Source organism: Rhinichthys klamathensis, unplaced genomic scaffold (assembly GCF_029890125.1).
Source record: "Rhinichthys klamathensis goyatoka isolate OS25496 unplaced genomic scaffold, OSU_Roscu_1.1 h1tg000373l_1, whole genome shotgun sequence".
NCBI lineage: Eukaryota > Metazoa > Chordata > Actinopteri > Cypriniformes > Leuciscidae > Rhinichthys > Rhinichthys klamathensis.
In genome coordinates, this window is record NW_026606880.1 from 167,799 (window position 1) to 311,977 (window position 144,179).

General features: G+C 39.0%; 2 protein-coding genes across 6 annotated transcripts; both read left to right on the forward strand.

Moving 5' to 3' along the window:
• The first annotated feature begins 30,321 nt into the window (after positions 1-30,321).
• On the forward strand, positions 30,322-32,077 carry LOC130069639 (phosphoinositide-interacting protein-like). Its single transcript, XM_056233640.1, has 2 exons — positions 30,322-30,537; positions 31,420-32,077. The coding sequence occupies exon 2, from the start codon at positions 31,458-31,460 to the stop codon at positions 31,842-31,844; it is 387 nt and encodes a 128-aa protein (XP_056089615.1). The 5' UTR covers positions 30,322-30,537; positions 31,420-31,457; the 3' UTR covers positions 31,845-32,077.
• A 5,235-nt stretch (positions 32,078-37,312) lies between these two features.
• LOC130069642 (forkhead box protein K2-like) lies at positions 37,313-106,913 on the forward strand. 5 transcript variants are annotated; one of them, XM_056233646.1, is made up of 14 exons: positions 37,313-37,509; positions 57,506-57,607; positions 58,236-58,355; positions 59,110-59,395; positions 63,834-64,003; positions 65,462-65,512; positions 94,111-94,302; positions 97,628-97,772; positions 98,913-99,059; positions 99,209-99,402; positions 100,147-100,346; positions 101,552-101,797; positions 101,884-102,096; positions 106,527-106,913. In XM_056233646.1, exons 1-14 carry the CDS (start codon positions 37,328-37,330, stop codon positions 106,727-106,729), a joined length of 2,451 nt encoding a protein of 816 aa, XP_056089621.1. In that variant the 5' UTR covers positions 37,313-37,327; the 3' UTR covers positions 106,730-106,913. The 5 variants fall into 5 exon arrangements, with proteins under 5 accessions (XP_056089621.1, XP_056089620.1, XP_056089623.1 ...); XM_056233645.1 differs by lacking the exon at positions 37,313-37,509 and adding an exon at positions 49,368-49,581; XM_056233648.1 differs by lacking the exon at positions 37,313-37,509 and adding an exon at positions 55,076-55,237.
• The last annotated feature ends 37,266 nt before the right edge of the window (positions 106,914-144,179 follow it).

Consider the following 144,179-nt stretch of genomic DNA (forward strand, 5'->3'; position numbering starts at 1 on the left):
GCCCTTTGAAAAGTGAATCGGTTTTTTTTATGTTTTAGGTCCATTGCGAACGATTAAACTAACTTAACGCCGGTCCACTGATGTAAACAAGACGGCAACCGGAAACGAAGTACCCAATTTCCACCCTCAAGCCGGAAGTTAGCATTTTTCTCGTGCACAGAGCGAATTGGCCTGTGCCGATCCTGCAGCCAATGAGATTGCTTGCTCAACATTTAAATAGTCTGGTTCAGTGTTTGCTGTAAGCTCGTTCCTCTGAACCCCTCCACCTCCCCAGCTCCACCTGCCTAGGTCTGCTACAGGATTGATGTATGTGTCTTTATTCATCTTACATGTTCACAGCAGCGTCTCTGTGGGTCTTTCAGCAGTAGAAGTCTATACTTGCTTTACTTACTTACTTTAGAAGACCAAATACATTAACTTTGCTATATTAAATTGCATTGAATTGTAGTGTAAGCCAGGATTTTTTTTTATGCAATCGCCATTGGTTTCAACACAGTAAGACTTAAAGTAAAATTTATATTGTATACCCAATTTACCATGGAAAAATTGTTATTTAGTACAAAATACCACATTTAGTGTTACTATGATTTGATGCCACAAAAATATTGTATAATGTCATTTAAAAATAGAAATAAATCTTCAATGAGCCTTTACATTTTTCTACATGAATTTGAATGCTGAAATGCAGCAACAGCGATGTTTTGTGTATTTGAATAAATTTTAGGGGAAGTCAGGGCTTTTTGTGCATTTTGTCCAAAAAATCGAGTGAAAATCAAGTTTTTAATGTTGGTTATACGTCTATGTGGTGTTTTTAATATGCTTTAAAACAAACCATGTGCAAATTCATAAGTCGACAGCATTGCTGAGTATTTCCTCCTTAAAACTGCAGTGAATCAAAGACAGTCTCAAACACACGGTTTGAAATCGCTGGTGTTTCTGACGTCACAAACTACCTTGTAACCAATCAGATCAACGTGTGATCGTCAACCAGTGGATCTCTGAGCTGAGTGAGTGAGTGGAGGCGGGGCTCATTTGCATATTCATAGAACCACGCATGCTAAATGAGGCAAGGGTGTCGAGTTACATTCAAGCTATTTTAAGGCATGATGAGGGGGTTTTTTAAGGAAAAAAGTTTAAATATGTAATTTTGCTGATCAAAGATGAGTTCTAAGGCATAGAATTATTGACTAAAGGGGGACTTTAAAGCAATCATCATTGGTTTCAATACATGCTCTTACAGTAAGACTAAAACTTAAAGTATGTTTCCATAGTGTACTGTAGTTTTCTTCTTGGCATGACCCCTTTAAGAGCACAAGTCTTAGATGGATGTTAGCGCAGCAGGACGGCTGGTCCCGTTCCAGCAGAACACAAACGCCCCCGTCCATTTACACTCCGGGATCGCGGGGTGATACATCTTTCCGGACACGAGAACAATGCCTGCGAGCTCTAATTCTTCATGACAGCACTGTAAATGGGCCACAGATCTGGCTGCTGTTATGAGAGCAACCATTTGCATTTAGATGGAAAAAAAAAAGAAATGAGGTTAGTTTGAGAACAACAGATGTCAAATTGTCAATCAACAAACTACCTAAACTATATATATATATATTCTTGAGGAAGTTTGGGGTCGGAAGGATTTTACGTTTTTTTATGTTTTTGAAAGAAGTTTCGAAATTAAAAGTTTAAGCCAGCAGAACTGGCCGATTTATATTTTGTACTCATGCATTTTATACATAATTGCTCTTAATTTTTTTTTGCTAATTTATACATTTAACTTAAAATGATCATAAATATTTTAGTAGTGGAAACTTGGCTAGCTAATTCAGTAAATTATAACTTGGTAACACAGTGCTTTGAAAGCATTAGTTTACCCTTAGCAATTGCTGAATGAGTATAGCAATTTAAAACAATAAACATACAGGTGAAACTCGAAAAATTAGAATATCGTGCAAAAGTTCATTTATTTCAGTAATTCAACTTAAAAGGTGAAACTAATATATTATATAGACGCATTACATGCAAAGTGATATATTTCAAGCCTTTGTTATAATTTTGATGATTGTGGCTTACAGCTTATGAAAACATTTTAAAAAATATTCTAATTTTGAATTTGGGGTTTTCATAAGCTACAAGTCAAAATCATCAAAATGATAACAAATAAAGGCTTGAAATATCTCACTGCATGTAATGAGTCTATATAATATATTAGTTTCACCTTTTAAGTTGAATTACTGAAATAAATGAACTTTTGCACGATATTCTACTTTTTCGAGTTTCACCTGTGTACCTGTTCTCAAACCAAGTTCATGCTCCACCCATCCAAAAAACCCAACATAACAGAAACTCTTCTGAATTAGCATTACACGCTACTAAATCTCCCAGTTAACATTAATCTTGCACCAAAAACATATAAACTTAATTTTAATATTTACTCTCCCTTTCGAGTGTCATGGCAAATCATGCTGGGAAATAGAAATCCCAGGCCAGTTTCAGTGTGTCTAAATTAAAAGAAACAAGTTCATAAAATTCAATTTTTTTTTTCAATTCAATTCAATTTTATTTATGTATAGCACACTTAAAACAACCGAGGTTGCTTTCACAGGTGCTTCACAGGAGAGATACGACATCAACACACTACTCACACAATAAAATACTGCAATAGAGCACTACAATATACTGTAAATGAGATGTAATAATAATTACATTTAAAAATAAAAATGAAATAAATAAAAAGTTGTCAGGAGTAATAACGAACCTAACTCGAATGAAACGCCAAGGAGAAGAGATATGTTTTTAGCGATGATTTAAAACATCCTAGAGTTGGACAGGTTCTGATATGGAGTGGCAGTTTGTTCCACAGAGTAGGAGCAGCTACGCTAAAGGCTCGATCACCTCTAGTTTTAAGTCTACTTCTAGGCACATCCAAAAGGAGGAGATTGGCAGACCTCAGCACTCTAGCTGGGGTATGGACATGGAGAAGCTCTTTTAGATACAATGGAGCAAAACCATTTAGACATTTAAAAACTAGAAGTAAGATTTTAAAATTGATCCTGTAATCGACAGGGAGCCAATGAAGATGACGCAATACAGGTGTAATGTGGTCCGTCTTTCTCTTTCTTGTCAGAACGCGGGCAGCGGCATTTTGAACTAGCTGCAGACGCTGGAATGATGACTTGTCTAAGCCCACATATAAGGAGTTACAGTAGTCAAGGCGAGAAGTTATAAGAGCATTTATCAGCCTCTCCAAGTCCTTAGGAGGGAGATAAGCCTTCACCTTGGCTATAGTTCTCAACTGAAAGAAGCATGATCTGACAGTGGCAGATATCTGTTTGTCAATAAAACTCAAAACAATTCAGATTACTTAAAATGTGTCAGTTTTGTTCTAAGTTCTAAATACTCATAAAAGTTAATTTGATTGAAGTAATTTGTTGAATTTAAGTTTATCCTACTCAATCCAATTAATTATTTGGGGCATATTTAACTTTAGTGCGCTCAAGAAACATTTATTATTATCACCAACGCTGAAAACTGTTAATAATATTAATATTTGAAAAATATTGTTGTGGAAACTTGATACATTTTTCCCAGGATTCTTTAATGAATAAAGTTCAAAAGAACAGTGTTTATTTAAAATAGAAATATTCTGTTACATTATAATTGTCTCAATTTAATGCTTCCTTGATGAATATAAGTATTAATTTCTTTAAAATTAATACCAAAATTTAGAGTTGCTCCTGACAATGTTTAATTTTTCAGCCCCCAAATCTGAATCATACTTCACATTCATACGGTTTCTTTTTGTCCCAGTAGAAATGCATTTAAACGGTGTTAAACATGAGCGCGCTGAAAAACAGATGTTTTTGCACAGTGATTTTCTCCAGTGAATCTCGATCGGAGTTCAGGGAAGTAAACCTTCATGAATAATGCAGCATGTCGCTCAGTGTAAATGCTACTTTATAATAAACTGTGATATCTGAAATGTTGCGGCTGCAGGAATATGACAGCGAGAGAGCTCAGGGTAATTATTTTAACCCGGCTCAGACTGCTTGCACTGCACAAATCCTCCAAGAGACCAACAACAACAACAAATCTAAATGCAGCTTCTCTGTCGGTTTGTGAGAATGAATCAGAGCGGCTGTCTGGAATTTGCATGTAATGACTTATTTGCTTTCTGTTATTGTAAGAAAGAGAATTATACGGTATTAATACCTTTAATTTATGAATATACAAATAAATCCCTAGAGAAATTACATTTAAATGTCTGTATCATCAAACTTTATGAGTTATTATTCAGGTGTATCTGCTGTGAACATGTCAACAGTTTAACTGAACTCACTGCTCTAGCGCCTCGTGTGGCGATGCTGAGAATGCAGTTCTTGCTTTGCTTCAACAGTGGTTCGTGAAAAAACAAACTCGTGTGTGGATACAACAATTTGCATGCATGTACTCAAATGCAAAGTTATGTTTTAAGTGTGTGCACAAATGAGATTTAAGAACTACAGCAGAGCATCTTGAGACAAAACAACGGCACTGACATGTTTTAAAGGGGAAATATCATGAAAATGTGACTTTTTCCTTGTTTAAGTGTTAAAACCGGGTCCCAGGTGCATCTATCAAACTGGAAAACGTGAAAAGTGACAACCCAGTAACTTTGTTTTGGTAAGTCTTTCTCTGCAAGCATGTTAAAAAAATAAACTGATCAGATTACGCTCCCCTTCTGATCTTGTTATATTTACCGCCCCTTAATCGGCACGTTTCCACCCACGGCGCCGCCATTTGGTTTTCGCAAGCAAAAGTTTGAGTAAAGCATGTAACCAAAGCCCATATTAGACATTCTCTGATATAACGTTAAACTTTTGTCGTCGCTGCACAGACGAGCACTGAACACTATTTTTTTTTACCAAAAATGTCACAGCTGTCTTATAAATACCTCAGGGAACTGTGTCAACTTGTGTAAAAGTTAAAGGAACACTCCGACTTTTTGAAACTTTAGCCTATTCACCTTATCCCCCAGAGTTAGATAAGTCCATACATACCTTTTTCATCTCCGTGCGTGCTGTAACTCTATCTGACGCACCCACCGCTAGCCTAGCTTAGCACAAAGACTGGATGTAAATGGTTGCAGCTAGCATACTAATCCAAATAAGTGACAAAATAGCGCAAACATTTTCCTATTTACATGTTGTGATTTGTATAGTCACAGAGTGTACAAAAAACAAAGTCACATGAGACACAGACATATTTTAACCGTATAACATAGCTGCCAACTCTCACGCATTGGCCGTGAGACACCCGCATTTGATTGGTTTCACACGCTCACACGCCACACTCCCGATTTCTCACGCTGAAGTGTCAACCCGGGCGGTCAAATGCCTGGAAGATGAGTTTATCTATATATCTACCTGTTGAGCCACTCGTGCTCGACTAGTTATACCGCAAATTCGTTAAAAATCTCCCGTTATCTAGCGAGCGTGCATGCGAGACAGAGATTGTGCTCCAAACCGCGTAGAGCGAGCGAGAGACCTTGCGCGAGCGAGACCGCCCCCCCACCCCCTCAACAAATCTCACTCGTCTCCACATCCCGACCCCCCACCCCAGTCAACAAATCTCACGCCGAGCAAAACTCAAAAGTTGGCAGGTATGCGTATAAATACTAGGAACTATATTCTCTGAAGGCGAAGCACTGCTACTTGGGCGGAGTGATAACCGCAGCACCTGAGACGAGCCGTGGTGAGGAGCAGAGAGCGCGTCTCAGGTGCTGCGGTTATCACTCCGCCCAAGTAGCAGTGCTTCGCCTTCAGAGAATATAGTCGCCTTCAGAGAATATAGTTCCCAGTATTTATACGGTTAAAATATGTCTGTGTCTCATGTGACTTTGTTTTTTTGTACACTCTGTGACTAAGTTATACAAATCACAACATGTAAATAGAAACATGTTTGCGTTATTTTGTCACTTATTTGGATTAGTATGCTAGCTGCAACCATTTACATCCAGTCTTTGTGCTAAGCTAGGCTAGCGGTGGGTGCGTCAAACAGACTTATAGCACGCACGGAGATGAAAAAGGTATGTATGGACTTTTCTAACTCTGGGGGATAAGGTGAATAGGCTAAAGTCCCAAAAAGTCGGAGTGTTCCTTTAAACATGACGGTACATGCAAGTCTATTAGATGAATCAATGTAATTCCACAACAACTACATAATAAATATATTCACTAACCATTCAGAAACGTCCAGGTGCGACTGCAACCTCTTCCTGAAGGTGATGATACACATGATACGCATATATGGATGATACGCAACTTTTTGAGCAATGTTGCTGGGCAATGTTGCCGTCAACGGGCAACAAGATGAGAAACAGGGCCCACAACCGATCTAAATTATCCAGATAGAAATGTATTGCCCATTTTCAATGGGAAAGTGCCCAAGCAACAATCGCTCAGCAACATTGCCCTGCAACATTGCTCAAAAAGTTGCCCTGTGTATCATCACCTTGAGTCTCTCCGTAAGGCTGCACTCTCTACTGGTTATTTAAGAGATTTTGGATGAGTGAGATTCACTTGTTTTGTTATTGCTGAAGTAACCAAAGCGTGTAAACGATCGGCAGCTCATTTGCATTTAAAGGGACACACACAAAAACGTTTTTTTGCACACACCCAAAAATGAGCAAATTTGACGAGCTATAATAAATGATCTGGGGGATATTTTGAGCTGATATTTCATAGACACATTCACACACCGTAGATTTATATTACACCTTGTCAAAAGGGGCATAATATGTCGCCTTTAAAATATGTCACCTTTATGATATATCAGTGCAAGTTGCTTTCAGTTAAAACAGCTCAAACATGCATTTTTGTCTGGGACTAGCTTAAGCCTTGTCTTTATGGTGCTTTTTGTGTCTACAAACTGTTTTTATTCGCCGCTTTCTTTTTAGCCTTGCCTGCAAGAAAGCAAGTTGTGTTTTGGAGCGACATGCAGGTAAGTAAATGATGATTTCTATTGGTTCCCATGGTATTGTGGCCCCTGTGGGTGTGGAAATCGAGATGAGAAACGAAATGTGCAGCTGGGAACTTCTGAGGGGCTTAAGGAGGAATCGATTCTTCACCTCAGAAGGAGAAAATGCAATCGACAGTCCTGTGAGAGTCTGAGGGATGCACCTTTACCCTTCGCCGCCGGAGGAGATCTCAGGTCAGAGCATTGAAGCGCTGATCTGTGCTTCTTCACCTGTTGCATGTCATTGAAGTGTTTGAGCCTGTGAAACTGAGGAAAAGGAGCATGACCGTCGTTTTACAACTAGGTGAACAAAGACTTGCATGTAAATTTGGTTGATTGAGTCCATTTCCAATGTCAGTCTGCTCTTGATCTAGCCTAAACTTGCCCAAATTTAACATGGTAAAAAAAAATTGTTACTTTACAAATGCTTTTGATTTGGTTATTGCCACAAAAATAAAAAATAATGCTACAAATAGACTAAATTTACCATGGTCAAAATGTTATTCAGTAAAAAAGTACTGTTGATTTGATTAATGCCAGACAAAAATAAGAAAATAGCTTAATAAAAACAGAAAAAAGACAACCATTGTAAAATAATATTTGATACAAAATACCACAATTATTGTTACTATAACAAAAACTGTTTTCATTTGGTTAATACCATTAAAAAAAACAAGAAAATAATGTAATAAAAATGAAAAATTACAAACATTCAGTGCAGAATATCACACTTATTACTGTTGGGAAAACTACATTCATTTGGTTAATGCCATTAAAATTAATAAGATTATGTAATAAAAAAAACTGGGGAAAATGACAAAAATTACCATGGTAAAAAATACCACAATTGTTGTTACTTTTGAAAAACTGTATTGATTTAGTTAATGTCTCAAAAATGTTATTCAGTGCAAAATGTATTGTTACTATACAAAAACTGTTGATTTTGTAAATGCCACAAGAAAACAGGAAAATATTGTCATTTAAAAAATGAAATAAATGACAGAAATTATGAATGCTTAAATAATTAAATCAGTATTTTATTATGATTTTACTGCTGGAACCAAATTGCTCTGTTTTTACAGAAACTATGTTTACCATGATACATTTGTGTTCACTGTTGTTTTAGATTTCTTCACAGATGCATTCATATAAAAGTGGCTTACAAAAAAAGTTTCTGAGACAATTACGTAAAAAAAAAAAAATGAAAGATAGGAGTAAAACTAAAGTGCTCCTACAAGAATAAACTCACCTTTTAACATTGCATCTCTTGGGCTTCCCATAAAAAAATATTGTTATTGAATTCTTTATTTTAAGAGCCATATGTGATAAAGCCCTGCTGTCAACAGTGAGTCCTTCACATTCAGAATCAGACGGAGAAAGTGCTTTGGGTGAACATGGTGAGTTAATTCACATTTATTAGACCTGTATTGAGACCAAACCTCATGCTTTCATAAAAGAAAAGTTTTAATTATAAGTGCATTTCATGCATTCGCAATAAGTTCACCACACTCCTTCCTTTTGCAGTAAATAAGTCTGAATTTGTTTATTCACACTAAATGCAAATATCCCCTTCAGTATATAAAATATTGTCAAAGAAACTGTAGATTCTGTGCAAATTATCAATTAGCAACTTAAAAATATAAAATTACTGCAAAATATCAATTAGCAACTCTTATTTGTTAGTCAGTTTGGATAAAAGCATCTGCTAAATGATTGTACATATCATTTGACTTCGTTCTTGTTTAATATAATGCCTCTGATGAAAGAAACTGCTTGCAAAACAAAGATGTTTGTGTTTAGTCAACAACTGCAAAAAAAAAAGTCCATAATCTTAAAACAGAAATTATTAATTCATGCTACAGTAGAATGCATGCTGGGAGTTTGCAAAGCCTTAAGACATAAAGCAACTTTTTTAATTAAATTGTTTATTTAGACTCTGTAAGGCTAGTTGAGATGATATTTGGGGGAGTATAGTTGATCTAATGTGTTTGTGTAATGTAGATTCATAGTCATAATTTGTTGTTATCTGTGATTCAAAATGCCCTGCGTGTTTAATTCAATTTTAATCGCTTTGCATTTGCAATTGAATGCAGATTCTATATAGAAGAAGTTATATATATATATATATAATAGTTTTGTTGCAAGCAGCACAATAAGTCTCTAAATGTTGTGCAATACAGTGATTTTACCACAGTAAAAAAAATTCCACTTGTGTCTACAAGAATACACAAGAATACACCCTTTTCCACCGTGGTAAAATCAATGTAAAGGAGTGTAATGTTGTTGATTTCCTTGTTTTCCTGTTGCTCTGAAGGTCAACATCGCTGCTGTAATTCTCTCTCCCCCACAGAAAGCGAGTCTTGTTCAGGATGTTTGGCCCCATAACTCTTCCTTATTGCTTTGGCTGACTTTACCGCGGTAAGCGCTGACAGGGGCCTTTGTGCTCTTAGAGGAGCGACGAGTATTACAGGAGTCAACGGGTTCAGATCCGACTTGAGATGCTGGATGCGGAGGGCAGACGCAGTGCAGAGGATTCAAAAGCTTCACAGTGTCCATGTCTTTACAGGTGAAGCTTTTAGGATGTTCAGATAGTTTGTGTTGTGTTGTTTAAGGTTAAGAGTCAGTTACTGGTAGTTTCACCTCCTGAAGAAAGAAACTCTGTGACTCTGAGGCTCTGTATTGATGCGTTTTGTTCGATCGGATCACAAGTGGACGAGGGAGACACGTATACTTATTTTGAATAAGTAATTACTTCACGACGGCTTATAAAGCCCATTCTATATAGTATGAATGTAATCCGGATGTACATTCGCCATGTTGTCATGATCATGTGACCTACCAGTGTCGCTTCACTGTCATTCACAAGTCCTCTCCCGTGGCCTCATGGGATAGTAAAGTGTCCATGGTATCATCCAGGTAATTTTTGCCTACTCTTTTATGAGTACTGTGAATTCGGACATACTTTTTTTGTCACATACTGTTTTTCGCCTGTATATTAGGGAAGTACATGATTTCAAATTCAAGTCAAGTCAAGTCAAGTCACATTTATTTATATAGCGCTTTTCACAATACAGATTGCATCAAAGCAGCTTCACAGTGATAACATGAAAGTAGTACAACACAGTTCAATAATATTGTTGAATATTAAATATCCCCAACTAAGCAAGCCAAAAGCAAGGCGACAGTGGCAAGGAACCAAAACTCCATCAGATTGGATGGAGAAAAAAACCTTGGGAGAACCCAGGCTAGTCAGGGGCCAGTTCTCCTCTGGCTAACAATCATAGGGTTTTAAAGAAGCTTTACAGTAAGTCCATATCAGAGAGTACCTGGAAAAAATACATTTAGTTAATCATGTAATATTTAGGGGATAACATATCGCCGGCGTTGAGTCGTCTCTTCGCAGGCGTTGAGTCGTCTCTTCACAGGCGTTGGCCTTCTCATCACAGGCGTTGGGGCATCCGAAATCCCCGTGAGAGGCAGGATACCAAACTGGAGCCTACGAACGCCATTTTTCTCGGGACAAGCGTCCCGAGATAACAGCAGAAAGGCAGATGGGAAATAATTAGCATTATTTATATGCTAATTATTAGTGCTGAACATAAATGCAGCACATGAACATCTCAGAGATGTCTATTTGACGTCTGCATTTACATCTGCAAGATGTTTTTTTGTTTTTTTTGAGTGTTTGGTCATCTGAAATACGTCTCTGAGACGTCTCCTGTCAGATGTCATATAGAAATCTAGAAGATGTCTGTAAGATATTTATGGTTAAGAATGCATGTAAAACAGCTCTTTCTAAAGGCCTGTTCACACCGGGACGAAATTCGTCGGCGAAGTTTAACGCCTTGTGACTAAACAAAGGGCGCCAATGTGAGTGTCCACACCGGCACGAAAAATGGCACGCGTAAAAGCGTCATTTTTTTAAAAAACGCCTCGGGTTCGTTTTTATAGTTTGACGCGCCGCATCAAAAACCATCCGACCAATGAGATTGGCGCTTTTGCTCACGTGTCTGGAGCTTCTGAAGTTACAGTAAAACACAACTTGGGGGCGCTCAAACACAAAACGGTCTTGCCGAGCACACATACGTAACGGCGAAGAAGATATACGCCAAGTAGCGTCTACACTGCCGGAAGATGCAAGGCAAGATTAATGAAGAGCTGCTGGTCTCGTTGGTGTCGGAACATAAAGAACTATATGGCAAACGGGACAGCGACTACAAAAATCTTGATAAAAGAGAACTGTTATGGAGTGGTATTGCAGAGCAAATGGGCGCCATCTAATGTCAGGGAATTAATTTGCATGTTCACTCGGCTCATCGTCAGCGAAAATTGCTTGGGTGTGAACACAAAAAACGCGCAGAAAAACGCTGGCGAATAACGCACGCCGATATTCGTCCCAGTGTGTACGAGCCTTAAGATGTTTATTAGATGTATTTACACAGCAGATGTTTTCCAGATCTTTAGCAGACATCTTACAGACATGCCGGTGCTATCTGGGTTCTGTCCTGATTTCTTCGAGTGGCTCACACAATTAACATGTGAATGCGACCGGAGACGACAGAAAAACACACAGAGCTTCAGCTCTGACAGACACAAGACCAGCCGAACGCTGTGAGTGTGTGTTAGAAATCAGGAATGGTGAGAGAACACTGGGATTGGTATGTTTTTCAACTCAAACCAAACTTGGCTATTCAGCCGACAGTTTAAATCCCGTCTGGCTAGAGCGCCTCCCGTAATGTTCCCTCATTCGGTCAATAGACGGAGAGAAGACGGTCTTCTGTGGCTGATTGAACACATTCGACCACATGAGTGTTTAGTGTTTACACTACGAAAGCAATCCGGTCGAATGTGTTTTCAACTCCCTCTGGAAGTGGTGGAAAGTGGACAAGCTCAAAACGCTTTAAACCCTGTTTACGCCTATATTTAGTGTTGTCTGTAATCCGATCGACCGAAACGCATCTTAATACCAGGTGTAAATGGGACCTGATGCTTTCATAACATCTGTTTGATTATTCTGGCTCAACCAATGAGGTGAGTTTGGAGGCGGGACTATCTGTTTAAAAACCATCAATATCTTTTTGATGGTTTTTGTCAAAATATCAATAAAAAAACATCAATATTTGTACAGTTCAGTGTAAAGCTGCAGAGAACTTCACACAAACGTGATATGCAATCCCCGCATAGGCTATGTTTCCAGTTGCCTATTTTTATGTGCATTTTGATATATCACATAAAACCATCTGGATGGAAACGGAAATTGAAAGATGTGCATACATTTAAAAAAATTGCATAAAAAACGTATGCGCTCAATTGAAGCGGGTGCATTTTTTATTCAATAAGACTAGGATGGAAACACATTTACCAAATAAATCCCTTGATGTGCAAAAGAAAACTAATGTGACTTTGCCTCAACAAAGGATGTGATTGGATAACTGGACTAACCAGTTCGCATTCGCATTACAGCATCTCAACGTCATGTTGGTTTGGTGTTCAAAAATTAAGTGAAAGTCTGAGTCAAACACCAGCGTCTGAACGCAAGATATCACAGTGTTTATTGCGTTTCATCTGCGTGTATTGAAGTGCAAGTCATCTATAATAGAGGAAAAAAGAGCCACAGTTTCTTCCCCGATTGCAGCAACTTCCATTTTTTATTACAGATATTTTTCACCAATTTCCCAGGAAGTGACGATTTTGTTCTGGTGTTAAACATTTGTGGTTATATATTTACATATAAGACTTAGAGGCAAATAAATGTATCATTTATTGAAATATTACTCTAATTATTTGTGCAAAAAAAGAATATCTAAAACTAACATCAATAAACCTCTGAGGAAAAAAAGTAGATATGGCTCATATTATTTCTGACGTCACAGACAGAGAAAGAACAGTCTGTGCTTTAATTCAGTGTCCCTGTTCATCATGCACATCTCTTGAAAACTTGCTTTCACTGGAAATATTATTGAGTACAAACATTTCAGCTTTAAAAATGATCTTCTCTAATGAAATCAGTGTGTTGAACACCCAGTGTTTTCTCTCTCTCTCTCTCTCTCTGTAAAGTCAAATGTCTCTGACTCACTGTGTTTCTCTAGCGCAGGTTTTCAAATGTGCATGTTAACTAATTACCTAAACAGACTCAAAAGTTTTCTGTTTGATCAGAGATGATGAGCTGTTTACGCACGACATCCTCACAGCACACAATAATTATGAAATAAACATGATAATATCCTGCAAGATGCGCCATCGACTCAGTTTTTGATGTCTGTTGTTTCTGAAGCCCGAGATGAGAGCAATCTGTCGGAGAAAACATCTGAAACACCATTCAAATATTAATGAACCTGCAGAGAATGGATGGATTAACTTATTGTCTATGGTGAAAATGCGTTGTATGCAGTTTTTCCAGAGATGCTCTCCGACTGTCAATCATTTTGCATGTTTAGGGTTCTTGATGAAGGCAAACCTATCGAAGCTTGTTTCTGCCACAGAATAAAACATTTTAAAAAAGATAATTTCATCTCACAATTGACTTTATTTCTCTTGCGAGTTATAAAGTCAGAATTGCGTGATGTAAAATCGCAATTGTGTGTTATAAAGTCAGAATTGCAAGATATAAACTATCATATGCGAGATATAAGAGTTTATATCTCGCAATAGTGATTTTTTTATTGCAATTGCGAGTACATCTCGCAATTCTGACATCTTTTCTCATTATTTCTCGTTATTAAGTCCAATTCTAAGGAAAAAAAGACTGACTTTTGTAGCATCTGGACCAATCAGACACACACAAATTATTCATTATATTTAAAGCTGCAGTCGGCAAGTCTGGCAGATTGAGTGGACTTAGGCAAAATTTTGAATGTTTACAACTTTCATGCCCCTCCCCCACTATCAACGGATACCCTCCCACCGAGTTCGTGCTCGTCAATGCGTGTGCACCAGGTTATCTGTGAACGCGCCCGTCTCATAAGCATCCATCAACACCACAGAGTATTTGGAGGTATGCTGCCCTGGCTAATCTACCGATAGATTGCAATTGCTAACGTCATTTATACTCTAAATGAGCTTACTTGATTTGTTAGTGTTTTGAAAGCGAGATATATCCGCCATCACTCTTCGTCACTGCGCGAACTTCAGGCGTGTGCATGTAACGTGATTGTAACGTGCGCGAGGGGTGGGGCGTGTGCCCGATCTGTGATTGACAGTCAGATCTCACACCCCCCTGCGCTGATTGGACCCGATGAACCGGGAGCTGTGTTTTTTTGCAAAACAAATAACACGCTCCAGGTGGAGTTAGAAGCTCAGGTTTTTTTCTAAAACCACTTTATTTATGAGAAAAAGGACCCAAGGTCTATGGGACCAAGGAGCACGACCGGAGCACAGAACGTTTTCATAAATTTCTTAGTGCAAAAAACGTTATTTATGTTGTTCTGTCGGATTATAGTGTCGATTTCACTGAATATGATCAAAAAATGTTGCCGACGGCAGCTTTAATGAATAATCCAGCAAACTCACTCTCCCAACAAAGGTCTATGAAACTTACACCCAAAACGGCAACTAACACCTTATCACTGAGGCAGTACCAATAAAAGGACATCTTTGTACCTTTTATTTACCACAAAAAGGTTCATAGTAGTACCTTAAGATGTGTATGTGTAGGTACTTATTATGCACCTTTTAGGAGTAAAAAAGGTACAAATGTGTCCTTTTAAGGATACTGCCCCAGTGACAAGCTGTTGTACCCCTAAAGGTACAATTTGTACACCTTTTTTCTCTGTGTGTACAGGACACACTAAGACTGATAAGACTTTTATGACCCAGAAGGAATTTGCAGAGAGCTGTGACTCCAATATATTCTATATATAACCACTTGAGAAATATATAAACATGTATCCATATTTCCCCTCTCATAATTTTATGTGGTTTGGCCTATGTATTCATTCTCTCTTTTAAACTCTTTTGGATTCATGTTTCAGACTTTCATATTATACTATGGTTAACCAAAATCATATGTGTAGCATATTTGGTCTCTATGAACTTCAATCTTCGTCCCCCATTTGTTACATTATTACATTTTGCTAAATTTATGACGCATTAATATTATAAGAATCTTGAATATTCCTTTCTTAAACACCCAATCAAATTACATGTTCAAATGCCCTGCTAGAACAAAGGGTAATAAAGAAACTCCCTCCAAAGGGAACAACTTCTTATTGGCTCACACACCTCCAGAGGGTGTGACATCCTCACACTTTAAAAATCGCTGATCACAAGATCACGCCTCTTAAAAACTGATGTGAAGATGATGCTGAACTAGAAGTCCCTCAAGGACCCCCAAGCTTGCGCCCGGCTGCGGCCTTGTCTTTCCATTCATCAAAGATCCTCTGACTCCCACTGGTTCTCTCTCAAGACCACATCAGCAAAGATCAACCGGAGCCTCTACAAATTGCATCAGGACAGTTTAATTCAAATGGACGAGACATGCAAGTATCAAACTTAGTCTCATTATTTGATACATTAAGTATCCTTACACCTTTTTAAGAAGGGCGTGTTAGAACTAAACTGATGGTTTGCTCAGGCTGTTGATCTGCTGAACATCAAACACTGCTATAACTTCTTGCTTTCCTGTATTCTGCTTCAGCTCTCTTTCCCTTGGTAAAATATATGCATGTATGTGTGTGTATGTTGTACTTTAAAGCTGCAGTCCGTAGTTTTCCTCTTTGTCGCCATCTCTCTGTTCGAAATCTGCAACTGCAGTGATTCGCGGAATTATCATCTTTACGTGGGTTGTAAATCGGCATGAAACAGCGCGGATGAACACAGTGCTTTGAGGCGAGTGGTGCTGTCAGTCACCGCGCTGTGTGGATACTGGCATGCAGAATCACAGATTCACTTTTTGAAAGTTTGACCAACATAAGAATTTTCATAAGAAAATGTCTTCTGAACAAGTAAGTAACATCCATTTTTGTTCTGACCAACTAAGGGGGAAAAAGCATTCGACATGATAAGCTTCGTTAGATTTAATCAACGCGATTTACAGCAACCGTGCAAATTATAGCCTACTTTTGTTCTCAAATTGTTCATGTTAACAACATCAGCTTTGCGTGACTAATGTTAAATTTAATGTGTTTTATGGTTACCTGTGTAGTTCAGAATTCATATTCTCCATAATAGCAAAACGAGAAAAGCACAACAAAGGAAACTCCATAACAGTGTGAATTAAGAAAACGTACTGTTACACGATTGAACTATTGAAATGTCTTACTTGTTCAGCAGAAAAAGGCCGTCTCTTCTTCCGTTTTGAACCCCTTCAAAACACGGAGTTCACGCACTTTTCAAAAGCCCCGCCGATGTTTAAATCCTTGTGTTCGCATGAGACGGTTTCTTTCTCTTTCTCTAGCCACCTTAAATCCGAAGTACGAGGTCTTTTGGGTTTTATAACTGCTGAATCTCCAGTTGACACTGATGATTGTTGTTTGGATCTTTCTGGATGCTATAAGTTTAATTATGTAAAGTGCTGCGAGAAAAGCCTATACATCTAAACATCTCGTCACGCGCAGTATAGCCGGCTAGCCGAAACTCCTTTATGTGTACGGGTGTGACGTAATGACGCAAAGACATGCTCGAATTTCCCGCGGAAACCCACCAGTACCACTGGAATTAAAATCATTATTACAAGCTAACCGTTTTGAATCTAGCTATGGCAAGCAGATAGTTTTGACCACTGGCAGAATAAGTTTTTTTTAATATAATTATTTTGGATTATTTTTAACTTAAAAAAGCTACGGACTGCAGCTTTAAGTGTTTAGTCTAGTTCATAGGTCGGCAACCCGCGGCTCTAGAGCCGAATGCGGCTCTTAAGCGCCGCCCTAGTGGCTCCCTGGAGCTTTTTCAAAAATTTGAAAATGGAAAAAATATTTTTTGTTTTAATATAATTTCTGTAGGAGGAAAAACATGACAAATATTCTTAAAGTTTTTCAACGTTGTAAAAATGTGTATAATAAATATTTAATTTCAACATTTCTGTCAACGAAGAATTTACGTCATAGACTGTGACACACGTGTCTGTCAGATCGGCGTGATGCCAGACCGGTGGCTGACAAACAAACAAACAAACCGGCGGGTGTGTCATGGGCCATGGATCCCAAGGGGAAAAAGAGAAAGATAGCTGAGCACTCCCAACGCACTCAAGTGCGGCACGGGACTAGATTTGATGGCCGAGTGCGAGCGCGGGCGCGTGCGGTAATGCACTCACTCTACTAAAACAAAATAGAAACGATTTACAGGCCAGAATTTCTATTCATAACGTGTTTGCAGCGTTGAGCGATATAGCCAATCACAGACATATGTGTTGATTTCTTGAACGCAATGGCCAATCAGAAGCATTTAAGATAGACTCCCCTCACCGCTCAAAACTGACTTTTTTGTTCAGTGCTGAATTCTGTATGCTGGCAAATCCTTTAATTATAACGAACAAAGTGTGGATATTATGAAAGATTCATTGTGCAGTCAGCTTCATTGATAATAACAGAGATGTGTGAGATCGCGATGAACTGTCAGCTTTTTAGGAATTATTAAAGGAACACTCCGACTTTTTGGGACTTTAGCCTATTCACCTTATCCCCCAGAGTTAGATAAGTCCATACATACCTTTTTCATCTCCGTGCGTGCTATAAGTCTGTTTGACGCACCCACCGCTAGCCTAGCTTAGCACAAAGACTGGATGTAAATGGTTGCAGCTAGCATACTAATCCAAATAAGTGACAAAATAACGCAAACATTTTCCTATTTACATGTTGTGATTTGTATAGTCACAGAGTGTACAAAAAACAAAGTCACATGAGACACAGACATATTTTAACCGTATAAATACTAGGAACTATATTCTCTGAAGGCGAAGCACTGCTACTTGGGCGGAGTGATAACCGCAGCACCTGAGACGAGCCGTGGTGAGGAGCAGAGAGCGCGTCTCAGGTGCTGCGGTTATCACTCCGCCCAAGTAGCAGTGCTTCGCCTTCAGAGAATATAGTTCCCAGTATTTATACGGTTAAAATATGTCTGTGTCTCATGTGACTTTGTTTTTTGTACACTCAGTGACTATACAAATCACAACATGTAAATAGGAAAATGTTTGCGTTATTTTGTCACTTATTTGGATTAGTATGCTAGCTGCAACCATTTACATCCAGTCTTTGTGCTAAGCTAGGCTAGCGGTGGGTGCGTCAAACAGACTTATAGCACGCACGGAGATGAAAAAGGTATGGACTTATCTAACTCTGGGGGATAAGGTGAATAGGCGAAAGTCCCAAAAAGTCGGAGTGTTCCTTTAAGAGAGCGCACTTTGCGCGCATACAGTCATGGCAAACCATGCACGCAGTAAACTGCTTGCTTTTATGTTAAATTAACAGTGGTTTGTGTTTTAATGCTTTAATAACAAATAATTTATCAGGAGGATTTATGGTGGCGACACGTAGGCTAACTTGAAAGTATTTGGAGGTACAGAAAAAAGTGTATTTGCGGGCGGGAGCGGGACAAAACATAAATGTTGCGGGCGGGAGAAAGAAAGTTGAGAACGTCAGTTATAACGACCCACGCATTAAAAAATGGTCGGGTTAAAATCGGACTCGGGCTCATAATTACGTTTAATGTGTCGGGCCGGGCCGGGCTTGATTTTTTGGGCCCGATCTAAGCTCTAATTTGTAGCCTACTTATCATTTTGATACTAATAAAGCTAATATAACACTTACAGCATGTGTTGCCTTCATTATAAGGCTTATATAAAGCTTTTAATTTTTTGCGGCTCCAGACAGATTTTTTTTTTTTTTTGGGTCCAATATGGCTCTTTCAACATTTTGGGTTGCCGACCCCTGGTCTAGTTAATAAAGTCTTGTTCATGTCACAAGTAAAGTTGTCTATGTTTCAAGCTCGTATACTGGAGTCACTAATCATGCGGTGGCCGAGAGAGCTCAACACGCTGCAACTGAAGAAAACACATGCAAAGAGAAAAAAACCCGCAAATTAAGAAAACATCTTCAGAAATTTACATTTCTTAGAATTAATAAACAATTAACACTGAGTGTTAACGGGACAAACAGGTAACAGGTTATTCTGACTTCATAACTCGCAAGTGTCTCTCATTAGCAACCTATTCGATCCGCTCCCACGGCTCTCGCCCCCACCCTGCTTTATAACGTTAATAAAACTTTAATACATTAGCTCATCCATGAACATGATTTCTGCCTGAGTCCCATCGGCTGTAGAGGTGAAGACGACAACTCCCATGAATCCACACTCATTCACGGCTACGCCTGTGATATTGTTGTGAATTAGCGACCTCTAGTGGCAAAACTTGCATACTGTGCCTTTAAGTTTGATTATATTTCCTTTAAATAATTAGGTTTCTTATTTTGGTTGTTAGTTGAATGCAACAGAGTTTTAATGTCTAGTTTTTTCTTTAATGTTTACTGTGATATGTTACTGTCACATGTTCAATTGCTTTTTCTAAGTAAAGATTTCTTTAAAAATAAATCTGCCCTCAAGAAGAAAAAGTAGCTGATTATAATTGCTTTCATAGAAAGCATCTGTCATAAATGCTCATGTGTGAAAAGGGTGGCCGTTCAGTAAAACAAATCTATACGACAGAGAAAGATCTTTTGGGACCAGGGCTTGGTAACAATCTTTACCCCACATATCCTACCCACACAGTGTTAAATAAATAAGGAGCTCCTGTCAAAGGAAGGGAACATGATAAATCCACACCAGTAAACAAATAGACCAAGAGAAATGGGCCGGTGAGTACTTGCATAAGTTACTAATGTGATCACCCATCTTGACAGCCACATTAATGATGTGTGTCTCAATGCTGCATTGATGCTAAATAACCTTGCTGTCTACTGTAACATCTACATAGGCAGTTTCTTTAACAGATTTCATTGCAACGCATTCTGAGATTGTCTTCTCCATGAAGGATGCACACAATGCTGCTTTAATTCGGAGAAATTATAGAAAGAGGCATAATTTGGAATATATTGCCATAGCTACTGTCTAGGCAGCTCACTATAAGTCACCAACTAGTGGCCTATTTTAGTATGATTTTGGGATAATGTTTTTTTCTGTGACGGTATGTCTTCTTCAGCTTTAAAACCACTAGCTCTTTAAACTTGAGTGGATTCTGATTGGCTGTTAATGTATATCGTTCATTAGCTTGAAAAAAAATCATTCTGATGGTGATTCCAATTATATTGTTTTTCTGTGTCCAAAAACGATTACTATAAGGATGACTATAACGAAAACTTACGCTGCGTCCCAATTCGCATACTATCCGTCCTAAATAGTATTCGAAAATAGAATTAGTACGTCCCAAATCGTAGTATGTTGAAATGAGTGTCACACTATATCCGGTCAGAATCCGAAGTGTAGATCGTTGCACACTCTAACGGCTGATATTGCCCACAACCCATCGCGCGTTGGACGAGGATTCGGTTAGAACTACAAACACGAATGAAAAGTGTTCAAAAACTACAGACATGGAGGACGCGCGATCGTTCGACGGTTATGTAGAGAGGTTTAGATAAAGGGGTTTGAGTGATTAATTATCAGTATCTAACCTGACGAAAATGTATTTATTCAATGTTGTCCACGTACATTATATTGCATCTGCAGCATTGTGGACTTTTGCAAAGATACGTTTAGCCATTAACTTTTAAATGCATTATTATATTCAAATTCCAAACACATGAGGAGAGTCTCGGCATGAAAGACCCATGACTGGCAGATGAACGTGCGACAACAATTCTCTCCGAAATGGTAAGAAGTTATATTAGATTGAATGGAGGATTTTAACTGTGACGAGGTGATTGACAGGGCAGTTTACGGTGGCAGGATGCACGCGACAGATCTGTCCGTTAAAGATGACGAAGTAGTTATATTATGGCCCACACCAACACACGATAACATTAGGTTATTAGTATGAGCGCGCGCTGCCGTTTCGCCTTCAGCCAGTTTAAATGCTCGCGCTCTTTAAGGTTGGGTTCTGATTGGCTGTCAATGTTTTTATTATATCAGCTGGACGGTGTCCTATGGTGTCTACGTCCCTTTTAAACGTTGATTAAAACTTGTTGTGGTTGGTCCATTTTGACCCAAAGATGATTATACCTTTCCCTAAAATGTTAATCTTATAGCATAGGACTAATGTAGGCCTACTGACTTTGCTCGAACAGGGTTTTACTACCTAACATTTTTAGAATATTTTTTGTACTTTTCTGGGGAATTTTCCCCCACACTTGTGTTGTTCAAATGACTGGCCTTCAAAAATAGCTTATAAATCAATCGTTATGCTATATCATCACCAAATATTGGATTCAAACTTTTTGTCAACTTTGTTTTCTTTCAATTAGGGCAGGTTTTGTATTTATTGTTGAAACTGACATATTGTAGGCCTCATTGATTTGAGCTTATATTGGTCAAAAATCACCATTCATTGAAAATAAATGGGGGAGATTAAAAATAAGAGAAACATTTTGTTTAGGAGCATGTTCTTCATAATGTTCATGTTCACATATTTAGCCTACATGTGTGCTTGCAAAGATAAAGGCCTTGGACCTCTGCATGCGTGAACACACAAAACACACACATTGTACACAAACAAACTATTTTGAGCATTATAGGCTTTCTTTTTCACAGAGATTAACTTCATATCCTCAGATCAATGAGGCCTACAATCAATCCGTTGCAAAAATAAATACTAAACCTATCCTAATTGAAAGAAAACAAGTTGACAAAAAAGTTTGAATCCAATATTTGGTTATAATATAGCATAACAAGAGATTTATAAGCTTCTTTTTTTTTGTAGGCCGGTCATTTTTGTAGGCCAAAGACATTGTAAACACAGTGTAAAGGTAAGCATATAGGCTACTAGCTAAATAAATGTTTATCTGTTCCAGATTTTCCAACTTCAGATCCCGATTTCCGTGTTTCATGACCGATGAGTTCTCCGCAGCCTGTGTGGCTTTTGTTCGAGGCCTGGCGTGAACTGCTAGAACACAGGGTGATTTGTCTGATTTTGAGCAGATTTATCGAGTTAGATGTCTGGCTGCAGGGCTTTTCATTTTACGGTGAAGAGGAACATGAAAGGGTTTCCAAACCTCTCTCTCTCTTTCTCTTTGAAAATTCATTTATTTGAGTTTGTATCAGTGGATCGTTGTGTTTTCCTTTAACTAAGTTAACAACGTCAACAGGTCTAAACACAAGCATCACTCTTCAGGATGCCATACTCAAAGCCAAACAAAAAAAAATGACACCTGGCATCTTTAAATCACCCCGTTAATCATCATAAGCGATGGACGCGTGCTGATGTGATCAGTGTGACCGCAGCCATGTTACAGGGCTCATAAAAACGAGCTGGCCGATAAAGAATGACGGTAAAATTCGGTCCTGAATGAACCGCCAGTGCAGTGCTGGAGGTTTCATAAGCTCTCAGGGTTTCATAATGCCTTTATCATCACAGAACTGCACTGCAGCTAACTATACAATCTAAAGCCAACTTCAGCTGTAAATCTCTGCGGGACACAGCTAGCATCGCATTAAGACTACACCTCCTCGCTGCCGTTATATTAGAAAAGTTATTATATTATAACGATGAATTAATGATCTGGTGTAAAAAAGGAGAAAATAATTTTTTTTCACACCACATCATTATTTCATCGTTCACCTGATGGATTCCCCGCTGTAAAATCCAGCTTAAACTGGTGGATGTGTTTTGGAAAATGCTGCGGATGGTCTTTATGATCTGGTTTAACAGGCCTATTATTGGCTGGTAACATATACCTTGAATGCAGTATGTCATTTTTGGATAAAGCCAAATGCATAAATGTAAATCACGAACTATAAGAATGAATAGGTTTTACAGCATTTATTATTAATCTAGGTTAATATTAATTTATATAATAGCCATATTGTATCATTATAAGTAGCTATATTTTCAATAGTGTTTTGACCAGACGGATCCGTTTCTGGATGAGATGGAGCATTAAAGTTCTGGTTTTCATTGCTTTATTGCAGTGGTTCTGCTCTACAGGAGTTCAGTTGATATTTCTAAGGCTGTCGATAAACAGCTCACAAGCTTGGAAGTGCGTGTGTATGTGTGTGTGTGTGTGAGTCTGCCCATGTCCTCGTGTAAGCAAGTGTGTTCTGAATATTGTCTTTCAGAAAGAACACGGGCAGTATAGATTTTAGTTAGGCTATTGCTTTCTCTGAAACCATATAGCTGAAACACCCTGCTGCTTGGATTCAGAGGAGATGGTTAATAGTAAAGCTCTACTGCCCTCTAGTGTTGACATCTGGTAAGTCTGATTCATTGGAATGAACACTTTAGTCAAACGCTTTGATCCAACTGAGTCATCACTAAAGTTTTAGAAGTAATTTTAATTCATTATTTTTTTACTCGAATATTTCATTAAATACATCTTGTCAGCTTATATAAATAGGTTTGTTGGAGTTACACCGCTGCAACCCACACATCTGTTTGAAATCAAATGAGCCAAACACTTTTCTCTCTGCTTTTCTTTTCATGTTGCTCTCCCAGAATGCACTGGGCATTGAGAGTGAACTGAGAATGAATGCTGTCCTCCTGTCTGTGAGTTACATCGAGTTTTATTAAATAATGTTGCATTTGACTATTTAGTTCACATGTCACGTATTCTCTCAATGAGATTAAATGGAGGGAAAATAGTGACTTTTCTAGCTTCTCAGAAGCTAGAGTTTTAGAAGAGATCTCAACAATATCTCAAACTGTGCTCAGATTCGCCAAGATGCCAATTAAGTCTGCAATGTGCAATCGAAAGTCAAAGATCTTAATATGAAAATGATCTGAGCTGCTCCACAAGCTCAGTACTCTTACCAGCCTGTCTTATCAGGTTAGTGTGTGATTCATTTCTTGTATCTGAACACAGCTTTTGAAAGGCATAATTTCCTCTTCCTCTGAACATCAGATTCGGAATACGATGGAAAGGCTCTATTGGGAATATCTGACCATCATGTTTCAAACTTAATTACACAGTGATTAATGGATTCCTGACAGATATAAGATGAGATCATCATACCATCAAGTCCTCATGGACCAGAATCTGTGGTTCTGTGCCAGCTGGGAAAACCACAACATCATTACTGATAAATTGTGCGCACTAATGCATTGTAGGAGAGCACCTGGTTTAGTAGACATGTACTATCTATCTATCTATCTATCTATCTATCTATCTATCTATCTATCTATCTATCTAACTAACTAATATTGTCACATGGAATCGATGTTGATGGCATTGAAATTCTGCAGCAGAGAGATGACATCTCAGGTGAAACAATCCTCTGTTTAAGACCTGAGTGGTGACGATGCATCCATCAGAGTGATTTCCTCACTGTGGAGGTGGCTGGGATGAGAATGAGGGTTTTAAGCTTCATTGGGGTCATCAGGTGGGCACCCTCCTTCTCTGGTGTTTCAATGATAAGCCCACGACATCTCCAGCGGGCTCATCGGCAGCACCTGGCGTCCCAGGTGTGCCCCCCTTTGCTCCTCTCGTCTCGTCTAGTCCACTGTCTTGTACTTTGAGAGACTCTCTCCACACTGCTCTCTAAACTAAGAAATTATGGATTTGATCAACTGGTCTCTCAACGCAATTGACACCATCTTCTCGACGAGAAGCTTGGGTTCGGGGGAACCTGACTGCCCTGCCGGAACGTTCGCAGCTGGCTACACGATGGACGCGTGGGAGAGGTGGCGGGTCGTGTGTCTGGCGGCTCTTTCCGTGGAGGACGTTGAAGATATCTACCTATTCGGAACCATGATAACAGGTTTTCTGCTGATTGGATCAGGCATTGCCCTGGTTTATCGAGGAATTAAGAAGTCGGCGACAGCTGTCCAAAGCTCCACAAGGCTGCCCGTCATGATTGAAGCGGTGGGCAGAGCTGTCAGCACTCAGACTGTGACTATGAACCACAATATGGATAACATCATGGAGAAGCTCACAGCTTTGCAAAGGCAAATGGATCGTTTTGGAGACCAAAATGGACCAGGAGCTGTGTAAATCGGAATGCGGCTACTCGTCCCAAGACCAAACAATCCCAATCTTATCTGCTTTCGGCCCCCCTCATCCAGCACTGGCCTTGGCCAAGGCCGCTGTTGGAACAACAACTCCCCCGGAAGAGCACTGCAGCGAGACGCTCTTGTGTTCCTTCCCCCACTCCCCACAGACACCTGCTGATTGTTAACTCTGTCTGGGACCTGATCAGGGTTGTCTCCATGGCAACTTGCTGTGTATCGCTATGACAATCCTGCGGACTGAGGCACCTAGATTATGATGCCAGGCGCAGCGACTCTCCAGGCCTACACACACACGAACTCTGACATATATACAGATATGCAATCACCCCACCCCCCATCCCCCGCCTTCAACGCTTCGTACCACCAGTCTGACAGGCGGGTCTGTGACCAGCGCCGAGAATGGCTGCAGGACCGGACGGATACCTGTCTGTGCTGGGTTACCTCCATCCCCCACTCCCCTCCCCTGTTGCAAGTCGTGTGTGTTCATGTTGTAGACTGTACTGATTGTGCTAATGTTGCTGAGGTGTTTTTTACTGTTCCCAAACTGTACTCCTCACAGGAGCATAGTCCGGGGGTTGCCTTTTTTACTCCTCACCTCTCCTCATGTCATGCTGTATTTTCTTCCTCAATGTTCTGTCTTTCTGTCCTGTCTACCCCCTTGTCATATTGTGTGTATGTCTGTATGGACATGTTGATGGCTAATTTCGCTGGTACTTGTGACTAGTGACAATAAAGACTTACTACTCTGCTTTCAACCCTTAGGTGCCACAGGTGTTATTAGGGGCCCAGTTGGAGTCTCCCCTTTTCACTCATAGCCATGGACTTGCTTCTTCTGCTGCACCTGAGAGGGCTTTGATGGTTTGGCGTAGGGTTTTGCCTCGCACTCCCAATTCCTTAAGCAGCCTGATGGTTGACTTGCCCACGAAGCCTCTGCAGCCGACTTCCACTGGGCAAACCTTGGATTTCCATCCGCGTTGCTCAGCATCAGCTGCCAACTTGGTGTACTTAAGGCTCTTGCGCTCAAATGCCTCCTCTACAGCAGCCTCCCAGGGAACGGTAAGCTCTATGATGTACACGATGTGGAGTGAGGAGGACCAGAGCACGAGGTCTGGTCTTAGGTTCGTTGTGGCAATCTCAGAAGGGAAGGAAAGCCTTTGGTTCAGATCTGCCACCGACTTCCAGTCTCGAGCCCTTCCGAGCTGGCCGATGTCCGATATTGTATGGACTTTGCACCTTCTCGGATTAACTCCCTTGCGTATGAAGGATGGAAAGATGGAGGAGGCAGGGCACTGATCTTTATCCGTCTGCTCTCCAAGGTAGCTGCTAGGCACTTTGGGACATGGTTGTGCCGCCAGGTATAGCGGCCTTGTGACAAGCTTGTCTAGCAACCAACCAGAATGTGTTTGCGGGGGATGGACAAAGGGGGCACGTCGGGTCTTCTCCGTACCACTGGTTGAGGTTTAAGGGGCAAGGCAGGACGTCGTATTTTGCACGTAAGATGAAGCTGATGTGAAAAGCTTCCATGCCCATCAGCTCCCTCCAAGAGAACTTTGTCCTCTCAACTCCCTCCCATCTCATCCACTGTACTTGCTTGGCTTGTGAGACAGCCTTTGCACACCTCGTTGCCTGCTCGTGCCGACGCACCTCCTCGAAAACCAGCCGTCGGCGCTGAGCTGGAGCTGCCCTGTGCCACGATGGTCTGCTCTCTCCAAGGCCGAGGCTGACTCTCCCCTGTTGCACATTGCCAATGGTGTCTCTGTGCCTGAGGTCTGACTTCGCATGGTGAGTAGCTGCAGCTGGTTTCCACTTCCTTTCGGTCACCAGGGTAGGAGCTGTTTGGGAAATACATGGGTCACGGGACTCTGTTAGTGTAATTTCCAGCCTTACGGTGCTGATCCACTTGTCCGTGCGACACTTCTGTCGCGCCGCGCTCTGCTTTTTTCCTATGGGTGACGTCACGTGACTTTGTCGCGCCGGCAAAGCATTCCGGGAAGGCGGCGCTTCATTTTGAAAATTGTCGCGCGTCAAAAAGCTGGCCGATGCCCATCTTTAAGCAAATGAAGTCCGTTGAACGCGACGCGTCTATCCAATAGAAATAGAGCATATGGGGACGGAGGGAAGTCTCTTGGAGGTCCTCTGTTCTAATAGGCAACATTTCCCGCTCGGCCAAAACCACGCCCATAGCGGCAAACAGAGGAACGCCCAGCAACATACAAATGTAGGGAGGCGCCGCGACACCACGCGACAGTCGTGTCGGACAAGTGGATCAGCACCGTTACTTTAGAGCACTTAAACTCTTCTACAAGGCTGGAAACAGGAATCTCCAGGATGCCTCTTCCATACAGCCCGATGTTCGTAAAGCATCTGGGGAGTCGCGGCCACTTTTTGGCAAATTAACATTTATTTTCAATGCACTTCATTTAGCCAAGGCTGCAAAACCGAATCCCTGTTACAAATATAGTAGAACTATGACTTCTACCACTAAAGATTGCTTTATAGATAATCTTCCTGATCAGTTTCATCTCCTCAGCATGCCAGATAGCTTAGAAGAACTCGATGTTGCAACAGAAACTATTGACTCTCTCTTTTCCAGCACTGCATGGTTGCTCCTTTGGGCTTAAAGAAGATTAAAGAAAATAGTTTGACGCCGTGGTACAACGAACACACTAGGGCACTCAAGAAAGAAGCCCGAAAAATGGAGCGCAGCTAGAAGAAAACAAAACTAGAGGTATTTCGCATTTCATGGAAGGAAAGTGTTATTGCATACAGAAAGGAATCTAGAAACATCTTAAAACACATCTTTTCAACCTGACATACACATAACACAAATCAGTTAAATGATTGTTAGGCTGCATAAATTAGGTAATCCCGAACCGGGAACACTTCTTATAACACCTAATGTACTTGTTGCATCGTAAGAAGAATGGCATCTTTGCTAATATTAGTCTGTCTGTCTCATCCTTATCCTGGGGTTACTGTAGTCAGCCGCATCCGGTCCATATCCAGATCAGACACGACCAAAGCACGTCCCTGAATGTCAGCAGAGATCCTGTCTACTAGACAATCCCCTATGAAGGTCTTGTAGACATGACAGCCATTGCCACAGATCCTCAAAAGAGACCACAAGAACCAGACAGGTCTTCTGCACGGGCCCTATGGCCAGCTTTGGCTCCATACCGGTGTGATGAAACTGATCTTCAACCAGATGGAACTAGATTAAATATTTTGAATGTTCCGATCCAATCTGACCTGTAATGCTGCCTGAATCATAATCACACCGTGTTTGTACGTTGGCCTTGACTGAGTCTGGTTTCTCCCAAGGGTGTTTCCCTCAATTCTGTCACCTGATGGAGTTTGGGTTCCTTGCCACTTTCACCTCTGGCTTGCTTAGTTGGGGGCGCTTAATATTCAACAATATAGACACCAAATTAATTAAATAATTGATCATCTGTAAAACGGAACTGAATAAACACTGAACTGACTGAAGCTGAAATGCATAATTTTCCTGTTGTCACTGTAAAGCTGCTTTGAAACAATATGTTTTGTATAAAACGCTATACACTCACCGGCCACTTTATTAGGTACCCCATGCTAGTAACGGGTTGGACCTCCTTTTGCCTTCAGAACTGCCTCAATTCTTCGTGGCATAGATTCAACAAGGTGCTGGAAGCATTCCTCAGGGAGTTTGGTCCATATTGACATGATGGCATCACACAGTTGCCGCAGATTTGTCGGCTGCACATCCATGATGCGAATCTCCCGTTCCACCACATCCCAAAGATGCTCTATTGGGTTGAGATCTGGTGACTGTGGAGGCCATTTTAGTACAGTGAACTCATTGTCATGTTCAAGAAACCAATTTGAAATGATTAGAGCTTTGTGACATGGTGGAAGTAGCCATCAGAGGATGGGTACATGGTGGCCATAAAGGGATGGACATGGTCAGAAACAATGCTCAGGTAGGCCGTGGCATTTAAACGATGCCCAATTGGCACTAAGGGGCCTAAAGTGTGCCAGGAAAACATCCCCCACACCATTACACCACCACCACCAGCCTGCACAGTGGTAACAAGGCATGATGGTTCCATGTTCTCATTCTGTTTACGCCAAATTCTGACTCTAACATCTGAATGTCTCAACAGAAATCGAGACTCATCAGACCAGGCAACATTTTTCCAGTCTTCAACTGTTCAATTTTGGTGAGCTCTTGCAAATTGTAGCCTCTTTTTCCTATTTGTAGTGGAGATGAGTGGTACCCGGTGGAGTCTTCTGCTGTTGTAGCCCATCCGCCTCAAGGTTGTGCGTGTTGTGGCTTCACAAATGCTTTGCTGCATACCTCGGTTGTAACGAGTGGTTATTTCAGTCACTGTTGCCCTTCTATCAGCTCGAACCAGTCTGGCCATTCTCCTCTGACCTCTGGCATCAACAAGGCATTTCCGCCCACAGAACTGCCACTCACTGGATGTTTTTTCTTTTTCGGACCATTCTCTGTAAACCCTAGAGATGGTTGTGCGTGAAAATCCCAGTAGATTAGCAGTTTCTGAAATACTCAGACCAGCCCTTCTGGCACCAACAATCATGCCACGTTCAAAGTCACTCAAATCACCTTTCTTCCCCATACTGATGCTCGGTTTGAACTGCAGGAGATTGTCTTGACCATGTCTACATGCCTAAATGCACTGAGTTGCCGCCATGTGATTGGCTGCTTAGAAATTAAGTGTTAACGAGCAGTTGGACAGGTGTACCTAATAAAGTGGCCGGTGAGTGTATATATAAAGGTGACTTGACTATCTATGTTCGTTCGTTCGTTCGTACATTCATTCATTCGTTCGTGCATTCATTCATTCGTGCATTCATTCATGCATTCTATCCGTACTTCCATTTTTGTGGAGAAAAGTCATCTCTTTCTTGCAAATTAAGCTCAAGAATCAGAGTTCCAGAAGTCAAAATAAGATATTATTGGACAATGCAACAAGGCTGAGATGCATGACATCTGAATCTGTCTCTGACCATATCTCATCTTTATACACTCCTCTTATCAGCTGTTAACCAATGAGATCGCCACACCTGCTTCCTAAAATTAAAGCCCCATCTCCTTGCCTTACATCTAATTTTGGGATCCTGCCAATTGAACTATCCATCCATCCATGAAAACATAATGAAAAAAAAAACTATCAGGACTGTGCTGGTAAAGAGAGGATGAGAGAGTGTGGAAATCAGAGGAGAGGTGGGGGGGGGGGGGGGGGGTTGGGGTGAAAATTCCACTTAGTGTCCATACAAAGCACTTTAGCACACACACAGACACACACACACACACACACACACACACATGCCTGTGAGGTCTTGGATCATCTCACAGCAGAGGAGTTGACAGGAATGATGCTCATCTGACAGATCGGACAGATATCAGACTCAAGATAATAGGATACTCACGAGTACACAGATTGCTCTGTCAGGTAAGACCTATAATTATGTGTTTTTTTGACCATATTTATTCTCAATGAAAGATTACGAGTATATTAATGATCAGAACTAATATTTATAACTTCAATTTATTTGCAAATCTTTGTATTGGACAGAAGTGATGCATTTAACAGTCGTCTTATTAAACACTCTTCACTTATACTATAGTATAATATTCGGATATCACGGGCTGTTTATGTACAGTAGCTCATCAGGGTGTGGTCCTGTACGCCATATAAACAGTTATTTCACTACAGTAATACTGAGATCACCAACAACAACAACAACAGTGCATATAATGTGTGGCGTATGTTTAGCTTATGACATTGTTCATAGTCTTTGCCAATGAAAGCATCACTATTTTTACTGTCCACACTTAGTGTTAAACTAAAGATTGGTGCTACAGATATGAACGATTCCTCCAATCATGTGTGTTGTTGATGAGAGTTTGGGCTGATACTTTACTAACTGATCAGATGCAGATTTTCACCTGCTGGACCAGAAAACAGGTGAAAAAAAAGTCCACTGTAAGAGAAACCTGAGCAAATCTACAGACTAGATCACAGAGACATGATGAATTACAGGTCTCTTTTTACTCCAGAGAGAAAGAAACCATCTAGCAACGACAAAGATCACCCTAGAAACACCCTAGCAACCACACAAAACAGCCAAGCAACCACACAGAATACTTTAGCAACTGCTTAACAATGCACTAAAAACCATTGACCGCATAGCAGCGTAACATCATAGCGGCAGGATTTGCAAGTGCATGCATACACACTCAAATGACGTAAGCAATCCCACATTAATAATAATGCATTCATAAATTAGTTTTTTTTTTATGTTTGAATTCATTGGTTTAATTATTTCCCCAGACTCGGCCGAGTCCACGGGCGGCGGGACATCTGAAGACATGCTGTCTGTCCCAGAGCACCTGCCCCTCAGGGACTGTTCCCGCTCAAGTTCCTGCGAGAAGCTGACGCCTCGCTCCGACAACACGGTCCTCAGCCTGTCCGGGAAAGAGATCCGCTGGACCCCTCTGCCCCCTCCAGGCAACTGCGAGTACTACTGGCACGCCATCCTCCTCATGACCTCCGGGGGCAGCGTGCTCCTCTCCGGGATGGTGCTGAGTGGACTTTACTTCGCTGATGTTTCCACCAAGGCCACCAATATTTTAGCCCCCGCCCTTCTGTCTATTGGTCTGATGGTGCTGGTGGTGGGTGTGGTTTTGATGCCCATCACACAGAAAATTAGGCATCAGAGTGCAGCGAATCGTCTCAGCAGTTTCTACAAGCTATGAGAAGAACCTAAAGCATCCAAACCCTGTCCTGGAGGGCCACTGTCCTGGAGAGTTTAGCTCCAATTTGCCTCAACACACCAGCCTGGAAGTTTCTAGGATGTGTTCGAAATCGCCCCCTATACCCTCATTCACTATTCCCTACATTACTCCACTAATATCGTTCACTTGACGGAGTGAAAGAAAACGAGTGAGTGAATTCGGACACTGAGTGCCGCAAGGGCTGCTGCTTTTGCATAGTTTGTGCTGTTTAATAATCATTTGAAACTTAGCAAACTGGCAGCACCAGTAGTAATAAAAAGATTTAACTTTGTCATGTAATCTGTGTAAACTCTGATTTAACAATTTAATAATCAATTAAAAAGGAAGTTATACCTGTATGATATTACGCTGTACCCACATTGGACCAGCGATCTGGAAAATGGATGGATGGATGATTCGGCTGCGGCGCCATCTTCTGGTCAGACGTGGGTATTAATTTGATGCGCCACTCTCACAGTTCATTATGGGTATTTCTAGCCGTTGAGTGTACATTGGTTGTACACTCGTTATTGCGGTGCATTGTGGGATTGAATGAGTGCGCTCGATAGTATCCACTATGGTTTCAGACACCATGGGTGTCCCCTCAAAGGGTATAGGGGGAGATTTTGAACACAGCCAAGTATTTCTGACAACTTTAATTAACTGGTTTATGTGTGTTTAATTGAAGTTGGAGCTGAATTCTAGATTAAATATTTTGAACAGAGAACAGTGGCCCTCCAGGAGCGGGATTGGACACCCCTGGTCAAGACCATTGTTTTTTTTTTTTTAGGCACTGTTTGATTCTGCTTCCATTACATTTCTTCTTTTTTTTTCTTTATATATATACACTCACCTAAAGGATTATTAGGAACACCATACTAATACTGTGTTTGACCCCCTTTCACCTTCAGAACTGCCTTAATTCTACGTGGCATTGATTCAACAAGGTGCTGAAAGCATTCTTTAGAAATGTTGGCCCATATTGATAGGATAGCATCTTGCAGTTGATGGAGTTTTGTGGGATGCACATCCAGGGCACGAAGCTCCCGTTCCACCACATCCCAAAGATGCTCTATTGGGTTGAGATCTGATGACTGTGGGGGCCATTTTAGTACAGTGAACTCATTGTCATGTTCAAGAAACCAATTTGAAATGATTCGAGCTTTGTGACATGGTGCATTATCCTGCTGGAAGTAGCCATCAGAGGATGGGTACATGGTGGCCATAAAGGGATGGACATGGTCAGAAACAATGCTCAGGTAGGCCGTGGCATTTAAACGATGCCCAATTGGCACTAAGGGGCCTAAAGTGTGCCAAGAAAACATCCCCCACACCATTACACCACCACCACCACCACCAGCCTGCACAGTGGTAACAAGGCATGATGGATCCATGTTCTCATTCTGTTTACGCCAAATTCTGACTCTACCATCTGAATGTCTCAACAGAAATCGAGACTCATCAGACCAGGCAACATTTTTCCAGTCTTCAACTGTCCAATTTTGGTGAGCTCTTGCAAATTGTAGCCTCTTTTTCCTATTTGTAGTGGAGATGAGTGGTACCCGGTGGGGTCTTCTGCTGTTGTAGCCCATCCGCCTCAAGGTTGTGTGTGTTGTGGCTTCACAAATGCTTTGCTGCATACCTCGGTTGTAACGAGTGGTTATTTCAGTCAAAGTTGCTCTTCTATCAGCTTGAATCAGTCGGCCCATTCTCCTCTGACCTCTAGCATCAACAAGGCATTTTCGCCCACAGGACTGCCGCATACTGGATGTTTTTCCCTTTTCACACCATTCTTTGTAAACCCTAGAAATGGTTGTGCGTGAAAATCCCAGTAACTGAGCAGATTGTGAAATACTCAGACCGCTCCGTCTGGCATCAACAACCATGCCATGCTCAAAATTGCTTAAATCACCTTTCTTTCCCATTCTCACATTCAGTTTGGAGTTCAGAAGAGATTGTCTTGACCAGGACCACACCCCTAAATGCATTGAAGCAACTGCCATGTGATTGGTTAATTAGATAATTGCATTAATGCGAAATTGAACAGGTGTTCCTAATAATCCTTTAGGTGAGTGTATAACATTTGTTTGTTAATGGAAATAAAGCTGGAATAAAATAAAATGTCAGGTGAAAAACAGTATTTTCGGATCTATGGAAAAGATTTATCCAAACTCTCCTCTGTAAAATGTATTTTTTTTATCATTTCTAAAATATTCTATTCTATAATATGTTAAATTGAAAAGTTGATAGCACTTTTCACAATACATATCGTTTCAAAGCAGCTTTACAGAAAATATGTTGTCAAAATGGAACTGTTTTTCTGTCCTGCAAATGAGTGCATATATATAATTAAACATTTGCATATTTAAACATACAATTTCAGAAAACGAGTAATGTGATACATTGTCTTGATGTACAGTGATTAATCAATTGGAGAGAGTTTGGTGATATCTATTTAAATTGTTTACCCTATTCACGTAGTGTCTTGTCTTAATGGAAAAATTGCATTGTGGCTGTAAAGAGAGTCCCACTTCCTTGGCATTTACTGAAACTTTGTGTACATGTGCATTAGCTAAGCCAATGTGGTTTTGGGCCTGGTTTGTTTGATGATATTTTTGTCCGAGTTTCCTGGTGCAATTGGAACATTAGACTCAGCCTCAGACGTCTCGACCACGGACAGTTGGCTGAACGTCTGATGCATTATGGCACATAAAATGGGAAACACTTCAGGAGTTTCGAAGTCTGATTGGTTGAATTCTTCAGGATTTCTCGTTCTTTAACCACCTGCAAACAAAGCCGTCGTGAAGCCAAACCCCCTCATGGAAAAAGAAAGCCATTGTGTTTACAACTGTGACAATGAGCACTTATCAGGATCAACTAAACACTATGTGAATTAATTTCACAGCACCATTATTGCAGTAAAATTGCACAACGTTCTTGAATGAATTGCACACCGGTCTGTTATTGTGGGGACATTAACTTTACATTTTCACACCCCTAAACATGACGCTGAACTAACCGAGCAGTGATTGGTTACTTTATGAGTCAGTTAGACGGCCTCTTGGCCAATGAAAGCTGCTAAAGAGTCAATCTGAAGGTCTGGCTATTGAATGTTGGCAAACAATTTTATATTTCTTATATTTTAATTCCTCATGAGCTGTGAACTTGCATGCCTTGAAAATATCTGTGTTGAAGCATTATAAGATGGACGCTGACTTGCTTTAATAAGGACTTTTGGATCATTGTCAACATTGCTCAAAGTTTAGGAATTTGAAAAAATGTATTAAACAAATTGTTTTGGATGATTATATGGGCAAAACATCTCAGCTGCATTTTAACTTTATATGCAAATTTACACTAAGGTAAAAAAAGAAACTGCATAATGTGAATGTTTATTAAAACTCGGTTTGATTATTGACCCAGATTCTTATTTACTGTGTGAGATGTATTTGTCTTTTTAATTTTTTTAAATTATAGTAATTATTAATATTGTAATTTTTGTTTGTTTTTATTGTAAATAAAGTTGCTGCCTTAATTTTTTTAAAGTAATTTCAACTTAAATTGCATTAAACCGCCTTAAAAATGAGTTGAATCTTGTTAAAACAAAACAAAAACTTAACTTATTTTGATTAGTTAAAGCATTGTAAAAACATGTGTTGTCATAACTTATTGATCATATAATTTGTTCTTTTTTGTCTTTATTTGAAATTAATCTGTGTGGGATAGATTAGGAATCCACTAAGAATCGCACAAGTCTATACTGGATAAACTAAAATATCCTTTTCATTTTCATTTCATCCAGTACTTTAATTAACTTTACAAATTTAATTAGCATCCTTGTATTCCTTAAGGGGTTTTCACCACGCTAACATTAACAACATCTTATTTTAATTTGTAAAAATAGGAAGTCAAGCTGGCATAAAACCTTTTCTTTTCTCATCATACCATCCAATCAGAAAGTGTCTGAGATTAGAAACTAAAACATGACTGGACCAGAAAGATGTGTGTGGCTTTTGGTTAAAAAACAAACAAAAAGACCCGGATCTCTCATTTGAATTACTTGAGCCCACATTTGACAGGCACATTTTTAGGATGTACAACCTGACACAGAATCCAACATACTGAGGTATTAGTTTTTATTTGTTATTCAGTTTTGCTTAGCAGGTAAGCTATCATTGACTCTAAATAACATATAGTCAATAAAGAGGCAAAATAGGTGTAGCCTACTCTTTATGCTTTGTTTATTTATTTATATATAACTAGTAATATCGCTGAATTAAACATGCGATATAGGAAGGCCATTTGTTTTTTGTTTGTTTTTGTTTTTATTAATTCAATGCCATGAGAACATGAGGTATTACATATTCACATTATCACATTAACATTAGCTGCCAGGAAATTAAAGAAAATAAACAAATAACAAAAATAGAATTTTTAATTAGCATTACATGTTTTCAGCGCTTTTTTGTTTTTTTCCCAAAAGATTTACATATAATTTAAAATCATTTTTTAGTGAAAAAATGTGGTTTGCATTGAGCCCACTTCTTTTTATGTATATGGAATTTTAAATGAATACAAATACACAGATTTCTGTCATACACTTCAGTTTTCTACTAATAAAGGTTTTTAAATCTTTCCAAAATAATCTTGAGTAAATACAGTGGAAAAAACGAATGGAAAATCGTTTCTTTTTCTAGTGCACAAAATTCAAAGGCATATGAAATATTAAGCTTAAATCTTCCCAAAAAATGCTTAGCAGGATAAAATTCTGTGAAGTATTTTGTAAGACACTTCCTTAATTTTGTTATTAACACAAAACTTGTTTGGCAATTTCCATGCTTTGACCCAAGAATAAAGAAGACCAAAATAATCTTGCTACAGGAAAAGACAGAGCAAAGATACATTTTTTATATTTTTTTTTTTTTAAAGCTAAATTTTTGTCAGGAAGGCTAGGCAATATTTTTTTTTTTATGAAGACAACAAGTAACATTGGAAGGCCATTTGACTGCATTATCTTGCTGCCATCTTGACATCACATACATGGGTTATATCCTGTATAGGCCTACTCATAAAAAAACAGACCAGAAAACTTTAATGAAATTAATTAAAAAGTTAAACAAGTGAATCTTAGATGATTAAAGGTGCGATGTCACTCGTTTTTTAGGCTGAAACATTTTTTTGTCACATACAGCAAACATCTCCTCCTCACTATCCGCTCGCTGCCTGTCCCCTGAACACACTGTAAAGAAACTGGGTCTCTCTCTGTAGGCAGCCCAGGCTCCACAAACAGCAACAAAAACAAACTGGGGCAACCCGCACCACGAAACAAAACAAACAGTGTTCCAGCCAATAACCGAGAAGAATGGGGGTGGGGTTTAGTGCGCGTGCACATGACGAGGGAAGTTAGCTAGAGAGATGTCCTAGACAACATTTAAGGTTATAAATATATTCTCTTGAATTTGGATATGGCCGACACACGACCAAAGAGACGACGCTCCGAAGCACAAATGGCCAAGAGGAGGGAGAAGGAGAAGCAACGCGCGAAGTCCCGAATTTACGTCGGACAAGCCTTCGAGAGGTGGCGAGAACTCCGCCGGCAGAGGGGCTTCCTATCTGACATAGAGCTGGCTCTGTTTCTGCTGGACAGGTGGGTACATCCAGCTTGCTTTTTCTAAATGGACGTTCGTGTTTGCCTAACCAACACAGGGATGTAATTAGCTAGAACTGTGCAGTCAGCGCTAACCTTGGTGAATACCATAGACAGTAAAAGAAAGGTGAATACAACTTATAGGTTTCCATCAGCTAGCTATCGATCTCTACTGTGAAGGGAGGAGGAGGAGAAGGAGAAGGAGAAGGAAGGGAGGGAGGGTCGAGCTAGCCTCCGTTTTGGTTTTGTTTGACAATACTTTGAAAGTCAACGGGAAGTGACGTCACCCAACAGAGCTTAGAGCACCTTTAAGGGGTTTTTTCCCACCATGCTAACATTAACAACATCTTGTTAAAGTCTTAGGAAGTCAAGCTGGCATAAAACCTTTTCTTTTCTCATCATACCATCCAATCAGAAAGTGTCTGAGATTAGAAACTAAAACATGACTGAACCAGAAAGATGCGGCTTTTGGTTAAAAAAAAAAAAAAAAAAACACAACAAAAATACCAGCTCTCTCATTTGAATTACTTGAGCCCACATTTGACAGGCAAATTATTAGTATGTACAACCTGACAAAGATTCCAACATACTGAGGCATTAGTTTTTTTTAGTTATTGTTTTGCTTAACAATATTGACTCTAAATAACATATAGTCAATAAAGAGGCCAAAATGGAGGTGTAGTCTACTCTTTATACTGCTTAAATAGTAGTAATTGAATTAAATATGCGATGTAGGAAGGCCATTTGTTTTTTTTTGTTTTTTATTGCTCAAACGTAAACAACAGTATACAAAGTATACAAAACATACAAAGTATACAAAACATACAACTTAATATTACCCTTGCCAGGGGGATAGGTATCACATACATTCAAACAAATTGTAAGTTATACAAATATTTCTAGTTTTTATAGCCTTTTTGTTCAATGAACCACTAATTAATTTTATATATGATAACATATCACAATAAAAATGTTTAAAGGCCGGTTTTTGTTTTATATATTTGCATTTGTGGATATAGAATTTAGCTTGCACTATTAGTAAATTTATAATAAAGAACATATCTTCTTTACTTTGTTTTCTAAAAAAACAAAACACAACATTTTCCCACTTCAAAGTAAAGTCCTTGTAAAGTTCTTTCATAATAAAGCTGCAGAAGTCCTTCCAAAAGGTTGTGGAGTGTGTGCAGATCCAAAAAAGGTGCTGGATGGTCTCAGGGTGATTTCCGCAAAAAGAACAGTTCACATCAATGTCCCTTTTGAATTTTGTCATATAGTGGTTAGCAGGGTAGTACTTATGGATAATTTTAAAAGAAATTTCTTTGACCTTGTTTGTAACAAAAAACTTATTGGGAATTGTCCATACTTTTTTCCAATTAATATCATTTACAAAAGAATTCCAGTATATGAAACAACATATGGGACAGATATCACTTCTTTCTGAAACAAAGACCGTACATATTTATTGTTATTTTTAGAAGAGGTCAGACAAATTTTAGCTACATCTGAATCAATTGGATTATAGAAAGGAACAGAAGAGATATTAAAATCAACACTTCTAAATAGCATTTTGACACCAGAAGGTATAGCGGAAGGCCATTTGACCGCGTTGCCTTGCCGCCGGAGTGACGTCACAAGGGCGTTCCCCCTCGTGCGCGCCAGGTGAGTCTCACCTGAACTCGGCAGATCTTCCGCGATACCGACAGGAGCGGCAGCATCCTTCTCCTGAAGGTGAAGATGAAGGAGCTGCGGTGCATCGGCACCTGTTTGCTGTTATTTGTCATGGCGATCGTCTTCGACGTCGTCGGTGTGATCCTGCTGTTCGTCGGCGTGTTCGGGGACGTGCGGCGGAACGGCGTGTTTTACGGGGATTTCCTCATTCACACCGGCGGGCTGCTGCTGTTCGCCAGCCTGGCCTGGTGGCTCATGTGGTACGTGGGAAACATCAGGGTGGAGGAGGAGGATGAGCGTGTGGAGCGCGGGTCGAGCGCGGCGCGCGGGTCGAGCGCGGCGCGCAGCGTCAAAGAGCTCGCGAGGAAACTCACGGAGAGACTCTCCAAAACACACAACAGCGGTGAGAAGCTCACAGACCCAAACAACATTTTCATGAATCATTGAGAACTTTTTGTAATCTCTAAAGAACCATGGCGGTAACACTTTACAGTAAGGTTCATTAGTTAACTTGAACTGAGAATGAACAATACTTGTATAGCATTTAGTCATCTGAATTCATATTCATTTCAACATTTACTAATACATTATTAAAATCAAAGGTTGTATTTGTTAACATTAGTTAATGCACTGTGAACTAACATGAACAAACAATGAGAAGCTGGATTTTTATTAACTAACATTATCAAAGATTAATAAATACTGTGACAGATGAATTGCTCATTGTTAGTTCATGTTAGTTAATACATGAACCTTATTGTAAAAGTGTTACCAAAATTTTTTTCTATCTTCATAAAAAAAAGGCTTCTGTTAAAACTAAAGTTATGGAGTCTAAGGACATGATGATGGGAAGAAAAATATAGGCTATTTAAATGCTGCATAATATGATTCTTAAGATGAAAATAATAAGTTGTGGGAATACAACTAATTCAAGCTACTTGAAATTTAGCTATTTCTTTCCTCCCATCTCATTTTTTTTTCTGTCACCGTCTGAGTATAAAGAATGATTGAAGAAAATACCTTAAAGTGCATGCATCCTTATTCTTTAGAGCTTTTTTTATTTATTTTTAGTATCATTTATTTTTTTCAAAAATTCTATTTAAGGTTAAATACTAAATTAAAAATGAAATGATACACTCCTATAAATAAAGGTTATTTATTGGCATCGAAGGTTCCATGAAGAACATTCATATAATCTTTCCATTCCACAAAAGGTTCTTTATAGTGGAAAAAGATTCTTTAGAATATTAAAATGTTCTTCACACTAAGAAAAAAACCTGAAAGGTTCTTTCCAGGACCCATATGGTTCTTCTATGACATCACTGTGAAATCCCTTATTTGGAACCTTTATTTTTAAGAGTGTGTCCATTTCCAGTCTGTATATCCTCATGTGTGTGTGTGTGTGTGTATTGATCTTTATATTGAATCTAGCCATCTGTCTTTGTTTTGCACAGGTGAGAAAACCAGAAGCACCTCTTCCACGATTCGAAACGTGACGTGGGGCAAATCCACATATTTCCCAGGACACAAGGATCTTGATTTGATCAAATGTGATGAACTGCCCAAAGAAAAGTCGGGTGATGATCAGTTCATGTCCTACCAGAATCAAGGATACGAGGATGAGGAGTCAGGCAAAGCAATCCCAGGTGAGGACTCTGAATCAGATGTGAGCAAATGCGATGAAGAATCTCAGGAGAAAAAGCCAAAAGAAGATGAGTTCACCTGTTACCAGAATGAAGGGTATGAGGATTCAGAATCAGGCGGGAAACCTCAGGAGAAGAAGCCGGATGATCAGACGGAGCCACAGAGTTTCGATGATCTGCTGTGAAAAGAGGTGAGTAAATATGAACCCTACATAATAAAGGCACTTCAATGAAGTTCAATTCAACAAAATAAACTCACATGTGACATGAACTCTACAAAGTTTCATGCTGTGCCCATGACATTTTCATACATAAACATCCGTGTCTATTTTAGCTGGTGTGTAATTGTTTACCAAGATGCAAATCTGCAAATCTAAACCTACTAGTTATTTACATAGGATCCTAATGTTGTATTTAGATATGTTATTTATATGTACACACTTGCATGCTTCTTTATTCAATGGTTGGGTAACACTTTACAATAAGGTTCATTAGTTAACTACCTTAGTTAACTTGAACTAATGAACAATACTTCTACAGCATTTATTAATCTTAGTTAATATTAACTTCAACATTTACTAATGCATTATTAAAAGCAAAGGTTGTATTTGTTAACATTAGTTAATGCACTGTGAACTAACATGAACAAACAGCTGTATTTTTATTAACATTAACAAAGATTAATAAATACTGTATTGTTCATGTTAGTTAACACATTTACTAATGTTAACTAATGAACCATATTGTAAAGTGTTACCAATGATTGTATATTGTTAGTATTTTGATCATATATTTAGACCATTATCAAGATACCAAGCAAAGATACCATTATCAAAATTGAAGCAAACTCACTAATTAATTCATGAATTTATGTAAGGCATGATTTACATGGGAAGTTGTTCTACTCGTGAATGAGGCCTGATATCTTTTCACACGGAAGTTTAAGAAAACTCTTCTTATTTTCCAGGTCCTGCAACAATGACTGAATTAGCCGAGAAGTCTTCAATAGTCTTCAACTATTTGCCATCCGCAGTACGCTTAGATACTGCACACATTTCAAACGGGGTCTGAATTATAGAATTACGGCTTTAATATACTAAAACACAACTGTCTGTTGTGTTTATATGGAGTGGTCAATTCATATGATAAATTAGAGTATCGTGCAAAAGCGCATTTATTTCAGTAATTCAACTTAAAAGGTGAAACTAATATATTATATAGACTCATTACATGCAAAGTGAGATATTTCAAGCCTTTATTTGTTATAATTTTGATGCTTATGAAAAACCCAAATTCAAAATTACAATATTGTGAAAGGGTTTTCATAAGCTGTAAGCCATAATCATCAAAATTATAACAAATAAAGGCTTGAAATATCTCACTTTGCATGTAATGAGTCTATATAATATATTAGTTTCACCTTTTAAGTTGAATTACTGAAATAAATGAACTTTTGCACGATATTCAAATTTTTCGAGTTTTAGCTATATATATATATATATATATATATATATGTATGGAGTGGTCAATTCATATAACCACTCTTTACTGATATCTGTGGCTTATGTAATGGAATTTAGTGGTGTCACCAAACTGGTCAAATGAAGTGAACTCTTACTTTGCACATTATTTACTCACTTTTATACGCTTTGGCAAAGCTGTTGGCAAATTACCTCCAAAAAGTGGAGGTAACACCAACAAATGTTGGATCATTTCAAAATGACCAATGTGGGTCAATATATCAGTCGATCGCTATTTTATTGTGTGATGTTGTGTCCACTTGTGTCGTGTTTCTGTTGATATTCTGTGTCGTTTCGAAGTGAAACTCAGGTACAGCCCTTGTTTTTGCACGTACTCATTTGTGAATTCACGCATCGCCTCATGCATTGTAGGAATCCATTACCCTTTCAAAGCGGCAGCTGGGCGTTCATGCAAACTCCTCCACAGAGTCAAGTCATTTCACTTGTTAGCCAATCAACAGTCAGCGACCAAACCAGTCCGACAGCAAATGCTTCAGCCTGAAATTTCAAGAATTGTGGCTTTAGTGGAAAGGGAGTCAAATATGTATGTTATTTTATTGCTAAATAATGTGGCCTAAAACTACAGTATATGAAGAATTATATATTGCCAGATCATGAAATTTCAAGATGTGAAACATATATTTTAATATATTATATTTTCAGTAATGAGTGAGGCATGCGTGTGTGTACATGAAGAATTGTATGATGTAGTGCATGTAAATATAAAACATGTAATCTTGCTTTCACTGTACCAATGTAATATGAAATGCGTGTGGAGTTAAATCTGTCTTTAGCTCAAGTTTGTATAAACAATCCACAATATCAAATTAAACCACATTTCACCCTTAATGACTGTATTTTTTTTTATTTTTTGCTTATTGGTGTTTTTTGTCAGTCAAGAATCAGGGTTTTGACACAATCAGGGTTATTGAGCCCATAATCTTGAGTATGAACCCATAACCCATAATTGAAGGATTAGTTCACTTCAAAATTAAAATTCTGTCATCATTTACTCACCCTCAAGTTGTTTTAAACCTGTATGAGTTTCTTTCTTCTGTTGAACACAAAAGAAGATATTCTGAAGAATGTTGGTAACCAAACAGTTGATGGACCCCATTGACTTCCATAGTATGATTTATTTATTTTTCTATAGAAGTCAATGCATCTTCTTTTGTGTTCAACAGAATTGAAATTGAATGATCCCTAAAACCAGGTGCCTTGCTGAAATGTGCATTGTGACTAATCTGTGACTAATAGAAGTTGTTTGAGTATTACATAACTCAGAAAACCACTCTTAATGCCACATCCGCAGTGGTTCTTTGACAAAGGCTTTTAGAAGGATCTGAATCTGTTCACTTCACAGTTGGTCCACTTTCATTGTGAGGAAAACTGTTTATATGCATAAAAATAGAGTCTTGACCTCTTGACGCATTTGACAGGCGGTTGGACTTGTTTTGGTGGTTGCAAAGCATGTTGTCAAAGGAATGGACTACGTAAGAATGTGGGTGAGCTGCTTCATAAAAGCCTTACAAAAGAAAGGGTTCCTGTCATTTATTCATTCATTCTTTAGTGTCATCAGCCTGCTGTACGCCTGTTGGCTCTCCTTACCTGAGCTTCTCCAAGATGGGCTGCAAGGAAAGAGTGGGACGCTGCTTTATCTTTCTCTTCTTGGCCATTCTGTTCGACGTTGTCGGATTGGCTCTCTTGCTCATTGGCATTTTTGCACCTATCAGTTTTTGGGACTTTTTTGTCCTTTCCGGACCGATCATCATCTTCCTTAGTCTGGTGTTTTGGATCTTTTGGTACATGGGGAACCTCACAGTACCGTACCGTGAAATCCTGCCCAGGTGAACATGGATAAGAGGAGGAATATGGACTGGAGAATTTGAAAATATGAACTCTTGGTAGTCGAAGGAACTCCGTGAAACGACCAACAGAAAGGATGACGTGTCACTGCCGGAGTCAACCGTTGAACCATCATTGGGAGCACTTGTCTTGGGAGTTAAAAGCTTGGGAATTTGTTTTTTCCATCTCAAGATGCTTCAAGAATGAGAAAAGTGGAGTGATATCCTGACAATGAATTTTAATGGCAGAGACTTGGCCAAAAAAGAGAGGAAGATTCTTCAATTCGATCTTGAATTCTTGTTCATTTTTAGCCATTACATTTTTCCTGATTATGAAAGACTTATTGCTGAGTATCACATACATAGTTCTTGACTCTTTTGGGGAGATCCTGTCATGCACTTTATGGAAAACATTGGAAAACCTCAGGTGAAGTGCTGAGCCCATAGACACTGATCACTGTACTGAAAGCTAACTATTTATTTTCTTTGTCTTGCCTTTTCCAAAGATTTTACCTCCGTTTACAGGCTAACAAATCAATTATTATTATTCTTTTCATTATAACCAATAATAGCAGAAAATGGTGATGCTGAATGTGAACACCTGTACTGAAATCATGCTGTGGTTACTTTGAATGTTTCATATAAGATTAATTTATAAAATTATGTTTTTGTTTGGTCAATGACAGTCAGGGGCGTCGTCTTTTATGATCTTGTGTTTTGGTCAGATGGCTTTCTGGAAACCAGATGAACTGGAAATGCCAGCACAAACGTCAGCATTGAATGGGAGAGATCCACCCTGTATGCATGACTCAGGATATATGCTTTTGTTATTTTACATGAAGTGCTTCCTCTTATGGTGTCCACCTTGTTGAGATCATATGGCAAGTTCAATAGTACACATTTCTCATGGTGATACCAATATTACTTTTCAGTGTTCAGTTCTGAAGACATTTTTGTTTACTTTGGATAAACACTTGATGTCCAATGTGAATTTTGGATACTGAAGCAAAACCAATTGAGTCCAATTGACTTACGTTGGTTACAGAAAGTCTGCAAAGTTTTAAAGATCAAAGTGCATGATATATCTACGTAACAATGTAAGAAATTTGCATAATGCCTGGCTATGGTCTTTATTGGCTGCCGTGAAACAATGTCTACTTTGACCCTCAAACACTGTAGTTGTAGCTGAGACTGTAAGAGTTTGGTTCGTGTTGTCGGCATGTCGAGAAAACTGTTTTCTGAGCTGTGAATCCACTGTGTATGCACTTCAAAAGGATGAGGACTCACGCTGGAATTGATATATATAAAAAAAGAAGACATCGTTCGTATCACTGTGTATAAAGTGCTGAGGAAGATCTAGAGCTGGAATTCAGATATGGTAATAGACAAATAGTTTCCGACACACACTGTAAGTGGCCGACTAATCACAACAGACTGAGCCATCTGACCAATCAGAGCAGAGTAGACCAATCATAACAGAATGGTTAATTTGACCATTTAGAATAGACCAATCACAACAGACTGGAACATCTGACCAATCAGAGCAGAGTAGACCAATCACAACAGACTGAGCCATCTGACCAATCAGAGAAGAGTAGACCAATCACAACAGAGTGGAACATCTGACCAATCAGAGCAGAGTAGACCAATCACACAACAGACTGGGTCATCTGACCAATCAGAGCAGAGTAGACCAATCACAACAGACTGGAACATCTGACCAATCAGAGCAGAGTAGACCAATCACAACAGACTGGGCCATCTGACCAATCAGAGCAGAGTAGACCAATCACAACAGACTGGGCCATCTGACCAATCAGAGCAGAGTAGACCAATCACAACAGACTGGAACATCTGACCAATCAGAGCAGAGTAGACCAATCACAACAGACTGGGCCATCTGACCAATCAGAGCAGAGTAGACCAATCACAACAGACTGAGCCATCTGACCAATTAGAGTAGAGTAGACCAATCACAACAGACTGAGCTGTCTGACCAATCAGAGCAGAGTAGACCAATCACACAACAGACTGGGCCATCTGACCAATCAGAACAAAGTAGACCAATCTTTTCGTTTTAATTTAAAAAATATGAAACATTAATTTGTGACTTCAGGCAATATGCGCATATACTCTGATTATCTTTGCTGTATGTATTTGTATATAAAATACGACATAAAAAGACAACCCTCTTTATTACAAGTCAGTTTTAATGAACAATAATAGCCATTATAAAAGTATAAGTATAAAGTGTAAGAAGTTTATACAATAGGAAATTTAGACAAGCACACAATTCAGTCAAAAATACAAAGTCAACGAAAGTTATAAAGTTATGAAACTTAACTCTGCCCTCAGCCAAAACAATATGTCCTGGGAACAAATCATATATTCATGAGACCAAAAATCACCCGTTAGATATACATAAAACGAATTATCTCATATTTAACCATTATAGAGAAATCAGAACCAACGGCAAACGTCAGAAGGACTAGGCGAGGTAAAGCTGTTTTCGGCGGGGTTATCGAGAACTGAGCGCCCAGTGATCGCCTGGATCTCACAACTCCGAAAACTTCAGATCAAATTTTCAAATCTGCACTATCTTTATAAATAAACCAGATTTGAGCTTTAATGGGAAAGTTCACCCAAAAATTGCTGTTGTTCCAACCCCGTAAGACTTTCGTTCATCTTCGGAACACTAATTAAGATATTTTTTATTAAAGCAGCACTAAGTAGGAATTCCGTTTTTGTCAAACAGCGACCCCTAGAGTCGCTGTGGAGTACTTGTACTGTCGTGAATAGCACTCACACAGAGATGGCTCGCACTCACGGCCGGATCCCCTCCCCCTGTACACCGGTACCTGTTCAGTAGGATGGACGCTGTAACTAGTGGAAATAAGGTATGGCCCCTTTAAGAGCTGCGCGAGCCCAACACCACATGTATACGGCGCCGGGTTATTTCTGTTTGATGCTCATTTTATCAGAATTTTATCAGATCTGTTTTTTGCCATAAAGCAATTCGTTACCTCGCGAGACCTGATATCACACGATACTTCCTAACCCGCCGGCCCAAAGTTGCAAGGGTGGTTTTGCGGCTCACAGGCACCAGGGGGGTGCGAGACGACCACCATTCAACACGAAATCAGTAATATAAACATTACAATGACCCCAAAGCTGTTCGGTTAAGGTAAAATAGTTACTTAGTTCACCTTTAAATCTGAGAGCTGGATTACTCTTCCATAGGTTTCTATTGTAATTGAAACTTGCCGGCCCAGAAAAGTTATTAAAGACATCGTTAAAATAGTCCAAGTGACAATAGTACAGTGGCTCAACCTTAAAGGGATAGTTCGGCCAAAAATTATATTTAACACATGCATTACTCACCCTCAAGCCGTTCGAGATGCATATGTCAATCTTGTTTCAGACGAACACATTTTCAGTTATTTTAGAAAATGTCTTAGACCCTTCAGTGGATATAATGTGAAGCAATGGGGTCCACCTCCTTCAAGTCCCAAAATGTGCATACATCCTTCACAAAAGTAATCCATCCGGCTCCAGGGGGATAAACGAAGGCCTTCTGAGGGTAATCCGTGCGGTTTTGTCGTAAAAATATACATATTTAAAACTTTATAAATGAAAACATCTGACTTCCGGCAACGATCGATGCGCGTTCACGGGTGAACTCAGGGTGAACTGAGTGGAGTTTTGTTTTGCTCTGCTCTCTGGCTGCGCTGGCGCCTTCGTTCTACGTCACGACGGTTCCTACGCTACGTCATACCTCATACGCCGACTTCCATCCGTGAACGCGCGTCGATCGTTGCCGGAAGTCAGATATTTTCATTTATAAAGTTTTAAATATGTATATTTTTACGACAAAACCGCACGGATTACCCTCAGAAGGCCTTCGTTTATCCCCCTGGAGCCAAGTGGATTACTTTTGTGAAGGATGTATGCACATTTTGGGACTTGAAGGAGGTGGACCCCATTGCTTCACATTATATCCACTGAAGGGTCTAAGACATTTTCTAAATAACTGAAAATGTGTTCGTCTGAAACAAGATTGACATATGCATCTCGAATGGCTTGAGGGTGAGTAATGCATGTGTTAAATATCATTTTTGGCCGAACTATCCCTTTAAGTTTATCAAGCGACGAGAATACTTTTTGCTGTAAAAATGATCCATGTTATCCCCATGAATGAAAGTTAGAAACCTGGGTATTTTATATAAAGTGAATTTTACATAAAATGCTGTAAAAAAAAAAAAAAAAAAAAGCCACAAACAACAACAACAACCTATTATTCTGTTACAAAATTAAATGTTATTGTCTAGGGTCCCTGGAGACCCCAAAGATAACTAGTGTCGGCCCCAATGAAGATAATCAGAACTCAGAAGTGGGACTGAGAACTCAGGGAGCGCATTGAAAATGATACGATTGCAAGAAAAGCATATCTTGCAAAAGAAAAGAGAGGTGATGAATCTTGTTAAGTAGTTATTATATTGCTTTCCATTCAAGTTGCTCTGCATTTACTGTTTTAAACATTTTGATGAATACATTTTTGATAGGCCTATTTTAAAGGCACTGTAACATGTAAGATTTGTGTAATAAAATATCCAAAAACTACTTGCATAGTGTGATATATTTCATGCAGTTTGTTAAATGTTTGTAAAATTCCCATTTTAAATAATGGCTGTTTTTTTTTTTACTTTATTTTTTCCTTGCAAAACATACAGAGGTGACATGTTTATGACATACAACTCTGTATACAATATAGTATTAACAATATGTTCCATGTCATCAGAAAACAAATGAGAAAAGAAGAGTTAAAGAGCTAAAACATTTAGTTACATTGCACATCAGTTACATTGTACAAATTGAAGATGTTTACTTGCTTTCTTATTTACTGAAAATGTAATTATATTGAGATACTTTTTAAGCTCTTTCAAAAACAGAAAAAAAATGTTTTTAAATAATGGTCGTCCCTTGTCATTGTCGCCTATCAATGACGTAATTTTCGCGCTATACTCGGTTTCCGCTTGTAGAAACCGCAGCATATATACATAGATGCCTCATTAGCTGCCGTTTCTATGGTTTCAATGGGCCGCTATACGTTATAGTCGCCAATGAGAAATCTATGTTTTCATATACATCTATGCTACTGTATCTAGCACGCCGCTGTTGTGTTGTGTTGTTCATCATCATGGATCACAATTATTCATTGGCGATTACAGAAATTCCCCCAAAACGTAAACGTAGACCATCAGAGGCAAGAAGGCTTTGGGACAAACGGAGAAATAAAACCAGGGTAAATATCGGCGTGGCGTTTTGCAGATGGAGAGAACTTCGAGACAAACTTAGAATTGACAAAGACTCCACTCTCGCATGCTTTCTAATAGACAGGTAAGCATATAGGCTATATTATTTATTGTACAACTCAAATAATAGTCATTTGATGACTTCAATACATGGTTTTCTCGGCAACGTCATCACTGCTTGCGCACGCAACCGGGAGGCAGTTTCGTGGAGTAGTTTTACTATGGTAGTGGAAGTAGGCTAGTGGGATTGGTGACTAAGTCAAAATGCCAAGGAGTTGTTGCGTGGTTAATTGTACTAACAGAGCCAGTGCTGGGTGTCAGATGTTTAACATCCCTAGGGGGAAGCATACTTTTGCCCAAAACCGGCGGAGGTTATGGCTTCAAGCTATTAGTAGGGCAGATTGGGGTCAGGATGGTCCGAGAGGAGGTGAGAGTGTCTGCAGTGCACACTTCATAACTGGTAAGTGTTTTGTTTGATAGCTATCTTAATTCTCTATGAGTTTGAGTTAGCACTGCATGCTCGTCCATGTTCACATTCATTCATCAAACTTATCATTAAAAAAGGACGTTGCTTTGGTTCAGTGAATCTGGTGGTAGCAGCTAAAAATAGTTTGCGGTTTGATATTTAGATTTCGTTTCGCTATATGGTCCCGCAGTGCGTAGACATGCAAATATTATGTCATGTCGTTATTCATGATTTGTGAATTGCGTGTTACAGGGTCCTCTGGTCCAAAATCAGTGCTTTCCCCCCTGCATTTTAATTTTAAAATGCGTATAGCTCCAAAAGTCAGTCACTATGAAGACTGAACCCAGTGTCATCTTGACATGCTAGATTTGTGAAAACTTTCACAGTTCATTTTGGGTCAGTTAACCCTTTGGGTATAGTGTTTAACTTAACCATTCTGATTTGTGAAAACCTTTCACAATAACTATACCATTCATTTTTTACAAGACATGGAAAAATTAATACAACTTTTATATTTGCTGACATAAAAAAAATTTCAACAAAAAAAAGCAAATTATTTTAGGGTAGGCCTACTGTCATTTTCCTTTTCATTTACATGATAATGGTTTGTCAGTGCCAGGGCTCTATCAGTAATCTGTCTCTTCGCTACAAACTTAGTTTTTGTTTACATTCCTTTCATGTGGCTATCTACTCAACTTTTATTATCACTTTTTTTATATTCTCTGTATTCTGGTCCATTTCAACGTCAGTTTTGTTTTGTGCTACTCATGTTGTCTCCCTCTTCAGTCTTTTCAAGTTCTGTCGGTCTTCTACTGTCTTACTCACCAGTGGTTGTACTGGTTCCTGTCTGATTTTGTCTCAAAACTGAAAACTATTATCCGCATTCCTGTCTAACGGACTTACCAACTGGTTTACAGGCAAGAGCTTTGCTGTGAAAAAAAAATCACAAATCTAGCATGTCAAGATGACAGTGGGTTCAGTCTTCTAAGTGACCGACTTTGAGCTATACGCAATTTAAAATTAAAATTCAGAAAAAAACACACTGAGGACCGCGTCACACGAATTCACAAATCATTCATTGAGTAAATGTTAATATAAAACATTAAGAAAGTAATTATTGCTAATCTGTCATGTTTTTTTTCTATCAGGGGAGCCATCCTTTGACTGTGATAGTCCAGACTTTGTTCCCTCCATATTCCCTCATAGCAGCTTCACCAGAGACAGTGCTGGAAAGGTGGCAAGGTCTGTCCGTTGCGTATGTATATGTATAGGATCTGGCAAGATCTCACCATTGCTGAGAGTAAGTTTTTTAATATAATCGGCACGGTCGGAGGTACTAAGGCTTTCCACGTAATCCATGGTCAAATCTTTGATTTAAAGTACAGTATTTAGTGTATGTGTGCAGTCATGAAATGTGGCAGGTCGTAAAGTAACGTTAACGAGCGTAACGTAACTTATATAAAAGCAAATTCGGGCTGTCCAGTAGATGCTGCACTGCTAACACTGGCTATTACATTACTATCCTAACATGATCATTCATACATGTATCACAGTAACACTGCAAAATTAAAGACAGACAAACAGATCCAACTAAAATCATGTTTTATTGTGTCAGCAGATATACAAACAATACAAACAATAACGAAAGATTCAATACTTAAGGTTGTTGCAGTAACGGACCCGCTCACCAATCTGGGTTTCTGCCTCTGGTATGCGCACACACCCTGTAATGTTTGTAAACAGGAAACCAATGTATAGATTATTAATTTACTTTTAGTACGATTGTTTTACCGCCTTTTTTCAATTGTCCAGTCTGTATCACATTTTCACAACTCTAAACACAATTAGCACAACATCCGTCTGTTGTAACCGTACCATTAACACAATTCGTGTAGTTTACACTCAATATACAGTCAATTAACACTTTCTAATATGTTTACATTTTCTTTTTGAGCTTACTCAATACCAAAATCATGGATCTTTCTGGTCTTATACACGGGTTTCCTGTTTACAAACATTACAGGGTGTGTGCGCATACCAGAGGCAGAAAGCCAGATTGGTGAGCGGGTCCGCTACTGCAACAACCTTAAGAACTGAAGCTTTCCTTATTGTTTTTATTGTTTAGTGCTGACTCAACAAAACGTGATTTTAGTTGGATCTGTTTGTTTGTCTTTAATTTTGCAGTGTTACTGTGATATACAGTGTGTATGAATTATCATGTTAGGATAGTAATCTAATAGCCAATGTTAGCAGTGCAGCATCTACTGGACAGCCCGAATTTGCTTTTATATAAGTTACGTTACGCTCGTTTATGTTACAGACACCACCACTATGCTACTAGCCTACCACACGAAACATGTCTTTTTTCTGCGTCCCGGTCGCGTGCGCAAGCAGTGATGACGTTGCCGAGATATCCATGTATATACAAATGCTTAAAACACAGCATGACAGAAATGAAGACCTAATGTTCCAAAACTTTAATATTGTATAAAGCCTCTACTTCTGCAACATCAGCAGCTCAAAAATACTAAAAAAGAATATATTAAAAATATTGAAACAACTGATAAATAGATCACTGAAATATTGAGAAAGAACTGGATCCAATCTTGGAGGCATTGGTCAAGTGTTGGAAGTTTTACACGGTAAAAAAGGACTCTTTGAATTGGTTTTGTTCAATGTGGATGTCAAACTGACAGAAGCAGAGAGAGAGAAAAATATATTTGAGTGAGGGAGAGGAATAGTTGTGGAACCTATGAAAGCTTTTTTCCGCCATGGGAAATAACATAAAAAAGGTAATTATGACTTTTTAATCTCACAATTCTTACTTTTTTCTTCTTCTCTCAATTCCTAGTTTATACCTTACAATTCTGAAATTCCTCACAAAAAGTCAGAATTGTGAGATTAAAAAGTTACAATTACCTTTTATGATTTGATGTTGATCAAAGCTTACACTAAAAGGAAACTGAATTATAAAAAACAATGGATTTCATATTGTCTGCAGGTAGAACTGAAACGTGACAAGTAATGCAGATTTCATAATGTCATCAATTGTTAGTATTTTGACAGTCATTGCGCTATACGATTGACTATATGTTCATGTTGGAAAGAAAACTAGTGCTAGTGTTTTGACAGAATGATTGTATTTTGAGTCGGTTTTGCTGTGAGTATAGAAAAAGGTTTTGAGCATTGTGAAATTTAGAGTTTGTGTTTATTTAACAAAATGTGGTTTTTGGACAGAAAATTAACTATTTGGCCAATTGTGTGATGTGTTGCTGTCTTAAGAGTTTGGAAAAAGTACTTCAAGTATTGATAAACGCTTGTTAGCAATTGTAAGAAACTGTAAATGTGTAAAACTGCACATAATTAACACCAAATAATTTGACAAACAGTCACATATCAGTAACAGGCTAATATAGCGTTACATTTCACGTTCCTTGCAGCCAATTCATTACAATGACATATAATAGTGTGATCAAACGTACAGGTAATACAAAAACTAATTTATTATCTCATCCATGAACATAATTTGTGTTTTAAGCTGATAATTATTTTTGTATCAATACAAAACATAACTTTGTTGTTATTCGATTACAGTGTATCTAATCAATCTATTCCACTTCCCGATGTCATGTGATTTATCATGTTTTTGACCAATTTACTACTTTTACTTCAAAGGAGTTCAACTGTTGACTAAAAACTATTTATATTTTGTTTTATATATGTAGTTGAAATGCAAATAAATTCAGTGTCCAGCATATTCCCTGCCATTATAAATGTTGTCAGGTGGAACAACCGATATTCATCAGGTACTGGTGCAAACATGTAAATCCGTGTTGTATCAGCGATTTCAGGCCCAAACAAAAAGCTCACATTCATCTAATCTTTCCTAACGATCCGCTAGCTGCCCGCCCCATAAGCAGGCTGTCGAAAAAACCGAGTCTCTGTGGGCAGCCTAGGCTCTGAAATCTGCACCCAAAAACAATTGGGTTCACCAACCACTCAAAACCAAAATAAATAGTGTTCCAACCAATCACTGACAGGGGGCGGTGGGTGTTGTGACGTCTTGCGCTCGTGCACGGCTGCACGCGAAGTCGGAGCTGAAGAAGAAGCCAGCGTCTAATCAACCATAGACATAATAAATATGCTATCAACGAACAAGAGAAATTGAACATGGCTGAGTCAATCCCCAAGAGGAGGAGGAGGATTAGGTCGAGGGACTACCATCGTGTTTATTCAAAGACACGAATAGTTATCGGGAAGGCTTTTGAAAGCTGGAGAGAACTTAAAGAATTGAAAGATTTTAAATCGGACGCCGAGGTTGCGCTGTTTCTTCTGGACCGGTGAGTAGCTGCTAGTGCTGACACTTTTCAGATGTGAACTGTGTGTGAAAATATCAACACTCAACATCAGCTGTGGGAGGCTGTAGCTCTTGGGAAGCAGCCCGAGCTCTCCCTCTTCCTCTCCCTCGTACAGAACTGTAGGTAAATAAAGGATATATAAAGGATATAGGCAACGTTATGACACCTTGCTAGTAACCATTTATATTAGAAAAAACTATTCTGTTAGCTGGGAGAAAAGCTGGAAGCTAGATATGTAGTTGATAACATAATGTTCTGCATTAGCCTATTTTTAAAATACACAATATTGACTGTGCAAGTAACGGATATTATATGTACTTGGTCATAAAATTATGTTACAAAAACAACTAGGCCTAATGACTTACCCAGCAGAATGAGCCATCATTGAGGTGGAACGTCGATCTGAATATCGTGTGTCTGTCGCTTTAAAGGTTGTATCAGCGATTTCAGGCCCAAACATAAATGATCACATTCATATCTTTCCTAACGATCCGCTAGCTGCCCGCCCCATAAGCAGGCTGTCAAAAACCGCGTCTCTGTAGGTAGCCTTGGCTCTGAGATCTGCACACAGAAACAAATGGGTACAACCACCACTCAAAACCAAAATAAACTGTTCCAACCAATCACCGACAGGGGGCGGTGGGTGTTGTGAGGTCTTGCGCTCGTGCACGCCACGGCCCCTGCAGTGCACGCGAAGTCAGAGCTGAAGAAGAAGCCAGCGCGTCTATCAACGGACCAGATACAGACATGGAAGAGGCAATCCCCAAGAAGAGAAGGAGGATTAGGGCGAGGGAAAAACGTCGTTATTCGTTAAAGAAACGAATAATAATTGGGAAGGCTTTTGAACGGTGGAGAGAGATTAAAGATTTGAATTTTTTTAAATCGGACGCTGAGGTTGCACTGTTTCTTCTGGACAGGTGATTAGCACACAAAAGACTAAAGTCTAGTGCTGACTTTTTCAAATGTGAACTGTGTGTGAAAATATCCTTCTTTAAAAAATATGTGTGAAGCTCGACTAAACTTTGATAGCTCTTGGGAAGCAGCGGCCCTCTCCCTTGTACAGAACTGTTACTTACAAGTTAAATGATAATAGGCAATGTTATGACAACTTGATTGCAACCAATTTATATAAAAAAACTATTCTGTTAGCTGGGAGAAAAGCTGGAAGCTAGATATGTAGTTGATAACATGTTCATGCATACAAAGTAAAATAAAAAAAGTTTTTTAAAGTAAAAACATTTTCTGCATTAGCCTATTTTAGAATACACAATATTAAAAGTGCAAGTAACAGATATTATATTTACTTGGTTATAAAATTATGTTAGAAAAACAACAATAATGACTTACCCAGCAGAATAAGCCATCATTGAGGTGGAACGTCGATCTGAATATCGTGTGTCTGTCGCTTTAAGAAATGCGCGTGCATGATCGTTTTTTTTTCATGATGCACGAAACGGGAGGGAGGGGCGAGCTAACTTGGTTTGTTTGGGATCTCGCTTCAAACACAAACACCCACAATCGCTGATACGCTGAGGACAATGTTTACTTTTTTATGTATTTTATTATTTAAAATCAATATTTTTATTCGTAGATATGTCCTCAATGGTGTACAAATACCTCTGCCAATTATCTGACTTATCCTCGTAAACGAAGAATTTATTATCTTTATATACATGGGACGGGTAGGTCCACGGAGGCTTATCATGGCTTCCATGTAGTTCCGCCATCTTGAAAAATTATAATAGCAGAGAGGGACAAAAAGTACTAGGCCAACGCGTTTCCACAACGCGCTTTCGTTCAGAGCCAGCGTCACGTAACTGAAAGCAGCAGAAACGGAGTGGAGGCGCTTGTCACTGCCCCGGCAAGTTTAAAAGACTGCATTGCACTGTTATTTTTAATGGCGGACCATACATATGCCGAGCCACATGAGAAGGAATCCTCGTCGCCCAAAAAGTCCAAAATAGATCGAATAAGGACACGTAACCGGAGATTACAAAAAACACGAGTTAATGTCGGGATAGCTTTTCCCAGGTGGAAAGAGCTAATGCAGGAGAACGATTTCAAAAGAGACGCTGAAGTTGCCTGCTTTCTTCTCGACAGGTAAATCAATGTTACAGTCGTGATTACAAGCTTTGTTTCATTGTTTGGTTGTGAACTTTATTTTATAAGGAAAACTCGACGAAGTGCTATTAGAAGACATCCTGTCATAGCTTTTTGGTACATAACGGCTACCGTAGATGCAACGCGCATTTGAAAAAGCGAGTCGCTCGCTGGAGAGCACAGTTCGTTTGAATGCAAAATACATTTTCACTGCTAACTTAGATTGGGAGACATTACAGTGTATCTAACCAATCTATTCCAGTTCCTACGATCCCGATGTCATGTGATTTATTCTGTTTTTGACCAATTTACTACCTTTTACTTAAAAGGAGATGACTAAAAACTATTTATATTTTGTTTGATATATGTAGTTGAAATGCAAATAAATGTAGTATTCAGCATATTCCCTGCCATTATAGATGTTGTCAGGTGGAACAACAGAAATTCATCAGGTTCTGGTGCAAACATGTAAATTCGTGATTTAAAACAACAAATAACAGAAGTGAACAAATGGTTACTTGAAAACTTGGCAACCCGTGCCGGAACGTCTGTTATTGTTTTGGTCCGTGTGGCCCCGCCCACTGCCGGGTTGCCAGTTAGCGGAAAAACAGTTGCAATCATGGAAGCCAGTGAACGAACTGTCTCAGAGATCGCAGATTCTACTCGTCCTAAAAAGCCCAGGCATCCATCTAAAAAACGCTATGACCTGAATTACAATAAAAAGCGGATAAATATCGGAGATGCGTTTGAGAGATGGAAACAGCTTAAAGCCCAGAAAGACTTCAAAAAGAATTCAGAGTTGGCTGGTTTTCTCCTAGATAGGTAACGTTAACGTTAATGTTAATCGTTGAGCTTCAGCTAAAGTTAGCTAGCTAATATTCAGGCTTCTAGTGGGAATGGATATTTTATGTAACCACTCTGTGTTTCGTGGGACCTGGTTATATCGAGAGAGACGCAGTGTTTACCACGAATCATCGTGACGAAAACCACAAGTTTGACTCGGATTTACAGCTGAATAGATGTGGCTAGCGTTAGATGTGTCATTTTCTGTGTCCATAGGTTGATTATGGCATATTGTTTTATAGATACGAGGGTAAAAGCACCCCCATTCCTGGTAAACGTCGTAAGCGTCCCTCGAAGGCTCCTGCACAGCCCACTTATGAAGGTCCAACAACACTCGCTGAATGGTCAGTATCTCAATCCATATTCATTTGCAAACCACGTTGTGAAGTGTATGAGTACATAAGTAAGCTAACACTAAGAGATGTTTGTTGTTAAATTAAATTTGAGTACAATTTTGTATCACAGTTGCACAAATCTGTAAAATAGTGAAACGATCTCTATAGAGAAGAGTTGCAACATTAATATAATATTTAAAGGGGTAGTTCACCCAAAAATGAAAAGTCTGTCAAAAAGAAAATTATATTTTGAAGAATGTTGGTAATAAAACTGTTGACGGTAGCTATATGGAGAGAGAAAAAAACTGTTTGGTTACTGACATTCTTCAAAATATCTTACTTTGTGTTCAGCTGAAGAAAGAAATTCATACAGGTTTCATTTTTGGGTAAACATCTCTATAAATATGGTCTCTTAGTAAACATGACAGTGAACTAGAAGCATACATATGCAGAATTTCTTTTTTGTAATATTTTTTTATATCTAGTCTTAACAATTTGAGTGTCCACAACGATGAAAACTTTATCATAAACAGTGTGCAAGTTGTAATATTTTTTGTTTTTGTTTTTAATAGTATTGCATATAGTATATAATATCGGAGTCGGATGATTCCTAGTTTACTAATCTCACATTTTACAGTTATGATTGGGGAACAGATGATGAGGAGGAGGAGGAGGAAGAAGAAGAAGAAGAAGAAGAACAGAAATCTGACTGCTATGACAGCCAAGATGATGAATTTGTTCCTCGTCTTTGTGGACGGTATTTTGTATAATGCTCTTACCAAACCAACCTATTGCTGGCTTAATGTCACTTAAATCTATAGTGTTGTGGGACGAGTCTAAAGTCACTACCGATATTTAACTGACATGTTTTCCTTGCAAACTGAATCTTCATTTGCAACATATACAGTCAAACCAAAAACTATTCAGACACCAGATATCATTTTTGATATTTTTTAACTAGTGGTTGCAGGACACTATAGTTCATTTATGTAAGTGAGGATAGCAAAATAAAGTAAACTGTGACATATTATACCCAAACATTCCTCATACAGTGGACTACCAGTAAAATTCATTAAAATTTGGGACCAAATATTATTCAGACACTTTGACCTGGCTTTGTTTTGCTGAAGTGTTTTTTCTTTAATTGCTAATGCGACATTTTTACAGCACAGACTGAACAAAAGTAAGCATTTTGGTCATTGGTTGAGCTAAATGTGTATTATCTAATTGTGTAGTTAAATTTAACAGCTGACAGATATTCAACCCAATTCATCTGTGAGACAGTCAGACAGAAGGACGGACAAAACCAGTGAAACATCAACTGATTTGAGAACTTCTTGTCATAATTTATTACCATTTTCTAAACTATAGCGAATAAACTGTGATAATGTGAGAAATTTTGAAGGTTTCTGAATAAATTTGATTTGAATGTAAATGAGTGTGAGAGATTCGTATTGGCTAAACCAACATGTTAACTTAAAATGTGATGAATATATGTCCTGTGCTGACAGGAACGGTGGAGCGTCGCACGGACTGGATGAGATTGTTTATGACGTCCGTGACACAGAGCCTCCGCTCGTCTTTCCCTCTCCTCCCGAGATCTTCACCGAGGACGACCTCACAGGGAAACGGGCATCCATCGCCTATGAGGACTGTCTGAAGCAGCTGGCGTCGTTCCTCACGCTGCCTGTGCAGAGGTGCCCGTACAGGTGTGACGTCAGCCACGTGAGGTGCCAATGCCGTCCCCCCTTCCAGGTCTCCATCACATGCAGGGGTACAGCGAGCATCATGGAATGGGTGAGGAATTGTAAAACACTGTAACCAAGTCATGTGCTTGCAGTGAACGCGGTTTTGCCAGACTTGATTACTTGGTTGCTCGTATATAGAATGCGAATCACTGTATTCTTTTAATTTGAGAATAGGGCTGGGCGATATGGCCAAAAAAAATATTTTTTTTATATCAGTCGATATCGATAAATGTCAAATCTTTATTTCTTTCAAGTTTAAAGGCAGATTTTTGCTCCTAAGTGAAAGTTGTAGAAACCAGAGCGTTAATAGGCTTTATGCCGAGCGTCACGTGACCAAACTGGAAAACGGGTCTCATTGCATCCGCTTGTCAGAGAAAGTGTTAACGGCCGTAAGATCTAACTACGATATCTATGGATTTTTAAGGTAATCAGCTAACCTACTAAGTTCACTTTGTTATTGGTGTTTTATGCTATTTAAATATCTAAACGTTAGTGTGAAGAAGAAAAATTAAAAAACTTTTAAATATCAATCTGCACATGCGAGGGACATTGGTTATGCTCATTTTTGCTTGCTCCTTTTAAGTTATCTTGAGTAAAACCGCAAAAAATTTCATGAAGCACATACAAAAGACCTGAATCGGAAGCGATGTGATCTGTTTTCCGGCTTGGTCACGTGACGCTCGGCATAAAGCCTATTGTGGTTTTAAACTACTCTTTATTGCCAGAACATATCATGACAAACACTTGCCAAACAGGAGAACATTTGCCAAATCTGAGTTAGAACATTCAAACATGTGTCATTTTTCCTTAACAAAATAAATATCTTTATAGTAAAAAATATCTTTATAGTTTCTGCATGTGCTCATTTTTATTTGGTAAAATGTAATATTCTGACTGTTTGAGTTTTATTAAAATGAACCATTGGTCATCCAGCATCATGCATTTAGATCATGATAACCACAGATACAACCAGGCATAGCCTACAGCACCTCACTAGCATGACAATATGTTACTTTATGGTTTCTATGGTATTTGTTAGGGGTGTGACGAGATCTCGTGCCACGAGATCTCGCGAGACTAAATATGACGAGATTTCTCGTCGAGTGAAAAAGCTGTCTCGCGATATCCCCATTAATATTCCACCGCTACACTCACATTCGCCTAAACTATCGTTTTGTTGTTTTTATAAAAAAATAAAAACCATTATAAACTAATGCAAAAGTCTGCTCTGCTCATCCAGCGCGAGTTGCCGTTGCAATCAGTGCAGCACGAATCACAGTTCACTGATCGCGTGACGATGGCGGAGGATTCGTTGCGCAACAGACTAAACGTCTGGTAAATGTCTTATCATTTAGAATGCGCGCTCAGCACCGCTGCTCCCTATACGCGCGGTCACGAATTTGTAAGTGAAAGTAAAACACAAGCTCCCTGATGTGCATTGCGCACAAATTAGGCTGCATACATAAAATAATCCGTCTCCCAATACCCATCTCTGGACTGTTTATTTGCGGCTCTGGTCTCTGTTGGCACTGCGAATATTGAGAGAGCACTGTAACGTACAAAGGACAACAGACAAGGGAGGCTCCGTTTCTGAACTTATAATCGGAACGCAAGAACAACTGTAGAGACAAACAGCCTCGTTTCTCTCGGCCTTTTCCGAACTCACCGCATTAACCCTATAACTGCCGGTGCAAAATAAAACCGCAATTTCACAACAATTATAAAGAGTCTGTGTGCTAACTTTGATTATGGTTGCACTCGCACTTATTGTTTGCACTTAATAAGACTAAGAGAAAACAGTTATTTATTTTTGTTATTTATACGGTTTTTATTTCTCTGTTAAATGTGTGTTAAAAGGAGTTCAGTTAGGAGGTCACACACAGCCTCAATCAGAAGTTCTGAAAGCTCTTAAATGTACAGTAAGGTCTGAAGAAACTAATGTGAAATTATACAGGAGAAAAGCCAGTCAATAAAAACCTTTTACAGTGCTTGAATATTGTTTTCTTTCAATGCATTTGATAATTCATACTCATAAAGTAGACCTGAAATGACATGCATTAGAAGATTATTAGTTAAAACATTGAAAAATGCACCTGCATACTATTTTTCCAGCCATGAATTTTGTCATTGAGGATTTCTGAAAAATTGTGCAAAAATCTCGTCTCGTCTCGTTCTCGTGAACCCAATCTCGTGTCTAGTCTCGTCTCGTGAGATAAGCGTCTCGTCACACCCCTAGTATTTGTATGAAAAACTGTAGCCTAAATACATTATTAAATAATGCCATTATATTCCATTAGTCCTTACATTGTCCACATTAATAATATAATACAATTCAATATGTATATCCCACATTTCATAGTGCAGTTATTATTAGTAGGCTAACGTTACAGTAAATCCATGGTAAATGATGGGAATTTGTAGACGGAAAAGCCTTCTGACTGTATCGTTGGGCTAGGGCTGTCGCGATAACCGCAATAGTGCAGTACCGCGCTACTGACAGGCCAACCGCAGAGGAATGCAAGTAACCGCAGCAACCGCGTTTTCTTTTTTCATAAGGCCACCCTTTGTAGTTCGTACCATGTGTATTGAATGTTAAATAAGTTGATAATGATAACAAGACTGTTTATCATGGTGATTTTTACAGAGGCTTCGTGGATTTAGACTTAAGCCTAAACAGACAAACCGACTGAGCGCGTGCAAATACCTGCGTCTGTCTTTGAAGTCAAGTCATATATATTCGTGAAAAGATTGCCGTTTCCAAGGAAAGCGAAAAATTTGTCGTATCATCCTTTTAACGTGTAAGGGTATTTACCATGAATGGTGTCAGCGCTGGTCAGCATTACACAGCGTGAGGAAGCCGTGGAGGGAAAGCAGCGAGTCACGCATTGAATTAATGCCATTGGTCTCTATTAAGTAAAGCATTGCTTCAGCTTTGCCCAAAAGTGAAGCATTGCTGGCCAGCTGAGCCTTGAAAAGTGGAGCTCGAAGTTAAAAAAAATTATTAACACCTTGTTTCATTACATCTATCATTTAAGGAATCAGCTTTTTTGAACGTTTTCGTTGAATGAACGGTTTAATGACTCACTCGAAGACAGTCCGTTGGCGTAACAATGTAACTGCGGATTGAAAGACTGTCACTCAGCGTGCAGAGACGCTGTTTAGTTTCGGTTACATTGGTTACATTGTTTTTGTGTATGCTGACCACATCATAACACGTATTTATATAGCAACAAATAAATATAATTAAATGGCGGTAATACCGCATATCGCGCTATTGAGCCACTCAAAATTACCGCAAGGGAAATTCCTTCACCGCGACAGCCCTACGTTGCGCACAGTGTTTCTCCTGTTCGTCAGCGCTGTTTCATCTGCCTTTAAACTGGTTTAAATCACTGAGACATTTGTGTTCTTCGCTGAACTCAAGCGCTTGTCACTGGATCTCGTGGGCGAGACGATCGGAGTAAACGCGTCTGCTCTAGTGAGCTCGCGCTGCGCTGCCGTTTGGACCTTTGAGCCGAGCGGATAAACAGTCCGGGAGGCGCGCGCGGTTCAAATGAGTTTCGTTCCGGTTTTGGCACATAAACATTATCGACCATTTATCGAACTCTTGTTTTATCGAGAATAATTATATCGCGATAACTATCGTTATCGTTTTATCGCCCAGCCCTATTTGAGAATTTTAAAGGAATTACCCCATGATTACTTATTACACATTTATTGTTGATTACACTATACTTGCATTTTTTGAGAATATTAATAGTGCGGTGCAGGTTTGATGTCACTTTGTAGGCCAACCGGTTAGTTTGCATCACGCGTGTTTCCTCGAGAAAAAACCCAATAGGATTTTCCCATAGGCTTTTGGATTATCGCTAGAAACAAGGTCTGTGATCAACAAAAGTTTATGATACGTGCACGTTTTGACCATCAAGAAAAGTATCACAGATGAACACAACTTTTGTGAGTTTTGAAGCCTAAATGCAGTCGCCAGAAGTCAAAAGCTAAAGGTAGGCTATATGCGAACTACACCACGGTCGCTCGACTTCAACGTCACCATCGCTGAGCTTCCCACAACTTTGAGTTAGAATAGTTTATAAGAGCACAATTATAAGCATAAGGATGCTGTAAAAGCGGACTGAGTTTATCTGTTCGGCGTGATGACGTTTAATCTCCTCAACTGCCTCATTTAGCCACTTGCTAGCAACCGCCTTTTTTATGACGCGAAACAGCTTAAAAAATCGCGAGTGGGGTAATACTGATGTATTTTATGCCGTAGAAAAAAACGTGAAAGAGCTTGTTCACCACAGACCTTATTTCAGCCATTTAACCAAAAACCCATTCAAAAAACCCATTAACTTCGGGACGATGGAACTGGAAGTGCTAAAAATGCAACTCGTTTCTATGTTTTCGCCTACAAAGTGATGTCATACCTGGAACACTCTATTGTGAAAGGAGGGTTTTTTTTCCGACTTTCTGCTGTTGACTCTCAGACCTGTCCCAACGGCCATACTGTGTGGAGGTGGAGCTCGCAGCCGACAGTAAGGTGTGGGATACAAGCGGGGGATTTCATGCTGGCCACTAACATCATGCTTTCTGGGAGCAACTACTCCAGCATGGGTATGACGAGCGACGCGAGGTTGGCATGTCTTCTGTTGGACAGGTATGTGCCCACTTTTACATTACAACTAATTCTGTTCATACAGTATAGGTTGCAGTGTAAGGCCTACCATCAACCAATGCACTGGCAGATCATGTGGTTGATGACATGACGTCTGTGTTTTTGTAAAGCCAAAACAATCTCTGTTACTCAATTTCCTATTATCACTGTAAAGCTGCTTTGAAACAATCTATATTGTTAAAAGCGCTATATAAATGAAGGTGACTTGACTATTTATTCAAGTACATTTTATTTATTTAATGAATATGCAAATGAGCCCCGCCTCCACTCACTCAGCTCAGAGATCCACTGGTTGACGATCACACGTTGATCTGATTGGTTACAAGGTAGTTTGTGACGTCAGAAACACCAGCGATTTCAAACCGTGTTTTTGAGACTGTCTTTGATTCACTGCAGTTTTAAAGGTGCAGTCTGTAAGATTGACAGCTAGTGGTTGAAATAGGTACTGCAGTCCAAATTCAAAATATCGGAGATTGTTGTTTCCGCCGCCCCCTCCTCCTCAGGCCCCGTCCACACTACTGCGTTTTCGTTTAAAAACGGAGACCTTTTGCTAAGTTTGCACCTCCCGTCCAGACTAAAACGGAAAAAACGAAGACCTGCGTTTTGAATCTCCGGAGGGTGTTTTAGTGAAGACGGGACAAAACGGAGGACTTTAGAAACGATGCCGCAGAGGCTCACGCTCGGCTCTATGATTGGGTGTCATCAGTCATGACGTATCCTTCCCTGATTCGTCAGCCACCCATCACATGTCAATCTGTTTCCTGTTTACACTGGCACGCGCATGCCCAGTGTTGGTGAATGGTCACGTGATCCGCGTTTTCAGGCGTTTTAATGTGGACGGAGATCAATTCTAATACGCAGATAAAACGCTGGTGTGGACGGAGATCGTATTCGTTTTAATTCTCCGTTTTTAAACGAAAACGCAGTAGTGTGGACGGGGCCTCAGACTCGACGCTCACGCGGGTTGCCAGTTTGAGGACACGCAACAGGAACGAGCGCAATTAACAATGAAAGCAGAGGAGACTTGTCAGACACTGTAAGTTGATGAGTTGACTTATCCGTGTTTTAATACGCTCTCGTCTCGTTCATAGAGATTTTGAGATGGATACCGAGGCTTTTTAGGTTGTGTGGAATCTGCAATCTCTGACCCAGTTTGTTTGCTGGCTGTAATACACTGTTTCCTGCCAACTGGCATCCCGGAGTGTCGAAATACTTTTGGGTGAACTGGCAGTGGGCGAGATCATACAGAGCAAAACAAAAATAGACATTTCAACACAATGTTCACATACTCGTTTCTTCTACAGCCAGTTATTTTACTTTGAAATGTGTGTTCTAAGGTTTTAACGGATAATGTTGGTTTTAGTGAGATTCATTGCATTATTGGTTCATTATAGTGTTGGAATTTAGGGTTTATGATTTATCATGCTTATTTGTTCACAGGGAAATGGCAGAATCTGAAGACATGCTGTCAGCAGAGCAATCCGCAGACAGGTAACGTGTGTTTGACATCAGTACTCGACAAACACGTGATTTACCCTCTTTAGACCAATAGGAGTTGTTTATTAAAGATGGGGGTGTACATACACGCTTCAGTATTACATTATTATTATTTTTACCTTATTATTTATGGGTACAATAGTTAAAGAGTGCTTATGCATGATTTATATTATTATATCATATAAATAATATAACAATTATGAACTGTAAAATTCTGTACACAAGCAGTTTAATCCTATAATTCTGATTCAAAATGCCTGAAATGTATGGCTGTGAATCGATTCGCTTCACGATTCATTGGTTTTCGACTCAATTCAAGAACGATTTTTGCAAATTCAGAATGCTTCAATTCGAGATGATTCACAATGCAATATGATTAATGATTAGATTCTGCATTTTCTAAGTGCATTCATAGGATAATTTAAATTCTTTCCCTAATGTGTCTTAGTCAGGTTGTGAATTACACCGTGAACTTCAGGGGGTCAGAGAGTGAGGGCAAAACTAAAAAACTTTGTTTAATGATGCTGCATCACTTTATTTAATATCTTATAAAAAAAATGCTATATGTAGAAATTTACATGACCTAACAATACTTTTAAATACAATTACATAAAATTCTTCCATGGATAGACTTCCCTAAAATATGCATATCAGTTCAGCGCATATCACGAGAGTTGTGAGGGCGCGCCGCAAACGACTTATTCGTGCATGCAATAATTTAATGTTTATAGATTTAAAAACATTAAAGTGCTATTGAATCAATTCCTAGCATTTTAAATCAATTATTGACTGAAAATGATTCACGTTTGTTCAAAAATAAATGATGCATACATCAGGATGTGTAATCGATTCATATTACACACCCCTTCTGAAATGTTCCCACCAGATGTGTTTTTTTTTTTTTACAGTCTGGGGTTGGAATATGTTTAGTAGTTTCTTGTAAAAGCTTCTGAAATGCCATTCTGCGCAAGTAAGTTGCTGTCGTTTTGCCACAGTCTCCCAGTAGCGTTAAAACACGGGTTTCCTAAATGGTTTCTGTAAGGGCTTTCCAATGTAATTGTCGGCAAGGCTTTCTAGAGTGCATGAATATTGATCCCTACGCTCTTTATTTTAATAACACATGCATTTTTATAACACATGCGATTGTGGACATCGGTAGATGCAGAAAATACCACAATGAGGCACAATGAGCAAGTGATGTGTGTGCTAATGCTAATGGCAGCGATAATGGGATGAGGTCAACCAAACAAGAGATATTTCATCACATAAAGATTGTATTTCGAATGATCCACATAATTAATGAGCAAACTAATATAATGGCGTAATCCAATAATTCCCGCTTGTTCAATACATTGTTGCTCTAAAGACCTCATGACATCTTAATGGAAGTTTTATGGTTTATATACATTTAATGTTTTCAGGCTTTCTCTTTAGGCTAAATGTACCACAAATATTAATGACTCATCTCGTTCACAGGGGCGTATACTGGTTTTTGTGCAATCAAATCATCTCTAGAATGAACATGTCACTCATTTCTCACTGTCAATTTACTGATTTAATCTTTCACCATTTTATTCATACTTGCTCACTGACTTTAATTTGCTTCAGAGCACTTATATTATGGTGGCCACTTGTAATGTGGCATATAGAAGAAATTCAGAAAACACACATGACTTTACTCACTACATTCTTAAAAATAAAGGTTTCAAAAGGGTGTTTACACTGTGATGCCATAGAAGAACCATCCAGTTGGTGACGCTTGCTCGCTCTCATTGGCTATTGCGGGTATTCGATCAAAAGTCATAAACATCAAACATCTCTGATATTTGGGATAGGGTAGGATTTGGGGAAGATCAATAATCGTAATGACGCTACACAATTGTGGAGTTTTGGGACAAAAAAGTCAGTTGCGACAAGCCTTAAAATGGGCCCAACATTTAAAAAAATCTAAAGAACAAAGAACCTTTTGTGGAATGAGAAGATTCTATAGAGCTGGGGTATTAAATGAAAGTTCCAAGTTCCACAATACTTTTTTGGAACAGTTATACATTTCCTTCGCGGTAGCCGTAGTACTTTATAAAAGTAAAAATCTTCATCACACTCAAAATAGTCATCAAAGATGAGGATGATGAGAAAAGCAGTGACATTTTCAATTTTGACAAATATTTACCAAAAAAAGGTCCATGTTACTCCTAACCGGATATGAATATAAAAAGGTTAGAATAGGGGCCGGTTGCATAAACATAGCCATTATGTTAGGACAGAGTCTTACGTTTTATTATGACCCACTAGCATTTAGTCAGGGGCAGTCAGTTACTTTTCAGTATCAAATTAGGCCAATCTCAGTTTTTATGTAACTAATCTTAAAAAATTGTCATGTCTAACTTGTAAGACTAGTCTTAGAGGTTTATGCAACCAGCCCCAGATGCTTTATCAGGCTGCTATTATTTTATTTTATTGTATTTCGTAATTTTTTTTTTACATTTAGACACCTTTGTGTATGGCACAAAGAAGGCCTTGGGACTGAGAAAACATACTGGGAGAGCAGGTTTACCTCTTAAGAAAAGTGTGGACCATTTTTATATTTTGCTCAAAGTAATAAACTACTAAAAACACAATCTAATAATCAAAACTCGGATCATGAGCACAAAACAAAGCTAACTAGTAATTTCAAAGTGTTTTGTCTTCCCTTCCCTAAATAATTTTCCAATTCATAACATTGTTTTTTTATTTTTATGAAATGCTCTTACTATGCTGATTTAATAATGCTAAATGTATGTTACGCATTAACTTAAACAGTCCGAGTCATCTCTATTAGAGATAAACATAACGGTATTTGCTGCATTCTCGGTTTCTGCAGCGTTTTAGTAAAAGTATGTTAAAGCAACGCTAAGTAAGATTTTTTACCTTAAAATAATGTTTCCAAAATCGTTTCAGTGGTTCATTAAGTCGTAACAGGGTGAAAGGCACTTCTGGATTCGCTTTGCGGTCCTATATCTGCTATAACCACGCTATGTGAGATTGCCAGATCGGGTCGCGTTTCTGTAGTTCTAATGAGACATAAGAAAACTACAAATTTGACGTGCTTTATGCCAAGCGTTACAATAGTCATTATTTTGTTTTTCTTCGTTTCTGATGTCGCAATACATCATACTTTCATGAAATCATGCAACATACTCTACCTTGTCTGTGGACATCGTTCATTCCAAAGCCGGTGCTGGATAAACAGCGAGCGTGCGTGCGACAGTAGGCTGCGCTAGGCTAAATTATTTACCACAGCGGTAATGGACAATTCCGCTTCCAACCTGTAGGGCGACCGCAGAGGAAAAGTTACTTGGTCGTGCTTTAAAATAACCAGCTTCATCTGCATCTTTATGCGGTGCTTGCCGTCTTTAGCGGGAGAGAGAAGCAACACGAACGGAAGCGGAAAGGGCTTGAATGGAGTGTGTTTGGCTCTAGATAAAAATATTTGAAGATGTGGCGGCGAAAGAGCATTAGCGTAAACGACCCTGAGCGCTTGAACCGCTCTGGTGTTGTGACACGCTGCTCACTTTAAACTGTAGAAACGGGAAAATGGCGCAATTATGTCCCTTTAGCCTTCACTTGGCCTTTAAGTGTAGTCTATCAGTTAAATATGAACTAAAAGCTGCATGCGTAATATAAGAGTTATCAAAATGCGCAATTTTTGTAATTTACAACCTTGACATTCAGCATGTTTCCTGTGACGACATCTGACATCTACGTTTATCGTGGCGTGAGAAACTCTCACATAAACCATGTGACATCCAATGGGAGCGGTCAGACTGAAACGGGTTTCCAGAAATGCACACATGAATGAATGTAGCTTGAAACTGATTTATACTAATTGCATTTCATGAGATGTTTTTTTTCCGACATTCACACTTGCTAAATACGATCGGATTCTAACCGGATAGCACAAAAACTGATTTTGAACGAGGCTATCAGTGTTGAAAAGAAGTTGTGTTGAGCGGTCTCTGTTATTGGTGGAGTGAAAGATGGGGGCGTGGCTAAAGGGTTCTGTCAGGATCTGTGAGGACCAATGGGAAAATCCGTGGAACCTCGCATCATTTCCTTTAAAGATATTTTGAACACGAAGACGACGGTGGTAAGAGAGATTTTTCTATTGTACTATTACTAGGCATATTTATTTTGACGTATACATATTCTATTCCATCTATATTTTATTAATGCTCCATTCAGTCAGTTATATTTTTGTGTCATGGATGTATTTACACCACCTGAGAGGTAAAAGCCTTCTGGTTACACACAGGAAGTGAATGCAGTTTTTTTTTTGTCATGATTTGAGCGTTTAGAAACAGAGACAGTTGTTGTCAGATTTCATTGGTGATCTCAAATATGACATTTAATCGTAAGCTTGGCGAACAGCTTTGGAGAATTTGATGTTTCCTCAAAAGTGCATGAGTGAATTAGCGTTTCAAAGATGGCCGCCGACTTGCTTTAAAGGGACATCTAAATAACATCTTGTCTGTTTTGCAGGTATTGTCACTGGGATTATGTCCATGTAGAAGGTGAAACGATAAGTATAGATGTATATGTTGGAGTACAAGATGGACGTGGACAATTACTGTCAATTGAAGTATTCAATGTCTGAGTCGGCACTACATTTGAATATGAATTTACTTCGAGACAGCTAAAAAAGCAAGTTCTACATGTGAAACTCGAAAAATGAGAATATCGTGCAACAGTTCATGTATTTCAGTAATTCAAATTAAAAGGTGACACGAATATATTTAGTATATATAACTATATACATATGCATGATTATACTTTTCAGAGGGCCGACATTTCAGTATTTAAAATCCTTTTTTTTTATTGATTTCATGTAATATTCAAATTTTCTGAGATTTTGAATTTGGGTTTTTCATAAGCTGTAAGCCATAATCATCAAAATTATAACTTTTGCACGATATTCTAATTTTTCGAGTTTCACCTGCATATGACAGGGTTCGTACAACGTGCTTGAATTTGACTTTTTGAAATGTAAGTCCTGGAAAACCCTTGAAAGCAGGCATGTTTATGAAAAGGTACTTGAAAAGCGCTTGAATTATAGATATAGAGCCATTTCGCATGGCTATGAGTGTGATATTGCTCATAAATATCCAAGTATATGATGCAGCTTTCATTCTTCAGGTCAATCATTTATACCGGTATATTCATATACATATTCATGTATTCAGACACACTACTCTCTGCACACCTTTACTATATTGTAAGGGAAGTGTTCGATATCGGACGCAGCTGATTCTAGTGAACCATTCATGAAGATAACTGATTTCTTTTTGCTACTCATTTTCTGTGATTATCTTTATAAAAATTAAATGTTTTCTTTGTTAATAATACTGTTGTTTTTTAATACAGATATATTTTTGTGTGCCCATAACTGTGATGTAGTGTTCAAGCTGAATAAAGCATTAATCTATCCTACAATCATTCTGTGGCTGTAATGATTTTGTGATCGATGATATACAGAACACTCACATTTGATTGGACCTTTTTGCTGCTTATCAGGCATAATATGCTAATAAATAACAGAATAATCTACAAGCAAAACAAACGTTGTCATGTATGTTGTGTGTGTGTCTCAATACATTACAAAAGCACCTCGTGTTTACTTCCACAGTGGTAATAGAAATGTGTAGAATTAAATCATACTTTGACCTATTGTCTTTTAATGCAGACCTACCATTTTTTTAACGCAGTCGGTTTGTGATCAATCCATATGTCTTTCCATCGCCAGACTCTCAACACATTTGCTCATCTGGATAACTAAACCGTGTGTCCTGTCCTATTGTTTGGATGTGTATTGTGTTAGGTGACACACATACCACTCACAACAATCACCTGACACCTGACCTCACGTTGGATAAAGGGTCTACTGAATGATAAATGTAAGTGTAGCATCAGGCTATATCCGCAGGCGTCAGTCTCTCGATCCGAGTGGCATTTTCCTGCAGTGTTTTGTTCTCCCACTGGTGATTTGAAAGAGTTTGAAGTAAATAAACATTAGTTTGAAGGGTTGTTTCATTGGGAGGACTGTCAAATGGCCACAGCGTAACGTCTCCATCTAGTGTCTGATGATGTAGTTAATAGGTCATGAAGTAAATAGGCACTTAGTGCAATTATACAACCTTTTGCCACAGACTTTCTCAGGCAATATACGCTTTATACAAAAAGCACTTCACTTATATTTACACTTTGTGTGAGTTGCATTTATTACCACTTGCATATAAGATGTTTTTGTTGTTGATTACACTTGGTGCAAACAGCCATATATATATATATATATATATATATATATAATATATAAGCCCATTGGCAGATATCTGTTCTTGTTTTTGCATCTTGATTCGGGAATCTTTAGGCATTTGCATTGGAAAATGAGACAAATACTGAGGAAGGGCACCACTTTTTTGCAGTGTGATTAAAAGTAAAAGTTATTTGCATATTTTAGTGGTTGGGACTGGTAGTAGAGGTGTTGAAGCCATACGCTACTTTTGTGTGTGTAAAAGTAATTCAAATGTAGTATGGAGATCTGTTGGAGCAACTCATTGTGTTTCTCCCTTGGCATTTACATTTAGAAAACATATTGCCGTATTTTGTTCCATTCAGTTTATCCCTTACATTTTCTTTACTTGGTCTTAAAAAGGTCTTGAACAAGTCTTAAATCTACCTTCATAGAACATGCAGAACCATATAATCATGGTATATGCTCAAATAACAGGGTAACAAAGCCAGCATTGTATCATGTCTAAGAAAAACGAATACCATAGTGCATATCCATACGCATGGTTCTACTATATACTTCCTACTGTAAAATAAACAACTGAATCAATTGTGGTACGTGTGAAAGTGATTATGCAGGACAAGATGATCTATTGTTCCACAAACAGCATGTGCTTCCTCTCAGAGCCGTTTTCGGGTGTGATCGTGAACGCGCCCGGGCGGGTCACACCCATTAGAGCACTGTTTACAAACACCAGGAAGAGATGACGTCACCCCGCACGAGCACATGTTCTGCGCGTATGCCCGCGCATCTCACAGCGCGCGTGCACTTCGTTGTGGAAGTGACGTCTGCTGAACGCATAGAACGTCGTTCTACGTGTAGTTTAAGGAAAATGGGGGGTTTCGCGCTTAAAACGAGGCAAAAAAACGCGTTTGTTTTCATGACCTCCATACTCAAAACACACACGCTGACGGGCGCGGAGGATTGTGGGGGAATCGGCGACTGCAGACGCGGAGAACCGTAAAACACGGAATGGATTTCAGTGGGATTCTGCTCTAGGGTCACTTTGATTTCAAATATACAGGAAGATAAATACTTATAAAGAGTCCCCCCCCCCCCCCCCCCACTCAAGAGATACGCTTTATTTTTAGTTTATAAAGATACATTATTATAAGCTTTTGTTGATTGAAGATCAGTGAAGGATTATAAAAATTGCATGTCACATATAATTAATTGTGAACTATTAGAATATGTTAAATTGGCGAAGAGCTAAAAACCTTGGTTCATTATATTTAACCACAGTTATGGATTCTAAATTTCTATTTTTTTGGCAACATTGTTAAAATGTTTTAAACATGTTTAAAATGTTCTAAATCTGCCCATTATCCTGGTGGTATAAAATACAATTTTACTTTAAAAGGTACTTTTATCGTCAGAATTGATGCACGTGCAATATTCCCAAAGCAAGCATTCATAGGCATGCACATACACAGAAAATAAAACATAAACAGTAAGAAAAATATAAAAATAACCATATGAATTAAATTAAATAGTCACTCTCTTACAAGAATCTTTTTTTATTATTATTTAACATACTTATTTTATTCTCATAAATCCCTATTTTATTTGTATTCAATACTTTCTTATTGTAATATTATTATTTATTTATTTGTTATAAAACCATTTCACGTCCTTAACACAAATCTCCAGTCCATTGTTTACAACTCTCAGCGTACATGCGTGTTGGGGCACAGCGCAACCGACCTTCAATCCGTCAAACCGTCCATGTTTGTTATCTCATTGGCTGCGATTGAATTACCGCATTCCTTAGAGCGCCTTTAATTGGTCGGCGCACCCGTCAATCACAGAACCCCCTCCTCCAGCGCGCTTTGATTGGCTAATCCCCCCTTCCCTTTCTCTCTGGTGTATCTCGGCGGTGGGTCGAGTCGCCGCCGCTGCTGATGCTGGTGTCTCCGGTCGGGCACGTTTAACGTTTCATATTTTCCCTTCATATTCATATCGTGCCCCGTTCCGCGTGCGGAAAGATAAAGATGGCAGCGGTGGCTCGTTTGGAGGGCCGCGAGTTTGAGTATGTGATGAAGAAGCGCTCGGTGACGGTGGGTCGGAACTCGTCGCAGGGTTCGGTGGACGTGAGCATGGGCCACTCGAGCTTCATCTCCCGCCGGCACCTGGAGATCTTCACCGCGGCGGCCGAGGACACGGGCTCGGGCCCGGGCGGTGGAGAGTTTTATCTGCGCTGTCTGGGGAAAAACGGGGTGTTCGTGGACGGGGTGTTTCTGCGGCGGGGGGCGCCACCCCTGCAGCTGCCGAGAATGTGAGTTATTATCATAACCTTCATCACTCTTCATCGTGCTTATCATACCACCATCATCATCATCGGCGATGTTATTGTTGTTGTTATGGTGAAACGCCGGGAGCACGTGCTAGTGTGCCTATGCCGCACAAAATTTTCGTTTCGCTTTCAAAGCCTCTCTGGGCTGTGTCTCATTCCCTAGTGAACTGCCTAACTAGACAGCATTCACGCGCTTCATGTGTTCATGCAGCATTATGGCCTTTGTGTGGAGAAGCAGGGGCCTTTTTAGAGCATCATGCAGAATTTTTGGGTCACCAAAGCAATTCTGCTTTTATATATATTTTTTTTACGAGGGCATGGCAGACCCCATCTTTTTTCACCATAAATGCAATGCATTAAGTTTGGGGTGTCATGGACACATGCTGCTACAGATTTAGAGCATCACATGCGTGCATTTTTGCGTGAATCATGTGTATATAGATTTTTTTGGGGGGGCGTATATATGCTTGCAGCATTTTGGGGTGTTAAAGGTGTGTGCAACATTTTTGGGCATCCGTGTGTGTGTGTGTAGCAGTAAGAAACAATAAGTGCATGCAGTGGCGGTTCTAGCCCATTTCAACTGGGGGGGCCAAGCTGGGGCCAGTTGTACTGTTAGAGGGGCCAGTTACATTTAGACCTTATTGTTGTCATATCATTTTCTGCACTACTGCAGGCATTAACAGGCAAAATACCGTGTTTATAATCATTCAACAATGTATTTGCATTTCCATTATATTTTTACATTTGCATTACAGTATTAGTATTAGTCACAGTAACTGTAGACATGATGTCCTTCTTTCTCTTCATTTTGAGAACTATAGAGCAAAAGCAATGGGGACCAAGAAGCTTATTAATTCATTTACTGAAAATAACTGACTTGATATGTCTAACCGTTTACAGGGTTCCTGCACACTTTTTAAAGTCAAATTTAAGGCTTTTTAAGACCTAAAGAAATCAAAATTAATACCGTACATTAGGGGTGTGCAATATTGACAAAAATATATTTCAATATTTTCAACATTTTGTTAATAATTAGATAATATTTATCTATTTATCTAATAGTTAGATGGTGCCATGGCTGGTTTAGGCCTGTTGTTGACAGCTGACTCACGAAGATATTAATATTTTTCATATTCTATGCAGTGGTCAGTTCACAGCAGTGACAGAAATACATTTTTTAATTAAGGGGCAATATTTGCCACCTTAAATTAATTTCCAGGGGCATTTTCACCTATATTTGGACCTTTTTTCTAAACTTATTTAGAGTTATGCATCACCTTTTATGTCAAATACTAACATTCAAATTATACAGTAATTATACTTATTTATACAATAATACTTAATTATACAATAATTATACAGTACCACTGTTACCAGTCAAATTAATTAATTCAATCAAAATCCATCTTTGCAGTGCAGAGGTGACACAGAAGTGGCATTCATATATTTACACTCCATTTACAATTGCATAAATAAAGCTATGAGATTTTTTTTAAATCACTATTTAAATATGAAATTATTTCTAATTTGAACGTTTTAATTAAAGGATACTTTAAATATGAAACTAAAACCGCCAGTAGGCGGCGGCAAGTCCCTGTAAGAGGGATTCATTCATTCAACCGATTCGTTCAAACGGCTGATTCATTCGGGAAAGAAGCAAGTGATTCGTTCAAAACGCGGATTTCAGTCAATAAATCATCACTGTGTTGCATTGAGACTCACTACGGTTTCATTATGAAATTCTAGTCGGCGAAATAAAGGGAAAACAAACAATATTGACATTATTGTGTCTAAAAAGTAACTCCCAATGTTAACTTATTGTTAATTTAACTGTTGTATAACATAAATATCACAGTTGCAATTGTGCACGGGAAAACGGCACTCTTGCTGATGTGATATTCTAATATAAGAACATAATATGATATAAATATAAGACAAAAACTAATTTGGGGACATAGCCTACCTATGAACTGCACACAGCAGTGAAAGGACGATCAACAAATGCTATGTCAGCTCAGTGCCTCATACATAGTTAAAACAATGATTACAATATCATAATAGACAATACACATCGCACACCCCATACGCACATAAAGAATGAACTTACAACTGAACTGACATTTACCAACTTTCTTCTTCTCTCCTCTCTCGCGTGCAGGAGACAGGCGTTATTCTGCCGCGATTCCCGCGAATGTGATGCGAATTGTCACGTGAAAATGCAAATCCACAAAGATAGAAAAATAAAAAATAATACGCATACAACGATAGCAAAAAACAGTTTTGTAAAAATTATTTCAGACTCCACATTTAGGGGGGCCACAAGGGGGGCCAAGCTTTTTGTCACAGGGGCACTGGCCCCCCCTGGCCTCCCTCTAGAACCGCCACTGAGTGCATGCATCATTTTGGGGCATCATGGGCACATGCTGCAGCATTTTGGGGGATCATAAGCGGGTGCAGCAGCATTTTGGGGGATCATAAGCGGGTGCAACAGCATTTTGGGGCATCATGGGCACATGCTGCAGCATTTTGGGGCATCATAAGCGTGTGCAGCAGCATTTTGGGGGATCATAAGCGGGTGCAACAGCATTTTGGGGCATCATAGCGGGTGCAGCAGCATTTTGGGGCCTCATAGCAGGTGAAGCGGCATTTTGGGGCATCATAGCGGGTTCAGCAGCATTTTGGGGCATCATAGGCGTGTGAAGCAGCATTTTGGGGCATCATAGCAGGTGAAGCAGCATTTTGGGGCATCATAGGCGTGTGCAGCAGCATTTTGGGGCATCATAAGCGTGTGAAGCAGCATTTTGGGGCATCATAAGCGTGTGCAGCAGCATTTTGGGGCATCAAGGCGTGTGCAGCAGCATTTTGGGGCATCATAAGCGTGTGAAGCGGCATTTTGGGGCATCTTAGGCGTGTGCAGCAGCATTTTGGGGCATCTTAGGCGTGTGCAGCAGCATTTTGGGGCATCTTAGGCGTGTGCAGCAGCATTTTGGGGCATCATAAGCGTGTGCAGCAGCATTTTGGGGCATCATAAGCGTGTGCAGCAGCATTTTGGGGCATCATAAGCGTGTGCAGTAGGGCTGCAACAAACGATTATTTTGATAATCGATTAATCTAACGATTATTAGAACGATTAATCGACTAATCGTCGATTATTTCGCAGACTAATCAGTAAGTTTGGAACGATTATTCAGCTTTTCCAATTAGTTAAAACATTGAGTTATACATATTCTAACTATAATATAAAAAAAGAAAATCACTTCAGCTTTTGAAATAGTTGTTTTAATGAACTTTGAGCCAACTAAACAGGTCATTCTCTTTAAGTTTTCAGATTTCGGTCCAACTCAAATCACACACAAATGCTCTCTAAGCATTGTTTAATAGGCCCACTGCTTTTCTTAGAACTGAAACAGAAAAAGGGACATTTACTTCAGGACACAAAGAATGGTAAAATATTAATCTGCAAACAATTTTTATAATTATAAAATTACAATCTTTTTTTACATGACAATTGAGCTGACAGAGACGTTCTCATTCCCTTTTAATTTATAGTATGATAAAGTGACTGCCGTGATATTCTTCCTATATCATAGGAAGGATATAACATCTCGTTTTGTAAGTCTTCATGATTATTGAACAAAATACAGGCAAGTGATAAGACTATAATAATACCTAATATACTAATAGTGTTACAATAATAAAAACAGCCCTGACTCCTAAGCTCGATCAAGCTTTATTCTATACAAAATAAGTCATCACATTACTGTAATTATATTACTATTGATAATATTATTACTATTATTAGTAGTATTATTGCATTCTCTAATAAAGAGAGATTTGCCGCTGGTGGTTAGTTAGCTCCAGCTGGAGAACACTCACTTCTCACCGGCTCCTCTTTTGCCGGGATGTTTCCTCTTGCACCCCAACATTGCACACGACAGCATTCTTGATTTGAAGTTTTGTGAAACTTTCCCAAACCTAAACCTTGCTAGTTCGGATTCGTTTGCACTGTCATAATTCGCGCTGTTTTCTCTTCTACCGCAATAGCATTTGTAAGGGCTGCACTACACTCTAGCGCTACAGCGCCGTAGCGTTCAAATCGCGGGATTGCAGGCCCTTACATTAGGTCACGTGAGATCAAACGACTACTCGACAACAAAGATATTTGTCGACAAATTTTTATTGTCGACGTTGTCGACAACGTCGACTAATCGTTGCAGCCCTAGTGTGCAGCAGCATTTTGGGGCATCATAAGCGTGTGCAGCAGCATTTTGGGGCATCTTAGGCGTGTGCAGCAGCATTTTGGGGCATCTTAGGCGTGTGCAGCAGCATTTTGGGGCATCTTAGGCGTGTGCAGCAGCATTTTGGGGCATCTTAGGCGTGTGCAGCAGCATTTTGGGGCATCTTAGGCGTGTGCAGCAGCATTTTGGGGCATCTTAGGCGTGTGCAGCAGCATTTTGGGGCATCATAAGCGTGTGCAGCAGCATTTTGGGGCATCATAAGCGTGTGCAGCAGCATTTTGGGGCATCTTAGGCGTGTGCAGCAGCATTTTGGGGCATCTTAGGCGTGTGCAGCAGCATTTTGGGGCATCTTAGGCGTGTGCAGCAGCATTTTGGGGCATCATAAGCGTGTGCAGCAGCATTTTGGGGCATCATAAGCGTGTGCAGCAGCATTTTGGGGCATCTTAGGCGTGTGCAGCAGCATTTTGGGGCATCTTAGGCGTGTGCAGCAGCATTTTGGGGCATCTTAGGCGTGTGCAGCAGCATTTTGGGGCATCATAAGCGTGTGCAGCAGCATTTTGGGGCATCATAAGCGTGTGCAGCAGCATTTTGGGGCATCATAAGCGTGTGCAGCAGCATTTTGGGGCATCATAAGAGTGTGCAGCAGCATTTTGGGGCATCATAAGCGTGTGCAGCAGCATTTTGGGGCATCAAGGCGTGTGCAGCAGCATTTTGGGGCATCATAAGCATGTGCAGCAGCATTTTGGGGCATCAAGGCGTGTGCAGCAGCATTTTGGGGCATCAAGGCGTGTGCAGCAGCATTTTGGGGCATCATAAGCGTGTGAAGCTGCATTTTGGGGCATCATAAGAGTGTGCAGCAGCATTTTGGGGCATCAAGGCGTGTGCAGCAGCATTTTGGGGCATCAAGGCGTGTGCAGCAGCATTTTGGGGCATCATAAGTAGGGGTGCTCCGATCAGGATTTTTGGGGCTGATCGCCGATTACTGGAAGCTGTATCACCCGATACCGATTACCGATTACAGGGTCTACTTGAAGACTTCTTTTTATCATGTAGCATTACTTATTAAACTATATTTAACAACAATGTACATTAAATATTACATTTAAGAGAAGACAATGCATCATGCAAGCAACATGTATTAACATAGCAGCTTGGTTATTGGGAGCAGCTTAGGGCTTGACATACTACTTTCCTGTAGAATATAAAATAAAATTAATAAAAGACAGAACATCTGAGTCTTTAAATTAAGCTTTAGACTACTTTAAACTAAAAACAGCAACAAAAATACACCCCAGCAGCATTTTGGGGCATCATAAGCGTGTGCAGCAGCATTTTGGGGCATCATAGGCAATGGTGTCTAGGTAGGGAGCTCACTAGAATTTCAAACACCACTTCTAAACAAATGCATGCATGCAAATAACACCTATCAGAAATGTGCACAAAAGAAAAAAATGTGTGTTGTGTGTCATGGAAGAATGAGTGTTGTTTTTGTCTCGGATGGAGTGTAAACAGTAAACACTCTTAGGGCTATATGTTAACTAGGGGTTTAGATCCTGACAGCATCATATGCTCTCTCAAGTGTATTTATTTATTTATTGCTTATCTCAGAAAAGCCCCGTCTGTCAGTTAGGTATGTTTTGCATTTTCTTATTTGTTTGTCTTGAGAAGATGTTGGACATCTGGTTGTGTTGACATTATCCTGAAGTCGACCTTTGGATCGTGATCACCGTGCGTTATCTGTTTTGAACGAGTTGTCTGATTTGTATTAAGTCTCACCCACTGGCCACTATCACCCACTATCTCTTTTTGAACGACATCAAATCACAGCGTCAAGCACGACTGTAGTGCACACTTATCCCTTTGCTTTTTTTAACACATGACCCACATATCTCAATATAACAACAAATCTGTTGCACCCTACAATGCCAGCCTTTAAAGCTATTTTATGCACTGCCATTTTCAGCTCGTCTCATTTCACCAAACCTTTCTGTTGACTTCTACACAGGTTTAAAAATGCATATCGCCTCTAGATCATCTTGATACGTGCAGTGTCACATCAGGAGTGCAGTAAGGAAGCGAGCTGATATAGTTTGACTGATTAGCATTTTCTAAATATGGAGGCATGCATGTTTGTTTGAGTTATAAAGAGACTCTCTGATGTCTTTGTGCTGACAGACTTGATGCGGCTTCAGAAAATGTAAATAAGGCTTTTTATAGCCAATATCTTTAAAGCTAGGATATGAAATCTGTTATTTCTTTCCCTAAATTTAGTTTTGATGTTTTGATGATAAAAATTAAACATCTTTTAAGGAATTATAAATAAAAATTATTAGTGTTATTATTATTTAACGAAGTACATTCTACTGTGCAATAGAGGTGGGAACCTCACGATACGATACATGGCACACGTTACAGCAATTCTACGATAATCAATATATTGCTAGACAATCCTATAACAAAAAATCATGATATCTAAGGTCAAGTGCAGGTTGTTTCTCTTTATTAAAGTCCAAACCTTTAGAAAACAGCCATTTTTTTCAGTCTTTAAATTGAACATTTGAATTAATTTAAACATTTTATGCTAATACTTTTAAAAAGCTTAATTTTCTTTTTTGAGTGTGTAAAATGACCCATTTAACTGCTTATTGACTTATACATGTATATATATATATATATATCACAAGTGTTTACATCTATCTATATATATATATATATATATATATATATATATAGGTTTATATATAAACCTGGTACATGTCAAATTTTACCAACCCCTTTTATTTAAAGTTGAGAACATCTCAGTGTTTACCAGCTGCTTCCTTAAAATAAACCTGGGGAAGTGTTGTCAAAGGTACCGACTCGGGTATTTTAACATTTTAAAAATGTGACGACACCAGCATTTCCGACCTAGCATTTCGAGCGCTGTTGAGCGGATTTTTAAACACCTCTGATTAGCCTATTGTGTTCACATTTATGTCTGTGATTGGTTAGTGGCTACAATGATCAACGCTTCCAGGGCTCCGATCCAGACTAACTTTTTTTTACTAAGAGCGCTGTAGCCCCTGACTGAACCGGAATGTTTCTCACTGGATCTCGTAGCGATGATGTTATTAATTCTGAGGCGAATTCAATGGATTTCTTCACTTGGCTCTCCTAGTAACAGTGTCGCGTGATCGAGATCGGCCCGCGACTGGCAAGTTCGGGGCTTTATTTTACCGTCTATGGTTCGGGGCGCTGCACTGTCTATTATTGGTCCGAACTAATAAACGGTCCATGAAGCATAAATCAGTAGCGTATTTTCGTTCCACTTTCATTTTGTTTGCATTCGCTGCTGGGCAACAAGTCGATAGATCGCTTGCTCATTGCTCAGACGCACATAGCAGGTTGTGATATTTGTCTCCATCTCCTTCCCACAGACGTTTACGTGCGCTCCCTATTCTTGTCACAATCATTGTCCTGCCACTCATTCCGGATTCATTGACGCGCCCCTTCCACGTTTAACGTGTGGCAAATTTACTGGTCGCACATGTGCGACTGGATGTAAAATTCAGTCGCACACTCTCAAATTTTGGTCGCAGTCTGGAGCCCTGGCTTCCGAAACATGTTGTAAATAGACATCGTCTACATTTGAGCGCGCAAAAGACACGAAGTGAACCATTTTACGACTGCATTTCATGTTTTCATCTGCGTTTTTCACGGAAATCAAAGGGCCTTATATAGTGAAAATGTGCATATTTTCTTTTTGCATTTATGCATTTGCCAGATGCTTTTATCCAAAGTGACTTGCATCGCATTCAAGGCTATGTTATCAGTTAATGCATGACCTAGACGTGCCTAGCGCAGTGAGGATTGACTTCTAATGGCTTGCTTCTAGGTGACTGTGCTGTTTATAAATGTTTGTCCTTAGCAGTTGTGTGTGTCTGTGAAGTTGTTAGCGTGCCATACGTGCTGGATGCTGTTGCTAATTACACTGCCACTTCTCTAAAGATTAGAGACAGAGCCACGTCCACACTTTAATTATCAAGAAATCAATGCGTCCCACCCGCTGAGACGTGCAGTACGTCCAGATGGTTTGCATGGACTATAATGGACAGCACACGTTTGAGGTAGAGACGCTCTGAGTTACAATATTGATCAAGAAGCTAAAGAGCATTTAATTAGTGGAGATTCGCTCCTATTGGCTCTCTGTCAGCACAAAGAGATGCTGACTTATCCTCACATGCCTAGACCGAAACCATGAGATCTTTCAGCATTATTTTTTGTCTTTATTGTTTGGAATGGATCACAAAATGTTTTTAAAGCATCCTATTCTTGTCTTTATGCCCCGGTCAAACACTTGTTTAATATATCCATTGATCCTGGGGGTCTTTTCCAGAGTGTTTCTGATTTATTATCATGGTTTGGTTTTATGTGCAGAAGCAGCAGCGAGGTGTCCGGTGAGGGGAAGGTCATTGGTTTGGGATGTGTCGTAAAAGACTATGCTAAATAAATGCACCTCCCGCTGGGGTCGGTTGAACCCAGAGAAACCCAAACACTGAATCTGAACCCACTGACCTTCTGGAAAGAAACAGAAACTCATCTGTGAGGGAGTTTACGCTGGGAATCGTGGATTGAAGTGAAGATGTTAGAGCTTCACAATGCTGGATACATTGAAAATCACCTTTTTTTTGTTTCAAACATAGATCATGATTCTCAACTGACAACTAGTTAGACAAAATAACATGTAATTTACTAGAGGTTCTGATGAAATGTTAATTTCTGCAGTCTATTAAAATTTTGAATGATTCAATGACTCACTCATAAATACTTCACTTGTTTCATGACTGGATGAATCAGTGTTTTTTTAAACAAATCTCTTGAATGAATGATTCAATGACTCACTCATAAATACTTCACTTGTTTCATGACTAGATGAATCAGCGTTTTTGAATGAATGATTCAAAGACATTTTCTAACAGTATCTTGTCGCCACCTGATGGCATAGCTATGTAAACGATATAATCTTTATTTGAAGTGTCTTGTTACTTTCTAAAGTAGGGATGCACGATGATATCGGGACAACATCGGTATCGGCTAGGGATGTCAACGATTAATCGACGATCGATTAATTGTCGATAACACGTTTAATCGATAAACCTTATCGATCATCGATTAAGCAGGTTCATGCGCGTGCGTGCTGCTCAACCGCGAAACATGTAAGCGAGCGCGCCGGAGTTAAGTTTGGGACTATTTTACACCTTCATCATGACTAAGTTTCCGTGTGCATTCGCTGCCTTTTGTTTTGTGCAAATGTAAGTTGTAATAGTTTATTTTGTGTGCGCCTACCTATATCTGATTTATCTCATATTGGATGCATTTGGTTAAGAATTGACGCAGCGTGATCTTTAGCGCGCGCAGCTCAAATGGCAATGCACGGCTAATAACGCCATTGGGACTGTCATATTATATAACATTATAAAGAGAACAATATTGTCATAAAACATTGTGAATTATTTGGGTTTAGTTGCCGTGTCGCGTTGTTCCAGGAAGAGCGCGTCCACAACATGAGTCATTCTGAATGGCACGTAACTTCTGCATTCACGTCATTTTGTGCAGATATAATTTGTAATATTATGTTTATTTTGTATATAGCCTATCTGATTAATCTCATAGGATGCATTTCTTTAAGTTAAATAACGTGCTAGCAAAGTGCTCAACGGTTAAGTTATTCATTCAGCGCGAGCCGCTCAAGCAGAATGCACGACTAATAACGAGGATTAAGGGACTGTCATATTACATAACATGAGAACACTATTTTATTAAATCGGTGTGAATTCATTGGGTTTAGTTGCCGTTTTAAGTGCGTTGTTCCAGGAAGAGCACGCGTCCACAAGTCACACATTCTGACAAGCGCATCTGAGGCGGCGTTGGTGACAAGTTGTATTAGTCGTTATATTTGATTATTAAATATTTAATTTAATTCAGGGCCTGAATTTCGTTTTGGAAATTGGGAGGGAAATCCCCCCTTAGATGATTCTCATGGGGGGGGGGGGTTTGAGGAGGAGAAGGGGGGGGGGGGGGGGGGGGGGCATTTTTTCCAAACAAAAATTACATTTATCTTGCTGAAATGGTTGCGATCATTGCATTTTTACAATGGGGTAATATTGTTGTTAAGAGTTTACACAACACAAGGAAGCTTGATTTAAATTGTTTAATTAAATTGAAAAAAGTAGCACAAATAAATACAATAGAATAAAGATACAAATAAAGACAAATAAAGAGAAAAGTTTTTCAATGGGTCTAACTTCATATAGGCCTACAGAAACTGAATAAAGTAATCAAATGGAAAATAACACTGGGTAGTATTTTAGTCCTGAATAAATTAAATATATATAGGCTATTAATCCTGATTCCTTTAACTTAAAGCTATATTTTGTTGTTTTGACAACTAAATTAATGAGCTAGTGCACGGATCCTGTGTTCATTATACTGGCATGCGTTTTATGCTTATTAAAAGACAAAACCGACTATGTTTAGAGTATAGCCTACTCACGAAGACCGAAATTGACACAATTTTGCGTGTTAAAGCAATATAATCGGCGAAAAATAACTTTTGTTACTGGCCAGCTGTTTTTGAGGCGGATTCTCTATGAATGTGCGCATAGAAAATCATCTCAGAGAGCGCGCGAACACTGATTAGTTTAAAATCGCTTGAATGTTTAAACTGGAAAGACTTAAAAAGACGTGCAAATGGTAAACTTCAGTCACGATGCACTGCTGGCCCGATTGTGCAAGTGAATATTCCGTCATGTCCCGACTCCTAAACGCGAGTGTGTCGCCGCAGCGCTTGATCCTTGCCTTGCACAACACATTTTGAGAGAAGAGATAGAAGACGGGGCACCGCTGAACACTCACGCTGTTTGTGAAATTGCGCCTGGCAGAGAGTTGTTAAAATAATGATTTGATTTTATAATCTGTGTGGATTACGATTGCGGGAATGTCCTGCATTATAAATGGGAGACCTGTGGGAATTATTAGAATTATGCGCAATACCCGCGCCGAAATTCGAGCCCTGTAATTTAATTATCAATCACATCGAAACATTTTACAATCCTACTAGCCCTTTATTTAGATTAAAACCATTCTCATTAATTTGGTGAGGAACATAGCGGTTTGACCAGCATTTGCAGACGCTGTCATGCTGTTGGCCATATGCACTGCAGCAGAAGCATATTGCAGTATTAAGGCTAACGATTAATCGATTAATTGATCGTTAATTTAAACGACGATCGATCATGGGAATTTGTGAAAATTGACATGCCTAGTATCGGCCGATAAAAGCTTAAAATGACCATCATCGGTCATATGAATATTTCTGCCGATGAGCCTTGCCGATAGGGTGGCGTGTTTCCTATGCGCACGTGACGACCGCGAACGAAGCATGAGCGCCAGCAACTTAAACTTCCAACCCGGGGTGTGCGTCTCACGGTTTTTGATCGTGGACGATTAAAATGTCTCCACGATCTGCTTTTGAAGCAGTTCACATCACATTACATGTAAACGCAGAGGTAGAGTTACACTCACGGGACACCGCAATTCACAAAAGTTCATTATTTGCATGTGCGTCAAAGTCTTGCTAGGTAAACATATCATTCACGTGCTGATGCGCTGTTCTAAGATCCGCTTTTCTGAGCGCGTTACACCCGACGCTCACAGGAACTGAAAGCCTGACAAAGCGCCTGCATACTGGACTAATCTTTCGAGTCTTATTGCGCTGATACTGTCAATTACACACAAGGTTTACATAAAGTTGTTTATGTCTAAAGTGAAAGCAAACAGAGAAAATCTGCTTGTCAAATGCGTGTATATTAGATGCGTCGCGTACAGTAATAATATGCTGCCGCTTGTCCTCAGAGATACTGCACCCAGAAATAGAAAATCTGTCATTATTTACTCACTCTAATGTTGTTCCAAACCTGTATTAATTTCTTTCTTGTGCTTAAATATACTATGCAGGGCTCGAATTTCGGCACGGGATTGCGGGTATTGCGCATAATTCTAATCATTCCGGCAGGTCTCCCATTTATAATGCGAAATTCCCGCAATCATAATCCACACAGATAATAAAATCAAATCATTATTTTAACAACTATCTGCCAGACGCAATTTCACAAACAGCGTGAGTGTTCAGCGATGCCGCGTCTTATATCTCTTCTCATAATGTGTTGTGCAAGGCAAGCATCAAGCGCTGCGGCGATAATACACACTCGCGTTTTGGAGTCGGGACCATAGACTGTAAGGTCGGGACATGACGGAATATTCACTTGCACAATCGGGCCAGCAGTGCATCGTGACTGAAGTCTTTTTAAGTCTTACCAGTTTAAACATTCAAGCGATTTTAAACTAATCAGTGCTCGCGCGCTCTCTGAGAGATTATTTTCTATGCGCACATTCATAGAAAATCCGCCTCAAAAACAGCTGGCTAGTAACTATTTTTCGCGGATTATATTGCTTTAACACGCAAAATTGTCAATTTCGGTCTTTGTGAGTAGGCTATACTCTAAACATAGTCGGTTTTGTCTTTAATAAGCATAAAACGCATGCCAGTATAATGAACACAGGATCCGTGCACTAGCTCTTAAAGTGACGGCAGCCATATGTGTCTGTCATTAATTTAGTTGTCAAAACAACAAAAGATGGCTTTAAGTTAAAGGAATCAGGATTAATAGTCTATGTATTTAATTTATTCTGGACTTAAAATACTACCCAGTGTTATAATAATTTATAATAATTTAATTAAACAATTTAAATCAAGCTTCCTTGTGATGTGTAAATTCTTAACAACAATATATTACCCCATTGTAAAAATGCAATGAGCGCAAACATTTAGGCAAGATAAATGTAATAATTTTGTTTGGAAAAAATGCCCCCCCCTTTCTCCCCCTCAAACAAAAAAAATCCCCCCCCCATGAGAATCATCTAAGGGGGGATTTCCCCCCCATTTTCCAAAATGAAATTCAGGCCCTGCTATGGAAGTCACTGGAGTACAGCAACTGTTTGGTTAGCCTCATTCTTCCAAATAACTTTTATAATTTCAACAGAAGAAAGAAACTTGAGAGAGTAAATGATGACAATTTAAATTTTTGGGAGAACTATCCCGTTAATGTTAATAAAACAACAAAACACAGAGGAAATCACTCACTGCTCTTGACTGAGAACTTTAATAGAAGCTTTAATAAGGTTTTTTTGCACTTAAAAAAAATACAAATATATCGGCATCGGGCAAAATTAGTTTGAAAATATCGGCATATCGAATATCGGCCAAAATCCTCTATCGTGCATCCCTATTCTAAAGGTGATTTCCTCTATTTTTCTCCCCAGTTCTTCTGTGATATGAATTTTTGTAACAGGAATAAAGATACTGTGTGGTTGAAAAGACGGTTTCACACCGATACATGATCACTGCTCTCTCTCTGGCTCATCGGCAGCATCAACCCAGTTTTGAAGGTTCGCTGTGATTTTGTGAAATGTTTAATAGACACACAGGCGAATCGTTGTCGTTTAGGAATAAGATTGAGATCTTTTATCGATCAATCGTGCAGCTCTAGAAGATTTAGAGCGGGAAGAGTTGTGTCTGTCAGACTCTCCATCAGAGATTTCTCTAGTGCAGGGATTCTGACATTTGTGTCAGCCGAAACCCCTTTGTGTCGTTCTAACCTCTCCAGTGGATCAACCTCAATATTATGAAGCGATGCGAGTGCTTTGTTTGTATAAAAAAACATAATTTACCACTTTATTTACAAAATATAAATCTCCAATGCACGTTTACGCAACAACATCTGCTCTCGCATCAACAGAACACGCATGCATTGTGCGTTGGAAATTTATATTTTGTAAATAAAGTGATAAATTGTTAATTGTTTTTTTTGGGTTTTTTTTACAAAGCAAGCACTCGCATTGCTTAATAAAATTGGGGTTAAACCTCTGGGGTCGCATGGATTACCTTAATGATGTCTTTACTAGCTTTCTGGAGCTTGAAAGTGGTAGTTGCGTAGGCTGTCAATGGAGGGACAGAAATCTCAGATTTCATAAAAAAAATTGTGTTTTGAATATGAAGGAATGTATTACGGGTTTGGAACGACGTGAGGGTGAGTAGCCTAATTAATGACATATTTATATTTTTTGGGTGAACCATTAAGATTTGAAAAATGCCTAATGGCGTGTTTTATAATAAAAAAATTATTTATTCATTTAGTTAAGTCATGGCTTCATTTTGTAGTTTAGTCCCAGTCTTTCCCTCTGTGTCTACATCTCGGTTTACTATCACGGCTCTAGACAGGACCCGACCGCCGGAGGAGTGAGTCAAGTTTTAATATATGTTATAGTGTTGTAAGACAGTGAGTCACTTGCAATGGGATTGTTTCTGTCTGGAAGTCATTAGGGTTTGCTTTGGTCCGTCTTTGAGCATATACACCCCGGCTGATGACGTGATCTAGCATTAGACCCTTTACTAACTCGGTTCTGGTGAGTCTCTTACACTCATGAAGCTTAACAAGCCGAAAATACTTCATAACGCCAATTAAACTCTTCTATTATTTCATTAAAATAGATTTATTGTTGTTATTATGACAAGTAGCTGTTGTTCCTTAGTGTACTTACAAAAAATTGTTCCTTATATTTTGTTTTGGATGCTTAACTTGAATGTCACGCCACATAGACTAAAATAAAGCTAAACACTGATGGTTAAAGTTGTGACACTCAACAGTCATTGATGTTTTCATAAGTAGGAGTTTGTAACTCTTTGTATTGATTGGCCATCGTCAGATGCATTTGAACACTGCATGTTGCAGTTCTATTTAATTTACTTTGTTGCAATTTCACATTGAAACTTGCATTTTCTGTAAAACTGCTTTGAAACAAAATTAATTGAATTGAAAGTGAATCCAGTATGTTTATTATGTGGGAAATAAACAGACAAACCAGTTAGATGAAGTTTCTTTTGCTACATGGTCTTAAAAACACTAACTGTGTTTAAGTGTTGTTAAACGAGTGTAAGTTTTGGCGTGATTCCTTGGCTTTAAGTGTTAATCGGTTCAGACTGACGTTTTGAGCTTGTCCACTTTCCACCACTTCCAGAGGGAGTTGAAAACACATTCGACTGGATTGCTTTCGTAGAGTAAACACTAAACACTCATGTGGTCGAATGTGTTCAAACAGCCACAGAAGACCGTCTACATTACGGGAAGAGCTCTAGACAGACGGGATTGAAAGTTTATCGGCTGGAGACCCAAGTTTGGTTTGAAGACGAGAAACGCACAAATCCAAATGTTCTCTCCCCGTTCCTGATTTCTAACAAACACTCACAGCGTTCGGCTGGTCTTGAGTCTGTCGGAGCAGAAACTAAAGCTGATGTTCTCTGTGTGTTTTCCGTCGTCTCCGGTCGTGTTCATATGCAAATTGCGTGAGTTTATTTTATCCATTAGATGGAAAGATCTGAAAACACACACATTCACCCACACACAGACCCTCCCCTCGAAGAAACCAGGACAGAAGTGGCTGAAAGTGGACAAAAGAGACGGATTAAAACACCAGGTGTGAGCGGGAACGTGTCTCCCTCGTCCACTTGTGACCCGATCCACCAAAACACATCTTAACACCAGGTGTAAACAGAGCCTAAGATTGAGTGCTTAAAAATCACACACTTCATGATTTTTTTAATGTTAACAGAAAAACACTCCAAAGTTTGGGGTGTTTGAGCAAACCATGCTTTCTGTGTGAGATCACTTGTATTTTTTTGTAGAATATTTGAGTGTTTTTTGGGTATCGTGGGAGAGACGCAAAGGAGATATGCAGGAACAAGTCTGTTCGGATCTCTCTCACACACACACACACACACACACACACACACACACACACACACACACACACACACACACCACACACACCACCCACAGGGAGGAATGTGAGGGGTTGAGATCCCAACATTCCTGTTTTAAAGAGCCCCTCGTAGTTGCCATGACTGAATTGTGCTTGAAATGGCTGCTTGGAGCAGAAACACAGTTAAGATTTTATCCTGAATGCTTAATTACATTTGCATCAACAAAACAATTGTTGGATATATGACAAAAGCAACTGGCAAAGATTAATGACGGTTTATTGAAAGAGTCAAGATTCTGCATGTTTGAGAGTGGTTATTTTCTTCTCTGAAACGTACTTGTTAAAAACGGCTGTACTTTTAGTTTTTCATTCACATTTTCCAAGTCTTGTGTTTGTAAATGACTTGTGCTATGATTCACTAACCATTGTTATATTAGTATTATTTATACACAATATATTATAGTTTATAATTATAGTTATTCATATTCAGCTTTTATTGTAATATTAAAGGTTTAATTTTTAGTAGTTTTTGTCATTTTTATTTGTTTTTATACTTTTTAAATATTGCTGTTTATTTTTTATTTTAGCTGTAGTTCAGTTTCCAGTTAGTAATTTTTAGTGGTTTAACTTAAACGTATTTCAGTTGGTTGCCAAGGGAACATTTTCGTTAAAGTTTTTCATCTAGGTATATATCTTTATTTTATTCAAGTTTAATTTCAATTAACAAATGTTTTTAATAGTTTCAGTTAACAATATACTGAGTGTTTATGTATATGTTGTTGGTTATTGGAGCTCATCAACATGATTGTGAAGTCTTACTCATGAATATTTCTTCATTGGTGGTTTTTGCGTTTTAGTTTCAGGGAATGTTGTGGTTAGACTGGAGAGGAATTTCTGTAAATCACTGTCGTGTAAAACATCAAAATCCCGTTCGAAGTGAAAGAATCCTGTTTTCAGCAACGCGAGCTGAAGAAATGGACTCATTACTGCAGAAATGTCCCGCAGATGTTGTTGATAAAGCGTCACGAGCTGCTCGTTCATGACCGGTGCGGGTCTGAGTGAACCGTCACGTGAGAAATCGCAAGAAGCCAGAAGGACCAGAGTTTATCTGTCAGATCATGTGGTATTCTTAGCCTTAGTCTTGCTGGATGTGAACAATTTTGCTTAAATAAAGTTAATTATTTAGTGTAGTTTGTGCCACATTTTCCTTCAGACTCTAATCAAGAGCAGATTTGCTCCTACAGAGATAACTAACACTTTACATTAGTTAACATGAACAATGCACAATACTTTTATCATTTATTAATCTTAGTTAGGCTAATCTCTGCGTTTAGTTAATGAACTAACATGAATAAATGATAAGATTGTATTTTTATTAACTGACATTAATCAAGGTTAATAAATTATTTTTTAAAAATCGTTCATTGTTTGGTCATATTCGCTAATACATGGACTAATGTTAACAAATGAAACCTTATTGTGAAGCGTTACAGCAATATCAACACCTGTATCTACTGAAAAATACCAGTTTAATGACCTTAATTTGAAAATTAGCGTAATGAAAAGGACAACTATTGTCGTTACCTAAAGAATAAAAGCGGGAGTTTGCAAAGGAACAAAAACTAGGAAAAACTAAAAACAATTAAAGAACGAGGATTCGTTTAATTTGACATGTAAAAGGTTAGTTTCTGGTTTTGTTGCTGCGTTTTCCCCCCTGATTAAATCATCAAATTGGTGCTGTGTTTTAAGGAACGAAAGCTACAAATAATGTGCAAAAACTAAACAAAACTAGTCAACAAAGATACAAACAAAAATAAAACCTTTTGACATTTAAAATGTCACTGAAATAGATCAAAATGTAAGTATCTGATATAACAAGCATCAGATTGTATTTTGCAGCCTGAAGAATTTCTTTTTACGTTGAAACTGATTTCAGATCAGCTCCTCGCGTTTTAATTCCCTTAAAGCCGAGTCTTAATGTTGTTGGCAACTTAACTCAGGACTGTGTTTATTCCAGACACGCACGAATGCCGTCTCTGTTTCTGAACGAGAGCAGGATTGAATCCTCCTTTCATTTGTTAGTGAATAAGCAAGATAGTCTTCCGCTGTATTCTGGGATAATTGAATACGCTGGGTGTGATTGGTGTGTGTGTGTGTGTGTGTGTGTGTGTGTGCCAGGCCTGCAGGGGCCTGGCGCAAAGTTTAGGACAAGGCTTGGCACAAAAACACGTCACCTAGTGCCAACCATATGGACCGTGACGCTAAAAGAAAAGGAGAGAAATGGCCCTAGTCCATCAGACGTAGCGCATCGCTTCTGAACTCCTCCAAGGGTGCGCATGCGTGCTTCAAAGACGGCTTTCTTTTCGTTTCGTCCTCCGTTTTAACAGGTTGTTGTTTATAAATGAAAGGGATATTAAAATGTTGTGAATCTTTTTACTATGTCAGTAATAGTGTCATAACTTTGAGCAGCTTGAAGCGATGGTTGAGAAATACTGCACATATTGCTGTTTATTGGTGCATATAAGTTAAAGGTATTATTAACTTTTTTGTTTAAATAAAGGCTTTTTTAAACCGCATTTATTTGGGGAGAATTGTGATGTTGTTTATTGAATGGGGTGTAATAATAATATATCGTGTCACAATATATCGCAATACAAAAATTCAACGATATGTATCATGGATAGTGACAAAAAATGAAAATTACTGCGTGAGAGAAAACAGAGTTTTAGTGTCAGTGCCACATTAAACTACTGTATGTAATGTTGAATATGATGTATAATAATGCAATGGGGGAATATTTGTGGGTCGTGATAATGCCAAATGTCTGATGTTACCAGTAAAAAGTTGCATTATTTTAAATATATCTAGTCAGTGAAAGAGTGAAAACATATTCGTCTACAATAATTCAGTATTTTCAGCTTGAGAATCATGAATATTGTTGTTTTGGTGTCTCTATTGTCCTGTGCGTTGGGTTTCCAACACTATTTATTTCCACACACACAATGTAAAACCAAATTTAGCATTTTAATCAACAGTAATTTTTGTTAACCTTTTATTATATATCTTGGAGTATCGCAATAATATGGTATCGTGAGATGAGGGTATCGTTACACACCCCTGTTATTGAACGTTTTTCAATATTTTGTAATGTTGTACTTTTTTTATTGTGTGTATTGTGATTTGCAAAGCTACAATAACCGGTTTGAGTGTGAGCCGTGTCATGTTTTCATGGACGAGGTGACTTGTTTACTCCTGGGGCTGTTTGTGTTGAGACCGAATATTAGTTCATCAAGGGGCGTCTAATTTTAGCATCGCTTGGAGATCCACTTATACTCCTGAGCTTTATTACCACAGTCATCTTGGTCATAAGAAAACTTGTGTCTGAAACACATCGAGGGTGTTTACGTGCGTCTAATAATCGCTCCCCGATTACACTTATTAAACCGACTGCTGCACATAAGGTCATATAAACATAAACGTCGTGAACTGTGCTCTTTTATCAGGCAAATGTGGACACACCTAGAGCTTTGCCTGTCTGTGGTTTCGTTTTGCACGTAAACAACTTAAATATCCCTACAGGAGCTTATTCACTGGACCTCATTTATGAAACGCGAGCAGTTTTTATGCATTAATTGTTTAAAACATTCTCATGTAAATGAATATTGTCACTTCAGACCCTCTTCAAATGTTAAACGCACTGTTTTCCACCATACACAGTACACACACACACACACACACACACACACACTCCACCCATGTGTTTTGAAAGTGTGAATCTTTGTTTTGGCTGCTGTTCCCCTTCCTGGTTTCATGTTGATGCTTGTTTGATCCATAAGGATTACATCTCTTTAGTTGATAATTGTCTTTCTCTCTTTCTCAGGTGCACATTTCGGTTCCCCAGTACGAACATCAAAATCACGTTCACGGCACTGGCGAGCGTCAAGCGTGAGAAGAGGGAACCGGAGTCTCCGGTGAAAGCGGTTCAGCCACAGATCTCCCCTTTAACCATCAACATTCCCGATAACATCGCTCACCTCATGAGCCCCTTGCCCTCGCCCACCGGCACCATCAGGTACTCACTCACTCACTCCTTCACTCACTCTCTCGCTCACTCACACACACACTCGCTCTCTCACTCACTCGCTTACTCACTCTCTCTCTCACTCACTCTCTCGCTCACTCACTCCTTCTCTCACTCACTCTCTCGCTCACTCACTCTCTCACTCTCACTCGCTTACTCACTCTCTCACTCACTCTCTCACTCACTCACTCTCTCACTTACTCTCTCGCTCACTCACTCTCTCACTCTCACTCGCTTACTCACTCTCTCACTCACTCACTCTCTCACTCACTCTCTCACTCGCTTACTCACTCTCTCACTCACTCTCTCACTCGCTTACTCACTCTCTCACTCACTCACTCACTCACACTCTCACTCACTCACACACTCTCTCGCACACTCACTCATTCTCTCTCTCTCTCACTCACTCACACTCTCACTCACTCACTCATTCTCTCTCTCTCTCACTCACACTCTCTCGCACACTCACTCTCACTCTCACTCACACACTCTCTCGCTCACTCACTCGCTCGCTCGCTCACTCACTCACTCACACTCACTCTCTCACTCAAACACTCACTCTCGCTCACTCTCTCGCTCACTCACTCTCTCACTCAAACACTCACTCTCGCTCACTCTCTCGCTCACTCACTCACTCACACAAACCCTCACTCTCGCTCACTCTCTCGCTCACTCACTCACTCACTCACTCACTCACTCTCTCGCTCGCTCGCTCGCTCGCTCGCTCGCTCACTCTCTCACTCTCGCTCACTCACTCACTCTCACTCACACACTCGCTCGCTCACTCACTCAAACACTCGCTCGCTCGCTCACTCACTCACACTCACTCGCTCACTCACACTCACTCTCTCACTCAAACACACTCGCTCACTCACTCACTCACACTCACTCACTCCAGGGTTCCAGACTGCGACCATTTTTTGAGAATGTGCGAGTTAAAATGTTATGTGGTCGCATTTGGGCGAGTGGACGCTTGAGCAACAGAACGCCGTTGTATCAGCTGCTGCAGTCCGTAACTTATGTTCAAAATGAACGAGTAGGCATCATGAATCCATTTTCCAAACCGTGTTTTTGACTTATTCTAAATCACTACGGTACGCCTATAATAAGTGTTTATATTCGGACTATTTTATCCCGGGGTCGACTCGGCTGCGGAGTAGCCCAGTGCCTGCGTGACTCGTCATAGACATTAACGGAGAGAAGTTCCGTCTACAATGTTCTTCCGCAAGACACGTGCAGTTTATTTATTGACGAACGTAGACGTCACGCGCATTGCACACTGATGGTGAAACGCGCCAATTACGAATTCACGAATTAAGGCATATAAAAATTATAAAAATGGTCTCACGAATCACAGAGCCCCCTCCTCCTACGTCTTTTCAGCGGTTATATTTTCCTCTGTTGAGCGATTACTCTCATGATCGCTCGACAGAGGAAAAGGAAATTATTATAAAATGCAGAAGGTAATTGGAGTGTGAGATTTCTGCTTTTTGTTACAACTATAAACTTTGATAACGAAAAATCTGTATCAGTTTATTATAATACTCTAATCTTTTAAAATGTAATGCATACATTTGAATGTTAAATGATTTTTAAAAGATAGAAAGATGATAATAGATAGAAAGATGATAATAGATAGATAGATAGATAGATAGATAGATAGATAGATAGATAGATAGATAGATAGATAGATAGATAGAATATGATTCAAATGTAAATAGATAGATTGTATATAATTCAAATGTAAAATGCTTAAAATTACAGATTAAAATTACTGTCCAAAATCCATGAAAATCCTGAAATTTGGCAATGATAATTAATATATTACAGGTATTTCTGCTGCAACCCAGAAAGCCTTTGCTAGCCTTGGTCCATTAAAACCACTATTCATCAGCATGAATTGATTAATCCCATGGCATGTAGCAGAAAAAAAAAAAAAGGTGCGACCAAATCATATGCTGGTGCGACCAACTGAGAAAGTTGGTAGCACCAGTGCAACCAGTGGAAAAGTTAGTCTGGAGCCCTGCACTCACACTCACTCGCTCACTCAAACACACTCACTCGCTCACTCAAACACACTCACTCGCTCACTCAAACACACTCGCTCACTCACTCACACTCACTCTCACACACACTCACTCACTCAGGTTGAAAAGTTAAATGATTTATGAAAATATAAGGGATGCTCGATATATTGGCCACCATATCGGTATCGGCCGATTATGTTCATTTTTTATGTTATCGTTACCGGCCCTATTAGAAAATGTGGCCGATTTAAAGTGATAAATGTATTATTTCCTTCAGCTGAGACGCTTCAGATGCACTGTGAATTTCTTGAAATATGATTGGAATCACCTCAAAAAAGGAAAATACAGTAAAGTGCTTAATACATGTGCAGCGCAAGTCTGTCATATAAGCTACATAACATAAAATTATAATAAGAACAAAAACTAAAGTCTCTCCATTAAAAGCCATGTCACAAGCACACAATTATGATGTAATCAGGCTCTCAAAAATTATATAAAAATTTGGATTTAGATTTACCAACCAATATATCGGCTTTCAAATATTAAGAATTATCGGTTATTGGTATCTGCCAAAATGTTCATATTGGTGCATCCCTAAAAATATAACACTATTTTTATGATGTTATTGTCAACGTGAACCTGAGAATATTTTCAGTTTTAATTGTAATTGCATTTTTTGAAAAATTAAAAAAAAGAATTAGAAGAAAAGTCTATTTTGTAGTATTTTGTATTATATTTATACAGGCTTTTACAGGCCATATATTATATTTATATATCGATATATACTTTAACTAAACAAAATAGAAATGTTGAATTGGCAACTAACTGATTTAAAAAAAAAAAAAAATTTCAGAGAACATTTTGTTTAACTTTTTTTTTAATTTCATTGAATAATTTAATAGTTGTAGTTAATGAAAACACTTCCTGAAAGATGAGATATAACTGATAAAGCAGAATCATATGGGAGTGTTTCTGACCTGTGAAGCTTCCAGGCGAGTTGAAACTGAAGCGCTGATGTTCACGCTTCATCGGGGTTGGTGGCGTTTGAGTGTCTGCGTTCGAGTGTGTGTCTGCAGCTGTGTGTCTCCGTTCGAGTGTGTGTCTGCAGCTGTGTGGCCTTTATGGGCCACTTCTGATTTGAGTGATTTAATTGAGTTTGGCTCCCACATAAATGCGGCAGTTTCCTGTTCTGCAGGGAAAAGTAAACTTCCTCCTTCCATCTGTTGGCATAGGCCCGTTTCACTAAATGATTTTGGGAGTGTATGGTAATGTGTGTGTGTGTCCCTCAGCGCTGCTAACTCGTGCCCGTCCAGTCCGCGGGGTGCGGGATCCTCCGGCTACAGGCTGGGCCGAATCGTGCCTGACCTGCAGCTCATGAATGACAACTCTCAGTCCGAGAACGACAAAGAGGCGTCAGAAGGAGACAGTCCAAAGGTGCCGAATCTCAGGATGAACATCACTACCGGACTCAAGTTTGGGAAAAGATGATTGGTGTTTTTTTTTAAGATGTTCCTTATGCTCACCAAGGCTGCATTCATTTGTATGTAAATTGTTATGTGAACAGTAAAATTTGGAAAAATTACTATTTGAAATTACTGTTTTCTATTGTAATATTATGTTAACATGTAATTTAATCCTGTGAATTTTCAGCATCATTACTCCAGTCTTCAGTGTCACATGATCCTTCAGAAATCATTATAATACGATGATTTGATGATCAAGAAACATTTATGATTATTATCAGTGTTGAAAACAGTTGTGCTGATTCATAGTTTTGTGGAATAAATGATACACTACAATTCAAAAGTTTAGGGTAAGTGAGATTTAAAATAATAATAATTTATTAATGCTTTAATCCAGCAAGGATGCATTAAATCAAAAGTGACATTACAATCTTTTATTACGAACTATTGCAAAGGCATTTATAATGTTTCAAAAGATTTCGATTTCAAATAAATGTTCTTTTATATCTATTCAGCAAATCATTCTGAAAGAAATGTATCAAGGTTTCAACAAAAATATTAATCAGCATAACTGTTTTCAACACTGATAATAATCATAAATGTTTCTTGAGCATCAGATCATCATATTAGAGTGATTTCTGAAGGATCATGTGACACTGAAGACTGGAGTAATGATGCTGGAAATACAGCCTTCATCACAGGAATTAAAATTACATTTTTAAAAATATATTTGAATAGAAAAGTTATTTTAAATATTAATTTACAGTTTTTACTGTATTTTTGATCAAATAAATGCAGCCTTGCTAAGCATAAAAGGCTTAATTCAAAAACAAATCATAATTATTCCCAACTTTTGACCGGTAGTGTATAATGGAGAAAACTGTCCATCTATTCTAAATGACCCTGAATGATCTTTAGTTCATGGTCAAATCTCTCTCTCTCTCTCTCTCTCTCTCTCTCTCTCTCTCTCTCTCTCTCTCTCTCTCTCTCTCTCTCTCTCTCTCTCGCTCTCTCGCTCTCTCGCTCTCTCTCTCTCACTCTCTCACTCTCTCTCATTCTCTCTCTCTCTTTCTCTCTCTCTCTCTCTCTCTCTCTCTCTCTCTCTCTCCAGGACGACTCCAAGCCCCCGTACTCGTACGCTCAGTTGATCGTGCAGGCGATCACGATGGCGCAGGACAAGCAGTTAACACTAAACGGCATCTACACACACATCACCAAGAACTACCCGTACTACAGGACGGCAGACAAGGGCTGGCAGGTGGGGAAAGTTTTCTAAACTATAGGGAATAAACTGTGATAATGTGAGAAATGTTGAAGGTGTCTGAATCAATTTTGGTTTGACTGTATCATTTTACAGTCATATTGGATGATTTCAGTTGACCGTGTGAATAAATGTCTCTGTTTCAGAACTCGATTCGTCACAACCTGTCCCTGAATCGGTACTTCATCAAAGTCCCGCGCTCACAGGAGGAGCCGGGCAAGGGTTCGTTCTGGAGGATCGACCCGTCGTCCGAGGGCAAGCTGGTGGAGCAGGCCTTCAGGAAACGCAGGCCGCGGGGCGTCCCCTGCTTCAGAACCCCGCTGGGACCCCTCTCGTCCAGGTCCCAACACTAGCCTTTATCACATGCCATTCACACAACTCGAAAGTGTTGTTTATAGAGCACAAGTTTAACACAACCAACGTGCTTTACAATACAATTTAAAAAAAAAGAATCAATCAACACAAATCAAGTATCAAAATATTAGTGGATTCATTTTCATGCCGTGTATTTTTGCTTGTAAAAATGTCACTTAATCTTTATTTTTGTCATAAACACTAGTTATGGTTATGGTTATCTTAAATGTTGCATTAAGCACTGTTTAAGACGTTGGGGTCGGTAAGATGTTTTAATGATTTTGAAAGAAGACTTGTGTTCACCAAGGCTGCATTTATTTGATCAAAAATACAATAAAATCTGTAATATTGTGAAATATTATTAAAATTGTAAATTGCCGTTTTCTATGTGAATATACGTTAAAATGTAATTTATTCCAGTGATCAAAGCTGAATTTTCAGCATCTTTACTCCAGTCTTCAGTGTCACATGATCCTCCAGAAATCATGATGATTTAATGATCAAGAAACATTTATGATTATTGAAAACAGTTGTGCTGAATATATTTTTTAGCAACCTTTTTTTAGGATTAATAGAAAGTTTGAAAGAACAGCATTTATTTGAAATCACTTTTGATGTCCTTGCTGAATAAAAGTATTAGTTACTTTGAAGTAAAAAAATCTTGCTGGCCCAAACGTCTGCAGGGTAGTGTATGTGAGATGTGTTCTGATGTGTTGGTGTTTGATGACAGGAGCGCCCCGGCGTCGCCCAATCACGCGGGCGTTCTCTCCGCCCACTCCAGCGGCGTCCAGACTCCCGACAGCCTATCACGCGAAGGCTCACCGGTTCCCATGGAGCCCGAGCCCGCCTCGGCTCCGCCCCCTTCTGCTGCTGCTGTCCAACCCAAACTAGCCGTGATTCAGGAGGCCCGTTTTACCCAGAACACCTCAGGTACTCCGTCACAGATGAACACACATTCACTTGGGCTGATCTTTTAGGCTCAGAAATTCATGATCTTTATCTTTCATTTCTTGACATTAGAATTTTTTCTTTGGTTTCAAAGCATTAACAGTGGTTTAAAGTTTTTGTGTGTATATATATATATATATATATATATATATATATATATACACACTGTTTTAAATTTAATTTTTTACAACTGCTGTTAATGCTTTGAAACCTATTTATATATAATGCTATATTTCTTTTTCATAGTAAGTATATTAATTTTTTTTATCATTAATATTATCTGTATTAGTCTGATTTAGATGATTTTATAAAATTATAAACTACTCTTTTTTTTTTTTTTTATATATATATAATTATTTTTGTTATTAAATAATCACCTCTTACCAATATCAGTCAGAATCTGTGCATCAATATTGTTTAGTAGTCTACAATTTCACTAACTTATTAGTTTGTTTTTTAGTCTGAGCCTTAAATAATAAACTATTTGTTTTCATATTAATAATAAATAATAGCACAGTTTTCTTCTGTATCAGTCAGAATCTGAATCAATGTTGTTTATTAGTTTACAGTGAAATTGTAGACTACTAATTATTTGTTTGTTTGTTTTATGAGCCTTGACATAATAAACACTTTGTTTTCATATAAATAATAATAATAACTAATAAACCGTTTTCATCTGTATCAGTCAGAATCTGTGCATCGATATTGTTTAGTTTACGGTGAAATTGTAGACAGCTATCTGTTTGTTTGTTTTATTATTATGAGTCTTAACATAAATAATAACCGCTTTGTTTTCATATATAAATAATAATAATAAATATTAAACATGCAGTTTTCATCTGTCTCTATCAGAATCATTGCATCGATATTGTATATTAGGTTAAAGTACAATTGTGGACTTCTCTTTGTCTTTGTCGAACACAACCTCTTACTTTTACCAGTCAGAATCTGTGCATCAGTAGCATATACCAGTTGACATCAGATCCCTAAGCGTGTGCATGTCTCTCTCTCTCTCTCTCTCTCTCTCTCTCTCTCTCTCTCTCTCTCTCTCTCTCTCTCTCTCTCTCTCTCTCTCTCTCTCTCTCTCTCTCTCTCTCTCTCTCTCTCTCTCTCTCTCTCTCTCTCTCTCTCTCTCTCTCTCTCTCTCTCTCTCTCTCTCTCTCTCTCTCTCTCTCTCTCTCTCTCAGTGTCTCCCATCACCACCCAGCCGGTCCTGATCGCGGTCCAGCGCCCGTTGACCCAGTCGATGAAGCCCGTGACGTACGCGCTGGCCACCCCCGTCACGTCCTCCACGTGTGCGCAGCCGCTGATGCAGACGGTGCACGTGGTCCACCAGATCCCTGCGATGACCGTCAATGCCCTGAGCGGAGCCAACCTGCAGAACGCCATCAAGACAGAGCCGCTGGAGAACGGGGAGTACGAGGAGGTCAAAGGTGACGAGCTCGGGTCAAGGAACGTGAACTGGTTTTCATTTCTTCAGATAACGTTAGTAACAAACATGTGTTCTGTCTCTCTTTAGTCAAGGTAGAGTCTGTTCCTGGCATCGCTCACGGCTCTATAGGCTCAGCCAATAGGATCATTCAGAGCAGCGCTGGAGCCACGCCCCTTCAAACGGTTACCATAGTGCAACAAGCCCCATTGGGTCAGCACCAACTGCCAATCAAAGCCATCACCCAAAATGGCACTCATGTAATGCCTATTGCCACGGCAATACAGAGCCAGGCTAACTCAGGTATTCCATTATTAATGATATAATCAGAGGAAGGATATTATTGCAGAACAGTGGAATTTAAAGTCCCCCTGTAGTCAATCATTTTATCACTTAACTCTTCTTTGATCACCGAAATGACATTTGAGGTTTTTTTTCCTTGAAAAAAAACTTCTTCATGCCTTAAAATAGCTTGAATGTAACTCTACACCCTTGCCTCATTTAGTATGCGTGGGTCTATGAATATGCAAATGAGCCCCGCCTCCACTCACTCACTCAGCTCAGAGATCCACTGGTTGACGATCACACGTTGATCTGATTGGTTACAAGGTAGTTTGTGACGTCAGAAACACCAGCGATTTCAAACCGTGTTTTTGAGACTGTCTTTGATTCACTGCAGTTTTAAGGAGGAAATACTCAGCAATGCTGTCGACTTATGAATTAAAGACAAATCATGAGCAAATTCATATTTAAAAAAAAACCCACAGAAATATAAACAACATTAAAAACTTGATTTTAACCACAGGGGGACTTTAAATACAATTATTTTTTTGGTTTTGTTGTTGTTCACCTTCACGCATACATACATACTAGGGCTGTCACTTTTGTGAAAAAATCCTGATCGATTTTTGAGACATAAACGTTCATTGAATCGATTGTAAAATCGATTTTCCATGTCTAAAGACGTTTCCATTTTCAGGGCCAAATATAGGCAAATCCACGGACTACTAACAGGCATTAGGACGAACGTAAAGACAGCAATATTTCTGATGATTTATTGGCGTGAAGTTTCGTGCACAATGACAAACAGGAGTGCAAGATTCTCGAAAAACAATAAGCAGAGTGGACTCCCATAACATCAATGAAAAACATTACTGCAGGCTGTGTTTACGATTAGAAATGTCAAACAAATTTCGCCTACGTAGGCGATTGTAGGCCGAATCTGTATCTGTATGCACGAGACTGTCTGAATACCGGCGGAATTCACATTTTTGTTGTAAAGAGACACATTATGCAGAAGTATAGTATAGTTTGTATGTGTGTTTGTCAGAGCCTGCAGTTGCTGTGTGACGCGCGTTCGCTGTGGGCGTGTCGTGACGAGCTGGACGCGCTCCGAGAGAAGGCCGTTAAAATCGATTCCCTATTTTCGTTTTCGATACTTGTGTTGGTTGGGCCGATCGATTGTGCAATCGCTTTTCGAACGTAAAGTGACAGCCCTAATACATACATGCATATATATATATATATATATATACACTCACCGGCCACTTTATTAGGTACACCTGTCCAACTGCTCGTTAACACTTAATTTCTAAGCAGCCAATCACATGGCGGCAACTCAGTGCATTTAGGCATGTAGACATGGTCAAGACAATCTCCTGCAGTTCAAACCAAGCATCAGTATGGGGAAGAAAGTTGATTTGAGTGACTTTGAACGTGGCATGATTGTTGGTGCCAGAAGGGCTGGTCTGAGTATTTCAGAAACTGCTAATTTACTGGGATTTTCACGCACAACCATCTCTAGGGTTTACAGAGAATGGTCCGAAAAAGAAAAAACATCCAGTGAGCGGCAGTTCTGTGGGCGGAAATGCCTTGTTGATGCCAGAGGTCAGAGGAGAATGGCCAGACTGGTTCGAGCTGATAGAAGGGCAACAGTGACTGAAATAACCACTCGTTACAACCGAGGTATGCAGCAAAGCATTTGTGAAGCCACAACACGCACAACCTTGAGGCGGATGGGCTACAACAGCAGAAGACTCCACCGGGTACCACTCATCTCCACTACAAATAGGAAAAAGAGGCTACAATTTGCAAGAGCTCACCAAAATTGAACAGTTGAAGACTGGAAAAATGTTGCCTGGTCTGATGAGTCTCGATTTCTGTTGAGACATTCAGATGTTAGAGTCAGAATTTGGCGTAAACAGAATGAGAACATGGAACCATCATGCCTTGTTACCACTGTGCAGGCTGGTGGTGGTGGTGTAATGGTGTGGGGGATGTTTTCCTGGCACACTTTAGGCCCCTTAGTGCCAATTGGGCATCGTTTAAATGCCACGGCCTACCTGAGCATTGTTTCTGACCATGTCCATCCCTTTATGGCCACCATGTACCCATCCTCTGATGGCTACTTCCACCATGTCACAAAGCTCTAATCATTTCAAATTGGTTTCTTGAACATGACAATGAGTTCACTGTACTAAAATGGCCTCCACAGTCACCAGATCTCAACCCAATAGAGCATCTTTGGGATGTGGTGGAACGGGAGATTCGCATCATGGATGTGCAGCCGACAAATCTGCGGCAACTGTGTGATGCCATCATGTCAATATGGACCAAACTCCCTGAGGAATGCTTCCAGCACCTTGTTGAATCTATGCCACGAAGAATTGAGGCAGTTCTGAAGGCAAAAGGGGGTCCAACCCGTTACTAGCATGGGGTACCTAATAAAGTGGCCGGTGAGTGTATATCACGCCATTACGTTAATTTTGAGATGACAACACGTGACGTCCTCGGACTAGGAATTATGCGATTCTATGGCAACACTATCAACGCCTAAATGAATCTGCAGTGGTCACCTGGTACAAGTAGGAGCTCTCAGAAAATTCCCAGCTTACAAGTTGTAATTACGAGCTCTATGAGGACGTGAACACTTTTGAACACAGTTGAAATCTCGTAATTACGACATGGCGTGAACGCACCTTTAGATTCTTATGTTAAATGTCTCTTTCTGTTTGTTTTGAAAACATATAATCCTGTTACAGCAAAGTATAAGTGTGTTCATTTGTGTTATCCTAACTCTGCATGATTATATTAATTTAATTACCGTATTTTCCGCACTATAAGGCGCACCGGATTATAAGGCGCACCTTCAATGAATGACCTATTTTAGAACATTGCTCATATATAGGGCGCACCGGATTATAAGGCGCATAAGATACTGCAGTCAAACGTTTGACTGGGTTTGCGTTATGCATCCACTAGATGTGCTAAAGGGAATGTAGCGAGTGCGCGGCGCCGGAGACGAGGCGTTTATTAGTAAGCGTGAGCGGCGCGCGCTGGGGCGGGCACGTAACTCACATTCGCAGCTCATATGAGTATTCATGTGCGGCGGCTCGCTGACAGCAACAGCTGGCTGTTTTGAATGAGACGACCCGGTTACTGTGAACTGGGAGCGCTTTATGAACATTCTGTGACGCGCGAGCAGCGCCGGGGACAGTGTGTCTGTTCGTGTGTCTGTTAGTAAGAGCGAGTTCGCGGGCGAATTTAACCCTTTAGGCGCCAGAGGTTTTTTCCTAAAACGTTCGATTTTGACATCTCAATTTCAAAAGGCTATATCTTAAAAGTGATAAAAGATAGAGACTTTCTGTATATTAGACAAATATTAAGGATGACCCAAAGTTTATGTAGGGATTACATTTTTCCATCTATTTAGCATATTATGACGTCATATGGTGGCGGCAATCTTGGATTATAGAATTTTCATGAAAAGTCACATGTTTTAATGATAAAATGCAGCACTTCTTTCCCCCCAAAATGTCCATCACCTTCTGTATGTTATATTGCACAATACTGAATGCTCAGGTATATAGTAAGTAGTAAACAAACTGTGTAAATCATTACCAATAAATGGTAGAAACAAACCGAATGCATGTAGTGATGGCCTTTTGCTGTAGAGATTTTCCATTTACTAAATACAGTAGGCACTCTGATTCCATGTATGGGGCACATATATATTATTCATATGACATACAAACACAAGTAGACAAGACCTGTTTAGTTCAAATGCTCACTCGCACAGATCATGAGTGACATGATACGAGCAGCGCGGCCAGATCTGCCTCGCGCGCGCGCCGAGTGTGCACAGCTCGGACTACTGTCATTGTCATTGCGACTCCTCACCCTGCCTCCACGTTGCCTCCTAACTGTCCTATGAATACTTCGACCTCGTCTAACATACCCAGTGGCATTAGACAAAGTCTCCACCACAATACTGTCGCCGCGATTGCGGAGAGGATCTGATAACATGGCTCACTCGCACACTAGCTCCGCTTTTGATCTCACTGATTCAATGCGCTCTAACTCGAACATTTTGTATAGAAACATGACGTTTTTTTGATTCGGGGATGAAGTATGACATGTCTACCATCCAGTGGAGGGGAGGTCGAACGAAATTTGACACCCAATTTGACAAAATCGGCCGTTTTATTCAATGCCTCATCTTGTCGAGTAAACTCGACCGTGGCGCCTAGAGGGTTAATAATGTGGAGCGTTATTAACCAATTGATCCATATATAAGGCGCACTGTCGTTTTTTGAGAAAATTAAAGGCTTTTAAGTGCGCCTTATAGTGCGGAAAATACGGTATTTGCATTTCTCTTTTTTTTTTCTTACTGTATGCACTTTAAGACTTGGGAGGGAATCTTATGTTAAATGTCTCTTTCTGTTCGTCTCCAGTGTCGAGTCCGTTACACATGTTGGCCGCTCACGCCTCGGCGTCCGCCTCTCTCCCCACGAAGAGGCAGAACGGTGAAAAAGCAAGCGAGCCGCCGGAGAGCAAACGATTGAAAACCGAGGACGAAGAACAGAAAATCACCTCTGACCCGAACGGGACCGCCGCGGACACAGACTCCACCAACCAGCACGGCAGCCACAACTAGTCACCCATTAAACACCACCACTGTCCCTCCTTCTGTTTTTCTTTTTCCTTTTTTTTTTCCTCTCATCACGGTTTCTCTTCCATCCAGCTCATGGTGCCAAAACTGAAGGCTTTCAGGCTGGACAACCGCTGTTAACCTTTTCAAGTGAAGCAAAAATAAATTCTAACGTCAAAAAAAAGAAAAACCAAACGCATAAAATAGTGTCCGTTACTGTTGTAATATGTTGTTGTGTTTGGCAGCAACCAGCTGCCTGTTTTCCGTTTTATGACTCGAGCCTCTGATTGAACAAGAACTCGCACCCCGAAACACAAGAGCAACTGCCATCTGGTCCGTAACTGGGCATTTTATTACAGACTTTCACAGACCCTGCAGATGTCGTCCGATCGGAGGCGTTTGATTGGCTTGGATTCTGGATTCTCTTGGTGATATTTAGGATCTCGTGGCCAAAATTGGAAGCATCTTAAAAAAAAAATGGAAAAAAAATAATGCACTCTCTCCCGGATGTTTTGCGACGTGCGATGCCCTCCGGATGTGCAGATGTTGATCCTCTCTCTGGACCGTCGGAACCCGAAAGATTCTAGAACCTCCGGAACCCTTGTGTTGTTCACAGTAGACTGAGAATTCCAGAACTCCTGCTCGTGGAATCTGGATCTCTGACAGCGGAACACGGGCTTCCATCCAACATTCCAAAGTTTGGCATTCAGATTGTGGAGGGGTGGGGGAAGGCCAAGAGGATGTCCTGGAATGGAATTACACACCATGAACCACAAATAGGTTGATGTTTTTTGTTCTTTTTTAATAGTGCACACTAGGGCTGTACGCGGAGACTGTCTTCAGCCAAAGGGATCAAAATATTCCGAAACACATCACATATTCCTAAACTTTCGGCAGCTAGCCTGACAGCATCCCCCACAATCCCCTGCAATTGTCGTAGTGGATAATATGCAGTATTTTTGTCGTTCATACGTGGAGCGTAGGATCTGGGTGTGTTTTCATTTATAGAGACGTTTTAAAAAGTAATAATAACAATAACGATATATAAGCAGCAGCAGAAGAGGACGTGGGACGCCTCGTCTCTTTTCCGCTCTGTGAAACTAAGCGTAGTTTCTTTTCTAAGATGGAGAAAAATGTATTAATGGAGTATTTCCTTCCTATGTTTTTCCTTTGTTTATTTTTAAATCTGAGCAAAACCGGCTTTGTTACTCTGACATATTTTCATACATGCACAGATGCTCGAGCGGACGTGTCATTTCCATGTGTAGTTGAACTGTTTTCATCCAGCTTGCATGTAACGGACTAGACAAACATACCTGATCCGGCGATTTAAACGTAATCCAGAAGAAGAAGAAAAAAACACAAGAACCTGCTTTGAATCGGACCAGATCTGCACTTGATTAGACTCCTTTTGTTTACTTCTCTCCCCTGTTTTCTTTGTTTCGTTCCCTTTTGTTTTTAGGCTGTATTGGTGTAGGCCGATTGTGTCTGCTTAATGATTTGATTCTGGTCAGGCCCATGAGTCTGACTGATTATATATGTTTCAAACAAAAGCAAAAAAAAATATGATTGATGTTTGTTCTGCTTCAGTGGGTCAATGCTTTTTTTTTTATAAATTAATTTAAAACCTTACGCTGATGATGTTCTTGTCTTTTCTTTGATTAACTTAGTCTTGTCATACGTAGACATATCGCATATATTGGTGATTTTATGTTGTCTGTAGGGGTGAATACAAAGTTTGGGACTTTAACAATTTTTATGTTTTTTGAAATAAGTCTTATGCTCTCAATGCGGCATTTATTTGATCAAATACAGTAAGATATTAATATTGCCATTTCAAATAACGGTTTTCTAGTGCAATATATTTTAAAATGTAATTTATTCCTGTGATCAAAGCTGAATTTTCAGCATCGTTCAATGTCACACGATCCTTCAGAAATATTCTGTTATGATGATCAAGAAACATTTCTGATTATTATCAGTGTTGAAAACTTTGAACAGTGTTGGTGCTTATTATTCATGTGGAAATTGATGCATTTTCTTCATTTTAGGCCAAGATTTGTCTGGCTTGTTGCACCACATGATGTCATATATTTTCTAATTCTCAAACATTAACTTACATCCGTGAAGTTGATGCTAATTAAGATCACTGCAACATAATTCATTATTTGAACTAGTTTTTCAATTACTGTTAGTTTCATTCTAATCTCTGTGGTTTTGAAAAGCAAGATAGTTTTCTCAACAACACTTGTAAAATTAAATATAAGCTTATAAGTTCAGTTGAATTTAAAGTCCCCAAATAATGGCCGTCTTCTCACTAAGATGAGATGTGAAATCCATAATTTTCAGATTTCTCTATGAGATGACAGCTGAAGACATTTAAATTAGAAATGTAGTCATTTCTCAGATGACCACTGTGTGGCGCTGATGTGTAAGCGTTCTGTGTGTGGCAGCAGAACTCAAATGGCTTCTGAAATGGTGCATTTCAAGTCCTGTCGTCCAACAGATGATCTTAACCTGATGTATTGGTAATCTGGTTTAGATTTTTTTTTATACCCGACAGAAATAGTTTAACCTTAGCCTCTTTTCATAAGGTGAATCTCTTGAGAATACAGATCTCTTAAGAGCACCGTTATTAAAGATGATTTGATTGACCTGTACGACCCTCCTGAGGGGCTCGTCCTCTCCAGGGTCCTCTCTCGGTTGAGTTTTGACCTCTTTAAGTGCTGAATTTGAACATGCAAGATGGTGTCTCGTCTGTTCAGCCTGAGATTTGCTATAACGGCCGAAACTGGTTTTAGTAACTTAAAATGACATTGCATTCGAATATAATAGTGGTTTGGTGTTTATCCGTCTCTAGTAGATCATGATTATATTTAATGTGATTAAGATTTCAGGTCAGTTTTAATGCAATCCCCTGAGAGTTGACCGTTGAGGTGCGGTCATTTTTACCCTTGCGCGGCAAATTTTCGCAATCAAATTCCAATCATTTCGCGTGAGGGTGAAAAAGACTCAGTGTTGCCAACTTAGCGCCTTTGTCGCTATTTTTAGCGACTTTTTAGACCCCTTTAGCACATTTTTTCAAAAAAGCGACTAGCGACAATTTTAGCGACTTTTTGGACAAACCTCAATAACCTCCAAATGTTGCCAGTACTGTCCTGCGAGCGCGAGGTCTTGCTTTCTCCGTGTCGTCACTCTCTCTCACTGCGTCTCCTCTGTTCAGTGAATGGCTGAGAAGAGCACACGGCCGCTGACAGACGCGAATGAGCAGTGTTTTTCCATGGACTTATCACTTATCTGCTTTTCTTTTGTTTTATATTTAAAGAATTTAGTTTGACCATTCAAATTGTATGTCTTTTCTTGTGCTTATTACTTGTAACACTCACTAGCACAGAGCTTAGTTCATCCGGTTCCCTAACTCTCAATTCAGATAATGTTCCACATAGGCCTATAAAAAATATAATCATTCACTATATTATAGCTACTCGTTCAATTGTCTGACAACAAAAAAATAGGAAATGATAACAGCTTTATTTGACATTCGGCTATATTATATTGAATAGAGCATTAATTTAGAGAGAAAACGCACTAGGCTGACAGAACGCAAGTACGACGCGATGACGCCATTAATATGCTAATTGACCTATGACGTAATTTAGCGACTTTTAGGGAAGGCCTTAGCTACTTTCCTTTGAAAATAGTTGGCAACACTGGAAAAAGTTGCACGCGCGGATTTCTCTGTTGTTAAAGTTCTAGTTTATCGGCAGCAATCTGTTTTTGAAAGTGATTTCCTTGTGAGCTGTGCCTTGTTCATTGCTACTCTAATGACAATGGAGCTATTTTTTTTTTTGGCTGCGAAATTCGGTATGACTGTTACCCTCAATGTGTCGCTTTTAGTAAAGTGAACGCAAGTTATTTAGCTTAAGCTATTCATCAGGATAGATAGGCTACTTGATTTGAGTTTTTATGCAGTTTAGGATTAAATGTTCTCGATATTCTTCATGGTAGCCTCAGACAGCATGAAAAGGCAGCAGAAGATCACAGGTAACGCTGTCGGATAGAGCGCGAGACTGTGGGAGGTAAATTAAGGCTGATGAACACATCTCACTGTCACACAGGCGTGGGAGGAGTTGCCATGGCGACCGGGAGCTGAGTGATGCTGATGGAAGGAGACTGTGTGTGTGTGTGTGTGTGTGTGTGTCAGACGCTAGCATCCGTTTCCAACACACCTTTTCCTTCTCCTCTAATAAAGCAGGACCTTGAGCTGAACTGCGTCTGAAAGTTCATGACAAACTCACATCTGCTGCAGAAATTACTGGACGTCTCAGGCCACGTATTGAAAGAAAAGCCAGAAAGGTATCGGGACAGTTTTATGCATGAACACGCTTTTGCTTTGAGATGTTTTGCTCAGCAGTTGTAAAAGAGGAACTTTTAAGTATGAATTATGATTCATCTCTGTAAGCTTTTGGAATAACACACTTCTCTTTACATACTTTTCTTTATGCAGATTTCCAGTATATATGGAACAGAAGACCTATACTACATTTGCCAAAATGAGCAAGTATACAACAGAGTAGCCTACGCTACGTATCCCACAATGCAATATGTTTGACTTGAAAAGTGCTCATATTTGGTAAAAGGGAGAATTAATACTTAGGCCTACTGGATACAAATCCAAAAAGGAGGGAATACAAAGATATAAAATTCATTACATTTCGATTCATTATAGGTTCATGATTATTTTATTGTTTTGAAATACTGAGAATATGAGTTTATGAAACCTACAACTACTATAGCCAACTATACATATTATCGTTTTATCACAGCTTTATTTGCTGGATTTAAGTATATAAGGTAAAGCAATCTATATACTATATAACAAATCTCAACTGCTTGATCGTTTAAATTGTCACAAATGTAAATATTATCGCACAGCTCTATATAAAGTTGGATAGATACATCCAATTTTACACACACATACATACAGTTTTGCCTACTGAAATAAAGCTTTACTATATATATAGTTAAATGATACTATATGGCATGAATATATTATGATAGTGTTAACATTAGCATCATGATTTTCTGTAACGCTGCTCTAAAACAATGTCTTATTGTGAAAATAAAATTGACTTGATTTTTACTTTTTCAATATGTTGCGTTTTATAGTTAAATATAGTATTTTTCCTGATAGCGATAAGCTCGTCCCAGACCCCTATAGATCATCTTGTGGTGCTTTAAGAGCTATTTTATCCTGACGCTAATCTAGATCCTCTGCTAGCCCACAACCCTCTTTCTGACCCCGACACAGAGGTCAGCGGGAGATTAGCCACAATCTGATTATCTCGCTGTTGTTTTGCTAACAAGCTTCTTTGGCTATTTGGCCAAACTTTTTCAATAGTCTGGGTCAATTTTTAGTTAAGTGTCCATCTCTGTAGCCGAGGTTATATATTTTCATCTTCTTTAAAAAAGTGCTATGGTATCGGTACCATGGTCATACCATTTTGAGTTTGTGTGTGTGTGGAATGGAAATGTACCATTTTCATTAGGCTGGTTACTCGACACCGCTTTCAACTAAAAACGTAAAACTTTGTATGCGTTTTGGCCGTCCGTTTACACGACAACGGCGTTTTGGCCGAGTGAAAACGCAAAGTTTTGAAAATGGGTTTCAAAGTGCAAGTTTTTGAAAACGTTCTCCGTGTAAACAACAAAAACGCGAATCTCTGAGGACGATGACGTCATGCACGTGCGTATTATGTGTTTAGACTCTATAGTGTTTCATCGCCATCTAGTGGCCTGGCATCAGAATACAGCGTTTTCAGTCGTTTTCGTGGATCCGTGTGAATGGGGATCGTTTTGACAATGGTGTCGTCTGTAGGCCTACGTGGAAAACTCAAAGGAAAAACTTCTCAGTTTTAAGCATATTGTTGTCGTGTAAACGCACCGTTACTTGGTAAAAAGAATCATGCTACCAAAATACCAAGGTATTTTGAACATGGTACCAAAACATTTTAGTATTTGAGGTCAATAAATTTGACTGTCAAGGATACATGAGGTTTTCACTTTCATGAAGATATATTGTGGTATTGGAGAATTTGGGTTTTTTAGGTCACACATCAGCGATGTACTAAAAACGGAAACGTTTTTCCTTTGCCTTTTTCGCGCACAGATGTTGTCAAAACGATCCCCGTTGACACGGATCACGAAAACGACTGAAAACGCTGTATTATTGATGCCAGGCCAGTAGTTAGCGATGTCACTTTGTAAAGAATTACTACACTCCTATAGACTGAACATGTTATACACGTACATTAGCTCAACTTTTTTTCTTTTTTAAGTGTTTTTCTAGTTTTACATGAAACCGATAACAGTATAGTTTTCAAAAACTTGCATTTTAAAGCTGCAGTCCGTATCTTTTCCTCTTTGTCGCCATCTCTCTGTTTGAAATCTGTAACTGCAGTGATTCGCGGAATTATCATCTTTACGTGGGTTGTAAATCGGCATGAAACAGCGCGGATGAACACAGTGCTTTGAGGCGAGGCGAGTGCTGCTGTCAGTCACCGCGCTGTGTGGATACTGTCATACAGAATCACAGATTCACTTTTTGAAAGTTTGACCAACATAAGAATTTTCATAAGAAAATGTCTTCTGAACAAGTAAGTAACATCCATTTTTGTTCTGACCAACTAAGGGGGAAAAAGCCTTCGACATGATAAGCTTCGTTAGATTTAATCAACGCGATTTACAGCAACCGTGCAAATTATAGCCTACTTTGTTCTCAAATTGTTCATGTTAACAACATCAGCATTGCGTGACTAATGTTAAATTTAATGTGTTTTATGGTTACCTGTGTAGTTCAGAATTCATATTCTCCATAATAGCAAAACGAGAAAGGCACAACAAAGGAAACTCCATAACTGTGTGAATTAAGAAAACGTACTGTTACACGATTGAACTATTGAAATGTCTTAACTTACTTGTTCAGCAGAAAAAGGCCGTCTCTTCTTCCGTTTTGAACCCCTTCAAAACACGGAGTTCACGCACTTTTCAAAAGCCCCGCCGATGTTTAAATCCTTGTGTTCGCATGAGACGGTTTCTTTCTCTTTCTCTAGCCACCTTAAATCCGAAGTACGAAGTCTTTTGGGTTTTATAACTGCTGAATCTCCAGTTGACACTGATGATTGTTGTTTGGATCTTTCTGGATGCCATAATTAAGTTTAATTATGTAAAGTGCTGCGAGAAAAGCCTATACATCTCTACATCTCGTCACGCGCAGTATAGCCGGCTAGCCGAAACTCCTTCTTTATGTGTACAGATGTGACGTAATGACGCAAAGACATGCTCGAATTTCCCGCGGAAACCCACCAGTACCACTGGAATTAAAATCATTATTACAAGCTAACCGTTTTGAATCTAGCTATGGCAAGCAGATAGTTTTGACCACTGGCAGAATAAGTTTTTTTTTTAATATAATTATTTTGGATTATTTTTAACTTAAAGTTACGGACTGGAGCTTTAAAACCCGTTTTCAAAAGCTTGCATTTTCAGGCCCCCAAAACGCTGTTGTCGTGTAAACGAACTGCCAAAACGCTTAAAGTGTTTTACATTTTTGTTTGAAAACGGTCCCTTAGTTTACATGGTAAACAGCAGAATCTCAGTTTGCGAAACTGAATACTTCATATGTCTTTAATAAAGTACCGTGGTGTTACCAAGGTTTTTCGGTCATGGTAGGAAAAGATTTCTCTCAAAGTCAAGAAAGCTGCTTCCAGTTTCCACAAATCAAAATTTCATGACAATCATGATTTATTGAGCCACTGAATAATTAATTCCCCATGAAAACGCTAATAAATGGCGATGTTTAGCCGTAGTTCTCGTCCGCGTGTTGAAGCCTGAAGCGGTCGAGAGCGTGTACGTGCCACACAACAACACACGCTCAACAATCACAACCGCTGACAATCGCTCCAGTGTTTATCAGCTATTTTCAGCGGATGGCTCATTGATTGATCCCTCGTGATCCTTATTTTGAAATCACAAAGCCGAACAACAATCTCTTTTGTGTTTGGAGCGTGTAATTCTGAGGAATTCGGGCCCGTGAAGAGATTACGTTATGAAAGAGACTCAGGTTAGCTTGGTTAGGATCAGCTAGCACTAACTTTAGCTCTGTCTGCTGTTGTTTTGCACTGGACGCAGGTGGTGTGTGTGGGATAAGTGTGTGTTCTTGGGTCAGATGGGACAGACAGGTCCTCAGACTCCCTCATGGAGGCGCTCTGGAGCAGCAGATGTTGCTACATGTGTGCTGGAGCAAATCTGCAATTAAATTGACCTCTTTCTATCAGACTCCAGGATGTAAATGAATGCATTTCTCACTATTCGGTGTCTGTCGGCTTTCTCGTCCAGTAATGCTGGCGTGCCGACAGTTTACAGAGAGAGTGTGTGTCATTTCCTCGGTGAAAACCAAATGACATGTTAGGCAGGACTGGTTTTCTTGTTATCAAAGTAAATATTCATGTCTCAAAGCACCATAAATGTTTTATAATGTACACATACCAAGTCTTCAGACGTCATATGATAACTTTGTGTGAGGTTTCAAACCACATAGTAGATCATAAAAATGATATAAAAATGCCTACTTATGACATTAATTGAAATTATGAGAGAAGACATGTATGACAGTCATAACTATGAGATAAAATGTCAAAATTAATGCATAAAAAGTTATTGTAAGATAAAAAGTCATCAATATTTGACTTAATTTGTTAGTTGCTTATAATTTCAACATGTCATCATAATTATGACTTTTAAATATCATACTTTAGCCTTTTTTTCACAATTTTGACCTTTTTTATCTCATTATTTCTACTAGTATCATTATGATTTATCAAAGCATGATTTTATCTTATATGGTGTAATTGAGCTTCCATACTACTTGAATTGATTATTGAATGATAATTTTTCAATCTTGGCCGTGTGAAAAACAAGCTCTAATGTTATTTTGTTTACAGAAGAAGAAAAAAGCTATAATGTGGAAAGGGAATGGCATGAGGCCTACTTATGACATTAATTGAAATTATGAGAGAAGACATGTATGACAGTCATAACTATGACATAAAATGTCAAAATTAATGCATAAAAAGTTATTGTAAGATAAAAAGTCATCAATATTTGACTTAATTTGTTAGTTGCTCATAATTTCAACATGTCATTAAAATTTTTACTTTTAAATATCATACTTTAGCCTTTTTTTTTCATCTCATTATTTCTACTTGTATCATTATGATTTATCAAAGCATGATTTTTTTCTTTTCTTATATGGTGTAATTGAGCTTCCATACTACTTGAATGGACTATTGAATGATCATTTTTCAATCTACTTTGGCCGTGTGAAAAACAAGCTCTAACGTTATTTTGTTTACAGAAGAAGAAAAAAGCTATAATGTGGAAAGGGAACGGCATGAGGGTGAACAAATGATGACAGAATTGACATTTATTAGTGAACTTGTCCTTTTGTGCTGTTGCAGGTTATTTGGACCCATTTTAGACGGACTTTCTGCAAACCGAACTTCATCAGAATCAGCCTGAAGCTCCATGTTTCATATGGTAATGTCAAATGTCTCCATGTCGATCACAATCACTGTCATAAAGAGCATATTGTGACTCTTAAGATGTCATGTTTTGACCCGTTAACATCTACTTTTTTGGCACGATGAGCCTGAACTCATGACACAAGTGTCCAAACGGAAACATCACGTCAAACGGCCCAACTAAACTCAACCAGACGGTCAACAGACTGAGGTGTGTGTTTTGTTTCCTCACCTTATAGACACAGTGCCAGTGTTTGTTTTCTCCTCGCAATAGCTTTTCTGCAGAATGCCTTCTAGTTTTGGCCCTTGATGTTTGTGAAAGGCTTTTTTTCGTCACAGCCATTGTTTACGTCATTGGTTGACAGCTTATTATTCGCGTTGTCAACTTGAGTTAAGTTGACATGTCAGGACTCTCGAGCAAACAGGTCAGTATTGCGAAAGTATCACAGAGTACAAAATAGCTCTTGTTTATCAGTTTTAAGTCAACACAAGATCAGATTTGACCTAGTTGACTTAAGGCATGTTCCTAATGCGCTATTTAAAAAAAGAAAAAGTTTCGCACAAATGTAACACCTTTATTTTAGGCTGATACAGACTATTGGATCATGTGAACCAGTAGCCGAATAGCTTCAGGAGAAGAGTATAGTCCTCAATAATCATCTCCATCCTGGTGCAAAATAACCACTTTTCACCTTTCAGTCTGGTCTTAATTTATCAAATCAATTGCTGAATATCCCAAACATGTCTCATTAAAGAAGTAGTTCACTTCAGAATTAAAATTTCTTGATCATTTACTCTCCCCCACGTCATATAACATGTCTTTCTTAAGTCGAAAAAACATTTTTGAGGAAAACATTCCAGGATGTTTCTCCATATAGTGACTTCAATGGGGTCCAACGGGTTGAAGGTCCAAATGTGAGTTTCAGTGCAGCTTCAACGGCTCGACACGATCCCAGCCGAGGAATAAGAGTCTTCTCTAGACAAACCATCACTCATTTTATTGAAAAAAAAAACATTTATACACTTTTTAACCACAAATGCTCACCTTGCATAGCTGTGATGCGCCATGCATTACGTAATCACGTTCAAAGGTCACGCGTGATGTAGGCGGAAGTACCGACCTAGTGTTTACAAAGCGAACGTGCAAAGGCCGAGTCAAACGCAAAAAAAAAAAAATTAAAACCACGACGTCGGACGATTTTGAAGTTTTTCGCCCTATCCTACATTTTCTGCATATTTCCGCGTGACCTTTCAACGTGATGCGTGGCGCATCACAGAGTGCAAGACGAGCATTTGTGGTTAAAAAGTATATAAATGTTTTTTTTTTTTTATATAAAATGAGTGATGGTTTGTCTAGATAAGACTCTTATTCCTCAACTGGGATCGTGTAGAGCCGTTGAAGCTGCACTGAAACTCACATTTGGACCTTCAACCCGTTGGACCCCATTGAAGTCACTATATGGAGAAAAGTCCTGGAATGTTTTCCTCAAAAACCTTATTTTCTTTTAGAGTTAAGAAGGAAAGACATGAACATCTTGGATGACGTTGGGGGGAGAGTAAATTATCAGGAAATTTTCATTCCGGAGTGAACTAATCCTTTAAGGAAGTAAAATAGGTTATTATTACCACTTCATGTTGTTGTTAAAGTCCCCCTGTGGTGTAAATCCAGTTTTTAATGTTGTTTATATGTCTATGTGGTGTTTTTATTATGCTTTAAGACAAACCATGTGCAAATTCATAAGTCGACAGCATTGCTGAGTATTTTCTCCTTAAAACTGCAGTGAATCAAAGACAGTCTCAAAAACACGGTTTGAAATCGCTGGTGTTTCTGACGTCACAAACTACCTTGTAACCAATCAGATCAACGTGTGATCGTCAACCAGTGGATCTCTGAGCTGAGTGAGTGAGTGAGTGGAGGCGGGGCTCATTTGCATATTCATAGAGCCGCGTATACTAAATGAGGCAAGGGTGTCGAGTTACATTCAAGCTATTTTAAGGCATAAAGAGTTTTTTTCAAGGAAAAAACGTTTAAATATGTAATTTCGGTGATCGAAGATGAGTTTTAAGGGATACAATGATTGACTACAGGGGGACTTTAACATTGCACACCCTTTGGTAAGATCATCGTCCCGTTCTTTGCATGTAAGTTAGTCAGATCCGCTTCTACATGACTTGGCATAAACCGAGATTTTCCGCTCTTCGAAGCAAGTTTAATGTTTAGCCATCTGTTATCAGACCAACATAAACCTCCTCGCTGCCAGGCCGGCTCTTCCAGTCAGCAGAAATCTCAGGTTTGTTTGTGTGGAGTTTCTAATCAATAAGCGTGCGAGTGGAGACATCTGCGATTCCAGACTTTAATTAGGCACTAATGGGAATGTATTGCCAAACTCCTGTACAAACTCCTATCCTTCCGTCTTAGCGCTGGGTTAACAGAGACTACTGGAAGCTCCCGGCCATATTTTACATCTGTAACACACACACACACACACACATCTGTCATAAACGAGTTGCTCGAGGTTGCTTAACACTGCATTGTGTCTTGCTCCTTTCTTTTTCAGCTTTCAGTTTCAGTTATTTTCCATTTTGCTTCACTTGTTGTTCTTTGAATTTGACTTTTTTTCCTATTTAATTTATTTGATTTATGTTTTTCATTTTGTTGGCTGTTTTTTAGTTTTTTAAGTCTGTATTTCTTTCTTTCATTTTGGCTTTTTTCATTTTGTTTGCTTTCTCTTCGTTTTTCTTTTCGTTTCTCTTTTATTGCTGCTTTTAATTTCTTTTTGATCATTTTCTTTTCTTTTTTTTCTTTCCCTGACTTTGATTTGCTATTTTTCATAGACCTTTTTTTCTTGTTTCTTTTTTTTCTACTTATTTTTCTCTCTTTATTTTTTGCTACATTTATTTATCACTTTCTTTTCAATCAATTTCTTATCTTTGTTGTTGTTTTTTGTCTTTTGATCATGTATGTGTTTTGTCTCATTTTTGCCTCTTTTTTTTGTCTCTTTTTTACCATCCCAGTGACAGCTTTTTGTACCATTTCTCTCTCTCTCTCTCTCTCTCTCTCTCTCTCTCTCTCTCTCTCTCTCTCTCTCTCTCTCTCTCTCTCTCACACTCACACTCACTCTCACTCTCACTCTCTCTCTCTCTCTCTCTCTCTCTCTCTCTCTCTCTCTCTCTCTCTCTCTCTCTCTCTCTCTCTCTCTCTCTCTCTCTCTCTCTCTCTGTCGAGCAAATGTCCTCCTCACACAGGTGTATTCTGGGTCTTAGACATGAGCAGTCTAATTCCTTCTTCACTGTGATGTGTTGTGACTGTGTTTGGGTCTCAGTGGAGCTGTTGTCAACAGTTTCTGTTTTCCGGGAAGCTCTGGCTGTAGATTATGCTGTGGTTTCAGCATGATAGACAGATTGTCACCTGAACGCAGCTGCCCAACACCTGTGTGCAGGAGATTTGAGCTGGGCATATGTGGTTTCCAATGAAGCGACTTCAGTTCGGGCACCTCCATTAGTTTGATCTCAAGAGAATTAAAAGCAGTGAGATAGTGAGAGCATTGCTGAATCTAGTGTCGTGCAAATATATTTTTGGTAAAACCTTTTTTTTTCTTTTTTTTTTTTTTTGCTATTTGCCAGACATCCCTGTATTGCAGTGGATAAATGCATCGCTGTTAACCTCTGGGCAGAGATTTCTCAGAAATGGGTTTAAAAATGACGTGCCCTAAAACAAACACTGATGGCATGTTTAATTTCCTTTTCGAGCTATAAAAAGCTGCTTGCATGCTTATCAAACCCAGGGAAGCCGCAAACCTCACGGATGAACCAGACTCGTCTAATCTCTGGATTAGAACATCTGTGTGTCATGAACGACATGCTCTCTTTGAGTCCAACGACATGCTCTCTTTGAGTTTGAGTTTTCCTCATCTGCTCCAAGTGTGCCCTGAACGCTATTTAGTGAGACCTTTGGAATAATCAAAGAGACAGAAAGCAGGAAACATTATTTCCATGATAAATGTGGTTTTATTACAAGTTCTAAATTCTTTTATAACTTTATAAGTTCTCCATAAGTTCTTTTATAAGTTCTCCATAAGTTCAAATTATATAATAAAGGATATAAACATCTAAAGGAACATATGAAGTTCTCTATAAGTTCTTTTATTTGTTTTAGGTTCTCTATAAAGTTATTTTAAGTTTAAGTTTATCTAAAATTATTTTAAAAGTTAAGTTATTTTATATGTTTAAAGGTCTCTGTACTTTTTTTATAAGTTCTCTAAGTTCTTTTATAAGTTTTAAGTTCTCTGTACGTTTTGTTGTAAGTTCATTTCTATATAGTTTCTTTTATAAGTTGTAAGTTCTCGAAGTTCTTTTATAAGTTATGTTCTTTATTAGATATTTAGTAATGTTCTCTATACATTCTTTTATAAGTCCTATACAAGTTATTTTATTAGTTATGTTCTCTTTGAGTTCTTTTAAAAGTTACAAGTTATTTTATAAGTTATAAGTTCTCTACTAGTTATGTTATTAGTTATGTTCTCTATAAGTTATTTTATAAGTTTTAAGGTCTCTGTAAGTTCTGTTATAAGTTAATGTATAAGTTATTTTATAAGTTATACGTTTTCTAAGTTCTTTTATACGTTTTAAGGTCCCTGTAAGTTCTGTAATATGTTATTTTATAAGTTATAAGTTTTCTAAGTTCTTTTCTAAGTTTTAAGGTCTCCGTAAGTTCTGTAATATGTTATTTTATAAGTTATAAGTTTTCTAAGTTCTTTTCTAAGTTTTAAGTTCTCTGTAAGTTCTGTAATATGTTATTTTATAAGTTATAAGTTTTCTAAGTTCTTTTCTAAGTTTTAAGTTCTCTGTAAGTTCTGTAATATAAGTTATTTTATAAGTTATAAGTTCTCTACAAGTTATGTTATTAGTTGTGTTCTCTGTAAATTCTGTTATAAGTTATAAGTTCTCTAAGTTCTTTTATGAGTTGTGTTCTCTATAATTTATTTTATACGTTAAGTTCTCTAAGTTCTTTTATAAATTATAAATTCTTTGTTCGTTAGTTATGTTCTCTGATGCACGTTTAAATGCGCATTTGAGATCAGTTCCACACACTGTGTAGAATTTATGTAAATGTGGTTCTCACTACCTGAATTTTTTGTGAGTTAATTTAGTTGCAGAATTTCAGTGGTCACTCTTGTAAATGACTGAACTGTGTGTGAACAGTACAGGATTAAGCACTAAGTAGTGAATTAACAACAGAGTTTAGCTCCAGTGTGCATGTGGCCTATAAGTATGTCGTGTATAAAACTGTCTCATAAATGCATCAGCATATCTACTATTCCAATGCTATTTAGTTTAGAGTTCTGTGCAAAAAGAACATGGATGAATATCCAATGACTCTTTATATTCATGCTCGGCACAAAAAACAAGATGCATAAAAAGCTGAAATTCAGGACAGGAAGCCACCACTTCGAACGAGTGAATTCAGGTGTGGCTTTATGACGCTAATGTGAACGTTACTGTTTGCTCTGTAAATAAATCATGACATTGTTCTTGTGGTTTTGTGGCTCTTGTGTTCCTGCAGACCTGCAGCTGGATGTTTTGACACTTGCTGTGTTTGATAAAGCACTGAAAGGACAGATTATAAAGGTCAGCAGCACAGAGGGTTTCCTTCGGGTCACTGGATCACGCTGCTGCATTAAACACTGAACGCTCAGCTGGACTCAAAGGTTCACTGCTCTGAACTCTGTAGAGTATATAGCTGTATACTGATGACTATTTTTTCTTAAAAATAGTATATGTGAGTGTATGCAATCTGCAGTCTAAGGGCGCTGTTTTAACGATCTAAGCGCATGGTCTAAAGCGCATGGCGCAAGTGCACTTAGGGTGTGTCCGAATCCACTTTTGTTAGTTTAACGACGGGAAAAATGGTCGGTGCGTCCGGCGCATTGTCTAAAAGGGTTCTCCCTATTCTCTTAACGAGTAATGGGTGTGTTTTGGGATTTACGTGCAATAAACCAATCATAGTCTCATCTCCCATTCCCTTTAAATGCCAGTTGTGCTCCGCCATGGCGGATTCGCTATTTACATGGAGGAATTAGCAAGGGGGAAAACTAAACTCTTCTCTTGCGAGGAAACTGAGCACACAAGCAGACCATCAACGGGACAAAGTGTACATGCGTTGTGTCCTGCCTATAGGCACATATTACTAATGCGCTCTTTAAATAACAAAAAAATATTGCGCCATCGACTTTAGAGCAGGTTTCAGTTGGTTAATGGCGCAGTCTATTTCACTCGCCTCAAAATAGCAACGTGTCAACAATGCGCCTGAACACACCTCGTTGTCAGACCAGCAGCCCATGGGCAAACAAATGCATTTGCTATTTAAACAACATGGCGCAGGATGTGAAAATGATAACTGCGTCGGGCTGAAACTAGCAAAAACCACTTGCATTGCGCCGGGTGTATGATAAGGCCGAAGTGTCGATGCTCTTAGTGTTTTCTCTCTGTGCTCACTCTCCAAAGTGCACAACCAAGAATTCATGAACGGAAGTTGAGAATGGAGAAATATTCAAAAACGAGGAATTTATGAAGATATCTTGATTGCATTGACTTCTATCAATCTGTCTGATGATACCTTGTTGTCCAGATGCCGTTATACAAATGCATCAGACACACTAGTACTGGCTGTGAGGTTCAGTACACTACCAGTATCACTACTGCTGTTAGCAGTACACCAATGATCCAAGCCACAGACGGTATTTCCCTCTCTACCAGAGATATTACTACAGCAATCAGCTTCAGAGGGCTGGTTTTACCCGTCAAATTCCCTCTTTGCAAATCGCATTATGAGATAAATGAAGTGAAAGATAACCAGATGAATCATCTTTTCCTTTCCTTTCAAAGGCTAGTCATAAAAAAGATTGCTTTTATTCTACTATTTTTAGCATTTCTTTGTGGGCCGTGTGTGTCTGCGTTAGTCCTGGTGCAACAAGAAGACAGAAATCACATGATACGGCTTAACGGAAACATTATTTTATCAATCAAAGTGATTTAGACAATCTGACTGTGACATGTAAACTAAGGAACTCTTTACTGACCAATCAGCATCCAGGAATTGTCCGCCATCATGACATCACGGAACTCAACACTAATGAAACTGGGCGCTGCTTGGGGAGGATTGAGCAGATACACAATGAGTGTTTACCAAAGAGTCGTTTTGCCAGACTGTGATGTCCTTGACTTTTCCATCGCCAAAAATAGTGCAAAAAATCCACAACCTGAGCAAGAACAGCTCTAAATCCACTTCCATGCACTGTTCTTACATGAGTCACCTTTAATCGTTTAATATAAAAAAAAAAAACACATCGAATGAACTTTTTATAAGTCCATTTTAAAACCTAGAGAGCTGCCTACCTAGACAGCATTGTAGGATGCAAGGTTGTTTCAAACAGCAGGCCCAGAATGCATTGAAATATGCAAATATAAGGATAGCAGATGAAGTTAGGGAAATTACTATGTTTTATTCAGTACTGGAAATTAGCTATAATAGGCTATAGACTCATTAAAAACGTACTACGTAACACACAATTTGTGTGCTATGTATTTTTATTCTTGCGAACCGTTTACAAGGACAAACACCCACACAGAGTACTGTTGTTAACAGCATAGCATGGGTTATATATTTATATGGCAGAAATACTAAGACTAGTATGATATTTACAATTTAAATTATTGTTGCATTCAAGTCATGTCGGAAAGATCGTATTTACGAGTGAGAAGCTCAGGATTTTCTCTAATTTTCTTTAATCGGAATTATCGTAAATACAAGTTTCCTAGTTACAAATTGGCCATGAACGCCCGCTCAAGTCGTATTAAACAAACTTTAAACATGGCAGAGGGGAGAACGATTGCTGAAGTGACTGCTATTCTTTATTAGTTTCTTCCACAACCGCTACATCGCCTTATGTCTTAGTGCATGTTTACATATGAATAATCATTTGAAGCGTATTGTGTTTTATACACCGCAAAAATAGCCTGTGTTTGACCGAAATTCATGAATCGGCAGCAAGCTGACTATAGATAGTGTGGTGGTGAATGTTTATATAGTTGTCAGTGAATGGGACGCTAAATATCTTTTTGTCTTTAATAAGATTTCCCCAATAAGTAGGCAAAAATAAACCTGGTGTCCTCCATGATTCCTCTTTCCGACAACAAAGCACGTGAATGCGACAAGTCAAGTCACCTTTATTTATATAGCGCTTTTTACAATACAGATTGTATCAAAGCAGCTTCACAGTGATAACATGAAATAATACAAGTTTGTTTCTAGAAGAAATTTGCGTCATCGTCCACCTGAAGTAAGGCAGATCAACAATATTAGTGAATATTAAATGTCCCCAACTAAGCAAGCCAAAAGCCAAGGCAACAGTGCTTATAATCGACAAGCTCACAATCACGACGTCAGAAAGTGGGAAGTAGGAAGTTTCCGATAGTTTTGGGGGCGTGTCAGTGAGAAATGTGTTGGAAAACCACAATAGGCCTACTTATAGGTGACATTGTCTGGCTTTTTATTATTTACAACAAAAAAAGTTAATTGCCTGCACAAAATATAATAGCATTGTAATATATAAATTATAATGTAGCAAACGATAAAGTTTGCATTGCCTTTTTTATTAACCACACACATGTATCCTACATTCTTTGTTCATTTTAAAAAGCTTGTGTAATTAAATAAGAGAAGGTGCACCGATATTACTCCGATGAAAGTGACAACGCACCTGACGTCGTAAACACGACTTCCCGCCTCGTAAATGCGAACTTCCCCGGAGGACTTGTTTTTTTTTATTCTTTCGACGAGCTTACGTCAATCTTGCGTTGAGTCTCCGCATCTTCTTCGTGTGTTTCAGGCCCCACTTCAGGTAAGCTGCTACAGTGTTGGCAATTCACACAGAAAACGTTTTTACTTTTAAAAATTGCAAGGCGCAGCTAAAATGATTATTATTATTTCTTGACGCATCTAAAAAAAAACACCAAAAAAAACGCATGTTCGGGATGTGGCGCAACGGTCAAATACATCCTTTTACATAGAAATCAGGAAAGGGAAGGTAGTTTCCAATGTAGACCGAGAACGGACTTTGTTTAATAAGGATATTAATCAGATATTTAGGCTCTATTTTTGATGTTATCTGGACTATCTCCTGTCAGTGAGGACAATGACTTCCTGACTGATAAGATCAGTGGTGAGGGGAATTTGCAAAGAATAACATTCCTGTGAATAAGTGTGTGAATGTTAAAAACACCTGGGCTTTGTTTACAATGGATACTAATACTGCTAGTGGTTAATGTGGCTTGTGGCTTTTTTAGCTGGTCATGATCCACGTGAACATTGTTAAAGTCCCCCTGTGGTAAAAAAAAAACAAGTTTTTGTTGTTGTTTATATATCTATATGGCTTTTTTATAACACAAATCATGTGTAAATTCATAAGTCGACACCTTGCTGAGTATTTTCTCCTTAAAACTGCAGTGAACCAAAAACAGTCTCAAAAAACACGGTTTGAAATCGCTGGTGTTTCTGACGTCACAAACTACCTTGTAACCAATCAGATCAATGTGTGATCGTCAACCAGTGGATCTCTGAGCTGAGTGAGTGAGTGGAGGCGGGGCTCATTTGCATATTCATAGAACCACGCATACTAAATGAGGCAAAGTTGTAGAGTTACATGAATTGATCAAAGATGAGTTTTAAGGGATAAAATGATTGACTACAGGGGGACTTAAATAACTAGTTGGCTTACTCTGATTTTTGTATAGGTTTAGGGGTTTGTTAAAATCACTAGCTTTATTAATTAATAGGAATAGTGATACTTGCCTAAACACCTTTAAATGGATACATTTTTAAAACCGTAGTATTTTTTTCTGTTGTCACCTGCTATAGGTTTAATTCAGAAATTGTTATATTACTTTTTTATGTTTTCTTGTCATATTGGATGACCAAAAATGAGATTGCAGCTAAAAATCGTATTGCTACACCTTCGTATTATTCGTTCACGCTGAATGCATTGAGTGCACATTTTGAATAATGTAGTTAGTCGTTCGAATGTTTACATATACACACAGGAATTTGCACACTAAGAACTGCAGAAATAGTGTGAATGATAATATGCATGGAAGGTAGTTTGCTCTTTTTGAACATCGCCAGTGACTGCTAGTTGGTGAAAGTCTCATGATGATCTTTTTTTCCCGCAGCTGTCTGTCAGCTCACACACATATGCACTCATGCATCCTGTCACACACTTCCCCTAATGAGGTTTACTCAGCAACAAGAGCTCTCTGCTGTTCCCACGGAAACAAAGCGCATATATGCACGCCGTGACATCACCCGTCTGTCAGCCAATCTGAGCGCGGCCTTCCTGGATCTGCTCTAAATCTCTCACATCACTCCAACGCGCCGCACTGTGCCTCAACATCCCTGGTTACTGTAAATCACCCTCATATCATTCATAAAGTCTCTGTGGTCTAAATTACCCGGATCATCTTTGTCTTGAGATGTGCAGGAGGGATTAACTCAAGAATACCTCGTATGACTGTAATGTAGAATCTGACAAAGGCCACTTCCTGTTTTGGTTGTGTTTACAGGAGAGCGCCGTGGCAACGCTTCAAATATTCAACACTCCTCGCCAAAGTTCCGAATCGAATTTGCGACAACATTCTGACCTCAGTGGAGCGGGAAATCACAGAGACGTCACGGTGAACACAGATGCACCATGGGATAGACGGGTGTCATATATGGCGATCATGAAAGATGTTTGACAGTCAGCGTAAAGTCCAGTATATTACAGCTTTTTCTCACCAGTAACCACCACCCATTTATGGTCTGATTGACATGTAAAACCAGCTAGTGCTTCCATTATTTTACATGTTGTCTAGGAGTGGCTCATTTCGATATCCACAACAGTTATCTCCAAATTTCATTCAAGATTACCTTTAAAAACATGCCAAATCACCAATTGAGTTATATATAGGGTATTATATATTTAGTTTCTTTAGCTTTAAAAAAAAACATTACTATTATCTGTGCTGATGCTTTTTGGGTTATTTTTTTTTTGGTTCTGGAATATTTCACTTTTAGTGTCACTTCATTGGCTTTGTTTGCGACAGGGTAATTTTGTACATTTAAAACTAAAACCATATTCGTCGCTTGAAATAAACATTTCTGTCACTTGAAATAACCGCAAAACTCTGCAATAAATGATTAAAAACGTAAACTAATTTTATTTCAGCTAGTTTCCAAGGCATCATTTATCATTTTATTGAGTTGAAGTTCTTTGAAGAAACTTGAAGTACTAAAATTTTTTTTTTTTTTAAATGTATTCGAAAATAAATGAGAGCAATATAGACATTTTTTTTTTTAAACGAATAAAATATACTAAAACTAACTAAAATGAAAACTGAAAATTTTAAAATAAAAACGAATTAAAAAATGATAATAAACTATATATACAAACTATAAAAGTATATCATCGATACTAAAATAACAGGTTTGCGACATTCTATAGACATATGCCTTTAAATGGCTTTGTTAGCAATGTTACTCAGTGACATGATTACAGAGAAAAAATGTACAGTGTGTGTCTGAATATTGTGTCTAAGACATGAGTTATTAAATATAAGCGTCTAGTTATTGAACTGCAATAACTCAAAAGCAATATCTCACTGGCAATCATGCTGTTATGGTCAAAATATCTGTCCATGGCTGAATCCATGATATTTGCTCGTGTGATTTTGATTAAATAATCTGTATTTGGATTATTTTAGCGAATGCACGTTGCACGTTCTGATTGCGGATATCTTTGCTCATCCGAAACTCAAAGATGTGCTGTCCTGACCCTCAGAAGTGCTCACTGCAGCTGTCTGGGAACATGTAAACACAACATATCAGCTGCTGGAGCCCTTCCCAGTTCTGTGCGCAGTGTGTATCAGGCACTCACTCACATCTGTGACCCTAGACCACAAAACCAGTCACATGGGTCAATGTTTTGAAATTGAGATTTATATATCATCTGAATGCTGTTTGTTAGGACGATATTTGGCCGAGATACAACTATTTGAAAAAGGATGCCAAAAAAATATTTGTATATCACACATTTGCTGGTTCTTGTACCTGCATAACATTAAGCACAAACATCCACTGAAAAGCTGCTTCTGAGTTGGGTTTTGAAACATTCTCTCCCTGTCTGATTCGATTAGCTGCACTGAATGGCTGTGGTCAGGATGAAAGGCTTGTAGTTTGGCTGTGAAGTCTTTCTCCTGCATGAATAAGCATATCCCAGCGTCTCCAGACCCCCAGGGGCCTCCCGGACACTCTCCCCTGCTCCGGGCCTCCTCTCCTGGGACGCGCTTTTCCTGACTGAGATGTCATCGCACTTCTAGAAAGGTCAAACATTAAACAGAGCGGCACCTTTTCTCCTCAAAATAAAGCTTCCAATTAGATGTTTATTCTCCAAATAACCATACGCTTTAGAAAAGCCCTGATATCCTTCCTGTGAAGATCTTTTTCGTTTTTCGATTAGAAGTTATAATATCTTTGCAGCGGTTTACTGGTAGTTAACATCACGACGACGCGTACACGCTTCTGAGAGCAACTTTTAGATGAATATGTAAATATGTTGTGCGCTTTCCTCTCAATAACAAAATAAACACACAACAAAAATGACAGCGGTGAGAAAACAAAACACCAGTTAAGAAAGCATCTGATTATAGCGACGTGGGTATTTTTGCACCAGCTCTGTGAGTCGGCACTCCAGTCAAAGTCACGTGACGTTTATTTATATACAGTTTTGTGCAATAGACTGCTTTATAGCAAGCAAGTTTAAGGTTCACTCCAAGAACACTAACGTGTTCAGTTTTGTCGTCTGCCGCTTTAAATGCTCGCGCTCTTTAAAGCCGGATGGATTCTGATTAGCTGTCGATGTTTTTATCATTCAGCAGATGGAGAAAAAAAATAGAAAAGTGATTCTGACAATATTGTCCGTCTGTGTCATTATCGTTATAGTTCTGTTGTCGACTCTGCTATTCATTGAAATGTATATCTTTCCTGTTATCGTAATAGTTCTCGTTCTTCAACAGGCTTTTACAGTATTAAACAGTGTCACTTTTGTTTTGAGTAGAAGTGCAACTTTAATTTCTATTATGAAGCAGCGCTTCAGTCTCACGTCTGACATCGACGGACTGAACGGAAGAAATGATCCGCGGGAGATTTCCAAGCCCAAGAAGGCGGAGCCTCAGAGCCACGCCCACCTGTCGCGTAATCGGCACTGACCAATGGTGGTTCAAAGGCTGTTTCGGACTCCCGAAACGACCTTTTGTTTTGGACTTCTGTTTTGATTTTGTTCAAAATGTCACCAGTTTGTTATGTGCAGAGAAAAATGAGTTCTTGAATTGTTCTGGATAGATGTCAGTAAGCATGTGAAAAGTCAATGTGTGTGTCTTTTGACAACGGCGCTAGGAAGCCTGCTGTGTGTGTGTGTGTGTTGGGTGATAGAAAGACGGGTTCTCGGTAAGAGCACACGACCGCTCTGTCCAGAATAAACCCAGAGACCCGCTGTCCTGCCAGGGCATATCGTTTACTGTACCACGCCTGACACCATGTTTTACCTCCTCGCTTACATCTCAGAGTCAAATTTGATTGCTCCGAGATTTTCGCAGGAGCCTTTCAGGAGTTTTCAGTAGCAGTCGCCATGTGCTTTCCTATTTAATCTCATTGCTATCTAGGAGAAACGTTTAGACAAGAAATCATTTATGATTTTAATAATGCAGTCAAGTCACCTCCATCATTTCTATAGCGCTTTATACAATACAGATAGTTTCAAAAGCAGCTTCAAAAAGGAAAATAACAGAATCGATGATGCAAACTTCAAATATGATAAAAAAAAAAATCTGCCGTAAAGCAGCTCTACACAGACAATAGAGTCATTATTCAGCTCAAGGAAGCTTAGGGTGTATTCACACCACGAAAGTCCGATAGTTCACTTGCTTTGGTCCGGACCAAATATATTTTTTTTGTTTTTTGGTACCGTTCACTTTCACACTGCTCTTTTTGCAAGTGAACCAACATTTGTAAACAAAACCACCCGTGTGCTAAGGTCATCCATTCATTGGACAAGGATTCTCAAGTAGGGAATCAGGAAGTGCAAAAAAGGCTTAACGTAAATTAACGCAGCATCATCCTTGTATTGTAACTATCGTTACATTATATGAACTGCAAATGCTTTTTTTTTTTTTTTTTTGCATCTATCCGCGATTAGACTAAAGAGAACGCTCTGTGTGTGAATGTCCTGATGCACACACTCATTCATTCATTCCATTCCAATGATGCACACATGACGCGCAGAAAGACCAAGGGGGTAATCCATCGACCGGAAGTTGAAGCCGGCCGGGTACCGCCATCTTGTAGCAGAACTTCACTTGCGTTAGCATTTCCATTGACTACCATTCATTTTGGCGTCACTTTGACAGCGAATAACTTTACATCTGAGGCGTTTAAAGACTCCATTTGTCCATTATTTATTTCTAAAGAAACACGACAATGTATAAAGGGCTCCATTACCTTCTATGTTACATTATGGCCCCGTAGAAACAGATTTAGTAAAAATAGGCTAACGATTGCGTCATAACCACTCGACTCTCTGTCGCGCTGTACAGAAATTACCGTACAGACAGGAGGAGAAGCTCGCAGGCAATCGGGGGGACGTCCCGTCAAGAGAGAAGCCCATAGATAATGAGTCCATAAAAGCAGCGGAATACTTACTCCTGCTCACTCACGCCAAAGAACTCTTTGCTCAAGTTCCCCGTCTCTGCAAGATTAACGTTGGCAATTTTCACGCACAGCTACTAGAAGATTCACGTCTGTCAGACAGGTTGCTCACGTCATCAAGCTTACTTTGAGTCGGTTTGAGTCTGCGCGTCAGGAACTGAAGTGCTCAAAAATCGCTAAAAATGGGCTTCAACTGTCTCAACTGAGTTCCAATGAGATGGCTCTGTCCATTTCTTATACTGTCTATGAGAAAGACGCGCAACAGATGTAATGTAGTAGGCTACAACAGATCACTTTCCCATAACGCAACTCCGACTACGGAAGCCTGTTAACTCAAAGGCGCAGTGCTTTCTTGCATTTGGGTCGGTTCATGTTCACACCGTAAACGAACCGTACCAGAGTTCGTTTGGAACCGTACCGAGACCACCTCTTCAGCTGGGTCTCGGTTCGGCTGTTTGGTCCGCACCCGAGTTCGATTGCTGTATTCACACCTGCCCAAAGGGTCCGCACCAAGGGGGGACACGAACTAGAGTTCATTTCAATCGAACCAAACAAGGCAGGTGTGAATACACCCTTAGTGTTGATTCAGTTCAGATCAATAACAGTGTAAAGTTCAGCTATATACGAAGCTCTACAGAAGACAGTAGTGTCATTATTCAAACAAGTTCAAGTTTAATGCAGGAGATTAAATGTAGTTATTTATTATCATCTAAAGCAGTGGTTCCAACCCTCAAACACACCAGATCCAGCTACTCAAGGTGTTCAGGATTACATTACAGAAAGATCACATAATGTATGATTGCCTCAGACTTTGATTATGTTCAGTTCGAGGATATCAAGCTTGTTTAATCATTTGAGCCGCTTTTAAGACCACATTGTTTTCATTTGTCATGTGAGAATTTTTTTTTTTAGGAATGACTTAGTGTGTGATCTTCATTCGTTTTAGTGTATGATGCTCAGTTTTTTTTTTCATTTATACTGTAAGTCGGAAAATATATAATGCTCAGTGCTTTGAAATCTGTTCTGATTCTAAACGCCGTGTATTCCAGCCTTGAGTTTCTTCTTCTCAGATGTTTCTACCAAGATTCCGTTTGGAATACAAAAAAAAAACAGGAAAGGTGAAATAGAACCGAATGAGTCGGTCGTTGTCATGTAAGAGTCTAGAGAGTCAAAATGAATGTGAAGAACAGCAGCTCAGGTGGTCCATTCTTCATACCTGGATTTCTCAGTTTTACCGTTGACGATTTGAGCGGTTCTTCGAAGCTCATCCTGGAGTTGCTATCAGAGCAACAAGTCCGTAAGCTTAAACCTGCTCAGGAGAAGCTTATTCCACATAAACAAGATTAGACTGCGTCTTTTTAAAGGTGAAAGTCTGTCCCAGACATTGCTACTGTCTTATCTTAATAGGAGCACCCTATTCTCCTGCTTGGCCGTTTCCTTTTTAATTATATGATGTCATTACGCTGCTGTCTTGATGCCAGCCAATCACTGCATTGCTGATCAGGGTTTCAGGTATCGATGCTTTCCAATAAACACGCAGTAATATTAGACAACTTAATCCGGTTATTTCATATTTCCAGATATTTCAAGTCCACATTCATTTTGAAGAACCAAATTAGGCAGATATCAATCATGATTAGAAGATCTGGCATCCGTCAAATCATCTCAGATGAACGGACCTCAGACATTTTCGACATCTGTTCTGAAACTCTTGCAGACACATGGGAGATTACTGGGGTTTTTTCTCTGCATCTGAGAAACGGGAGACTTCAGTAAAAAGTCTCAGTTTCAGATCTCGCTGCGGTCTAGGCAAAACTGATTTCGTATTCCCTACAGTCTGTTAGGAACTCGTCGATTTGTCTTTGTTCTGTCGTTCAAAGCGAGGTGAATAGGTGTCGTTTGCGGTTTGATTTCCAGGTCTAATGTCAACGTCTCGTGATGATGTTGGCTGCGGTGTTTGAGATATGCCGTTCGTTCAGTGTTTCACAGAATCATTTATAACCTTGTTTATCTGTTCTTGACAATTTGTCAAAGCAAATCTGCCAAGTCTCTCTCTCAGCATGACGGCAGGCAGAAGAGTTGAAAAGACTTCGGAGGCCCACTGGAAAGCAGCCGGATCTGCGGCGTTCGGATCCGGGGACGTGTTTTGGCTTCAGGGCAGTGGAGCGAGCCTGTCTGATCTTGTCTGCCTGGCATGCAATGGAAAATACCCACCTCTTACATTAAAATCAACGAGAGGCAGAGGTAAAAAAGTGTATGTGGATCTGACATATGCATGAGGGCCCATTCTGTGTGTGTGTGTCACAGCGAGCGAGAGGAGGATACGAGACTGGCCTCTAGGAAAGGAGAGGCCCTCCTGCCTGTGGTATTCTGGGTGCCTCCGTGTTTAATCACATTACCAACACTCGGAAAACCCGGAGCGAGACATGGACTGCAATCCACTGACCACTGGATGCATCATCTCATGTGCTGGATTTGAATCTCATGTGCTGGATTTGATGTGATGGCCAGAAGTGTTTTTAAACATACAGTCAAACCAAAATCGATTCAGACACCTTCAGCATTTCTCACATTATCACAGTTTATTAGCTATAGTTTAGGAAATGGTAATAAAATATGACAAGAAGTTCTCAAATCAGTTGATATTTCACTGGTTTTGTCCGTCCTTCTGTCTGACTGTCTCTCAGATGAATTGGGTTGAATATCTGCCAGCTGTTAAATGTAACCACACAATTAGATAATACACATTTAGCTCAAAAAATGACCAAGCGATGCTTACTTTTGTTCAGTCTGTGCTGTAAAAATAGCACATTAGCAATTAAAGAAAAAACACTTCAGCAAAACACAGCCAGGTTAAAGTGTCTGAATAATATTTGGTCCCAAATTTGTATAAATGTTACTTGTAGTCACTGTATGAGGAATGTTTGGGTATAATATGTCACATTTTACTTTATTTTGCTATCCTCACTTACATCAATGAACTATAGTGTCCTGCAACCACTAGTTAAAAAATATCAAAAAGTATATCTGGTGTCTGAATAATTTTTGGTTTGACTGTATATCAAATAATTAGAATAAAATAACAAATACACTATTGTTGCTATCATGAATTGGATCATGAATTTTATTCATCATGCAGTTAAATAACAATAAATAATATTTTAATTCATATCAAAGCCGCCTGTAGATGCTAAAAAGACTGTTTACATTACATGCATGCTTGTTTGAAAGACAGAATTAATGTTTTGTGGTTCGCAATTGATGTGTGGAATCGGGACTGGGTGTTTTTGAGCAGAAAAAGGGTAAGACAGGCATTCTTGTCCCCTATACGGGCCTATCTATTGCACCTGAGCGTCTGTCGTCGATCTAACCCCAGTTGAACAAGCAGAGATTAGTGCGCTGTTCCTCCTCTCTATCTCTCTCTGCTCTTGCTCCAGTCCAGCTCTTCTGGCTCAATCCACTCCTGGCTTTCCTTCTCGCATGTTCTCTGTGTGTAAAAGTAGGTCAGTGTTTGCTTTGTATTATTCAGCAACTGGGCTGATTGGAGATTGAGAGAGAGAGAGAGAGAGAGAGAGAGAGAGAGATCTTTAATGCCATCTCAGGCATTGCAAATCCAGGCCTTGTCATTGCATTTGTGTGTGTGTGTGTGTGTGTGTGTGTGAGTGTTTTGCAGTCTCATGCCAGCAGCCTGTGTCTCGATGGCTCATTAGCAGGAGTCGCTGCTCCACAGGCTGAAGGTTGTCCGCTAAAATGCGGCATTCCCAGCAGGCCTTGCAGCGCACACAGCGCGCTACTGTTTCGTACCCTCGTCTGCCGCTCTCTCTTTCCCCTCCCGATGGCTCCGTTCCCTACGATAATGGCCCGATGTACTTTCCTCTCTGGCTGTCTGCTGCATTCCTCAGTCGGAGGATGTCCGTGCAGGAAAACAGCGCCGGGAGGCTAAACAAGAACATTCATTATTAAACTGCATAGCTAAAATGATTAAAAAACACATTAAACATAGCATTTCTATGCAACGTGTGCTTTTATACAATATGAAGAAAGTTTTTGACTGGCGAATTTTGGACATATACGTGTTTTGTCCCGCATTAGAACGGCCGCATCTTAGGTAGTAAGTTTCAGCCTGACGGCGTTATCATTTTCACGTCCTGCGAAAAGTTGTTTAAATAGCAAATGCGTTTGTGCCTATCCGTGCGCCCATGGGCTGCTGGTCTGAGAACGAGGTGTGTTCAGGCGCATTGTTGGTGCGTTGCTAATTTGAGGCGAGTGAAATAGACCATTGACCAACTGAAACCTGCTCTAAAGTCAATGGCGCAATATATATATTTTTTTGTTATTTAAAGGGTGCATTAGTAATGTGCGCCTATAGGCGGGTCCACAATGCGTTTACACTCTGCTAATTACACACACAGGGCACACAAACATGCCAAATATTAAAAAATAAAAGGATTACAATGTAAAAGATTATTATTGTGTACATAAAGATATGGTGGAATCCGGTTTATCCTGTAGATGGTCTTTAACCTCGCGCTCGAGCAGAGAAGCGTTCAGTCTTTCCACTGTCAAATTCCGCCATGGCGCGAGCACAACTGGCTTTTAAAGGGAATGGGAGATGAGACTCTGATTGGTTTATTGCATGTAAAGCCCAAAACACACCCATTACTCACAACCCTTTTAGACCATGCGCCGGGCGCACCGACCGCTTTTCCCGTCGTTAAACTAGCAAAAGTGGTTTCGGATAGAGGTCGAGCGATTCATCGGTTTTGCCGATATATCGGTACCGATAGTTGATTGGTGGAACTATCGTAATCGGCAAAAATCCACACCGACAGTTTTTCCGGGTTGCGGCCGTTGCTGGAGCGGCCGAGAAGAGTGTGCTGTCATTACACAGTACAATAGCGCTAGGAAGAGACTGCTGGCATCATACAGAGCGAGAGCGGCCTCTAGGGGACAAATAACAAACTATCACTACCATCGCGTGTTTATTGTAACACACCCCACTGCGCAATGTGACGTCGGAGTGACGTCTTTTCTGTCATTTTTGGATCTCCAATTTCGGTCCACTGAAGGGGTTGTTTTGTAACGCCAGGCGACGTCTTTTTTCGACATCTACCGCACGTCAAATGTGGTCGTTTTTGGACGTCTTTTCACCATCAAATTTAGACTAGTTTTAGACGTTGTTTTTATACAACTTCTATAACTGTAGTCCCATGTTTCAAAAGAGTGGAGGACATGTTTTCTGTACCATGTATTTACATTTATGCATTTGGAAGACGCTTTTATCCAAAGTGATTTACATTGCATTACACATTTACATTTGTATCAGTTCTTGCTTTCCCTGGGATTCAAACCCATGATCTCTACTGTCTGAGCTCCAGCATTACACCTTTGTGTGCGTCTCCAGTTATCACCTGCTGCTGAGACAATCAAATGGAGTTTTTGGAAAATTAGCTTAAATAATTATAAATAATCTGTATTCATATGTATAAATCTTGTTGATAACAACAATGTTGATATTTGTAAATAAAAAATATTGCATATTAATCATGTACATTTCCTGCACCTTTCATAAATGAGGTCCAAAAAAATTAACCAGTTCAGAGGTCAAAAGTTGGGTCATGGTTGGACGTCCAAATAGTGGACCTAGTTTGGACGTCGAATAGATGTCCAGAATTGGTCATGGACCAACAGAGTCAATTTAGACATGATCTGCACGTCTATCCGATGTCCAATGTTTAGTGGGGTGACGATGCACGGAGATCACAAGCTGCACGGAGAGCGCTGACACTTCAGATGCGCATTTAAAACACTGACAGCGAAATGGTATGAATACAGAACACTAAAGTAGCCTACATGTTGCCAGAAAGTAATGAATTTGTTGACTAGATGCTGCATTAGCAGAGAAAGATCAGCAGTGTGTTTGCCGTCGAGGCTGAGAGGACTTACATTAGTCGTGGCCAGAGCTTTAACGGCTAGTGTTTACCTCAAGCGGTTAAAACAATGTGACAAAAACACACGCAAACCTCACCCAAATGTTAAATGCCGCAATTGTTACCATCTATTTGCATTAGTTTATTTCCAGCTGGTCACTTTTATGCATTCATTAGCCGGGAAAGTTGCATATTTAAAGCTACTTACGTGATTGCTTTCTCAACATTGATATGTTCGTGCAGCCGACAGAAACAAACAAATCAGAAACGCTTTGGATTCTATTATTTTTTTATCACTGCAATACATATTGTTATTTTGATTAGATTATCATCATGTGTTCATCATGTTCATCATAGAGGCAAATAAAGTGAGAGACTATACAATGCAGATATTTAAAGATGGTCATCTTTAAGCAGCAGACTCTTCGGATTATATGAAATGGTAACACTACAATAAGATTACATTTTTTTAGCATTAACTAAGGTTAACATTACTTTTAACAAAGGTTAATGTACTATGAACTAACATGAATGATCAAATAACACGAATGCTCAAATATTAATACATGCCGTAAAAATGTACGCTAATTCATTAAAGCTGGCAAATACATCCTTGTTAACAAATGGGACTTGCAAAGTGTTACCTATGAAATATACACGTTTTTAGGTTATAGCTAAAGAAACCTATTTTTCTGTAGAATTCATTCTGTAGAACTTCTCATTTGAATATATTCATATTTATATATTTATTTCATTTAGCACATTTCAGTTCAGCACTGTTTTGCTTGGAGTGTTATGTTTGTTTTTAATACAGTACACATTTTAAAAATACCGGTTGATTAGTCGGTTATCGGCATGTGTACGGTCAAACCTAAATATCGGTATCGGTAAATCCACTATCGGTCGACCTCTAGTTTCGGACTAAGTGCACTTGCACCCTGCGCTTTAGACCATGCGCTTAGATCCTTAAAATAGGGCCAAAAGTATGCAAGTTGCTACGTTTTTCGCTGTAACACCAAGGGTGGTCGCTGTGAGGTCTGCTCCTTCATTAGCCAGTTTTAAATCGGCTCTTAAAACGTATCTATTCTCTCTGGCTTTTAATTAAGTCGCTATTGATATATTATATGATCTATTATTTGGATTGTATTGGGTGTAATGTGTTTATATCTGTATTTACCTTGTCTCTTTTTATGCTTTCTTTTTATTTGCACATTGTCTCACTGTACAGCACTTTGGCACAACTCTGTTGCTTTTAAATGTGCTATAGAAATCAAATTTGACTTTGCGTAGGGCCCCGGACACTCAGTGACCCCCCCCCCCCCCCCCCTTGCTTTCAAGAATTATTTAGGGCTTTGTTTTAGTTTCAGTTTCTGAAAAAAAAAAAAAAGAGGAAATATAGAGATACGAGGTTTCTGCACGACAGCGACGAAATATAACGCATCATAAAGCTATTTGTATGAATATGTTTCTCTGCTTTGATGTGTTTAGTATTTAGCTCCCCTCGGTTACACTTACACGAAAGTGAGAAAACAGAGTTGACACTTTAACCACGGTGTGTGTCTGTGAATAAACCAGCGCGGCGAGGTCACATATAGTTGAAGAAGGTTTACTTCCTGTCAGTCTGAACCAACAGTTTCTGGGATTTTTTTTTTTATATATATTCTCTTTGCTGAAGAGACCATTTCTGCATGTGTTTGCATGGTTGCGGTTGCATGTTTGTGGCTGTAAACTATCAGGCCTTGGGGAAACAAACCTGGTGTGCGTGTAAAGCACTTTGTTGCAGTTTCTACTAACCTGTACTAGTGATTGCATAACCGCCATTAACCGGAGACATCAGATGCCCCTGTAATAGTTTCCTCGTGATAAACATACTGGCATTAGTCCACCAGGAAGAGTTCCAGTACCAAGTGTATCCGTGTATACTATTTAAAGTGTGTGTGTGTGTGTGTGTGTGTGTGTGAGAGAGAGAGACAGGGTTATCAGGTTCAAAACAGGTTCCAATGTTGTCTCATTGGAAAGAAAAATCACAAATGAGATCTTAATATCAAAATTGTTTTTCCTGCACGACAATGAGATTAAATGGAGAGCAAATGGATTACGTCTCCTGCTTCCTGGATCTTTAAAGAACAACTGTAATCGAATCGCACATGTCTCAACGACAATATCTCAAACTGAGCTCAAATCTGTTTCTCCTAAGAACAAAATTCTAACTTGAATTAAAGGAGTAGTTAGTTCACCCAAAAATGACAATTAGCCCATGATTTACTCACCCTCAAGGCAATCTAGGTGTATATGACTTTCTTCTTTCAGACGAACACAATCGGAGTTATATTAAAATATATCCTGGCTCTTCCAAGCTTTATAATGGGAGTGAATGGTACCTTAGATTTTAAAGCCCGAAAAAGCGCAACCATTCATCATAAAAGTAATCTATACTGCTACAAGGGGTTAATAAAGTCCTTCTGAAGCGAAGTGATGCATTTTGTAAAATAATAACCATATTTATAAACTATAATCACTGGCTTCCAGTAACGGCTTCCAGTCTAGTCCCGGTGGAAGAGTGACCTTTGACCCGAGGCTCCATTCACTCCCGTTATATAGCTTGGAAGAGACATCATGTGTTCCTGTGTTTGTTTTGACTAGTATAATTGGCCATTCTTTATGGAAAATGGATCTTACTTTCCATAATCTTGCATAATAATTTTTTTTTTTTTTTTGCTAGTTGGTTCAGGTTTATTTGATCAAAAATGCAGTAAAAACAGTAATACTGTGAAATATTTTTTTGCAATGCAATATTTTCTATGTGAATATATACTGTCTTCAGTGTCACATGATCCTTCAGAAATTCTAAGATGATGATTTGATGCTCAAGAAACATTTCTGATTATTAAAACAGTTGTGATTCATATTTTTGTGGAAACCATGATGCATTTTATTTTTCAGATGAATAGAAAGTTCAAAAGAACAGCATTTATTTATTTGACAGAAACTTTTGTGATATTATACATTTCTTTACTGTCACTTTTAATAAATTTAATGCATCATTGCTGAATAAAAAGAGTGTTAATTTCATTCATGCGTGTTGTTTTTAAAGCTAATCATTAGTGAATCATCATTCATTCATAATACTGTCCTTGGTATATGAAACCGAGCAAGACAAAAAGAACATTTGAATCATATTTGTAAGGATGGATTGAATGTGATTCAGCTGGTTCAAAGAGGCCGCTCACTGTTCAAGCTCTTTATCTGGATAAACTCTGATAGCAACTCTGTCCAACTGTGTCAGAAATCTGTCCAAATGTACTATTATGTGCTTTTCTGTGGGTAAGAAGTCATACTGTACAGATTGACCCTGATGTGTTGAAAATCTCTTAGGCTACGGTATTCGCTCACTGTATGAAGATTGGCATAACGGGCCAGGAAAATTATTCACTTCATACTTTCATAAACGTTTGGTCTTTGCACAAGCTGTGCTCAGAACATTTGGGACTTTTAACTGAGTCATATGGAATAATCAAGAGGAAACTTTTCATACATTCACACTGAAAGCTGTTTTGGATTGTGTTACTAAATCTCAAGTTATGAAACTTTAATTCATGCATTATCAGATGTACCTGAATATTACCTTATTTTTGGCATGTTGTCATGTTGCTTTGTCTATCATTCTTATTGGCATCGATGGTTGAACCTTTAACATCCATGTAATCTTTTCATTCCACGACAGATTCTTTAGATTTTTTAAATGTTCTTCACGCCAAGAATAAAAAAAGAGAGTTGTTTTAAGAACTGAACAGACAATCGGCCTATTGTTTAAAAACAGTCGATTCCTGTCAATCAAAAGGGTGCGGGAAAACGTGTCAGACGCAACTCATACTGTGTGTGAATAAAATCTCTCTTTTGTTGGATTTAGGGCAAGTTAACGCAACAATAACGTTTTAACGGTTAAAAAATAGCGACGTTAATGCAGGCTTTATTATTTGACCCTATGACTCACCCGTAGTTCAAGCCATGGTTGACTTGCCAGATCAACGGTTTTTCCTACATCAAACATTATAGCGCCTCCCGTCCAATAATCGCAAAAAGAGCTTTGTGTTCTGTTACTTCTGATAAGAAACAAAGTCTCATCTTTCAAATTCTGTACATTTTATCACGAAATTCAAACAATAAATGTCGTTTTCACGCTTTTAAATGCGACGTGACACTGACAGATCTCTGGCGCCTCAGTTCAAGCAGCAGCGCGAGCATTTTCTTCCACTTTAATAAATTATATCTAGAAAAACATGTATGGATATCAGAAGGTATGTTGAAAGATACAGTACAATTTACCGAAATCCTTATCATGACTCGTGTAATCATTCAATCTGTGTTTTAACCGCGGAAAGACGTCAATAAAAGAGCTTGTGAACAATATCACTTCATTTTGCATTACCTCAGGAAAGTTAGTTAACCAGTTTTCACAGTTCGTTAGTAAGCTATAAAAACACTAGAGAAAAGCTTATTTACTGTAAATTATATATGTATGGTTGAATAAATTTGCCATGAAGAAGTGTTTATGAAAACTACTTATGTGCAACTGAGTATACAAACATTTCAGCTTTTATTTGAGTGTATTAGGCTATCTGGAAATAAATAGCACTTGAATATAATAGCTTTATTGTTGATTTTAACCTCTAATATTATAATAATGTACCAAATGATAGGGTTCCCTGTATAGTTTGCAGCATTATTTGCAAGAGATTCTTTTTCTTTAAGAAAAATCTCGGCCGATATCATCCTGAATAATCGGCTGTCGGTATGGGCGGAGAAATTTAGTATCGGTGCATCTCTAGTTTATAATAATATAATAAATATCTTAACATTTACATAACCTTAACAAAATGTGAAATTTGTAAGAAATTCATATAATCGCAGTTGTAGCTGTACGTGTCACATCCTTAACTATGTTTGTACTCTGTTGGTCAGATGTGGAAACTGGGTGAATGTGGGTGTTGTATCAATAATGTGAAGCCGACTCAAAAACAGAAAACACTGAAAAGCGCTTCATTGAAAAACTCTGCGTGAATTTAAAGAGGTTTTCACTCGGGTGAGTCAGACGCCCTTGAGATATTTTCTACATCAGATGTAAATCTATTACCATCTGATCAGGCTGTAAAATGATTTATGCAAAGTGGTAATATTCAGATGTACGTTACCCATGGCAACCCATCGCCAGCACTTTAATGATACAAACAGCTCGACGTCTGTGGGGGAAAATTGTGGTGTGTGTGTGTATTCATTCACATATCGAAGTTAGAATAAGATTAAAGGGAGAGCAAATAAAGACTCTTGCACAAATCTGCTTCTCAGATATTTCTCCTAAGAAAAAGATTCCAAAGATGATCTCATGTGTCTCCTCAAAGTCTCAACAATGTCTCAAACTGTGGGCAGATTTGGAAAGTCAGAGATCTCAATATGAACTCAAACATTTGTCATTAATGTCTTCAGAGATCAAATGTTCTGAGCTGCTCCACATTAATTTTAAAGCCCTCCTCTTACTGTATGAATTTTGTATTATGTATTAATTTTAAAGCCCTATGCTCATAAATGACAACTACTCATTTATGTCTCTCTTAGGTCTCACTGAGTGTCCTGAGCGGGTCGGTAATGACCCGGTGACCACATGAACCAGGACATTTCTTACATTCATCTCTAAGTTATAGTCATGAGTGACCTGAAGTTCAATTCGTCTGACGGGGCGCAGATTCCAGGTCAGCCCTTTATGAAGAAACACACATGCACTTCCTGTGCGGCCGACACACTTTTCATGCGATCGAAATTGTATCTCGAGTGCGTCACTTTAAAACTCAGTCTGGAGTTTTAGAGATCTGTTAAAAGAATAGTCATTTAGGAAGGCAAAAGGCAAATTCTGGTTGCAAGTTGTCCAAATATTCTACACAAATATTCATCAAAACATGATTTTGTGAATCAGGTTGATTGGTGTCCTACTACAGGGGTTTCTAAGGGATTCATAAACAATTGAAGAAAAAAAAATAATTTTTAGGACTTAATGTGTTTAAAATGTTAATTAAATGTTATTAAACAGCTGATTATTAATACAATCAGCTTTTTAAAGACTGATAAGAAATCATAAGATTAATTGCAATTTTTTTTTTAAATTGTTGAAATAAAATGTGTTAATGTCAGATGCATAGTCCTTTAAATAAATAGTAAATATTGTCATATAATACTTCAGCATTTTCCTTTAATTCAATGCAATTTAATAAAATGACAATGTAAAATCTTTTTAAAGACGGGCCAGAAATCATGAGATTAAATGCAATTATTTTATTTAAAAAAATTTTTTTTAAATGAATAGCCGATACATAGTCCTTTAATTAAATATTTTCAGATAATATTTTATAAATGTGCTTTAGTACAATGGCAATATAATTTATGATTATGAATAATATGATTACTAATACAATCTGCTTTCTAAAGTCAGGTCAGAAATCATGAGATTAATTGCAATTATTATTTTTATTATTATTTGTAAAGAAAAGGGTTAACATAATAAAGATAAATATTTTTAGATGATATTTCAGCTGTTTAATTTAATATAATGACAATATAAAAAAGTTGTTTAATTTTGGAAACAATTAGTTAATTTTGTTGTCTTTATAATATTGCACTTAAATTATATAAAATATTAAGTACACTGTAAAACAAATTAAATGATCAACAAGTTTTGGCAACATACGTTTTTACATTGCTATAACTCATCAAAATAAGTTAAGCAATTTTCAACTTATTTTAAGTTATACAAGAACTCAACTTTTTAAGTTGAAATGGCTTAAACATCCAAGTTTATTGCATTTTTTAACAGTGACATAAAATATAGTCTTATATATTTTGGGGGTTGGCATCCAAACCTGTACTAGTAGATCTGGTTGTTAAAAGTAAACTAAATGAAAAAAATTATTCGGGTAATGTTGCAATATAGCTGCTATATTGCGGTTTCATTTCACAGCTGATATTATGCCTTTTTATTATCTTTTTTTAGAGTCCTCGACAGAAGAAAGTCAGTCATACAGGTTTCAAGCGACGTGAGTGTGAGTAGAGTAGATATTTGAGTTCAATATTCCCGTCATCCATAAACAAGCTCTTACACTGTC

Coding starts and splice junctions, on each gene's coding strand:
- LOC130069642 (XM_056233643.1), top strand. CDS start 56,218: ATGGCGGACCATACATATGCCGAGCCACATGAGAAGGAATCCTCGTCG. Junction 100,347..101,551: donor TTTTACCCAGAACACCTCAG/GTACTCCGTCAC, acceptor TCTCTCTCTCAG/TGTCTCCCATCACCACCCAG. Junction 101,798..101,883: donor GGAGTACGAGGAGGTCAAAG/GTGACGAGCTCG, acceptor GTCTCTCTTTAG/TCAAGGTAGAGTCTGTTCCT.
- LOC130069639 (XM_056233640.1), top strand. CDS start 31,458: ATGCTGTCTGTCCCAGAGCACCTGCCCCTCAGGGACTGTTCCCGCTCA.